Source organism: Tenrec ecaudatus, chromosome 2 (assembly GCF_050624435.1).
Source record: "Tenrec ecaudatus isolate mTenEca1 chromosome 2, mTenEca1.hap1, whole genome shotgun sequence".
NCBI lineage: Eukaryota > Metazoa > Chordata > Mammalia > Afrosoricida > Tenrecidae > Tenrec > Tenrec ecaudatus.
Window position 1 is genome coordinate 246369490 of NC_134531.1, and position 144179 is coordinate 246513668.

At 46.8% G+C, this 144179-nt stretch overlaps 1 protein-coding gene across 1 annotated transcript; it reads left to right on the top strand.

Annotated features, from left to right (window-relative positions):
* The first annotated feature begins 86871 nt into the window (after nt 1–86871).
* LOC142441412 (thyroid transcription factor 1-associated protein 26-like) lies at nt 86872–87607 on the top strand. The gene has a single exon (XM_075543411.1). The coding sequence runs from the start codon at nt 86876–86878 to the stop codon at nt 87590–87592; it is 717 nt and encodes a 238-aa protein (XP_075399526.1). The 5' UTR covers nt 86872–86875; the 3' UTR covers nt 87593–87607.
* Nucleotides 87608–144179: the final 56572 nt, after the last annotated feature.

Below are 144179 nucleotides of genomic sequence, written 5' to 3' on the forward strand. Positions count from 1 at the left end.
CGGTATCTCAGTTTGTCCAACACCATTTGTTGAGCAAGCAGAATTTGTCCCTTTGGATATTTCTGTGTCCTTTTTCGAAGGCTAGGTTCCTGTTGACTGGTGAATATATGTGTAGCTTTTCTGTTCGTATCCATTGATCTATATACCTCTCAGTGTACCAATACACTGCTCTCCCTTAGGGAAAAACAACAACAAAAGTTGTATGAGCCCCTATATAATGATTTTTTTTAATGGACGATGAACTATTTTCCAGGCCAGCACTATCCTATGTTTGAGCACATTGCTGCAGCCACTGTGTCAATCCATCATGCCTTATAGCCTGCGGTACTCATGTTCAGGTATAGTGTTCTGCCATTCACAAGGTTCACACTGGCCAGTTCTTTCAGAAGTGGAAGACCAGGTCCTCCTCCCTCGTCTCTGTCTGGAAACTGCTGAAGTCTACCTGCAGTGAGTGACCCAGCAGGCATTTGAACTACTGGCTGCAAAATTTCCACCATTACAGCCAAATGCAGGCCACCACAGTACAACAGACAGTAACAGCATCTTAACACCACACAAAGGCTCCTCCCTGGGGAGACCACGTGTTCAGGCAATTGCTGCTGTTACACATGTAAGTGGGGGCTACATGAAGTCGCACCATCTCCTGTGGCCCTTCCAGGAACAGGCCATTCTGCTGTTGTTTCTACTGGACTTAGGCTCAGCTGCCAACCTGCCCTCTGCACGCATTCTTCTCCTTACCCTTCCATGTCACCTTTTCTTTGCCCAAGTCAATACTGCTGGTCAGTCACCTACTGGTGGATGCTTGCTTCTGAAGTTTCTGAACCACATTTCCCCATGGTTATGAGACATTGCTGCTGCCACTGCGAGCATTTAACAGGTTACTTTACACCTTCAATGAGAAATCTAGGGGAATAGAAAGAAAGCTTCTTCTTTCTCCCAAGGAGTGGGTGGTGGTTTTGAACCGTTTCCCTTGAGGTTAGCAGCCCAATGTGTAACCCACTACACCAGTAGAGCCTTGGTGGCACTGTCCAGCAATTATTAGACTGCTAAATATGAGGTCAGGGTTTCAAACCTACCAACTTCTCCTTGGGAGAACGATAAAGCTGTTCCCATAAAAGACTGACAGCTCCAGAAGCCCTCTATAGGGTGGCTATGAGTTGGAATTTTGCGGTCATTTAGGGCTTTTTGTTGGCATGTGATTTTTTAGGGCTTTTAGGTTGTTTGTGGACGTTCAAGGTGTGTTTGGGGCATTCGGGTGGTTTGGGGTTTTTAGGGTGTTTTATAAGATTTTAGGGAGTGTTTAAGGGATTTAGGGGTGGTTTTTTAGAGTGTATAGGTATTTTTCAGCACAATATGGTGTTTTTAGTGATGTTACAGAGTTCCTTAGGGATTTTAGGGTATTTTTCATATTATATGTGTTTTTTTCCCCCAGCATTTTAGGTTTTCTTAGGGCTTTCATGGTGTTTTCAGGGCATATATGGGGTTTAGGAATGTTTAGGGTTTGGGAATCTTCTAAGGATGATTTTTGGAAGTTTCACATGTTTGGGTGGGCATTTGGTGTTTTTTTGTGGCTTTAGAGTGTTTATGGGATCCTGTCAATTTGCAGCTTTAATTCCGCAAAGAAAAGTCAGTCAGCAAGCCAGAAAGGAGCAGGAAATGAAGGGGAAGCCCAGGCCACATGTTACAGCTGCCAAGTCCGGAGAACCTAGGTGTGGTCGTTGGCTACCTGGGACCGGGAGTGGGGCTGTGCTCCTGCCCAAGGGTGCTAGGGAGTAAACCAATCTCAGCTGGACGTTTGGCTTTTCTACTAATTAGCCGACTCCATGAACTTTCCCAAGGGCAGCTGGCGAATTGCCAGGGGAACCCAGCTAGACCCCCCACACAAAAGCACAGGGATGGTTACAGGAACAGGAGGTTTCACACAGTGGATGTGCAGGGCTTGGGGTCGGGATTGGGGGCCAAGGTGAGGAAGGGGCAGCAATAAGGCCTGGTCCCAAATAATCAGACACTGAGCAATAAAAGTACAAGGACTGCCAAGAGAACATGGGGACAAAGGATGGCTGGACTTCATTTGATATCTTTGGACGTGCTGTCAGGAGAGACCAGTCCCTGAAGGGACATCAAGTCCATGAAGGACATGATGCTTGGCAAAAAGTGGAGGACGGGCAATAAAACAGCTCGAACCAGTGGCTACATCAGTGGGCATAGTAACAATGGTGAGGATGGTTCGAGACCTGGCAGTGTTTTATTTTACTGCTTGTGTTTTTCTAGAACTGTCTTTCCTGGATGCACGAGGAAGGATAACTGTGCTTGTGGGAAGCAAATGCACAGTGGGCAGCGCTTTGGCCAACATAGGTACACCACCGGCACACAGTGCCCCCTTACTTGGCATCCAAAGTGACAGGATTTGTCTTTCCCCAGAGCTCTCCAGCCCTGGGGGAAGCGGCCCTGCCTTCGGCGCACCGCCAGGGGGCAGCACTGCTGCTCTCTCACTGGCTACATCTGTGAGGACCCAGAGAGCAGCTCCTTTCTGCTGCTCTCCTCTCAGACTTCTGCCAGAAGCCTTGGCTCGTCCTGGATCCTCCCTTGATTCCCACTCTGCACCTTTGGGGACGCCCAGCCCATTAACTCTCTCCCATCCTTCCTTGCTTCCTCTTGTCCAGATGCCTGAGCTGGGCTTCAAGTAGTTGTAATGTTATGCTTAGGTGAGATGTGTTCAGCTTGTTTACTGTCTGTATACAAGAAAAGAGTGCAGCCCAAGACATCCACCCTTTTGTTCCTCTATGGAAAGCCTGTTACGTGTCATAGTCTTCTCTCTGTGCAGTGCTTTCCTCTGCTGCTGATGCTTTTACATGAAATAGGACTCGGTGTGTCACCGCTACAGGAAATTATCTCTGAAAAAATAATATGCCCAGAACTCAGAAACAGTGTCAGCTTGCATCTGGCATCATGGAAGCATCATGGGTGTGTTTCCATTCATTCGCTCCTGAGTGTCACATGTTAAACTCAGTGCATAGCATAAACAGCAGCAGGCACAAACTGAGACAAAGCACACCCTTTGCTGTGAAGCACATTCCGACTCCTGGCTGCCCCTGTGCCACAGAGTAGAACTGCCCCGCAGGGGCTCCCTAGCTGTCATCTTTACAGAGGCACATGGCCACACCTCCCTTTTGGGAAGCCACTGGGTAGGTTTGAACTTCAGGGTTGTAGTAGTTGATATTGTAGAGCCCTGGAGTCAGTTCGGATTCATAGGGGCCTGTGCACTAGAGAGAGAAACAAAGCCCAGTCCTGCGCCATCCTCGCACTTGTTACTGTATTTGAGCCGATTCTCGCAGCCACGGTGTCAATCCACCTAAGTAAGGGTCTTCCTCTTGTTTGCTAACCCTCTGCCAAAAATGATGCCCTTCTTGCAGGACTGGTTCCACCATAGTAATATGTCCAAAGTACCTGAGACAACGTCTCCGCATCCTCTTTCAGATCTCCTGCCTTTAGTTTGTCAGCTCACTTCGATGGAGTCGATGCTGAGCCATAGCGACTCTATGAGATCAGAGCAGAACTATCTCTGTGGGTTTCCCAAAGGCTAACTCTATGGGAGTAGAACGCCTCATCCTTTTCTTCTGAGGACTGACTGGTGGTTCCCCACTGCTGACATTACAGTTGACACCCAAGGCATAAGGTACTATGCCACCAGAAGTCCCTTGCCCCTGTGCAATAACCAACACCACCTACACACAAAACCCACCCCTTCTCTGTCAGTTTGATGTATGGTGATGGCTTGAGTTGCTATGAAATTGGAAGCTACTAGAGGGAACCCGACAAAAACTACAATTTTTTCAAAACTATGCATTTAAATTTTTTATCCCCTTCATAGTACTCTCCATTACACTTCACACATTTGTCTAATCTGTGATTACATTCTTGGAAACATTTTTCAAACTCAGCAGTTTGGGTGACACCCTTGTTTTCCCCCCCCCTCTTCTGTGTTGTCAAACCACTGTCCTTCATTCATGGAAACAGAAAGAAGTCACATGGAGTGAGTTCAGGTGATTAGGATAAGAGGGACAAGAGAGGCATGCTTTTTTGGGGGATGTTTTCATACTGTTATTTCTTTTCTCTTTTTTTATAATCAATTTTTGGGGCCTCATACAACTCTTATCACAATTGATACATACATCATATTTGTACATTCATTGCCCTCATCATTCTGAAAACATTTGCTCCCCACTTAATCCGCTGGCATCAGCTGATAATTATTCCCCATCCCTCATGAACCCTGAATAATTTCTAAATTATTATTTTGTCTTATCTTACACTATACAATATCTCCCTTCAGCCACTTTTCTGTTGTCTGTCCCCCAGGGAGATGGTTATATGTAGATCCTTGTAATCGGTTTCCCCTTTCCATTCCTCCCTCCCTCTACCCTCCTCGTATCGCCACTCTCACCACTGGTCCTGAAGGGATCATCCGCCCTGGATTCCCTGTGTTTCCAGTTCCTATCTGTACCAGTGTACATCCTCAGGTCTAGCTAGATTTGTAAGGTAGAATGGGGATCATTTTAGTTGTGGGGGAAGAAGCATTTAGGAGCTAGAGGAAAGTTGTATGTTTCATTGTTGCTACAGTGCACCCTGACTGGCTCCTCTCCTCCCTGCTACCCTTCTGTAAGGGGATGTCCAATTATCTACAAATGAGCTTTGGGTTTTCACTCCACACTCCCCCGTATTCACAAAGATATGATTTTTTTGTTCCGATGATGTCTGATACCTGATTCTTCCGACACCTCGTGATCACACATGCTGGTGTGCTTCTTTCATGTGGGCTTTGTTGCTTCTCAGCTACATGACCACTTGTTTAACTTCAAGCTTTTAAGACCCCAGAATGTATAACTTTTGATAGCCGACCACCATCAACTTCAGTCACCACATTTGCTTATGCACCCATTTGCCTCCAGCAATTGTGTTGGGGAGGTGAGCATCACGGAATGCCACTTTAATACAACAAAGTATTTTTGCATTGAGGGAGTACTTGAATGGAGGCCCAATGTACATCTGTTACCTTAATACTAAACCTATAAATATATGCATATAGATCTATTTCCCCATCGTTATACATAAATATATTTACATATGCACATGCCTTTATTTAGACCTCTATAAATGCCCTTTGCTTCCTACCTCTTTCCTTGATTTCCTTTTACTTTCCGATTGTCCCACTCTCATGTTCAGCCTTCATTTGTGTTTCAGTAATTCCTCTAGGTTACATTACTCTTGGTTACACTCTACCAAGCCTCCTACACCCTCCTCACCATCTATTTGGATCACTTGGTGTTCCCTTGTCCCTGGGTTTGTTAACAGCACTTCCTTTTTCCCTACACCCCCCTTTCCCATCTCCCTCCCCCAGCTGTCAGTCCCATTGTTTTCTCCTCCAGATTGTTCATCCAGCCTATCTCATTTAGACAGACCTGTGGAAATCATAGCATGCACAAAAACGAGACAGAGCAAACCCAAGCAACAAAATGAAACAAAAGAACAACACCACCACCAACAAGCCAATGACAAAAAGCAAAACAAAACACAAGAAAGAAAAGCTTTTAGTTAGTTCAAGGACTGTTTGTTGGCCTTTAGGAGTGTTTTCTCATAGAGTATGATGGGTCAGCTAGCCCAGGCCCCAAAGTCTATTTTTGGTATTCCCTGGGGACTTCGTTGCTCTGTTCCCCTTCCTGTTCTGTTGTACACCCTTAGTATTTTGCCTCGGTGTGCTGGGATCAGATCGGGCGATAGAGGCATGCTGTTTTTTTTTGTGTGAGCAGGTGCACTGTCATGGTGGCAAAACCAGTCCCCTGTCTACCACTAATCAGTCCTTTTTATTTTAAATAAATCATTTTATTGGGGGATCTTACAGCTCTTGTAACAATTCATACACCAATTTGTATGAAGCACATTTGTACATACATTGCTATCATCATTTCCAAACATGTTCTTTCTCCTTGAGCTCCTTTTTTCCCCTCCTCCCACCCACGTGAACCACTGATACTTTATACATACTTTTTAGTTTTATATTTTACGCCTCTGCTGTATCCCTTCACCCAAACTTCTGCTGTTTGTTCCCCTGGGTGGTGGAGTGGGGCTGTATGTCCATCATTGAGATTGGTTTCCCCTTTCTTCTGCTTCTCCCCCCTACCTTCCCTCGTGGTGTTGCTACTCTCAGTATTGGTCCTGAGGGGTTTATCTGTCCTGGATTCTGTGTGTCGGAACTTCTAGTCAATAGCAGTGTGCAAGCTCTGGTCTAGCCAGACAACTCAGACCTTCTTACACAATATCTTCAGAACCTCTATATAGGAAGCTTGATTAACAGTCTGACCTAGTGCAATGACTAAACTCCAAATGCACTATCACCCTCACATCAACAAAACCAAACAAATGAGCATCTTCTTGAAGTTTGAGTTCACTTGACGAGGTGTATTTGAGTGAGGTGATGATGGCGTCTTACACTGACTTGATTTATGTTTGCATTCTGGCTTGTGAGAAGAGCACAAGGTCTTGTCACCAGCAATGACCTTGGGAAAAAAGTGTGGGTGCACTAGCTCAGAGCAAGTTGCCAGATGCCTGCCCAAACAGGAGAATGTATATTTTGAAATGTGTACCCAGTGGAGCTTTGTACCGCTTGGTTTTTTGGCGGGGGTGGGGTGGGGGTGGGTGGAAGGCCGGCTACTCCTTTGTAGGTTAGATAATCTGAGATGTGCTATTTGAAATTTCCTGGGGCCAGTTTTAGACAAAACTAGAAAAGTTAATTTTGCTGTATGGAAAAATCTGACAGTCTGGAAGTATCTAATTTTCCTCACATGCCATCATTCCCCTAGTAGCATTATTCTTAGTTAAAGCTCTCCTCTGTTCCTCCTTAGGGTTTCCCCCACTACCTGATGTTCCTTTTCTCCTACTCATCATCAAGGGACTTGTGTCCAAAGTGAGGACAGCAAATAAGAGACCCTCCTGACTCTCTGTTAAGAAGGGTGCTCTGGTGCATGCGTGTGTTTATGTGTGCACATACAATCGCATTTGAATTTTGTTGGAAGAGGCTTCATAGAGACAGAGAGTGACATGGTTAGAGCTGCTGCACATGTAGAGCACTGTACTCTATGGTGTTCTAATTCAAATGCATGTAAGGTCCAAGAGAGGTAATAGAAGCAAGTGACCAGGGTCAGGGAAGGCAGTAGGAGGAACTGAGGGAGCCTGAATGCCTCACACCCTGCCAGTTTCACTGATTCTTGGATGGGAGAGTACCAACCTAGTGCTGTGAAATCTTCGCAGTTTTCAGAGGCTTGGGGGATTTAAATTTTGTATGTAAAAAATAGACATCTAAATGCTTGTAATTTATTGATTTCGATAAACACACTGAATGCCAGTACGCAAGTCAAACAAACCAAACTGACAGCCATCGATTCTTTGCCAACTCATAGTGACCCTATTAGACAGGGTAGAACTGCCCCTCAGTTCAGCTCCCAGCCCTGGAGGCCCACCAGTTCCTCGTTATTATCATGAGGAATACTATTTTCACAAGAGCATTACATACCCCTAGAGACTAAACCATAAAGCCATATAGGCTTTGACCATCAATTCTGATATGCTTTTTCCTCAAACTGATGGGTCATTTGATGGAATCCTTGTATTACTTCCCTAACATAAAAATTAATCAAGCAAAGGAGATTCAGTGCTCAGTACTACAGCCCCCTATTTAGAGATTAACTCTTAAAAACCACCACCACCACCACCACCACCACCACCACCACCACCACCACCGCCACCTTATCTATGTTGATAAAAACTTGAGTAGGCTGTATAAATATCTCAAGTATTTAGGATAAAATGGATTCTTATTCTACTGTCACATATTTAGTTTGAGTTATGTGTTTCCATCTGAACACAAATTAAATAGACCTCATTGACATCTTTTCAAAATGCCATAAAAATTAAATGATTACCTTAAAAGATACTCAGTATAATTAGGCATCAGAAAAATGTACATCAACACTAGAGCGAGATAGTGTTTCAACCCATCAAGATGACACTAGCCAAGAATATTAAAAATACCATTGAGTGCTGGAAGAATGAACAGATTTGTGTCAGAAGAACAGTCTGAAAGGTCCTTAGAAGCAAGCACGGGGAGACTTCACATGCTTTGGATATGTTATCAGGAGATGCCAGTCCCTGGAAAAGGCTGAAATGTTAGGTTCAAGTATAACAACAGTTTTGAAGATGGTGTAGGACTGCGCAGTGGTTCATTCTGCCTTGAGTTGGAACTGACTCAATAGCACCTAATGCTAAAAGCTAGATGCTTTTGATCCTAAATGAAAAGTGGATGGTCCAGCCTCCATACCAGCTACGTGGACAACTGCCCCTCCCCCCAGAAGAATTTACTTTAGAAGACGGCACTGAACCTGTAGCTAGGGGAGATGGACATGTCTGATCAGAGCACACAGGGGCAAATGAAGGGGGAGGAAGAGAGTGGAGCACACACTGGTCCACCAGGCTTGGAGGATGATTTTGGCACTCTGAACAGCCAATGTACAGAGTGGACCATATGGCTGATCCCACTATGAGACATGCCATCCCTTGCTGGCCCAGAGCCCTATGGGGACAATACCGGAGACTCTGTGTTGGGACTGACCCGACTGGCCCTCCAACACGGAGGCAAATCACTAAAAGCATGCAGCAGAGCAACCATGAGAGCAGAGCGGGTAGCCCCTGAGGGAGTACAAAGGACAGACTCTGGGGCCAGAGCATGATACGCCATCAGACCTGACTGAAGGACACACCTATAGAAAAAAAAAATCAGACCTTGATCTATTTACAGGTTTTTCTTTCTTAAAAAATTTTTTTGTCTTTTAATTAATTTACTCTTTTATTGATCATTGGTTTTCTGTTGTTTTTTTTTGTCATCACAGTGTTCTCACCCATCGCCTATCTTGCTATGGTTTGATTTTTGGTGCATATTATTATCTCAACAGATCTATCTAGATAAGATAGGCTGGAAGAATAGTCTGGAGGAGAAAACAACAGGACCAATGGTTCCCGGGGACATGGGAGAGAGAGAGGAGGGGGTAAGGAGGTGATGCTGACCAATCCAGCGACAGGGGAGCAACAAGTAATCCAAAATCCGTCGCAAGGAGGGTGTGAGAAGCCTGGTAGGTATTCAGCAAGGGCAATGTAACCAAGAGAAATTACTCAAACCCAAGTGAAAGCTGAGCATGATAGTCGGACAAGAGGAAAGTAAAAGTAAATAGAGGAAAGAACTAGGTGACAAAGGGTATTTCTAGAGGTCTACATACTGGCATGTACATATGTAAATATATTTATACAGGAGGGTTCGTAAATAGATCAACGTGCATATATTTATAGACTTAGTATTAAGGCAGTAGATGGACATTGCCAAATACTGACTCAATGCAAGAAGACGTTATATTAAATTGGCATTCCATGATGAACACCTTTCCAACATGATGGTTGAAGAAAAATGTGTGCACTAGCAAATGTGGTGAAGAAAGCTGATGGTGCCTGGCTATCAAAAGTTATAGCATCTGGGATCTTACAGGCTTGAAAATAAAGAAGCGGCCATCTAGCTCAGAAGCAACAAAGCCCACATGGAGGAAGCACACCAGCCTGTGTGACCATGAACTGTTGAAGGGATCAGATATCAAGCATCAAAGAACACAAAAATCATGTCATTGTAAATGAGGGTGAGTGCAGAGTGGAGACTCAAAGCCCATTGGTAGGTAACTGGACACCCCCTTCCTGAAGGGATGTGGGGAGGAGATAAGCCAGTCAGGGTGCAGGGTAGCAACAATGAAACATATTTCCTCTAGTTCCTAAATGCTTCCTCCCCCCACTATCATGATCCAAATTCTACTTTACAAATCTGGCTAGACAAGGGGATGTACAGAGAGATCGCCTTGGAGATTGGGTGGATGTTCCCACAGTAGCGTGGAGCCTCACAAGTGGTGGTCAGGCGTTTCCCCCAGTCACTTGTAGGACCTCAGGATTTAGGCTGGGGATGCCCCCACTTTTTATAGGGGAGAACAACCTGTGGCCTGGTGTGTGGGAGAGGACCAGCGTGAATTCCCCAGCTGCTTGCCACACCAATAAGTCGGGGGTGGGAGCTCCCTCAGTTGGGCCTTCAGGTTTGCCCTAGGCAGAGGGGAGTGGCCTGGAGACAGCTATTGTCTTGTGATGGGAAAGAGAGTGAAAGGAGAGGAAAAAGAGAGAAAGAGGAAGACACAGACTGGGGCAATAATGCCAACCAGACTGACAACCACTCACCCACACACAACTAAAATGCACAGAGTAAACAAAGGTGACAACAGTAAAAAAAAAAAAAAAAAGAAAAGAAAACAACTAAAAAGGAGAACCAAATCTGTGGAGGCTGTGGTAGGAAGTAGAGAAGAGCTAGATGGAGCGGAGAAAAGCAGAAAACCTGTAAGAAGAGTCCAATAAAAGGAAAAAGAGAGAAGAGAAAAGGAAGGAGGAGGAGAGAGTATTTTTTAAATGGTTAAAGAAATAACTGACCCTGTGTTATGCTGTGTGTAGCTCTGACTCGTCCTGTGGGCAGTACTGTCTTAGGGGTCAGGTTGCCCACTAGGAGGACAGGGTTGCCCTAGGCAGAGTGTAGGGCTCTGGAAACCAGCAGTGGTATGTGCAAGCAATGAGAGGGAGCAGAGAGAATCGTACAAGCTAAGAGAGAGGTGAAGAAAGCAAAGACAGAAAGAGGAAAGAAAGAAAAAGAGAATAAAGAGAAAGAAGGAAATAAATCCAACTGAGTTCACTAAGGTTGGCTGTGATGGTAAAGAGCAAGGAGAGAGAGAAGGAGGAAATAAAGTATAAAGTAGTAGCTGATCCCTGATTGCTTGGATGAAGGGCCAGAGGGGTTTAGACACTGCTCCAACATGGCAGGTCAGTGTGCCCTTTTAATGCCGGGACCCAGTGGTGCTGGGCAGAATTGCCCTAGTTGACGAGATCACCTTAGAGGCATGACGGAGGTTTCTTCAACGGTGCAGCGCACTGTAGGTGTTTGTCCCAGGTGCCTTGTGTGGTGTACAGCACTCCCACACAGGGCAGGCTGGAGTGCCTCCTGCTATTTGGGTTGATTTGCCCTAAGCGGAGGGAAGTGACCTGGAAGCCTTTAGTGGCATATGAGAGGAGAGAGTGGGAGAGAAGAGGAAAAAGAGGGGAAAAGGGGAAAAAAGAGGGATAAAGAAGAAAGCGAGTAAATAAAAGCCCAACACCAACCTGAGCACGTTGAAACTGAGTGCGGTGGAAAAGTTAGAAGGGCTAGTGAATAAAGTGAGAATAAGTAGAGCAGTGGGTAAGGAGGTAATGATACTTGATCACCTGTCCTTGAGGCCAGAGGAATTCCAACTCTTCCTCAAGGTCACGGGGTCATGGACTTGTAAGGTCTCTCTCTCTGGCCTAAATTCCAACCCCAGTCCTTGGCTCCCCGCGAGAAAAATTTCATGCGGAAGCCAGGCTCGTGATCCAAGTGAATTTAATGAGAGTTAAAAGAAGCTTCAGGTTTTACAAGGCACCCATAGGATTCCTTTGACCATGGGGCCTGGCAGAGACTGCCTCAGGTCATGCAAGGATCTCTCTCCTCCCAGGAAGACGACCAGACCACCCCTCTCCCTTCTGGTTCCTGCCTTTTCAAGGGTTCCCGGGGAGGCTGGTGAAGGACCCCAGGTCAATCCCATTGGCTGAACTGCAATCATCTGGCCCAGGTGGGCTGCTCCAGGTGCAACATCCATCGGAGCCCACGGGAAGGAAAATCCAGCTTTCCTATGCTGGCTCTCCTGGGCATGCGTTAATGGACTTTCCCATCCCTGATGTAGGGTTCCACAGATGCTGTGTGAGATTACTTCAAAAGCAAGATCGCGCCCGTGGCCAGGGGTCACTTGGGTGCTGGAGTACCTGCCTTGTGCTGCATGTAGCACTGCAGCAGGGGCTGGGAGGGGGCACTGGGGGGCTCCCTCAGCCCCATCTAGGGCTCCAAGACCGGCAGGGCCTCCCCAGCTATGTGTAGAATCACTGAGAGGGAAGCTTGCTGTCCTATCTAGACTGCTGATGCTTCCTAGATCAGAGGATTTTCTTTTTTATCCCTCTGGCCAGCTAGAATGAAATTGTCTCCCACAGTCTCTGGGCTACAGCTCAGTGCTGTTTAAGGCTGACACTGCTACAGCGGGTCTTTGTTATGGTAAAAGCTGCCAGGCCCTGTGGCTGAGTTCTGGCATTCCTTAGCTAGGTTGCTTCTTATGCTGATTTATGTTAAGGGACTCCCCTATGTGGTGCTTGGAGCTGAGCAACCAGACTTGGGTTTGAGTTTTAAACCAATCATTTATGTTTCACCCTTAAAAAAAATTCTACTTGTGATGTGCTCAGATTTGCTGGCTGTCAAGCTGACCCCCAGAGGGGGAGATGCAGCTTATCAGGGGGGTTGTTTACTAGTCGGCCAATTGGAACTAAATTTGCTCCCTGGACTCCCGACTTTCTGCCTTTTTCTCCCACACCATGATCTTCCTAAGGTAATAATATATTTTTTCTTCTACTCTAAATTATGGCTACCCACCACCAACCCCTGACCGTGAGCTCAAGGCATCCAACCGCATGGAGAGCTCAGTGTGGGGTTCCCCTCGTGTCTGAGATTCTGCCCCCTCTCAGGGCGTCCACCTGCAGGGATCCCTGCTCCAGGCAAGGGCATATCTGGCACCTGCCACTTCGTCAAAATTATAGTGCTTTAAAGCATTCTTGGTTTGCTTTGTGAGTGGAAATCCCACAAAAGAAGGGGTTCAGGAGAAACCCTGTTACCCTAGTTCTAATTTCAGAACTCCACCTCCCCGTTTCCTTCACCTAATTTCCTATTTTTCTGGTCTGGCAGCAGGAGCTCCAGATAGATGGGTCCTATCTGGTCGCCATTTTCTCTGAATCCCTCCATCTATTTTTTTTACACTCTTAAAAAGTACAAAACATTTACTCTAAAAGCGCAAACAGATTTTCAAAAGCAGGGAAAAACCTGAACGTTCAGTACATGGTTCAATCGTCTTTTCATCTCTGTGCCCTAACTATGCTGAGCTCCATGGAACTGCATGGAGGGGAGCTATTCTGGCGTCATCGAGCCAAGTGAGTGTTTTGAATTACCTCAAGTGAATATTTGACTGGAAAGCATAGGGTGTAAAAAAACCCTGAAATCAGATGGTGCACATCTATCACAAAGAACAGGGCCTTGTACTTAAACCTTTTTTCTGAAAATAAGCAGCCATCTAAGTGAGATATCAACTAAGGCCGCCCAGAACAAGCAGCACAGCCAGTGTGATGCCAGGGTGATAAATAATAGAATCTCAATCTGCAGGTATGAACAAGAATCAGAGCTTAAGTTCGGAACACCCAGTTTGCAAAAGGACTCAAATGCACATGCTGGGTGAATTCCCTCTGACCACAGTCCATGGACATGAACAGATACAGTTAAGTTCAAATGTAACACCTGATCATTTGATCTCTTCAGACTAATTTTAATTTGGTTCCAGTTTTTAGTATTTTTCACTTTCTGTTCGATTGAGGTTTTTCTCTCTTTTATCATTGTTAGTTTTTCTTTTCTACTTGTTTCTTGATTTTGTTTTGTATTTTTTTTAATACATATGAAATCCAGGAGAGGTAAATCCAGAGAGACACTAACAGAATTAACAATCACCTAGGGACAGGCAGGGAAGATTTGGGGGAGTGAGGGGGGGGCTAACAAAAATGAATATAAAAGAAGGAAATGATGTAAACCTGATTGTGGTGAGGATTACACAAATCTTAATATGACTGAAGTATTGAATGATATATGTGAATTATATGAGAATTAAAATAAAACAAAAGCTGAGGTCAGAGATAGGGCAGCAATTTAGCCCTGAATCTCTTGGTGAAGATTGAATGTCATTTTGTGCCAAGAGCCCATTTTTCCACTCATGAAGTTTGGGGAACCGGCCATGCTCCTTCATCACTTTTCTTACCTCAATAAATGGGTACAGTTCACTCTTCTCCCTTTTCTTCTCTGTCACATACTTTGCAGCAGTCAGGGGAACAGAACTTACAGTCCTGAAAGGGATCCATGAGTGTTAGTCCAGGTAGACTAGAGAAACAAATCCACACTCAGATGTGTATAGGAAAGACCTTTATATACAAGAACAGTTGTATATTGAGAAAGCATTCCAGCCCAACCAAGATCAAGTCCATAAGTCCAATATTAGCCCATGTCTGATATCAATCTATAATGTTCTCTTCAGACTCATGAAACACCTTCAATGACCCCAAATGCAGGAAGATCACAGGTCAGTAGTTGCAAAGTCTTCTGCATCCAGTGGTGGTAGAAGCATCTCAGCTTTGGCAGGGTCTCCATGTGGCTCCTCCAGTTCCCAGGGCATGGGTTCTATCAGTGTGGTGCCATGTGTCTTGTTAGTAGGACATCTCTCAGGGAATGAGCAGAAAGATAGTCTCCTGCCTCCAAGGAGGAAATACCAGATTTCCCAGAACCCTGACGGGAAGGCCAGGCCCACAAAGAGGCCTCATTGGCCATAACCCAATAGAGAGACTAGAGTCTACCCCTTCACTCTTAATCCTCTCAAGTCCCAAATTGACACCAGATTGTATAACTACAACAGACCACCCCTTGTCCATTTGACATTTTCACAAAATTCTTTAGCCGTATATAATTTCAAAACAATAATAGAATCATATCAGTATCTAACAGTATAATATGAAAATGCATACATTTCACTCCGTGCCACCCTCCTTTAAACATAATATTCTGTAAGTGATGAAACAAAAATATCCTATGCTTAACAATTGCAGGTAAGGTACACCCACATATTAATCCTATAATTCTATGAATATATTCCAGTATCTATGAAATCTTGTAAGCTAGCCACTTCACGCCTTTATCTGGCCCATTTTGGCTATCCAGTTTCTCTACTGCCTACTTCCATCAACCCAGTGCTCTGAGGAGACAATCATATTCTTCAATATAAAGAGTCTTCATGCCAGTTGGAACCTTGTGAAGTCCACATCCACAAGAAAGTCAAAGCAGGACAGTTCGTCTATACAGTGTGCAGCAGTATATACCAGTGCACAGGCTCAACATTCTTCTCTTCATCTGGTCGGGTTCGGGTCAAGTCAATGTGGGCTCCCTCTCTTGGCCTCACCTCAGTGTCCATTGGTCGCATTGCCTTTAGGCCTTGGCCCCATCACCAATTCTCCACAACTCTAGTCCCCTCAGTGTAGGTCATGGACTTCAAACGAGTCAACCTGCTCTCATCTTCTTCTCTACTGCCTGTAAACCAGGTCCACGAGTGTCAGTGGTCAGAATGAACCCGCTGCTCTATTGCTGCTATTCTGCCACTTTCACTCAACAAGCAGATCCAGGTGGTCACCTAGCAATCATTTCAGGCTTCTACAGGCTCCCTTGAATGTTCAGTACTAGAAAGGAGTTTCTTCAGGCTTTGAGATTTTTTTCCAGTTTCTGACAAAAACCACTATTCAAAATTCAAATATTACAAAAGTTCCCTTTTAATGCACATGAAGCTCTTCCTCACAGTGGGAGCAGTGCACAGAAACGGACCTTGATGCTGGGCTGCTCTGTGCGTGCTTTGGTCAGTTGGGAGCTGCTGATTCACAGATTCACTTCACGTGGATGAAGATGCTTGTTTGCTTCCCCGTGAGTTTATCGCGCTTCAACAGAGAAGAACCCTGTTCTTGGGTTTTGCCTCTGCCTTGCTCCTAGCACCGCTGGAATAGAAAGATTACAAATGATTTTTTTGTTGTTGTTTTAAAAAACAGAAAAGAAATGCCGTGTACCTGTTAGGTAAGTAGAGGCAGAACTGAGGGTGGTCGCTGTGCATGCCAAACCTCCTCCCCATCACAGACAGTTGAAAGCTGCTTCAGGCTGGAAAGATGCACACATTTAGGTCCTTGTGACAGGAAGCAGGTCAACCTGGGCGGGCCCCCATCTAGACCAGGTGGGCTTAATTCAGTCAATGGGGTCAAACAGTACCGTCAGCCATGCCTACCAACAGGGTATTGGTGGGGGCCTCCCACCAGCTGTCATGCAACCCAGCGCGCGTGGGCTGTCCAGTCCGCCCCCACCCCCCACGAGCATATTTGCCTCTTCTATCCTTTATAAAGTCACTTGGATCACTAACTAGGTTTCTGCGTCAATTGGTTCTTGTGTGAAGCCAAGGACAGAGGTACATTTCTCCCAGAGAGAGCCCTCACATAACCAAATCAGATTATAGCCTTCAGTGTTAGGGTTCCAACGAATTTTGGGGGAATATCTCAAGTGGTAGTGGTAAGGACACAACTCAATCCATATTATCTCTTTATTTTGCTCAGCCAGATGCTTGCCCTTTGAGCCTGAATTGTTGCAAGGCTTATTACCCCATCAAGTGTTCCCAGAGCAAGCCCTAAATGGGCAGTAGTCACACACAAGGAAGATTTGCAGGGGACACTGTTAAGAATGATTAATGCTTAAGTGTTCCTTGTCTCCCCAAATGTACCATCTGGCAGAAAATTTCTTAGATCTCTCTCCTGGGAGAGATATACCTCAGCTCTTGAATAACTCTCCTGGTCATAGAAGTCAAATTCCAAGCTTTTCATCCAACATTCATAAAGCTAAATAAATGTTACATAAACCTAAGTTCTCTATCTTGGATAAGACAAAGTAAAACCATGACTTGAGAAGGTTTTCATTGAGGACAGAGACAACTTCAGATATTCTAAGCCTATGAAATTGGTCATGATTCAGGCAACTTGCCAAGGAAGCAGGTAATACCTAGGTGGGAGGTGGAATGAATAAGAACTTGCACTAAGATTCCATTCCATCAGGTGCAGCTGGTGACTTTGGAGGCCCAGAGCAGGCAGTGGGAGAGAGAAGACCAGAGCAGGGGAGGGATGTGATGAGCTGGAGGGTAGAGGGAGGGATTATGTGTTGTTCTGCTGTCACCTCCCACCCCACTGTGACCCTTTAGTGATGTGGGCCCAGGTTTGTGATGCAAGTGGTTTTGAAGCCAGAGGGGACTCAGAGTGCTCAGTTGCCTGAGTGCAACCGCTGTATCCAGAAGATGGAGGAGATTCTCTTTCTGCTGGAACAGAAAAGTGCTTCCTGGCTGACCTACCAATACCCCACCTGGTTCACTGTTTTGACCTTGGGCATCCTGTATGGAGTGGGTTGCTTCTTCCTGGTCCTCCCCTTCCTTCCAAATACTCCACCTGTGCGACCACCCAGGAAAAGGATAAAGGTAAGAAATTCTCAACCCAGCCATAGGAGAGATTGATTTTTCCTTGTTTTATAAATTTTTCCTTTCGTAATTAATTTCCTGATAGGGGAAATCTCAAGAAAGAAGAGACCATCAGCCCTGGCTTTGGAATGTTGATGAGGGCTGGTGCGTCCTTACTCACTGTTAGGACTTTGTTCACTGCATTGGTATCATTTTATCCTTGCCGGCTTATGTTGATTTTCATTATTTCTGTTGGCTTTCCCTGTTTGTGAAGCACAGGAGGCGTGGATGCATCATGATCATGGACACAAGGGTTGACAGAGTTGCAGGTGGAGAGATCTCATGGCAGAGGGAGGGATTGTGAGATCAGCAGTGTGGAGAACTTCCCCATCGGGAAGCTAGGGAGTGAAGGGGGATTGATTTCAAGACGAAAAAATGAAGGAGGCCAGAGGGGAGAGAGAGCTTTAGACCTGACTGTGATTACACAACTCCTTTTGAAGGCAATTTAACCATGGAGGGGGGGGGTGTTGTTCTAAAATGGATATGGTAATCATTGATTGTACCATTGCCCTTGATCTGATTGAACGACTGAACTATTGACTCGTATGATATGTAAATCATTTGCCAGTAAGATGAGCATTCAAAAATATTTCTCTTTGAAGACCTCAGACCTCCCATCTCTAGTTGTTATAGAGGGCAATAGGTAAAAATCCCCAATATAGTGACGCAGTGGCTAAGGACTAGATGACTAGACATTTCAAAGGGCAGCTCTCATCACTGGGTCCTCAGTCTCTTTCCTTGAGCTCTAGTCTCTGGGCCAAGGCTCCTTTTCTGTCTGGGCTAATTGAGAAAGCATGGCTGACCCCGGGGAGGAAGTGGTCAAGGGCTGGCCCAGAGCTTCAGCTCCATAATCAAAATCTTGCCCACCAGAACACTGAGTGCTGAGAGTGTGTGCTCTCCGTGAGCAGAGGAAGGCTGACGGAAGAAATGCACTCTAGGTCTCACACAGAAGCTGGTTTCTGGGCTTTAGTCATTCCATGGAGATTGTCATTCTTCTAATCACCAGTAAATGCCTGCAGTTTGTCACAAAGAACAGATGCAGGATTGGATTCCAGCCTGACTTCCTCTCTTGTGCCCCAGCCTCAGGTGGAGACAAGGAGAAGCAGCAGGTCAAGGGACAAAGGTGACGCTCTGAAAGGTAAGGTTCTGCCCATTCAACCAAGCTCTGTAAGCTCTCCTGTCCCCTCCTCTGCAGGATGCCAGTGGCAACAGCCCGTCTCTCTCAGGTAATAATCCTGAACAAAAGGATACTGTGGATGGAAACAGAACCCAGATATTTCCCAGATGTACAGGAGGGGCCTAGGATGGGATGAAGGCTGGCCAAGGTAGGACCCAGTAGGGGGCAGTGGGGGTGTCAGGAGCAGATTCTGGTGGATTTGGAGGTGGAACATTGAGGGGTAACTGCGATAAGCTGTGTAACTTTGCCAAGGTTCAGATTGCTCACTGAGACCCCACAGACAATATTGGAAACCGATGCTCCTTGAAATGCCAAAGCACCTCCTGCCCGTGGGAGTAAGCTATCATTTGACCTTGAGCTCTGGAGAGTCCAACGTCCTAAGTGCACAGCCCGTGTGACATTCCTTTCGGTCCTCTGGGAGGGCTGCACCATAACGGTTCTCTTGATTTCCAGTTTTCCGAAGCTTCCTGCAAGAACTATATGGCGCTCAGAACCTGCGTTTGCGTCTTAGGCAGAAGTAAGTAACCTTCCTGCTTCACCGCGGGGTGCATCTTCCAACCAGGGTGCCTGTGTGGCCTCGGGCTGCAGAGCAGCTGGGATGCGCTGGTTTGGGGGACACTTTCAGGGATGGGCAGAGAATGACAGGAGTCCCGGGCAGTGGGGTGGGGCAGGAAGAGCAGGCCATCAAGGCTTGGGGAGGGGCTGAGCTTGCACCGACCCTTGCTAGCCTGCTAGGTCTCTTGCCCCTTCAGTCCTGGCTGTAATCTGGTCCTTCTGTCTCCTGCAGCCACTTGGGAAACCCACTTGACACTGGCAGCTTTGGTCAACAGAAAGCTCAAGCCCTCTCTGGTAGCTGGCGAAATAGAGGTACAGCTGAAGTCCACGTCGGTACGCGCGCCCCACACGGTTCTGCGGCTCATCCATTCCGGACACCTAGGTCTCAGAACTCCACCCTTCCACGGGCCCAGATGTGCATCTCAACTTCTCATGTCTTACCCGCCTTGAGTCAATCACCAGACTGCGCACATTCCCATGAACCTGACAGTCTTTCACCCACACCACTGGCTCTTCCCTCACCCAGTGCCAAACCCCCGGATTCAAAGGCCTACCTGCAGCCTCCAAGCACTCTCTGGGACTCACCAGCCCCGCACCCCACAGGGACTCGTTCTCAGAATGACTTGTTGGCAAGGCCCAGGCAGAGCCCATCTCCACACAACCGCTGCTCCACACCTGCCATGGCAGCCATCACAAGTCAGGATCCCACAGGCCTCCCTACTGCCTCCCCACCCCAGTGTTGGGCAGCTGCCAAGAACTTACAGCTTCCCTCCTTGGAATACTTTGCGTCTCTGAAAGAGCACTCTACCTGGCACCCCCAAGAAGACACCTTTCGGGAAGGACCCACAAAGAGGCAGGGGGAAGTAGGGAGGCCCACCTTGCTCAACCCCAATGTCCACAAGCTGCTGGAAATAGAAATCACAAAGGCAGAGAAATGGAATATTTGGGAAGAAAAAGGAAAGGGTGTATCAGAATACCATCTGCAGGCCTTAAATATGTTGAAGGCACTCGATGGGGAGCAGATCACTGCACCTCCCCAGCCCTTCTGGAATGCCAGCATCAAAGCAGAGCAGATACCCAGCGCTCAGAAGCATTTTCCACAAAAATTCAGTGAGTTTTTCTGGGGTCTACCTTTTCTGCACAGCGAGTCTCTGGCAGCTGCTCTCAGGGTCTCTGGATCCACCCTAGAGTTTCCCACTGTCTTATTTAATGAAATTCCTAATGCCTTACCAGCTCAAATGCAAGCTAAAGAGTACCCACTCTTGTTGCAACGTCACTCCTTGCCCTACACTGAAGGCCGATTCCAACTTTTACTTCCAACTGCATGCCAAGCCCAGGCCCCACCGCCTGCTACAGTCCTGACTCCGCCCGGTCCACAGCCCCGTGGCCCACTCGCAGTACCTTTTCCTCCTCCTCACAAGAGTCCCTGTGATGAATCCTGTCTTACCGTCCACACTAAGTCCCAATCACGCATTCCAAATTCACTTCAACAGCTGGAAAGCCATTTTTTAAAGAAACAACAGGAAAGTGAGAGTTCTTTACCCTTTATGATACCACCACCCCAGGAAGCTTTTTGTCTTCGCAAACCCACTCATCCCCAGGACAATCAGAAGGTCCAGACCCCAAAGACAGACCCCAAGCTTCCTGGCTGCTTGAAGCAATCGGAGCTCCACCGCCAAGAGAACTTCCCTCAATTGCAGGGGCCCCTCGGCAATGGGACTCTTGAGTCTCTGACACTAAAGCAGCCTCAGGAAAAATGGCCAGGGACTTGTCTGGATATGAAGCAGCCCGAATGCTCCTGCTCAACACCTGGAGACAAGCAGGGGAAGAATGTAATGAAGACGGTGTCCCCAGGAAGATGCACACACCCTGGACCGTCGCTTGCGTGCTGCAGAGCCGGTGTCCAGCTGAGGAACAACTCGGTCAATGGACAAGGGAATTACTTGAGGAAAATATCCAAATGTAATCTATCTCTCTGTGGATCAGGAAACTACTGCCCAAAAGGAACTCCGGGAGCCGACTCAAAGGAGTTAAGTGATTTGAGGATACACAAGGGGATTACCGCAGGAACTTACACCCTAAGGGGTCCAAATAAAATCCTACTGGAAAACACCCTGAATGTCCACATGTGCAGGAAGGTGGAGCAGATTAGAAAGGATCAGATCCCTGGCATTGTTTGCCGTTCATGTCTTGCGACCACGCATGCTTTGTCTATTTCCCTGACCCACCCACATGTTGTCAATGTGGCCTCCTGGGAAGAGCTGGAAGATCTGAACACAACGCAGAGCCTTTCCTTTCTCAGCCCGGGCACTCAACAGGTGCTAGACTCGCATATCGTAAGGCTCCAAATGAGGCAGAGGTGGTGCATGCCCCTCAAAGTCCTTGAGCCCACAAACCTCTGTAGGACAAGAAAAGACAACGCAATGTCCTTTCCAAAGTCCACCTGCTTAGCCACCCCTAAGTATTGAACTAACCTAGTAACTGAGGCTGCCAAGGTCCTGGGAGAACCCTGTCAGGCAGACTGGGGAGAGAGAGTGACCACAAAGAAATCAAGCCCTACCCTGGAGAGTCCTTTTGCTGATTGCTCCCCTACAGAGGAGCCTGTTCAGGGAACCCCAGCCTACCCCCCACTTGATAATGACAGTGGATGCTCATTGGCCCTCAGGCAGCCGTTTCCAGCCTTCATGCCCAGTATCCTTGGCAGAACCTTCCAGAATGAAAGTGTCCAGAGAGAGAGCCTAGAGCAAACCTCAAATCCAGTACTGACCAGCAAGGGGTCAAGGAAAGAGGGTGCTAGTTATGTCCCAGGAGGCCCCAGATTGGAAGTGAACTCTGAATGTCCATCTTCAAGAGCCAAAGAGACAGGGTTGGTGGTGGTCAAGAAGTCCTCTTCAATAGAGCTAGACGAGAGAGACACTTTCAAAACCAGTGTGCTGGCAAAATCTCAAACCAATGATGTGGACCGGGGCTGCTTCAAGGCTCTAGGATGTAGTAAAAGTTTCCTGCTACCTGGAAAGTGTGCTCCAGTTCCTGAAAAGCCAAGCCTTACAGCACGAGTGTGCAGTGAGATTAAGCTCCAGGTGGAGGTAGAGGCAGAGGATGGTTCTCCATGCTGTCCTGTTGACGGGCTCCTTCAGGACTGCACCACTGATGTGCTCACTGCCACCAATGTTTTGCCTTCTCAGGTGGTCCATTGCCGCCCCCAGCATTTGTTCACTGGGGATAAGCCAATATGTCAAGGGCCAAGTGGCTTCGTGGTGGCTAGAGCAAGTTACATGGGGCAGCAGAAGCTCAAAAGCCCCAACCTTCAGGACCCCTCGACAAGGAGAAGGAAGGATGCTGTTCCCACTGACAAGAGGGAGACTCATAAATGGCCCAATCCAGAAGAGCATGGAAAAGGATTAGCGGGAAGAGGCATCTCCCAAGTCTGTGGGTTAAGCCAGCCTGTGCAAGACAAGGCATTGGCTGAGTGCCTTGAGATCAAGTCCTCACAGCTCCCACCAGAGAAGGGACAGCTTCCTGCTGAGGGCCACAGCAAAAAATGGAGGAAGCACTTTGTCCAGTGGATTTGCTCCAGCAAAAAATCTACAGGACACGGTGATCCTTTGCAAAAAGGAAAGCCCGTATTACCCTGTGGTCACAGCCTTGGGCCCCTTCAAAGACAACCAGTGTCTCCTAACAAGGTCACGGAGGCTCAGGTGCTCACGACAGATGTTGGCCAAGTCCTAGAGGGGACACCAGGCTGTCATCAGGAGTATCTTGCGTCAACGTTATGTCCACGAAAAGAAGCGCAGGCCTCAGTTAATGGATGTTCCTCCAGCTGCAGGGCTCCTTTCTTTGTAGAACACAGGAGAGTGGCAAGTGTGAGACCCTGCCTCCACCAGGCGATACCTGACTGCCAGAGCCTTCCCACCACGAGCACCTGTATCAGGGATGTATTCACAAATTTCTGTCCGTTCAGGGGATTCAATATCAGAAGCCACACTCAGGCATTGCCCCCCAGGGTGTTTGTGTGCCCAGTCAGCTTGCAGCAGCAGAGGCGGAGGAGGTGGGCTTACTCCAGTTACCCTTACCACTGCCCACGTCACTGTCTTCGAGAATATGTCTTATCTGGCAAATTAGAAGACGCTTCTTCTGCTCTGATTAGTAGGAAAGTATCCATGCCAGCCACTTTAGCCTGTTCTGCACAGGCTAATGGCTTCTCTCAGCCATGATATTCATTGTTCCATAATAGAGATTTTCCCCCTCCTACATTAAAGTGTGACTTCTGTGCTGCATGGCGGGATCTAGAGGGGGTGTCATGTGTGTTAGTCTGTGTAGACTAGAGAAACAAAATTCACACACTCATATTTTATGAGTTTTATATAAAGGTTAAGTGAACATTGAAAAGCATCCCAACCCAGTTCAATCTAAGACCACCAGTCCAATAGTATCCCATGTGTCTGACACCAATCTACAAAGTCCTCCTCACAATCCAAAAACACACGGGGAGACAATGACTGCAGGAGGAAATTGTAGTCCGTGCGCTGGCAGGTTCTCCATGAGGCTGCTGCAGAAACCAGGGCTGCAACAGGGTAGGTCCATGCGGCTTCTCCTCAGGGATCTCCCAGGAAATGAGTCTTTCCAGCTGCTTTAGGGACCTAACAAATGCATATCCACCCTGGTGGCACTATCAGAGAGCAAGAGACCAGAAAGGCTAGGCTCACAGAGCCATTGGTCTCCCTGCCCTTCAATTAACCCCACATGAGTTCATTGACGAGGTTGGCATAATATACCTTTAACTATGTTAGATACTGCGTCTCCTTCTCTGAGTGCTAGCTCTGACTTCTCAAAGGGCAGGGCTCTGGAGGAGGTTTTCAGCAGTGTTTCCCACCCACTTCCATCCCAAGTTCTTCATTTTGCACCTCTTATGATTTATGGTAACACCCCTACTGTGAAAACCTCAGAAGGTCCCAACACAGTGAAGAATGTTCCCTGGTGCCATTACTTTGTCTTCAACGTTATGTGGCTGCAGTTGATAGGTTTTGAGAGGCGCAATCCAGCCAAGAAATTCCATCGAGGGTCCAGAAGAGGTTTAGACCAAAGTAGCGTCTCATGGTACCAAGCAGGCATGAGACATGTGGCGGCCTGTCTAAGTCCCACATGTGCATTTGATGAAGGCTGCCAAGTTTGGCATGGAGGTTCCGCCTCAATACACCTGTCACAAAATGTGAAATGACATCTTTTGCTACCTTTGCCTCTCTCCCAGCCTAGGGTAACCTCCAGGATGGAAGTCCCAGGTCTGACACATGTGGGTGGGAACTGCTAGGGAGGCTGCCAGCGGGGGACTCTGCTCACCCACTGCACCAAGGGAAAATCCGGTTCACAGCTCACATGCCTTCCTCTGTATATAAACCCGGAGAAGGAGCAACAGCTTAGGCTGAGTGGTACAGGATGAGCGTCTGTGTAATAACCACTAATGGTTAGGCACCATGGACACAGGGTAGGGAAGGATACAGTGAAGAAGAATATGAAGCGTTGGACGTAGCAAAGGGGGCCAAAGAGCATGAGGATCCCCAGAAATGACGCAAGACACAAGCGGAGCTAACACAGGCTTACAAAGGGGAATCGGCCAGGTGCTTCACCCCAGCTTTAGCTAGCTGCCCCCACAGCAGAACTTTATCTCCTACAGAGAGCACTGGGTTGGATAGCAAAGGCACAGCTTTCAAGCAGGGAAGGTTACTTTCTCAATACTATCTTTAGTTGGGCGACAAACTGTTATTTTACTTGATTTCCATCTCCTGACTGGGGGAAGGATGAGTTGATAGCCAGGGTGGGGTAGAGTGGGGATGAGTCAATAACAGGGTGCCAGGACTCAGGAAACATGACCCCAGGCTTTTGGGCTTCACACATGCATACACACACGCGTCCGCGCTCTAGGAATGTTCTCACGAAACATGACCCCAGGCTGGTGGTCTTCACATGCACACACACGCGTGCGCACACACACACATACATGCTCTAGGAATGTTCTCAGCAAACATGACCCCAGGCTGGTGGTCTTCACACACACACACACACACACACACACACACACACACACACACACGCACACACACACACACGCTCTAGGAATGTTCTCAGGAAACATGATCCCAGGCGGGTGGTTTTCACACACACACTCACGCACACACTCTAGGAATGTTCTCAGGAACAATGACCCCAGGCTGGTGATCTTCACACACACGCACACACACACACACACACGCGTGCACGTGCTCTAGGAATGTTCTCCGGAGAGAGTGGCTTCTAAGGACTGAGTGCTGCAAAGAAAGTCACAACTGGGAGCAGCCTTCCCTTCCCCTAGAGACTCCTGGGAAATCAGGATGTGCACGGAGATTAGACATCACCTGTCTTGATAAGGGAAACCAGTTCAATAGTGGTCAGTGTTTCCTCTGTGCTTCTAACACAGGGTTTTATTTCCTGGGCACCAGATTATAGAAGAAGGCAGGAGGGCCCCCCAAAATATGATTAGTTGATCCGCTAGAGTAAATTCTCATGTGCTTAAAAGAACACCCCTGGTGGGCCAGGGTTTACTGTTTACTGAACTAAACAGTAAAGGATGGCGAGGAAGATATCCACTGAGCCTTGACCTCCATGCCTCAGTCAGGACACCAAGTGTGTGTGTGGGGTGGGTGGGGACTGACACCAGTGGTGGAGGAGGGAAGTGGACATAGGCCCCAGAGACTGCTGGTACAGCAGCATGATGTTGTTTCTGGAGTCCTGATTGTGCCAAGGCAGCCTCTGGAGTGACTGTGGCAGTAAAAAATCAGATTCTGGATCTGCAGAGCCTGGATCTGGGGCCTCTTGGGTAGCAGGTAGCTTGGGTGTGTTCCTAGAGAGAGTGAAGAGCTGGACACCGGACTACCCGCTGCTGAACCCTACCGTTCGTGCTAGGTAAGTGCACGGAGATGGAGAGAAGACCCTGAAAGAACAGCAAGGGGTGCATGGACCAAGCCCCTTCCCTTTCCCCTGCCACCAGGTCCTCTTATATGGTGCTGTGAGGTCAAACAAAGGGAAGCCCACTCAGACCTGCAGAGACCTCAGCGAAACAACTGCCCCCCACCCCCCACAATTCAGCAGACATCTCACAAGGACACTCACACATACCCGAGAGAGAAACCTCACACACATACTTCCTTGGAGACTTCCAGAGAGACTCAGAGGCCTCGCACAGAGACTTCATATGAAGTTCTCAGCATCCTTTATGGAGACTTCTCAGAGACCCCACAGGGACCTCACACAAAGCCCTCCCACATAGCTCACTGCCAGCACGGGAGAATTAGCAGCCGCTGTCCACCCCTGAGCTCCTGGAAACTTTCACACATTGTCTGCAGTGCCCCCCATGCTTGTGCATCTTTGTCCTCATAGCCTTGCTTGGGAACAACAGAATCACAAACTGCACGTAGTTGTGTGCAAATTTTTTCCACTGAAACGTTTTCACTAGCCTGAACTCTGAAGTGTAGTTTACAATTGAAATACAAGTAAAACTGCCAACACCAAATGAGAGTGTGATTTTAGATGGTGTGCAGTCAAATGTCGTACGCCACACTTTTACTTTTGCTTCGGACAAATTCTCTAATTGGTGGGGAAGTGACTGACTACTTTGGAAGCAACAGAACAGTCCATCAAATGGGCTTCAGGACTCAAATATATAAATAGACATCTGATCTGAACTCAAACTCATTCCCCAAGGGGCTCATGAACCTAATTTTTTTGGAAGAGTGAAGGAACCCACATGAAAATAACAAAATGTACATCACATTGTGTCTGTCTGGCTTAATTTCTCAATGAAACAGCTGTCATATCTGAAGATATTCAGGGCAACATTCCTTTTATAGCTCTGTCGACATAATTAATATGATTTTTCTGTGAAATGTAATATTTCTAAGTTATGCAAAGTCCTAATGTTTATCTACCACAACAAACTGATAATATTTTGAAGGATGAAGAAATAGATCAAGAAATAATAATTAATGAAATACACATTTTCAGGTAGTACCATTTACAATAGCCAAGCGTAAATGAAAATATCTATATCTATACTTGAATAAAAAAACAACAGATTTATATGAGGAAAACTACAGAAATTACAAGAAATCAAGTGTGACCTCAGCAAATGGGATAATATCCCATGCTCCTTGACCAGACGACTCAATGTAGTACAGTTATCAGTTCTACTCAAGGCACTAGACAAGTTTAATTCACTCCTGATAAAAATTACCCTCATCTTTCTTCAAAGAATTGCAAAACCACTGATTACTAACTTCATATGGTAAGGGCATAGGTCAGGGGTTGAACCTACAAACTTCTCCTTGGTAGAAAGATAAAACTGTTCTCATAAAAGACTTGTAGGCTGGCTTTGAGTTGGAATTTTGGGGTCATTTAGGATTTTTTTGTGGCATGTGATGTTTAGGGCTTTAAGGTCATTTGGGGTCATTTAATTTTTTTGCGCATTAGGGTGGTTTGGGCTTTAAGGGTGTTTTATAAGGTTTAAGGGAGTTTTTAAGGGATTTAGGGGTGATTTTTTGGAGTGTATAGGTATTTTTTAGCAGGTAGGGGTGTTTTTAGTGATCTTACAGGGTTTCTTAGAGATTTTAGGGTATTTTAAAATATTTTATGTGTTTTTCCCCAGCATTTTATGTTTTGTTGGGGCTTTCATGTTGTCTTCAGGGCATTTATGTGGTTTTGGAAGTTCATGGTTTGGGAATCTTCTAGGGATATGATTTGGAAGTTCCACATGTTTTGGGAGGCATTTAGTGTGTTATTTGTGGCTTCAGAGTGTTATTTGAATTTTAGGGAATATTATGGCTTTTCAGACATTTTAAGGCTTTTAGGGTGATTTTAGTGTTTAAGGGTGTTTATTAGGCTTATATGTGTTTTTATGGCTTTTAGTGTTTTCTTAAAATTTTAGGGTGCTTCTTAAGGCATTAGAGTGTTTGGGGGGATTAGGTTTTGGTTTTCAGGGCTTTAGGGTTTTGTTGGATTATTTTTTGCTTTCATGGTGAATTCATGTCTATTAGGCTGTTGGACTTTTACAGGGTTTTATAGTGCTTCGGGTTGCTTTGTAGGGATGTTCTTGGGGTTTTAAAAGACTTTTAGCGTGTTTTTAGGGCTTCACGTGTTCTTTATTTTGCGTTTTAAGGCATTTGCATAATATTAGGGCATTTATTATGTTTTCGGGACGTAAGGAGTTTTTTTTAAGACTTATGGCGCATTAGGGTGTTTTAGAAAGCCTTTTACCATGTATTTAATGGTCTTAAGATGTTTTAGAGGGTCTTTAGGGGTGGTCTTAGCATTTTAGAAATATTTTAGACGTTTTAGGGTTTTTAAGGCATTTATAGTGTTTTTACGACTTTTAAGGTGTTTTTAGAACACGACTGACAGGTACACACTATTTCAATCAGGCTCTGGTTAGTGCCTCTCAATCAATTGGTGACATGGGAGTCTGGATAATGGATTACCTTTACTCTGCAGATGAGAAAACTCACTCAAAAAGACACAGGTGTTGACCCACAGGCACACAACTGGTTAACAACAAAGACATATTCACAACCAGTGTTGGGAGCCAGAGCCCTAAGCCCCACATACCTGTCCCCAGCCGAACAGTCAATCTATCCTGAACCATCAAATGATCTGAGCAGATCCTCCCACCCAACTCACCTTCCCATGCCAAATATTTTATTTCAGAAGGTGGCAGTGAATCTGCAGCTCTGAGAGAGGGACATATCTGATCGGAGCACATGGAGCAGATGAAGGGGGAGGAGGGGAATGTGGAGCACATCCTGGCACACCAGGACTTGAGGATGATGTTCCCACTCAGAGAATCCAGTCCACATAGAAGACCACATGGCCAGCCCCACGATGAGACAAGACACCCCTCAAAGACCCATAGCCTTAGAGGGGACAACACTGAAGACACAGTGTGGGAAATGCGCCCGAACTAATCCTGCCACACCGAGGCATAACACTAAGGGGGTACAGCAGAAGAGCAAGAAAACGAAGCATCAAGGTCCCCAGGGAATGCCAAAGGATGACTTTGAGGCCAGTACTTGGTACACCAACAGACTGGACTGGAAAACACTCTTAAAGGCCAACAAACCGACCTTGAACTAACGATGAACCACTTCTTTCTTGTTGAGTTGTTTTCATTCATTGTCATTGGATTTTGGTTGTTTTGTTGCTTTTAGTGCTTGGTTTTGCTCTGTCTTGTTTTGTGTATGTTATTACATCTACAGGTCTGTCTAAATAAGATAGGCTGGACGAACAATCTGGAGGAGAGAAAACAGGACCAACACTTCTGGGGAGACATGGGAGAGAGGGAGGTGTGGGGAAAGGTAGTGGTGTTAAGAAACCCAGAGAAAAGGGAAGAACAGGTGATGCAAATCGGTGGTGAGGGGGATGTAGGAGGCCTGGTAGGGAGTGATCAAGGGAAATGGAACCAATGGAACCAAGAGGAATTACTGAATTACTGAAGCACAAATGAAAAGTGAGCATGGCAGTGGGCCCAAGAGGCAAATCAAAGGGAATAGAAAAGCAAGCTAGGAAGCAAGGGTCAATTATAGAGGTTTAAAAAAAGGCATGTACATATTTAAATATATGAGCATGGGGAAATAGATCTATGTCCCTATATTTATAGGTTTTGTATTAAGGTAGCAGATGGACATTGGGCCACTGCTCAAGGACTCCCTCGTTGCAAAAATACTGTTCTATTAAATTGGCATTCTATGATGCTCACCTTCCCTACACGATCACTGAACACAAAGCAGGTACATAAGCAAATGTGGTGAAGAAAGCTAATGGTGCCCAGCTATCAAATATATAGCATGTGAGGTCTTAAAGGCTTTAAGGAAAACAAGCGCCCATCTAGCTCAGAAGAAACAAAGCCCACATGGAAGAAGCACACCAGCTTGTGTGATCATGAGGTTTTGAAAAGATTTGGTAGCAGGCATCATCAAAACAAAAAAAATCTTATCATTGCGAATGAGCGGGGAGTGCTGGGTACAGACACAAAGCCCATTTACAGTCCTCTGGACATCCCTAACAGAAGGGTGTCAGGGAGGAGATAAACCAAGACAGGTACCAGATAATAACGATGAAACACAGCTTTCCCCTAGTTCCTACATGTTTCCTATCTCCCACTATCATGATCCCAATTCTAATTTACAAATCAGGCTAGACTAGAGAATGTACACTTGGACAGATAGGAACAGGAAACATGGGGAATCCAGGGTGGATGAGCCCTTGAGGACCAGTGTTATGAGTGCAGACTCGGGAAGGGTGGAGGGAGGGTAGGTTGGAAAACGGAAACCGTATACAGGGATCTACATTTAACCTCAACAGAAAAGTGGGTGAAGGAACATCAGACAGTGCAAGATATGAGAAAATAATTAGTAAATTATCAAGGGTAGCTCGAATGGAGGGGGAAAAATGAGGAGCTGAGGCCAGGGGCTTGGGTGGGGTGGAGAGTGGATATTTTGAGAATAATGAGGGCAATGAATGTACAAATGTGCTTTACACAACCGATGTATATATGCATTGTGGTTAGTGTTGCATGAACAATTTAAAAAAAGGTCTGGACAGAGGGCACATGCAAGGATGATCTCAGGCTGGATTAGATCAGCAAAATCACCTCCTGGAGTTGCCTCACCCTGTGTCTATTCCTGAGTCAGGCATGAAGCTTAGGGCCCATAGTCCCAGGAGCTGGACAGGGAGGGAGGCGGGGTTCTGAGGTCATTCCATAGGGGCAATGGCCCTCCTGTCCTGCCGGGCCCACCCTCCTTTGTAATCCTGCTGGCTGGAGCACGGCTTTCATGGAGTCCACACCATGGGAGCTCTACTACTCATGGGGGATTGGCAGGAAGCCTCTGCTTATGCGCACACACCACCACCTAGCTGGAGGATCTCTGTGAACAAAGCCTGAGGCAGACAACAAGCCCACTAATTGATGCTGTAAGAGATACAATCAGCATCCAGAAACCTGCAACTGGGAGTAAGAGGCAGCATACTTGGCCCCAGCCACTCCCACTGCCATCTTCAAGGAGTGACATTCTAAAGCAGAGGGTTTTCAAAAGGCACTGCCAGGACTGTGGAATGAGCAGCTCATTTGTGGACATGGATACTGTGTGATCCAGAAGTATTACCTCTTCCTTTCCATTCAGGTGAGACAAAAAAAAGTTCCAAATAGAAAGCCATGCATCTAAACAGTATCCAATAGCCACTCATGTGCAGTGCTGCTGCCTCCAAAGAGCTTTCCTAGGTTTTTCTCTCTGTGGACAGATATACCTTGGTCCTTGGCTCTGCATGAGAAAGAATTCACGCCAAAGCCAGGTTTGTGATCCAATTGTGTTTTAGGAGAGATAGGGAGGCATGGTAGGCAACCCTGGTGGACCCCAGTGGCTGAATTGAATTTACTTGGCCTAGGTGGGTCAATGTGGGTGCAGCACCCACCCAGGTGTACCTGGCCTTCCTGACTGGAAACCTGGACCTCTGAGCACGCTCGGTGTGCCACTCTTTCCTGGGTGGCTAGCTTGGCCCTCTGAGCATGTATCATGGACAACCTAGTCCCTATGCTAGCTACCTAAAATTTACACCCTGAAGAGATATGGACCCAAATCTTTGGGGTACAAGGCGACGACATCTTTAGGTCCTTCCTGCTGGCAAAAGGGTGAAGTGGGGCTTTGGGTCCATACCCTTTCTACTCTGCTGGGAGGGGTTGTCCATTCAGGTCTAGGATGGATAAGGTTGAGGTGGTCCAGGAGATGGTGGTCCTAGAGGTGGCACACTTGGTTCAGAGGGCTTGGTAACTTGAGAACTTCTGGAAAAACAAACAAACGGACAAGAGGGTGAACAGTTTAACTGAGACAAGGCTAGGCTTGTGAGGTGGCAGTGCCCTTGAAATTAGGTGAGTGTCACAGGAAACAAAAAAAATCTTAGGATTATCAGGCATGTGTGTTTGTTCGTTCTAAGTATAGGCACGGGAGTAAAAGCATCCACAATTTCCCCTATGAGGGTACAGGGTTTGGGAACTACTGGGTGCACTGAGATCACTGTTTCATTTATGATCCTAATGTTTGGACCCACTGCTAAGAACCATGCTTCTATTTAATCCTATTATCCCTCAATTATTAACTTTGGTCAAACAAATTTTGTTTTCATTAATTACTTTCATAGTTATCTATCTATCTATCTATCTATACACACACATTTAATTGAATGGAATGAAAAGGTCATGCGTTATAGCGTTAAATTGTAATATTGGAATACTACAGCGGGAGTCAACAGGGATCAAAAGAAAGTAAGTGTCTGAGTCATTTTTAATTTTCTTGGCTTCAAATTGAATAAAAGACTTGTAAATTACCCAGAGACCAAATTCCCATGGTGCCTCCTACAACGGGTAGAATGTTCAGGGATGTTTCAGGGCTGGGAGATTAGTAACCCCTAAGTCCAGGATCCCTTAGGGCAGGGGTCCTCAAACTGTTTACACAGGGGGCCAGTTCACTGTCCCTCAGACCGTTGGAGCACCAGACTATAGTTAAAAAAACCAAACTATGAACAAATTCCTATGCACATTGCACGAATCGGCTACTAAGTAGGACATGCAGAGGCAGCAAAAACACCCTGAGGGTGGGATAAATGTCGTCAGGCCACATGTGCCCCACGGGCCACAGTTTGAGGATGCCTGCCTTAGGGGGTTCCTGGGTGCACTGGGGATGAAGGTCTCTACTGCTCCTCAAAAGGAGAAATGCTGTAACTTCTGGCATTTCGGCCCACTTTCCAATCACTTTACAAAACTGTTCCAGGTGAATCAGGGTTAGAAGGGAAAGTGTACCATTCTCTGGCCACCATTCTCCTTTCTCAAATAAAGTTGCATAGTGTATCAGCTTTTGTTTGTCTAGCCTCTGTGTCAACTCTATCCCAATTGGACAGGATTCATGCAAGGGGGCAATTCCTGAGTATGAAGCTGCTAAGTCCCATCTAGAAAGCACAAAAGAAGGCTATGTAGAGCTTGCTGCCTCAAGGTCAATAAACCCCACTTGAGAGCGAGCCCTTTATTGCCCTGAATCTGTTGCCTCAGGAAGATGCCCCAGCAAGAAGTAAGGGATCAAAGACAACTCACTGAGGTCGACTTTAAGTCCAACCATTATTCTAGACAAGCTAGGAGAACCACTGCTTGGAATGGCCCCACGGCCCTCCAAGATGCCTGCTGGCGGGAGCAGACTCTCAAATCTCTGAAGGGAAGGGGCATCTGGAAGCTCAGGGAACCTTAAGGGAATTGGAATTTCTGTCTGGAACATCGTGGCAGTGGAACTGTGTAGTAAGAGCTTTCCCCAAAAGTGCCTTAAGCAGCAACACTGAAAGCCTAAAGGTAACAGTTACACAGGAAGGGTTCCATATGCCATTGGCCTAAGCCTGGGCCACGGAAAACCAGCCTGTAACAAGGAACAAACCTACACTGGTAGAACACTAACACTATAACGCCTCAAGTTTTAAATTCAGGAAATAATTTTAAACATTTTTATTCTTTACTTTCATAGTTATCAATATGTATATATGGCATTCAAATATATAAAACGTGCAATGTTTTTGAAATGTAACCAAATTGTCACATTGATAATTTATAAGTTTGGTACTAGATAAGTTTCAATTAAATGTTATAAAAATGTTGTGCTGGGCATTATAGGGCTAAAGCAGCTTGTTTGAAAAGCCAGGAGAAAGGGAATGGAGGGGAAAAGGGAAATATTTGGCTCCCAGGACAAGGCAGGGCTAACTCCCAGGTCTATTCAACCAGCTCCCTAGGCAGTGCCCTTCCACATGTTTGGGCTGGTGGGCACCATCTTGGCCAGGGTCACAGGCCCCGTTTCCCCATGGCCACAATGGCGGCTATATAGGATCTCTGGGAAAAGCTTAAACAGCCTTGACAAGAGTGAAGCCATTATGAGCTGACAGAAGGCACCATGTAAAGTAAATAAAGTAGCTATGAACTGTAAATGAACTAGCTGATATAGGGGAGGTAGGCTGTGCAGATGTGCCCAAGGGAATGTCCCAAAGGATATGGATGCTCAGAAGATTCGCGAGAGCGACCAGAGCAGTCTTTGTTCAACTAAGAATGACTAACTGCAACACCCTGCTTCTCTACTCTGCCTGCTTGCACACCTGCACATTGCAAAAGTATAAAAACCTTTGGACAATTAGACTGGGGCTGCTCAGGAAAAAAAACTTTTTCTGTTGAACTTGCCAGCGGTCGGAGTAGTTTTCTTTCTGGGAATGGAGAGTGGCTACAACATTTCGAGGTGCACCGAGATCCAATTGCCACTGTCTGGGCTTGCTTAGAAAGGAAACCTCCTTAACAGGAGTGCTCTCCCCAGAACTACGGATTTCTGATTTCTCTAGGCCAGGGGTCCTTAAACTCTTTAAACAGGGACCAGTTCACTGTCCCTCTGATCAGTTGGAGGGCCGAACTATCGTTTCAATAAAACTATGAACAAATTCCTATGCTTCCTGCACATACCTTATTTTGAAGTTTAAAAAAAACACACAAACAAACGGGGCACAAACACTCGGCGGACAGGATCAAGGTCCTCGGCTATCCGCATGTGGCTCACAGGCTATTGTTTGAGGACCCCTGCTCTAGGCACTCACAAAGAGAATGTAGTTTCAGCCCTAAAGCCTGGAGACTCCGCAATTTGTTTAAAGGTGATTGGACAGAAGGAGTTCCTGATTTGCCCATGCAAGACTCGTTTTCCCTTCCCCTATTTCTCAGAGTTCATAGTTATGTTTATGGGGAACCAGGACATCCCTATCTGATCCCTAAAATTGATGCATGGAATGACATTGCCACTAATAAGCCAGCATAAACAAAAGACTTACTTCCTCCTGCAACAGAAAGGGTTCTTGTTTCAAGATTTCAGGAAACATGGCAGGACCAGAAAAAAAATAGACCCAAGGTCCTAAAACCACTAAGGTGGAGGCTGCCCTTCCCCAACCCCTCCCCATACCCCTCCGTCTCGGCTTTATTCCTTTTTGCAGGAGGACTCTGGGAGTGGGAGAACTAGCTTACGACCCTTCATTATCACTGCCACCCTGTCAGGTGCATGGGGCTGGAGAGAGAGAAATACTCATAACTCCTTTCTGAGTCCACACCCCAACATACACTAGGGCTGGTATGGGATCTCGACCGCCCCACCCCCCAAGAAGGATGATTTGGCAGCAGCCATTCTACACTCAAGGCAAGCAGCCCCAACACCTGGGGAAGACCCCTGAGTCCCTTTTTGGGTATATATCCCCTTGTATTCCAGTGATTTGTATAATTGGAATCAACAAAATCCCTTTTTCTGACAAAGCAGGTCTGATTCCTTGATAGAAACGGTTTTCCATATGCATTAGCCCACCTCCAGAAATTGCCAGCAACTTCTCCAGGTGCTGTTCACAACACAGGTACAGTAGCCCTGCCAGAGAGAGGCCCAGTAAGCAGTCAATGGACATGATGGTCAGACAGCAGGCACTCCCCATGTGAGGGAAACTCTTTTTGCCACTGCACGAAAAATGTGAGATCCAAACTCCTTGCAAGGCACAGAAGGCCTAACCAGGTTTCACCAGTTTCTCTTGCAGGCCCTCAGTGGAACAGCTAGAAAACCTATGAATTTATCTAAGGTCAGTGAGAATTTTCAGGCTCTTACAAGAGAATGTCTGCGTGCCTTTTTAGAGTGACTGATGGAAGCCTACGGGCTTTATATCCCTAACGGCCTGGAGGCCCCGAGAACAGGAGGGCAATAAGTATTGCCTTTATTACTCAGTCTGCCTCAGACATGAAAAAGAAGTGGGAAGGGTTTGACGGGAAAAATCTTAGTGATTTGGTACAAGTGGCTCAGCGGGTGTGTAACAACAGAGATGATCCTACCACGACAGAGACAAAGAAACTAGTTAAAATACTAGTAATTGCCATGAGAGACCCCAGAGACTCAGGAAAAGGAGAGCATGGCCCACTTACGGAGAGACTGACCTGTGGGCACTGCCAAGCCATGGGGCAGGATCAATGTGCCTACTGCAGGAAAGAAGGACATTGGAAAAATCAGTGCCTTGAATACCCCAGGAGAAGCAGACAACCCTCCAATAGAGAGGACGGGCCTCATCCACACCTAGAAAATCCCAAGCAAGAGACAATAATGCTTGAAGAAGCTGAATGAAGGTGTCAGTGCTCTGTTTCACTTGGTCCCCAGGATCCCAGGCTAACTGTCCAAGTAGGAGGCCAGCCAGTCAATTTCTTAGTGGACACAGGGATTACCTTCTCAGGTTCAGAAAAGAGTACAGGCAAATTGTCAAAAGGAAAGATTTGAATTACTGTCAGCATATGATTGCTTCCAAAAATAACTCACACCAGAAGATTTGCATGGAGGTTAGGTGGGTTTCTCAAGACATCATGATAAAAAATATCTGTCTGCCCTTTGTCCCAGTTAGCCATATGATTTTTATGGCACTGGCCCCTGGCTTGGCTGTTGAGCCATGGAAACTGTTTTTGCAGGACGTGAGGCGGTGGCCTGTGGCCATCAGTGGAAGGACAAAATCTCCACAGTGGTCTTCCTGTTTCAATTTGGAGCCACCTATATCACCTCTCGGACATTATTGTTGTCCTGGGCTCAGAATCGCCACCCCAGGTCTAGAAGGCACCTAACAGATCCACACTATTTGAATCAGGCTCTGGTTAGCCCCTATCGATCACTTGGTGACATGGGAGTCTGGACAATGGAGTACCTTTACTTTTCGGATCAGAAAACTAACTCAAAAAAACACAGGTGTTGACCCAGAGGCACACAACTGGTTAAAAACAAAGCCAAACTTACAACCATTTTCTGGAGCCAGAGTTCTGAGCCCCTCGTGGCTGTGCCCAGCCGAGCAGTCCCTCTCTCCTGGACACACCAAAGATCTGAGCAGATATTCCCCACAACCCCTCCCAAAGATTTTATTTCAGAGGATAGCATTGAATTTGCATCTCCTGGACAGAGACATTATCTGATCAGAGCACACAGAGATGAAGGGGAGAAGGGGAGAGTGGAGCACATCCTGTCCCACCAGACCTTGAGGATGATGTTCCCACTCAGAGAAGTCAGTTCACATAGAAGACCACATGGCCAGCCCCACGACGAGACACAACGTCCCTCAAAGACCCATAGCCCTAGAGGGGACAACACTGGAGACACAGTGTGGGAATTACCCCCAAACTGATCTCGCTACACCGAGGCATAACACTAAGGTGGTACAGCAGAAGAGCAAGTAAAAGGAGCAGCAAGATCCCAAGGAAATGCTAAAGGTGGACTTTAGGGTCAGGGTTTGGTGCCCCAAAAGACTGGACTAGAAAACACTTCTAAAGGCCAACACATAGTCCTTAAACTATCTATGAGCTTTTCTATCTTGTTGACCTTTGTTTTCTTTTATTGTAATTGGATTTTTGTTCTTTTGTTTATTTTGCTGCTTGGTTTTGTTCTTTCTTGTTTTTGTGCATGTTATTGCCTCTACAGGTCTGTCTAAATAAGATAGGCTGAACGAACAATCTGGAGGAGAAAAAAATCGGAACTAGCACATCCTGGAGGACATGCGAGAGAGGGAGGTGGGAAGAAAGGTAGTGGTGTTAAGAATTCCAGAGACAAGGGAACAAAAAGTGATGGAAATCGGTGGTGAGGGGGATGCAGGAGGCCTGGTAGGGCATGATCAAGGGTAATGTAACCAAGAGGAATTACTGAAACCCAAAGGAAGACTGAGCATGACAGTGGGCACAAGAGGAAAATCAAAGGGTATAGAAGAGTGAGCTGGGAAGCAAGGGCCAGTTATAGATGTCTAAATAAAGGCATGTACATATATTTACAAAGGGGCATGGGGAAATAGATCTATGTCCATATGTTTATAGATTTAGTATTAAGGTAGCAGATGGACATAGGGCCTCCGCTCAAGGACTCGTTCATTGCAAGAACATTGTTCTATTAAATTGGCATTAAACGATGCTCACCTTCCCTACACGATCACTGACCACAAAGCGGCTGCATAAGCAAATGTGATGAAGAAAGCCGATGGTGTCCAGCTACCAAAAGATATAGCGTGTGGGGTCTTAAAGGCTTGAAGGTAAAGAAGCAACCATCTAGCTCAGAAGCAACAGAGCCCACATGGAGGAAGCATACCAGCCTGTGTGATCACAAAGTTTCAAAGGGATAAGGCAACAGGCATCATGAGAACAAAAAAATCTTATCATGGAGAATGAGAGGGGATGGCCGGGTATAGACCCAAAACCTATTTGCAGTGCACTGGACATCCCCTTACAGAAGGATCTCAGAGAGGAGATAAAAGAATACAGGGTATGAGACAGCAAAGAAAAACACAACTTTCCTCAAGTTCTTTTTTTTTTTGTTTTTTTTGCGCACCCCGCGGGCGCCCGGTGCCGCCCCCTCCCCGGTCCCGCAGCGGCGGCGGCGGCTCGGGGCCGGGGGGGGGGGGGGGCGCCAGGGGAGGGGGCAGACACCAGGGGCAGCGGTGGCGGCGGCGGCTCCCGGCGCCATCTTGGGCTGATCGATGAATTGAACAAAGAGGATCAATTTCCGATCAAGCAAGTTATCAATGGGGGCCGGGGAGTGAGAGGGACTTGTCCCCGAATCTGCCCCGCTTTCCCCGGCACCCCCTTCCTCCCCTCCGCCGCGGCTCCCCGGCGGCAAGGCAGCCCGGCGCCCCCCGGGTAGGCCGCGACCGCCCGCAGCCCCCACCCCCGAGCGAGAGGCCGAGAGAGAAGCCTGACCTGCAGCTGCTGTAAATCAAAGCGCTTCCAATATTGAAACATCGATCCCACATTGGCCGCCATCTTGAGACGTATTGAGACGGAGTGAGAGGCTGATAGGGAGGGGGCTGGAGTTCAGGAGCCGCCAGGAGGCAGCAGGCGGGCGGCGCCAAAACCCGGCCTGGAGCCGGCCGCCGCCACCGCCACAGAGGAGCGCGGACTCCTCCTCACGGCGCCACCTCCGCCAGGGCTAGCCGAGCCGGAGTCGGAGTCTGAGCCCGAGGGCATGGCGGCCGCTGGCCCGGCCTCGCGCGCGGGCGCCCGGCCACGCCCCCCGCCAGCGGCCGAACGAGCGACCCGCCCGTGACCCCTGCCCCTCCCAACTTCCAGTACTGGCCGGCGGCCGCCAGGCTTGGCGCGGCCCGGCCCCTCGAGGGCGGCGAGAGGGGCGCTGGAGGGCGGCGAGAGGGCAGCCCCGCCGCCCGCCGAGGCCCAGGCCGGGCTCACCTGGCGCGGGGGGGGGGCGCGGAAGGAGGGGGCCCTGGTGGCAGCAGAGCGCAGCCCCCCCGCCCGCCTCTACGCCCGGGCGCTGGGTGCCGGCGACGCGCCAGGGGTCGTCGGTCGTCCTGCTGGGCGCCCGCCCGCCCACGGAGCCGCCGCGACCACCTGCTTGAGCCCAGACCCCCGCACGGCGCAGGCCTCAGCGCACCCGCGCTTGTGCCCGAAGCCTTGACCGTGGGCGGCCCCTCCAGCCGGGGCCTCAAGGACCCAGCACCCCAGAGCACCCTTGCTGGGGGAGGGCAGGGGCATGGGGAGGCATCAGCCCCTGACCCTCTTGAACTTGCACCCGCCAGCGTCCCACGCAGGGGCCCCAGAGTCCCCGCTCAACACCACCCAGTGACCCAGGGTCCCCTAGCTGTCACCGCCGACTTGGTACTTAGGAGACATGCTCTCTGGAGGCGGTTGAGGCTTGTCTTGTGGCCAATAATCATCTCCTACGCCTTCCTTTCCAGTCACTAATTTGATGTCTTCACTTAAAGAAATGCCCATAAGTTGAGGTTTCAGAGGAGAGCTCCTTGAGCTCCCCAGACAACAAGGGGGCCGAGTGTCACCGTCATTATCCTGAGCTGGGAGGGAACACTAGTGTTCCAGAGGCTGGGAATCCGTCACTGCCTGCCCACAGCACAGACAGAGCAGGTGCTGGTTATAATTGTTTCTAGACGTCCTGCCATGCTCAGTTGAATGTCAAAGCCATAAACGTTGCCCGACTACAATCAAACTGGAGTACGCAGACATTTCTGCATCATTGCCGGGTGGAAATACACTGAGTGGAGTTGGATGAGATGGCAGCAAGTGTTTAAGGAGGGGGTGCTGTGGGAATACCAACAAGATGACTGCTAGTCTCCGTTTCCTTCTCTCGTCTGCTTTGTGTTTTCTTTCAGGACCAGAAGAAATGATGCATATGTAAGGAAAAAAACTTTTCATTTCCAGAGGAGTTTTCCACCCCAAAATCTACCCGCAGCCTCCTTTGAGCAAGCCAGTAAAAGCTTTTTTTTTTTTTTTTTTTTTTAACCTGCCTTCTCACTATGACAATTTCCGGAGCTGCTATGTGGCTGTGTTTAAAAGTCCCCCTCGGGATCCAGAGTGCAATCCATATCACAAAGGCATCCTCCCAGTCCCAAATAGCAATGTGACCTCATTTCAGAAGGTTGTTCTTGTTTCCATAGACCCAGAATGGAGTTTAAGCTGTTGATCTTGACTGTGGTTGTCGACTCAGCCTCTCATGGGCACCTCATGGGCAGTGGAGCAAACTGTGCCAATCTGTGCTACCACCAGGACTGGGAGAGGAAGCCAACAGTGGTGGGCCATAGGTCAATGTGTGGTTGGGGATGATCAGGTCTTTCTTCATTATTCTGTTTCAGTCTGGAAACACCACTGAAGCCTCAGTGTCGTAGCAACACACAAACCTTCACTGACAGTCTGGGGCACATTGGCTGCAAATCAAACCCGGGTCTTCCCGGTGAAAGACGATGAGAGGTCTACCACTGAAGCACCGTGGCCCTCACCTCAAACCAGGGCAGTCATTTCCGGAGTTCAAACCAGACCACAATGCAGGATGACTGAGATTGCCACCAGAATCTGATACTGATGCAGAAAAAAACCTAACTACCATTTTATTGACTCCCAATAGGACAAAGATCTGCCCCTTTGGGGTTTTGAGACTTTAAATCCTTACAGCAGGGGTCGCAACCTGTGGGTCGCGACCCCTTTGGGGATCAAATAACCCTTTAACAGGGGTCATCCAATTCATAACGATAGCAAAATTACAGTTATAAAGTAGCAATGAAAATAATTTTATGGTTGCAGGTGACCACAACATGAACTGTATTAAAGGGTGGCGGCATTCAGAAGGTTGAGAACCATTGCCTTACAGAAATAGACAACCTCATATTTCTCCCACGGAGGGGCTAGTCAGTTCAAACCCCTGACCTTGCGATTAGCAGGTTAATGCATAGTCCACTACACCACCAGGGCTCCTAATGATATAATAAGAGATACTATTGTTAGATCTCTCGTGGGAGAAATATACCTCAGTCCTTGGCTTCGCGTGAGAAAGAATTCACTCCGCAGCCTGGATTGTGATCCAAGTGAGTTTTTTGAGAGAAGAAGTTTCAGGTTTACACAGGCACCTCAGGGCCCCTCACCCCTGCACAGCTTGCCTAGAAGCTGCTGGAGAGAAAGTCACTACGTGGGCTCCAGGATCCTGCCTTTTCTTTCTTTTCTTAAATCGTTTTATTAGGGGCTCATACAATTCTTATCACAATCCATACATACATCAATTGTGTAAAGCACATTGTACACTCACTGCCCTCATTATTCTCAAAACATTTGCCTCCACTTAAGCCCCTGGCATCAATCAAGTCCTCATTTTTACCCCTTCCTCCCCCATCCCTCAAGAAACCTTGATAATTTGTGAGTGGTGATATTGGGAGGGTAGAGGGAGGGTGGATTGGAAAGAGGAAACCGATTACAAGTATCTACATGTGACCTCCTCACTGGGGGACGGACAACAGAAAAGTGGGTGAAGGAAGACATCGGAGAGGTCAAGATCCTGCCATTTCAATTCCTCCACAGGGAGGCATGGTTGATGGTCCTGGTCAACCCCATTGGCTGGATTGAATTCACCTGGCTCAGATGGGCCAATCCAGGTGTAACACCCACCTAGGTGTACCACCCCTTCCTGGCCGGAAGTTTGAACCTGAGCATATGTAATGGATGACCCACTCCCTATGCTAAGCTACCTAACAGTATTTGCAAGATGCCGAGCAATGTTCTAAGCTTTTTGTATATAATAATTCAATTATTTCACTTAAGAAGCCTATGTGTGGACTGTATTCTTGCCTCATTTTACAGATGAAAAATCAGTGGCACAGGATGATAAAGCCATGAGCCTATGACCACACAGTGAGGAAGTGGAAAGGAGAGATTTGAACCCAGGCTGCAGAGTCCATGCCTTGGGTGCCTACAGCGCCACATAGGACACAGGAAAGCATGGAGCAGACTCGGCGTAAGACCTAGCATGTATGTGCTAGGACTGCATGAGAGTAGCTGCTACTCAGATCCAGAAGAGAATACAAGGCTATTGCAAAAATTATTTTTTCCAAGAGAGGGTGGAATTCTGCATCTTGTGCGAAATCCCCCAACCTGCACATGGCACAGCTACTTCAGAAGGTTCCCAACAATGTGTGCTGTGTGGCAAACCTAACTGAGCTCAGGGGGAGCTGGTCTGTGGGTTATGTTACCCAGAAGGTGAGCAGTTTGAACTCACCAGCCACCACTCCAAGGGAGAAAGAGAAGGCTTTCTGCTCCCATGGACTTACAGTCTTTGAAGTGGCAGGGAGCATTTCCATGCAGCCTATGATTAGGATCTAGGAGGGTGAGGGTGGATGGAGTTGGTTGAGACCTGGCTTCAGGGCATTTCCCAGAAGGGCTTCCTGCAGTGACTCTGCCTTCAGGAATGTCTGGTGACCCTGAGGGCAGCAAAGTCCTAAGCACACTCAGGCAGTGGTTCTCAACCTTCCTAATACAGGTCCTTTTGTTGTGGTGACCCCCCCGACCATTAAATGATTTTCTTGCTACTTCATCACTGTAATTTTGCTACAGTTATGAATTGGACGAGCCCTGTGAAAGGGTCATATGACTCCCAAAGGGGTCGCAACCCACAGGGTGAGAACCACTGCACTAAGGGTTCCCCTTCCGGGCAGCTCTACCAGTGTCTGATGTGCATAGTTCTGTGAGGTGAGAGAAATGAACTTAGTGTCTGCTTCTGGTGACAGTTGATGTGGGTGGGCTTTCTCCCTATGTCAAATCCCTCTCAAGCCATTTGTCACCACAACAGAGGGAGCCACACACATAAAGCAAGAAGAGGAGGCAGCATAGCAGGACGGTAAGCAGAACAAAGATTGAATAAGCACAATTCACTTCAATCATGAATCGGGTGCCCTTGAGATGTGAGGAAGACCCCAGTCTAGTGACATTAGATCAGGTTTAGGGATTGAGTGACGGGACCCTCTTGGCTCCCCTCAGCCCCTATCTTGCTTTCCCATTGACCCTGCCCCTTACATCGTGATTGGTCCTTATTCCAGCATGATGGTTGGTTTCATAATCACAACATGTGGGAATGTGTTAGTCGATAGGTTATACAGGCACAGTCTCTGGAATGGGTAAGTGAGGAGGTGTGACTGGTGACATGACTGGTGGAATGGATCATGTGAAGTGATTTGAGATCGTTGTTCAGACCTGATAGGTCATCCAGGCCTCTAGTTGATCCTGGCAGTACTCTAGTTTAAGGAAACAGAATGTTAGGCATTTAAGTCATATCTAAGCTCAAATTTTGAGCAATAGGCTGTGGCTCACAGTGAGAGTCTATGTGGAGACCCTAAATCCATTTTGAGGGGCCACACATTCAGCCACCATTGAGTTCTTTCCTACTGCTGCCCGGCAGTGGAAAGCTTGCGTCCACTCCCCGGGCCAGACTCAGCGATATACGGTCGTGTGCACATCCCAATGAAGGTCCCGCTCATGCTCTCACAGGCCCTCCCGCAACTCCATGAATTGATCCGTCTTCAGGGACAGTTTTGTGACAAAGGTGTTTGTTTTCCATGTCTCATTTAAGCTTTCAGGAGCTCAGGTGGTGATGCTGGATAGTGTTGGACTATTAACAGCAAGGTCGCTGGTTCGAAGCCACTAGTCATTCCACAGGAGAAAGATGAGGTTATTGCTTCCTGTAAAGGTAGCAACTTCAGGATCCCTACACAGAGTCACTATGAGTCAGAGTCAGCAGGACAGAATGAGTGTCATTTTATTTAAGTAACTGTGGCTGTGGGTCCTTCCGACACCATTGTGGCCTCATGCGGATGCTCTCCTTCATCCAGAACAGCGGTTTGTGTCTTTTTCTTGTGTAAAACATAGCAAAGGAGTTCCTAATAAAATAAAGTTGAATTGGGAGTCTTTTTTCCCTCAAACAAAGTAAATCCATAAATAGAAATGAGACTATGGTGCTAATAACCAGTTGGAGAGTTGAGAGAGCTGAACTCTCAATCCTGGTAGAAACCCATTGTGACTTTAAAAACTTGCTCAAGGTCATCCATAGCCTATGAGGTTGAGTTGAGCAGACACAAAACAGATGTGTTGGGGAGTAATTGTGTACATTAAGTAAACAATTTATCTTTCTAAAGATTCTGTCTAAAACTTACTTTAAATAGTAAGTTTTCCCCTGGGCTAGGGAAAGGTCAGGGAGCTTAACCCCCTAGTATCCACCCCCTCTCAGCATTCATCATGTTAGGCCAGAGGAGCCAAATCACACCCACTACCCAGGGAGCACTGCTTCCAAAAGCCCATTGCCTGTGCCGGGGCAGAGGGCAGGTACCCGGACCAGAAATGCTGACAGAGTGGAACCAGCGGGCTCAGCCCCCAGCTTCCTGAGAGAGCAGCTGTGATGGTTCACTTTTGGACAAATGTCAATGCATGACTTGGGCAGCACGAAAAGCAGATGTGCAGAGGTTGTTCGCTGTATTCCAGAAGTTCACACACTCCCCGCAGGCTCTTTGGTGGCTTCCACCTTCAATCCCAAAAGGCCACTGCCGTCCAGTGGATTCCAACCACAGTGACCCTATATGGAGTTTTCAAGACTGTAAATCTTCATGGGAGCCAGCAGTCTCATTGTCCCCCTTGGGACAGGGAGCTAGCAGCCCGTTTCACCTCCAGGACCCCTTCCTCTCTAATTCTGGATCCAGTCCCTCCAAATATCCTGCCCTGCCCTTGTCTAGGCTTCTTAAATGCGTTCCATGCTGCTTATGTTAGTCTGGGTGCCTTAGCGAAACAAATCCACAGAAACACGTATGTATAAGAGAGAGTTTTATGTAAAGGGTGAGTGCACATCAGGAAAACATGCCCGCATTTGCTTATGCACCCGCTTTGTCTTCAGCGATCATGTCGAGATAGGCTGGTGGCTTCTTCCATGTGGGCTTTGTTGTTTCTTAGCTAGATGGCCCCTTGTTTATCTTCCAGTCTTTAAGACCCTGGACACTATATCTTTTGATAGCCGGGCCCAGGGTGCTTAACCACTACACCACAAGGGTTCATTAGCTTGTGACTTATCTCCTGCCATTCACACTAGATGCTCAAAATAGCAGGAAACCAGGTTTCTCCTTTGTGGCCACACCAGGTACTGACAGAACCAAGAACAGAGAAATGCTTAGTTATATATCTTGACTATCATTAGCATATTATATGCCTGGCAATATGTAAGCCTTCGCTCCCCTGACCTCTCACAGTCTCGGTAAAATGAAGCTAATAAAAGTAGTGCTCTCACAAGCTTGGTAGGAGATTAAACAACTCACATAAGGGTACACAGCCTATCAACGAGGAGGCGAGATGAGGCAGTGTGTGGCTGCTGAACCCACACCCTTCACAACACCTGCATTAAAATGACTGAGGGCTATGAGGAACCAGACAGAAGCAGGTTCTCACCCCAGATTGAGTCAATTTAACTGCCTATTGTGCCTGACCCTTCTATCTCTGATCTTAGAAATGGGGTTAACAACAACAAAACACTGTAGAAGAAATGTCCAGCACATGACAGGCACGCGATTAAACAACAAAAAATAAATCACTTAAGTTGAAATTCGAACTCCTGGAAACCCCTCACACACGTGCAGAAAAGGATTGAGCCCATACGGTGTTTCCAGTGCCCCCGTCCTTCCCCCCTAAAATGAGCATTTGATAAGGTAATGCCTGGATTGTTCCAAGCCCAAGACTGTGGAGAACTAAAGGAAAACCCAGCATTATGAATCTTTGAGCACAGCCCTGCTGGGAAACCGCCCTGCAGTCACTTGTTGATGACTGGAGGAGGGACAAGAGTAGGGAGAAGAACGAGGACTGAATGTGACACATAAGCAGGGATGGCCTACATTCCATAAAGGAAAAAACTCAAGGTCTGCTTTTCTGGTGCCGGAAAGTTAAAACCCATCTGGTGCAGTTGAAAAGGTGTGTGTGTGTAGTGGGGGGGGGGTGTTAGGGAGGAGGGGCGATGAGTCCAAAGGATGAACTCCATCTGCAATTGTGTCCTCAACTGCTTTCCCCTGCTAGCCACACGATATTTGTGGCTGGCCTGCCCTGCTTTTGTTATCAAGCCCAGAGAGGGCAAGAGACTAGCTCGAAGCCACACTGCAAGTTGGCAGCAGAATCAGGCCGAGAACTCTGGATGCTTAGAAAGCTTCACACAGACCTGAGAAAGTACCAAGGGAAGACCTGTTCGCTAACTGGGCAGCACTCACTGCATGCCAGCGCTGTTCCAGTGCCCCAGCCAGGGCATTGCTCCCTGTGTCTGTGTGTCTTCAGTGATGCACACAGGTGACGGATTGGCTTTTAATAGCATGCTTGGAAGGTTGAGGCCACCCAGCGGCACCTAGAAAGAAGGGCCTGCAAATCTACTTCAGACCAAGCAGCCTTTCCAGACCCTGGGGAGCACAGTTCTTCTTGGACACACAAGGAGGCCAGGAGTTGAAGTTGATTCCATGATGTAGTTGATTCCATGGTTCCCGGTTGTAGCTATACCTAGAGTCACATCCACATTCATGTTTATATCTCTTCACTCCATGGGGTGTTCATGGCTCCAACTCTTCTGAAGCAGACCACCAGGATTTTGTTTAAGAGGCCTCTGGATAGGTTTGAACTGCCAACCTTTTAGTTTGTAGCTGAGTGCTAAACAACTTGTGCCATGCAGGGTGCTAAGCTCAGAAACTCAGTCGGTGCTTCATGATCTCAGTTGGAATTATAGAGAGGGTCAGTGATGACCCATTGACTGCTGGGTAATTGTTGATGTAGTCTCCCTGTGCAGACATGTAAAGTACCTGAAAACTTAAAATCCAACTCATTGAGTGCATCATCCTGCCGTGCGCCAGCCCAGCAGCATGCTCTGCTGGGGACATTTGGCCATGCCTGGAGACATTCTGAAGAAGGGAGTCCCACTGCCATCTAGTGGGCTGAGACCAGGGATGCTCGCTTAGCATCCTGGTGCAGGGAACAACACAGCCCCACAAGAACGATGTTGGCCAAAATGTCAGCAGAGCTGCCACTGGGAAAATGGTCTAGTCCAAGCGCTGACCTTCGTAGAGGAAGAAAGCCAATCCAGAGCAGCTAAGTGACCTGCTGTGGGTTGCACAGCCTGATTCCAAGCCCAGTACTATACCCAAAGCTGTTACCACGCCCAAAATTAAACAGCAATAGCTGCCCAAAGGCCTCTTAGTTTGAGGACCAAGTAAGACAGTAAATGAGAAAGCCCTTTGACAAATGTGGCATGCTGCACAAACATGAGATGTTATTACCCAGGATCTTTTGATATATGTAAATAGATCTTGTACCAGGTCAGTTAATTTTCCAACTGCTCTATCTGAGCTTTCAGATGGCAGCACCTCTGTCCAACCCAGGAAAGGACTCCTGTGCAGGCTGAGCAGCCCTGGAAAGCCTCATGCCTGGCTTCTCCCACCCCTCAGCTAATCTCCAAGTGATTAATAAGGGCTCTCACTATGTTGTGCCTCCCAGCTGACAGATACTAGGCTATCAAAGCATTCGTATCACCTCCTTGATGCCTGAGGAGGAATATAGTTTCATGTGTGAGAGTGCCCCAACCCGCGGGACTCAGTTATTCGAGGGGTTCCAAGGAGGACCCAGCCTGAAAGAGAAACGGGCGAGAGAGAGGAGCGAGACCAAGCAGATTCTTGTCAAGGTCTGAGTTTATTGCTACACAAGCCTCTCTATAAAGGGTGAGGCAAACAAGGGAGTTCAAAGGGGAGATAAAAAAAAGGAAGGGCGGGGGTGTAGAGCACACAGGGCAGGCGGCCGCAAGTCTGCAGTTGGAATGTCCGGTGCTGGAGCAGACAAGGGTGGGCCATCTGGTGTGTGTCAGGGTAAGATAAGGTTGAGGTGACGTGGCTTTAGCCCTGCTGGGCAGGCAATATGGCCTTGGTTTTGTCAGGCTGATTATGCCCGGTTCCCAACATGAGAGAAGCCAGGAATATCTCCTCTCACAACTGTGCAGCAAACGAGATCAGATCTCCCAATCTGATTTTCAGCCCTCCTGTCTTTCCAAGTGAAGTGGATGGTCCATTTCACATTGTCTCAAGTCTTTGCACATTGCATGCCAACATTGCGACACAGGGCGCGGCTGTGGGTCTTAGTAGACAAAGCCCCCACCCAGAACCCTGCCCTCAGAGCTCCTTGGTCACCCTGCACAACGCAGGTCCAGGCCGGGCTCCACACTGCAAGGCGATCAACCCTGACCCTCCAGTGTGGCCGTCCTCACACGCTCCCACATCCACCTAGAAGGACTGGAGATGAGAGATTCCGGAAGCTCCCTGCCTCATCTGCCTCCCTCCCCAGAGCGACAGAGCAACTGTAACTGATTAGGCAGGATGCAGCCTCGTTCCCAGTCCCCACCCTCTCTGGGAAAGCAGGGATGTCTGGCACCTCATCCAAGGCCTTTCCCCTGTGATCTCATTACTAAGGAGCTGCTCCTCTACCGCCCACCTCCATCACCTCATCTACATATGGGGGAGATGAGTATGTCTTCTTTGCTGCTCCTTCCCTGAGTCCACCCCAGGAGCTCCCTGAACAGATCACCAATCACTTCTCATTACACCTGCAGCAGCCGTCAGATACTGCTGAACAGAGACAGGCGCCTCCCCTGCTGCTGCCAGGCTCCAGTGCACATGTGCACACACACGTGCACACACATTGTACAGGCACACTCACATGGACACACAAGCATGCACACCCATGTGCACAAACTTTGTTCAGAGGTGGTAATTCTGCCCATTTTAGCCTCTAATATTGCAATCAGAGAGTGATAGAACAATGAAAGATGAAGGTGGATGAAGGAAGATCTATTTATTCCCTTACTTGTTACATAACCATTCAGGGCTCTTTTTTTATCCGTACAAACACACCACCACACCATCAACAATCATCAAGTAGATGTCATGTATGCAGTGCTGCCCTATTCAAGGCGGTGCTGAGTATGTGAGGAGGATTCTCTCTAAAGCACAGCTCTGAGGAAGTCTGTCTCCTTCGCACTTTTACACACACAGGGTGAGGAGCCTGCAGGAGGCTCCGTGCGTTGGGTGAAGCCACACGATGAGTGAGGAGACCGAGTGTGTAGCCAGGGGAGTGAGAGCGCAGAGTTCACCACTTCACCACCATGCTGGTGTGCACAATCGATGAAAGGGTGGCTGCCAGCAGCAGGACAGAAAAAAAGTAAAGCATGTAACTTGTGGTTTTATCTCTGGCTTACTTCCAAAAGGAATTGTTTTTGTTGTTCTAAAAAGCTTTATAAAGAGAAAAAAAAAGAAAGAAAGAAAGCTTTATACCTCTATAAAAACAAAAGGCTACTGCTGTCAAGCACCTTCAGACTCAAGCCAGAGGAGAGCTCTCCCAGTGGGCTTCCAAGCTGAAAATCTTCACAGAAACACAGTACCTCCTGTGGAGTAGCTGGTTGGTTCAAGCCAGCAACCTGGCAGTTAACAAGTACGTCCCTTGTACCTGTAATACCTGTATAAAGTGTATTAAATATGAACTACTCCTGGTGTGTAATTTTAAATTGAATTATTGTGCCTGGAACTTTTTTTTTAATAGCTAAGAATGGTGAAATGAGACTCCTTTAGATGTTATGATAAGAATACACACTACACAGGCCTTGGACCCAACCCAGCTTAATTCAAAGGAAGGCAGATTTATTTTCTTCTGCTTCCCAGAAGGTTCCCCAGCAGAACGTGTGTTAAACAAAATTGTTTAGCTATGGAAAAGAGCAATCTCCTCTTGGGAAGATCCTGGTAGAAGGGGGCTTTGGTTACATATCCAGCTCAACCCAGCCCCAGAGGCCTCGTCATGTTTTATTTTGTTTTGCCCTTGACACTGATTGTCTTGGGAACTGTGGCCCCCGAGCAATGGCCAGGAAGTCAGGTCTTCTTGATGTAAATCCTCTAATATCCCCTACAATGATTTTCAGTGCCAATGGTAAGGCCCGCCCAGTGGCTGCCACATGCCCCTGAGCAAACACGTCGGAGCAGATGAGAGCATGAGACAGCATTTAAGAGAACGGTAGGCTGGCCTTGACTTAGCTGTTTGGCCTCTCCTCAGAAGTCATTTGTGACACTGACTGTCATGGGTTTCATTAAGAACAAGTCTATCTCTACCAAAGAAAACTGCAAGGTAAGAGGACTTTCAGCTCCAGCTACATATGTCTCCAAACTTACTTACATATTGTCCTGTTTTCAGAAGAAAAAAAATTTACTCAGTGACTCCCGGGCAAATAAAAACTTTGGTACTACAACCTACAATCCCAGATAAAGTGTAGGTATCTGCTTTGGCAGCTCCCCTGGATCGAGCTGCTCCGGTAGCTCTCCACAAAAACCCTGTGAAGAGATGATCAGGCAGGATAGCCTAGTCTGTTCTGCAGAAAGAAGCTACCCCTGAAACCTCAGTGGCTTAAAATCTAGAAGTTTATTTCTTGTTCATGCAAATTCTGACGCTGGAAGGGCAATTCTACAGGGTGTTTGTCCTGCACACCGTCCGTCAGTGATTCGGGCTGCTTCACAAATATGGTGCCACCAGATCAAAAGGTGGATTCCAGGTCATCACAGAAGAGGAAGAGAGAAGTGGGGGTTGTGGATCAGTCTTTACATGCTTTGATACTTTAGTTGACATAGATCGCTGGATAGGGCTGCTTATATAAAGGTTATCAGTTCAAACCCACCTAGCTGTACCACAAAAGGAAGGGGTCATCTGCTTTCATAAAGGGTACAGCCTAGACAACCTCATGCAACAATTGTACTCTGTACCACAAGGGGTGAGCATGAGTCAGAACTGACTTGAAGGCAACAGGATTTGGGGTGTTTTTGTTTGTTTGGTTGGTTGGTTGATTGGTTTGGTTTGCTGAGTGGGAGGTGGTTCTACCTACAGCATATTAATCTGAAGTAGTCACTTTAGGTTTTTTTGTTTGTTTTTTGAGAGATGTGGAAAAGCTCATTGGCTTTAATGGGGAGTTAACTCTGCCGCAGACGGCCTCCTCAAAATTTCCCTCCCGCTTCATAAACTAGCAGAGATTTTCAATGAAGGAGCCTGCAGGCACCCGCTGGACATCTCCTTGCAAGGTCAGTCCTTTGGAGCCACTGGGAGGGAGAAAAAAGAGACTTCTATTCCTGTAAAGAATTCCAGCCCCAGAAATCCTCAGGGGGCAATTCTGCCCTGTCCTCTCGGGTCGCTATGAGTCCGAATTGAATTTATGGCTATGAGTTGAGTTTTAATTCCATTCACTTACTGCTATTGACAGGTTGCTAGATTAGGGCTTGTCTTCCCAAATGCCAGCACTAAACGAAAATGAGCTGTCCGGGCCACAACAAAGGGTTGGAAATAAATCATGCACACTCATTAGATACCTATGGCAAAATTCAGAACTGAGCATGCTCTGACCCAAGTCATGTAGACCCAGGTGGAAGGTCCACCTGGTCATACAGAATAGGACTTCACAAAAGTGCACCAAAATCAACCAGTACGATCGACCAATGCCCTCCAGTGGTGTTGGGAGGTGATAGAAGTAGGCCTGGGCTCCTTGTCGCCCTCCCTTGTTCACGTGCTCTGCAAGTGGAGGGTGAGGCCCTTGGGGGTTCCTGTCGTGGCTCCTCAGCTGGTTCTGCACTCCTGCTCAGGTATTCCTCCCATGAAACCGCCATATTCAGCTGCAAACTTTCCCCACCCCTGCCATGCAGCCCGGCGTGCTTTCCGGAGATAGTGGGGACTTTTGGGGACTGCGATACCTGAAACTTTCTTTCATAACATTCACTTGGATTTACAAAAGTGCTTCTGCCATATGAATTCTTTCAGCGTTGCTAAGCAAGAACTGAGGTCAACCACCCCAGAAACCTAACACTATCAAGTCGATTCTGACTTATATCAATCTAGGGGGTCCTCAAACTATGGCCTGCGGACCACATGGCCCTCAGAGGACATTTATTCAGCATGCCGGGTGTTTTTGCCCCTTTTTTTTTTTTTACTTCAAATTAGGTATGTGCAGTGCGCATAGGCATTTGTGCATAGTTTTATTTTTAAACTATAGTCCGGCCCTCCAGCGGGTTTGAGGGACAATGAACTGGCCTCCTGTTTAAAAAGTTTGAGGACCCCTGAAAGGACAACGTAGAACTATGCCTGTGGGTTCCCGAAGTTCTAAATCTTTACAGGAGCTGAGAACCGCATCTTTCTCTGTGAGCCATAGCGGATTCCAACTGGCTGGCCTCATGGTCACACACATTCCACCAGGCTCCTTGAGCCTTAACTTGATAATTTAATGAAACGATACTTCTCCAAGTCACACTGTATCAAGGTCTATAATCTTGCTATTCTAATATCAAATTTAAAATAAGGAATATAGTTAAGCTCCAAATCCATAAGCAATAAGATCATTGAATCTCTTTGGACACTATTACTTAAAAAAAGAAAAAAACTCTGTCCAATTATTTTCAGCACAGAAAAGCTTCCAGTGTTTACAGCTTAGTATTTAATTGCTTTTTCTCTTCTTCTTTTGCATTGGTGAATCATTTTGAGCTTATAATAATGTCAAAATAAATAGTTTCCAGAGCCTCCAGGCATTCACTGTGTAATGATCATTTAAAAGATTTCTTGGTTAGAGGGTCCTCAAAAGAATAAAAGGCGTGTCCGCATCCCTGGTCATTTCTATATTCAAAAGAAGAAATTGCTCATCAAATGCTACAAGCCAATTTCTTTCTTCAGCCAAACTGCCCATTTTAGCATCACTGAATTAAGCAAATGGTTCTACATTTCAAAGTCAACAATGATACTCTTTTCCCTTTAACACGAGCATCTTAAACAGCTCAAAAAATAGTCGAGCTCTTTATTATGGCTTTTCCTGAGAAAGCTGTTTCGTTGTTTATTTTATTTATTCATCTAGACTTTCATGTTAAGATTTGTGTATTTTAAGTTCTGCTAGTCAGGACATTTTAAATGGAGCCAGATTTTTTTTTTATACTTTGTCTTTTAAAATATAATGAGACTGAGCAGTACATCCGTTAATAAAATATAAAGTCTTCCTATTTCTGTTTGTTTGTAATTTCCCTAAGGATAACTCTTAATGTAGTAAAACCAAAACCCGCCATAATGAATTACATTTGGTCTACTGGGGGTTGTGGCCAACCTTTTGATAGAAAAATCCAGAGACTCCCTTCTGCATCTCCTTTCCCAACCAAACCCCGTTGGCTGGAGGCTGGAAGGAAGAAAGAGGCTGGGCTGCTGGGGCAGGGTGGGGAAGGGGTAACCTTGCAGATTATTTCAAATTCTACTCTGAAGGCAGAAAGTTATCCAAATGAGATAGCTAGAGATTCACTTCCTTAGAAAAAGATTGAAATTAATGTGTCCCTTAGAAAAGCCAAAGGAAAAAAGTCGTTATTAATTTAGGCAATTGAAGAACTTTGAAAGCCATGTCTAGTACATAAAAACACCTGTCCCTTGAGCCCATCGGCCTAGGAAACTGAATTTTTATACCATGTAAAATAAAGGAAGGTCATTTCTTAGACTTGCTCAACAGAAGATTGTCATTTTAAACCGGTTACTGTAATGAGAAGCTGGGTTTTCGTAAAAAGGACTGAATGCTTGAGTCAGTGTGAAATGAAATTAGAGATGCATGTTCTGCGCATGGCGGCATTTCCGGAGGAGTCTGTGTTCCTGTGACTGCTCTCGATCTGTCTCGTGCCTTCTGGGAAACTCACAGCGTGGTGCCCACATCTAGTCTCTCGGACTTTCTTGCCAGCTTTGGAAAGGTGTTGAGTCTGTTGGATCTGCTGCACAGAGACAGCATGCAAGTGGACCCTTCCCACATTCCTCAGAGAGCAGCCCCCCAGTGTAAAGCTGTGGGTGAGGTTTGATGACCTTTGCCCCTTCATCATCCCGCATTCTTTGAGGGACCCAAGCGCTCCCCCGAGGCATTACCGGAGAAGCAGCTACCCCATAGTTTCCAGATGGTGGGTATCAGCCTGTGTGCTCATTGGGATCGCCAGAGAGCTGTCCAAAAGACATCTTTGTCCCATCTCCACTGAGTCCGATTTTATTGGCCTGGAATGCAGCCTAGGTGCTTGGATTTTTTTCTCTCTCATAAGTTTTTATTGTGAATTAGGTGAAGGTTTACCAAGATCATCAGTTTTTTATTCAACAATTCATACCCATTGTGTTTTATGCCACTTATTGCAATCTCCACAATATAATATGACTTGTTCCACTCCCTACTTATGTCTTCTGTTTCCCTTCCTCCTCTCTTCCTACCCTTCTGAACTTGGGCCTTGGATTAATACTGCCCTTTTGAGATCAAATGGTTTGCTGTTTTCAGGTTTGCGTGCCTCACTTGTGTAATTGCTCCCATTATAGACCAATCTATTATTTGGCTGAATATTGAACCACAGGTAGGAGTTCATTTTCAAACTTAGTGAATAAGGACCATCGTTTCAGAGGTTCTGTTAGTCCCTATCCAGCCAATAAGCCTGGTCTCTTTTATGACTGTGAATTTTGCTTCACTATCTAGGACCTTTGGATGTGATCCCTTTCAAAGAAGTTGGAATTGATAGTTGGAGATCATCTAGTTATTCTGTGCTCAGAGTCATGAAGTCTAATGTTCATGTGGTCCACTCACCACTCTTTCCTCCAGAGTGAGGGTGACAATACTTGCCACCTAGATGGCCACTTGTGAGCTTCTGAAATCCAGCTGCTACTCACCAGCATGGATGTCGAACATAGTCTTTACAGTCTAGGTAATGACAATTGTTCTTGGTGTCCTTCACAACTATAATCCCCAGCCCCCCAGCCCAATAAAGCACTCCCTCCAGTTGTTCGGTTATGCCTAAGGAGTTTTGATAACTTCATCTTCTGTGTGCTCCGGAATATTCAATTCCCTGGATGGTCAGAATGGTCAGTCAGGGCTCAGAATCTTGGTGTTAAGGCTTCTGGTGAGATCCTGGCACATCAGACACAGAGGTTGTGAGGCTAGAGGATGGGCAGAAGGGGATCATACTGAGTCTAACAAGGAAAGAAAAGGAAATGAAGGATATAAGCAATTAAAAGCAAGCGCATAAATAGATACAAATACACAGATGGCCCTTGCAACATTATTCCCAATCTCGCAAACGTGTCAACGGTCTAAATACCCATCAATAGGTGAATGGATAAGTCAAACATGTTGCCTACGGTATATACAATGGACTACTACTCAGCCATAAAGAGAAATGAACTCTTGACACAGGCTACAAGAGGAATGAACCTCATAAGCATTATGCTGAGTGAAATAAATCAGCTTCAAAAAGGACACATTTTGCTTAATTCCACTTACAAAAAATATCTAGGCTAGGAAAATGAATAGAGACAAACATCTCCCAATTGTTTCCAGGGATAGGTAGGAAGGTAAGTATGGTTGTCACATAATGCCATGCCAATTGGACAAATAAGTGAGGTGGAGTCTTTCTTATACCTATATGAGTGTCCTTGGATTTATTTCTCTAGTCAACTCAGCCTAACCCAGTAGGGCCTGGAGGGGAAGTGCCATCCCTGAGACGATACTGAGCTTCCATAAGGGTGATGACATAATTTTGGAATGGGTAAGGATGATATATGAACAACATGCAGAATGCCACTTAATTATAATCTTGTAGAGCGTGGAAGTGACGAATGTTTTGATGCATGTATATTTAGTATGATTTTTAAAGAGTGTACGCAAAAGAGCAATATGGCAAGTCTGTGTTGCCATTTGCTGTTGCTCAGCTAAAAGCGATTCGGGCCTGTGTAGTTCAAAGGGAACCACAGAGGCTCAGGAGGAAAGCTGGTACCATCTCCAACTGAGACTTGTCTGACCAAATGCAGAGTCTCCCTTCAAGTAACTGACAGGTCAGAGGCAGCTCATCTCTGCTGCAGAAGCAATGATTTGTCTCAATTCCCAGACCACTGTCACAGCCATGTCTTGTTGCTCTCGGTGCCCCCCTTCCCCACCACAATAAGTCACTAGAAAGCCATGCTTCATTTAAAAACAAACAAATAAAACCCTTCTGCCTCCATCCTGGCACTGTTTCAGCTTATTTAGCATCATAACATATGTCATCTGTTTCCCTAAACAATCTAACATGGACATGGCACGATGGGACTGATGAGTTAGGCAAATGAGAACCAGCCTGCCCTCTGAACACACACGATGGCATTTGACTTGCTGTCAGTAGATGCTGTCGCGTTTCTTCTCCTCTTTCATGGAAAATAAATACAGAAAAGAATGAGGACATGAAAAGGGCTGCAAGATGTTTAGCTCTGGTCTTTCTAGAAAGTGTAGAAAAAAAGTATGTGACCCCTGCCTGCCTTTAGATGCCCCACTCCTCTGGCAAACAAGGATTGCACACTGACCATGGACAAGACATCTGGATCTGGGGGGAGGATATAACAATTGCCCCCACCAGCAAAGAGTTTCCAGATTTACGGGACTACACAGGCCAGGGAGCAGCTCATAAAAAGAACAAGAAGAATCACAAAGGAGGATGTGCTCCAGCACCACTTCGTCCAGCTGCAGGCACATGAAGGCAAAGTTTCTTTTGCTTTCAGTCAAGTTTATGATTTCCGCTGCATCCCTTACCAACACCTTCACGAAGATCTAGGTTCTTGGGTTGTTTCGCTCCAGGGCGGACATCTCCTTGGTAAAGCTTTATGGACAGCTCATGGTCCAAGAATTCCACCTATATGTTTTGAAAGGGGCCACGTTAAAACCCCTGGCTCAGACTTTCAGGACTGGGCACAATACAGCAAACCCACCATGGGGACAGCAGGATTTGGTAACACTCTCATCTCCATCACAACCTGGACCTGGCAAAGCTATTTTCTTCCACTCACCATCTTTCAATCAATATTTACTCAGCTATTAGTTGCTCCCCAGGCTCAGCATCAGAAAAGTGTTCAAACGTTACCGAATTGTCCATCTAATGGTAGAGGTCTGTGCAAGGGATATGAGAGCAAGAGGCTCAGAGATGATCAGTGGGTAACGAGAGAGGGATTCACCTTTATCATTTGTAGAAAGCCCCTGAGGCTTAGTCACATTGGCAGACTTTCCCTGGAGCAAGCAAATAAAGCTGCTCCCGGCTCAGCTCCATTCCTGATCTGGTCTTGCCATGAGACTATCCAGGCTTTGTCCCAACCCCACGTTCTGGAAACCACGAGTGGAAGGAGGTGAATCTTGGGGATACCATGGAAAAGAATGGGCATTGCACAACACTTCATTGTACTCATATGGAGCTTATGCAAAGGCCAAGAGATAGAACCAGGTGAGACTGTGAACAGGACAAGGTGATACTGCATGGTTTAAAATCAGAAAAGAAGGTGTGCATCAGGGTTGTATCCTTTCACTGTTCTTATTCCATCTGTATGCTGAGCAATTTATACAAGAAGCTGGTCTCTGTGAAAAAGAACATGGCATCAGGATTAGACGAAGACCCATGTAATGTCATTGGGAACATTTTCTCACTAAAAATTTTAGGTCATGGCATCAAAAAAGTGTCATTTTAACCTAAATGGGTTTTTAGACCAGTGAAATAACAGCGAGAGTGAGTCAGCATTGTGCACAGAATTGAGCGATACTGGTTCTTTGGGAAATTCATAATCCAACACTGACACTGCTGAGATAAAGGATGACAGTGAGGAAGATTCTACACCTGAGCTCTGTGATGGGCCAACGTGGTGCTCTACTCTCTTCAGGAATGGATGAGCCAGCTCCACCAAGATTCCCCTTTACTGGAGCACCTGCTATGTATGTAGACGTTGAACACAAGAACGCTTTGGCGTTCCTACAATGATTTCTGACCGATGAGGTCATCGAAAAAATGATTATGATAGCCCGGAGGTTTACTTTCAGGTTTTAACCCCTCTTCAGTTAATTTCTGTGCATGGGGGAAGGTTTGGGGTTTGCTTCATTTTCCTACATACGGTATCTCAGTTTGTCCAACACCATTTGTTGAGCAAGCAGAATTTGTCCCTTTGGATATTTCTGTGTCCTTTTTCGAAGGCTAGGTTCCTGTTGACTGGTGAATATATGTGTAGCTTTTCTGTTCGTATCCATTGATCTATATACCTCTCAGTGTACCAATACACTGCTCTCCCTTAGGGAAAAACAACAACAAAAGTTGTATGAGCCCCTATATAATGATTTTTTTTAATGGACGATGAACTATTTTCCAGGCCAGCACTATCCTATGTTTGAGCACATTGCTGCAGCCACTGTGTCAATCCATCATGCCTTATAGCCTGCGGTACTCATGTTCAGGTATAGTGTTCTGCCATTCACAAGGTTCACACTGGCCAGTTCTTTCAGAAGTGGAAGACCAGGTCCTCCTCCCTCGTCTCTGTCTGGAAACTGCTGAAGTCTACCTGCAGTGAGTGACCCAGCAGGCATTTGAACTACTGGCTGCAAAATTTCCACCATTACAGCCAAATGCAGGCCACCACAGTACAACAGACAGTAACAGCATCTTAACACCACACAAAGGCTCCTCCCTGGGGAGACCACGTGTTCAGGCAATTGCTGCTGTTACACATGTAAGTGGGGGCTACATGAAGTCGCACCATCTCCTGTGGCCCTTCCAGGAACAGGCCATTCTGCTGTTGTTTCTACTGGACTTAGGCTCAGCTGCCAACCTGCCCTCTGCACGCATTCTTCTCCTTACCCTTCCATGTCACCTTCTCTTTGCCCAAGTCAGTACTGCTGGTCAGTCACCTACTGGTGGATGCTTGCTTCTGAAGTTTCTGAACCACATTTCCCCATGGTTATGAGACATTGCTGCTGCCACTGCGAGCATTTAACAGGTTACTTTACACCTTCAATGAGAAATCTAGGGGAATAGAAAGAAAGCTTCTTCTTTCTCCCAAGGAGTGGGTGGTGGTTTTGAACCGTTTCCCTTGAGGTTAGCAGCCCAATGTGTAACCCACTACACCAGTAGAGCCTTGGTGGCACTGTCCAGCAATTATTAGACTGCTAAATATGAGGTCAGGGTTTCAAACCTACCAACTTCTCCTTGGGAGAACGATAAAGCTGTTCCCATAAAAGACTGACAGCTCCAGAAGCCCTCTATAGGGTGGCTATGAGTTGGAATTTTGCGGTCATTTAGGGCTTTTTGTTGGCATGTGATTTTTTAGGGCTTTTAGGTTGTTTGTGGACGTTCAAGGTGTGTTTGGGGCATTCGGGTGGTTTGGGGTTTTTAGGGTGTTTTATAAGATTTTAGGGAGTGTTTAAGGGATTTAGGGGTGGTTTTTTAGAGTGTATAGGTATTTTTCAGCACAATATGGTGTTTTTAGTGATGTTACAGAGTTCCTTAGGGATTTTAGGGTATTTTTCATATTATATGTGTTTTTTTCCCCCAGCATTTTAGGTTTTCTTAGGGCTTTCATGGTGTTTTCAGGGCATATATGGGGTTTAGGAATGTTTAGGGTTTGGGAATCTTCTAAGGATGATTTTTGGAAGTTTCACATGTTTGGGTGGGCATTTGGTGTTTTTTTGTGGCTTTAGAGTGTTTATGGGATCCTGTCAATTTGCAGCTTTAATTCCGCAAAGAAAAGTCAGACAGCAAGCCAGAAAGGAGCAGGAAATGAAGGGGAAGCCCAGGCCACATGTTACAGCTGCCAAGTCCGGAGAACCTAGGTGTGGTCGTTGGCTACCTGGGACCGGGAGTGGGGCTGTGCTCCTGCCCAAGGGTGCTAGGGAGTAAACCAATCTCAGCTGGACGTTTGGCTTTTCTACTAATTAGCCGACTCCATGAACTTTCCCAAGGGCAGCTGGCGAATTGCCAGGGGAACCCAGCTAGACCCCCCACACAAAAGCACAGGGATGGTTACAGGAACAGGAGGTTTCACACAGTGGATGTGCAGGGCTTGGGGTCGGGATTGGGGGCCAAGGTGAGGAAGGGGCAGCAATAAGGCCTGGTCCCAAATAATCAGACACTGAGCAATAAAAGTACAAGGACTGCCAAGAGAACATGGGGACAAAGGATGGCTGGACTTCATTTGATATCTTTGGACGTGCTGTCAGGAGAGACCAGTCCCTGAAGGGACATCAAGTCCATGAAGGACATGATGCTTGGCAAAAAGTGGAGGACGGGCAATAAAACAGCTCGAACCAGTGGCTACATCAGTGGGCATAGTAACAATGGTGAGGATGGTTCGAGACCTGGCAGTGTTTTATTTTACTGCTTGTGTTTTTCTAGAACTGTCTTTCCTGGATGCACGAGGAAGGATAACTGTGCTTGTGGGAAGCAAATGCACAGTGGGCAGCGCTTTGGCCAACATAGGTACACCACCGGCACACAGTGCCCCCTTACTTGGCATCCAAAGTGACAGGATTTGTCTTTCCCCAGAGCTCTCCAGCCCTGGGGGAAGCGGCCCTGCCTTCGGCGCACCGCCAGGGGGCAGCACTGCTGCTCTCTCACTGGCTACATCTGTGAGGACCCAGAGAGCAGCTCCTTTCTGCTGCTCTCCTCTCAGACTTCTGCCAGAAGCCTTGGCTCGTCCTGGATCCTCCCTTGATTCCCACTCTGCACCTTTGGGGACGCCCAGCCCATTAACTCTCTCCCATCCTTCCTTTCTGCCTCTTGTCCAGATGCCTGAGCTGGGCTTCAAGTAGTTGTAATGTTATGCTTAGGTGAGATGTGTTCAGCTTGTTTACTGTCTGTATACAAGAAAAGAGTGCAGCCCAAGACATCCACCCTTTTGTTCCTCTATGGAAAGCCTGTTACGTGTCATAGTCTTCTCTCTGTGCAGTGCTTTCCTCTGCTGCTGATGCTTTTACATGAAATAGGACTCGGTGTGTCACCGCTACAGGAAATTATCTCTGAAAAAATAATATGCCCAGAACTCAGAAACAGTGTCAGCTTGCATCTGGCATCATGGAAGAATCATGGGCGTGTTTCCATTCATTCGCTCCTGAGTGTCACATGTTAAACTCAGTGCATAGCATAAACAGCAGCAGGCACAAACTGAGACAAAGCACACCCTTTGCTGTGAAGCACATTCCGACTCCTGGCTGCCCCTGTGCCACAGAGTAGAACTGCCCCGCAGGGGCTCCCTAGCTGTCATCTTTACAGAGGCACATGGCCACACCTCCCTTTTGGGAAGCCACTGGGTAGGTTTGAACTTCAGGGTTGTAGTAGTTGATATTGTAGAGCCCTGGAGTCTGTTCGGATTCATAGGGGCCTGTGCACTAGAGAGAGAAACAAAGCCCAGTCCTGCGCCATCCTCGCACTTGTTACTGTATTTGAGCCGATTCTCGCAGCCACGGTGTCAATCCACCTAAGTAAGGGTCTTCCTCTTGTTTGCTAACCCTCTGCCAAAAATGATGCCCTTCTTGCAGGACTGGTTCCACCATAGTAATATGTCCAAAGTACCTGAGACAACGTCTCCGCATCCTCTTTCAGATCTCCTGCCTTTAGTTTGTCAGCTCACTTCGATGGAGTCGATGCTGAGCCATAGCGACTCTATGAGATCAGAGCAGAACTATCTCTGTGGGTTTCCCAAAGGCTAACTCTATGGGAGTAGAACGCCTCATCCTTTTCTTCTGAGGACTGACTGGTGGTTCCCCACTACTGACATTACAGTTGACACCCAAGGCATAAGGTACTATGCCACCAGAAGTCCCTTGCCCCTGTGCAATAACCAACACCACCTACACACAAAACCCACCCCTTCTCTGTCAGTTTGATGTATGGTGATGGCTTGAGTTGCTATGAAATTGGAAGCTACTAGGGGGAACCCGACAAAAACTACAATTTTTTCAAAACTATGCATTTAAATTTTTTATCCCCTTCATAGTACTCTCCATTACACTTCACACATTTGTCTAATCTGTGATTACATTCTTGGAAACATTTTTCAAACTCAGCAGTTTGGGTGACACCCTTGTTTTCCCCCCCCCTCTTCTGTGTTGTCAAACCACTGTCCTTCATTCATGGAAACAGAAAGAAGTCACATGGAGTGAGTTCAGGTGATTAGGATAAGAGGGACAAGAGAGGCATGCTTTTTTGGGGGATGTTTTCATACTGTTATTTCTTTTCTCTTTTTTTATAATCAATTTTTGGGGCCTCATACAACTCTTATCACAATTGATACATACATCATATTTGTACATTCATTGCCCTCATCATTCTGAAAACATTTGCTCCCCACTTAATCCGCTGGCATCAGCTGATAATTATTCCCCATCCCTCATGAACCCTGAATAATTTCTAAATTATTATTTTGTCTTATCTTACACTATACAATATCTCCCTTCAGCCACTTTTCTGTTGTCTGTCCCCCAGGGAGATGGTTATATGTAGATCCTTGTAATCGGTTTCCCCTTTCCATTCCTCCCTCCCTCTACCCTCCTCGTATCGCCACTCTCACCACTGGTCCTGAAGGGATCATCCGCCCTGGATTCCCTGTGTTTCCAGTTCCTATCTGTACCAGTGTACATCCTCAGGTCTAGCTAGATTTGTAAGGTAGAATGGGGATCATTTTAGTTGTGGGGGAAGAAGCATTTAGGAGCTAGAGGAAAGTTGTATGTTTCATTGTTGCTACAGTGCACCCTGACTGGCTCCTCTCCTCCCTGCTACCCTTCTGTAAGGGGATGTCCAATTATCTACAAATGAGCTTTGGGTTTTCACCCCACACTCCCCCGTATTCACAAAGATATGATTTTTTTGTTCCGATGATGTCTGATACCTGATTCTTCCGACACCTCGTGATCACACATGCTGGTGTGCTTCTTTCATGTGGGCTTTGTTGCTTCTCAGCTACATGACCACTTGTTTAACTTCAAGCTTTTAAGACCCCAGAATGTATAACTTTTGATAGCCGACCACCATCAACTTCAGTCACCACATTTGCTTATGCACCCATTTGCCTCCAGCAATTGTGTTGGGGAGGTGAGCATCCCGGAATGCCACTTTAATACAACAAAGTATTTTTGCATTGAGGGAGTACTTGAATGGAGGCCCAATGTACATCTGTTACCTTAATACTAAACCTATAAATATATGCATATAGATCTATTTCCCCATCGTTATACATAAATATATTTACATATGCACATGCCTTTATTTAGACCTCTATAAATGCCCTTTGCTTCCTACCTCTTTCCTTGATTTCCTTTTACTTTCCGATTGTCCCACTCTCATGTTCAGCCTTCATTTGTGTTTCAGTAATTCCTCTAGGTTACATTACTCTTGGTTACACTCTACCAAGCCTCCTACACCCTCCTCACCATCTATTTGGATCACTTGGTGTTCCCTTGTCCCTGGGTTTGTTAACAGCACTTCCTTTTTCCCTACACCCCCCTTTCCCATCTCCCTCCCCCAGCTGTCAGTCCCATTGTTTTCTCCTCCAGATTGTTCATCCAGCCTATCTCATTTAGACAGACCTGTGGAAATCATAGCATGCACAAAAACGAGACAGAGCAAACCCAAGCAACAAAATGAAACAAAAGAACAACACCACCACCAACAAGCCAATGACAAAAAGCAAAACAAAACACAAGAAAGAAAAGCTTTTAGTTAGTTCAAGGACTGTTTGTTGGCCTTTAGGAGTGTTTTCTCATAGAGTATGATGGGTCAGCTAGCCCAGGCCCCAAAGTCTATTTTTGGTATTCCCTGGGGACTTCGTTGCTCTGTTCCCCTTCCTGTTCTGTTGTACACCCTTAGTATTTTGCCTCGGTGTGCTGGGATCAGATCGGGCGATAGAGGCATGCTGTTTTTTTTTGTGTGAGCAGGTGCACTGTCATGGTGGCAAAACCAGTCCCCTGTCTACCACTAATCAGTCCTTTTTATTTTAAATAAATCATTTTATTGGGGGATCTTACAGCTCTTGTAACAATTCATACACCAATTTGTATGAAGCACATTTGTACATACATTGCTATCATCATTTCCAAACATGTTCTTTCTCCTTGAGCTCCTTTTTTCCCCTCCTCCCACCCACGTGAACCACTGATACTTTATACATACTTTTTAGTTTTATATTTTACGCCTCTGCTGTATCCCTTCACCCAAACTTCTGCTGTTTGTTCCCCTGGGTGGTGGAGTGGGGCTGTATGTCCATCATTGAGATTGGTTTCCCCTTTCTTCTGCTTCTCCCCCCTACCTTCCCTCGTGGTGTTGCTACTCTCAGTATTGGTCCTGAGGGGTTTATCTGTCCTGGATTCTGTGTGTCGGAACTTCTAGTCAATAGCAGTGTGCAAGCTCTGGTCTAGCCAGACAACTCAGACCTTCTTACACAATATCTTCAGAACCTCTATATAGGAAGCTTGATTAACAGTCTGACCTAGTGCAATGACTAAACTCCAAATGCACTATCACCCTCACATCAACAAAACCAAACAAATGAGCATCTTCTTGAAGTTTGAGTTCACTTGACGAGGTGTATTTGAGTGAGGTGATGATGGCGTCTTACACTGACTTGATTTATGTTTGCATTCTGGCTTGTGAGAAGAGCACAAGGTCTTGTCACCAGCAATGACCTTGGGAAAAAAGTGTGGGTGCACTAGCTCAGAGCAAGTTGCCAGATGCCTGCCCAAACAGGAGAATGTATATTTTGAAATGTGTACCCAGTGGAGCTTTGTACCGCTTGGTTTTTTGGCGGGGGTGGGGTGGGGGTGGGTGGAAGGCCGGCTACTCCTTTGTAGGTTAGATAATCTGAGATGTGCTATTTGAAATTTCCTGGGGCCAGTTTTAGACAAAACTAGAAAAGTTAATTTTGCTGTATGGAAAAATCTGACAGTCTGGAAGTATCTAATTTTCCTCACATGCCATCATTCCCCTAGTAGCATTATTCTTAGTTAAAGCTCTCCTCTGTTCCTCCTTAGGGTTTCCCCCACTACCTGATGTTCCTTTTCTCCTACTCATCATCAAGGGACTTGTGTCCAAAGTGAGGACAGCAAATAAGAGACCCTCCTGACTCTCTGTTAAGAAGGGTGCTCTGGTGCATGCGTGTGTTTATGTGTGCACATACAATCGCATTTGAATTTTGTTGGAAGAGGCTTCATAGAGACAGAGAGTGACATGGTTAGAGCTGCTGCATATGTAGAGCACTGTACTCTATGGTGTTCTAATTCAAATGCATGTAAGGTCCAAGAGAGGTAATAGAAGCAAGTGACCAGGGTCAGGGAAGGCAGTAGGAGGAACTGAGGGAGCCTGAATGCCTCACACCCTGCCAGTTTCACTGATTCTTGGATGGGAGAGTACCAACCTAGTGCTGTGAAATCTTCGCAGTTTTCAGAGGCTTGGGGGATTTAAATTTTGTATGTAAAAAATAGACATCTAAATGCTTGTAATTTATTGATTTCGATAAACACACTGAATGCCAGTACTCAAGTCAAACAAACCAAACTGACAGCCATCGAGTCTTTGCCAACTCATAGTGACCCTATTAGACAGGGTAGAACTGCCCCTCAGTTCAGCTCCCAGCCCTGGAGGCCCACCAGTTCCTCGTTATTATCATGAGGAATACTATTTTCACAAGAGCATTACATACCCCTAGAGACAAAACCATAAAGCCATATAGGCTTTGACCATCAATTCTGATATGCTTTTTCCTCAAACTGATGGGTCATTTGATGGAATCCTTGTATTACTTCCCTAACATAAAAATTAATCAAGCAAAGGAGATTCAGTGCTCAGTACTACAGCCCCCTATTTAGAGATTAACTCTTAAAAACCACCACCACCACCACCACCACCACCACCACCACCACCACCACCACCACCACCACTACCACTGCCACCTTATCTATGTTGATAAAAACTTGAGTAGGCTGTATAAATATCTCAAGTATTTAGGATAAAATGGATTCTTATTCTACTGTCACATATTTAGTTTGAGTTATGTGTTTCCATCTGAACACAAATTAAATAGACCTCATTGACATCTTTTCAAAATGCCATAAAAATTAAATGATTACCTTAAAAGATACTCAGTATAATTAGGCATCAGAAAAATGTACATCAACACTAGAGCGAGATAGTGTTTCAACCCATCAAGATGACACTAGCCAAGAATATTAAAAATACCATTGAGTGCTGGAAGAATGAACAGATTTGTGTCAGAAGAACAGTCTGAAAGGTCCTTAGAAGCAAGCACGGGGAGACTTCACATGCTTTGGATATGTTATCAGGAGATGCCAGTCCCTGGAAAAGGCTGAAATGTTAGGTTCAAGTATAACAACAGTTTTGAAGATGGTGTAGGACTGCGCAGTGGTTCATTCTGCCTTGAGTTGGAACTGACTCAATAGCACCTAATGCTAAAAGCTAGATGCTTTTGATCCTAAATGAAAAGTGGATGGTCCAGCCTCCATACCAGCTACGTGGACAACTGCCCCTCCCCCCAGAAGAATTTACTTTAGAAGATGGCACTGAACCTGTAGCTAGGGGAGATGGACATGTCTGATCAGAGCACACAGGGGCAAATGAAGGGGGAGGAAGAGAGTGGAGCACACACTGGTCCACCAGGCTTGGAGGATGATTTTGGCACTCTGAACAGCCAATGTACAGAGTGGACCATATGGCTGATCCCACTATGAGACATGCCATCCCTTGCTGGCCCAGAGCCCTATGGGGACAATACCGGAGACTCTGTGTTGGGACTGACCCGACTGGCCCTCCAACACGGAGGCAAATCACTAAAAGCATGCAGCAGAGCAACCATGAGAGCAGAGCGGGTAGCCCCTGAGGGAGTACAAAGGACAGACTCTGGGGCCAGAGCATGATACGCCATCAGACCTGACTGAAGGACACACCTATAGAAAAAAAAAATCAGACCTTGATCTATTTACAGGTTTTTCTTTCTTAAAAAATTTTTTTGTCTTTTAATTAATTTACTCTTTTATTGATCATTGGTTTTCTGTTGTTGTTTTTTTGTCATCACAGTGTTCTCACCCATCGCCTATCTTGCTATGGTTTGATTTTTGGTGCATATTATTATCTCAACAGATCTATCTAGATAAGATAGGCTGGAAGAATAGTCTGGAGGAGAAAACAACAGGACCAATGGTTCCCGGGGACATGGGAGAGAGAGAGGAGGGGGTAAGGAGGTGATGCTGACCAATCCAGCGACAGGGGAGCAACAAGTAATCCAAAATCCGTCGCAAGGAGGGTGTGAGAAGCCTGGTAGGTATTCAGCAAGGGCAATGTAACCAAGAGAAATTACTCAAACCCAAGTGAAAGCTGAGCATGATAGTCGGACAAGAGGAAAGTAAAAGTAAATAGAGGAAAGAACTAGGTGACAAAGGGTATTTCTAGAGGTCTACATACTGGCATGTACATATGTAAATATATTTATACAGGAGGGTTCGTAAATAGATCAACGTGCATATATTTATAGACTTAGTATTAAGGCAGTAGATGGACATTGCCAAATACTTACTCAATGCAAGAAGACGTTATATTAAATTGGCATTCCATGATGAACACCTTTCCAACATGATGGTTGAAGAAAAATGTGTGCACTAGCAAATGTGGTGAAGAAAGCTGATGGTGCCTGGCTATCAAAAGTTATAGCATCTGGGATCTTACAGGCTTGAAAATAAAGAAGCGGCCATCTAGCTCAGAAGCAACAAAGCCCACATGGAGGAAGCACACCAGCCTGTGTGACCATGAACTGTTGAAGGGATCAGATATCAAGCATCAAAGAACACAAAAATCATGTCATTGTAAATGAGGGTGAGTGCAGAGTGGAGACTCAAAGCCCATTGGTAGGTAACTGGACACCCCCTTCCTGAAGGGATGTGGGGAGGAGATAAGCCAGTCAGGGTGCAGGGTAGCAACAATGAAACATGTTTCCTCTAGTTCCTAAATGCTTCCTCCCCCCACTATCATGATCCAAATTCTACTTTACAAATCTGGCTAGACAAGGGGATGTACAGAGAGATCGCCTTGGAGATTGGGTGGATGTTCCCACAGTAGCGTGGAGCCTCACAAGTGGTGGTCAGGCGTTTCCCCCAGTCATTTGTAGGACCTCAGGATTTAGGCTGGGGATGCCCCCACTTTTTATAGGGGAGAACAACCTGTGGCCTGGTGTGTGGGAGAGGACCAGCGTGAATTCCCCAGCTGCTTGCCACACCAATAAGTGGGGGGTGGGAGCTCCCTCAGTTGGGCCTTCAGGTTTGCCCTAGGCAGAGGGGAGTGGCCTGGAGACAGCTATTGTCTTGTGATGGGAAAGAGAGTGAAAGGAGAGGAAAAAGAGAGAAAGAGGAAGACACAGACTGGGGCAATAATGCCAACCAGACTGACAACCACTCACCCACACACAACTAAAATGCACAGAGTAAACAAAGGTGACAACAGTAAAAAAAAAAGAAAAGAAAACAACTAAAAAGGAGAACCAAATCTGTGGAGGCTGTGGTAGGAAGTAGAGAAGAGCTAGATGGAGCGGAGAAAAACAGAAAACCTGTAAGAAGAGTCCAATAAAAGGAAAAAGAGAGAAGAGAAAAGGAAGGAGGAGGAGAGAGTATTTTTTAAATGGTTAAAGAAATAACTGACCCTGTGTTATGCTGTGTGTAGCTCTGACTCGTCCTGTGTGCAGTACTGTCCTAGGGGTCAGGCTGCCCACTAGGAGGACAGGGTTGCCCTAGGCAGAGTGTAGGGCTCTGGAAACCAGCAGTGGTATGTGCAAGCAATGAGAGGGAGCAGAGAGAATCGTACAAGCTAAGAGAGAGGTGAAGAAAGCAAAGACAGAAAGAGGAAAGAAAGAAAAAGAGAATAAAGAGAAAGAAGGAAATAAATCCAACTGAGTTCACTAAGGTTGGCTGTGATGGTAAAGAGCAAGGAGAGAGAGAAGGAGGAAATAAAGTATAAAGTAGTAGCTGATCCCTGATTGCTTGGATGAGGGGCCAGAGGGGTTTAGACACTGCTCCAACATGGCAGGTCAGTGTGCCCTTTTAATGCCGGGACCCAGTGGTGCTGGGCAGAATTGCCCTAGTTGACGAGATCACCTTAGAGGCATGACGGAGGTTTCTTCAACGGTGCAGCGCACTGTAGGTGTTTGTCCCAGGTGCCTTGTGTGGTGTACAGCACTCCCACACAGGGCAGGCTGGAGTGCCTCCTGCTATTTGGGTTGATTTGCCCTAAGCGGAGGGAAGTGACCTGGAAGCCTTTAGTGGCATATGAGAGGAGAGAGTGGGAGAGAAGAGGAAAAAGAGGGGAAAAGGGGAAAAAAGAGGGATAAAGAAGAAAGCGAGTAAATAAAAGCCCAACACCAACCTGAGCACGTTGAAACTGAGTGCGGTGGAAAAGTTAGAAGGGCTAGTGAATAAAGTGAGAATAAGTAGAGCAGTGGGTAAGGAGGTAATGATACTTGATCACCTGTCCTTGAGGTCAGAGGAATTCCAACTCTTCCTCAAGGTCACGGGGTCATGGACTTGTAAGGTCTCTCTCTCTGGCCTAAATTCCAACCCCAGTCCTTGGCTCCCCGCGAGAAAAATTTCATGCGGAAGCCGGGCTCGTGATCCAAGTGAATTTAATGAGAGTTAAAAGAAGTTTCAGGTTTTACAAGGCACCCATAGGATTCCTTTGACCATGGGGCCTGGCAGAGACTGCCTCAGGTCATGCAAGGATCTCTCTCCTCCCAGGAAGACGACCAGACCACCCCTCTTCCATCTGGTCCCTGCCTTTTCAAGGGTTCCCGGGGAGGCTGGTGAAGGACCCCAGGTCAATCCCATTGGCTGAACTGCAATCATCTGGCCCAGGTGGGCTGCTCCAGGTGCAACATCCATCAGAGCCCACGGGCAGGAAAATCCAGCTTTTCTATGCTGGCTCTCCTGGGCATGCGTTAATGGACCTTCCCATCCCTGATGTAGGGTTACACAGATGCTGTGTGAGATTACTTCAAAAGCAAGATCGCGCCAGTGGCCAGGGCTCACTTGGGTGCTGGAGTACCTGCCTTGTGCTGCATGTAGCACTGCAGCAGGTGCTGGGAGGGGGCACTGGGGGGCTCCCTCAGCCCTGTTTAGGGCTCCAAGACCGGCAGGGCCTCCCCAGCTATGTGTAGAATCACTGAGAGGGAAGCTTGTTGTCCTATCTAGACTGCTGATGCTTCCTAGATCAGAGTATTTTCTTTTTTATCCCTCTGGCCAGCTAGAATGAAATTGTCTCCCACAGTCTCTGGGCTACAGCTCAGTGCTGTTTAAGGCTGACACTGCTACAGCGGGTCTTTGTTATGGTAAAAGCTGCCAGGCCCTGTGGCTGAGTTCTGGCATTCCTTAGCTAGGTTGCTTCTTATGCTGATTTATGTTAAGGGACTCCCCTATGTGGTGCTTGGAGCTGAGCAACCAGACTTGGGTTTGAGTTTTAAACCAATCATTTATGTTTCACCCTTAAAAAAAATTCTACTTGTGATGTGTTCAGATTTGGTGGCTGTCAAGCTGACCCCCAGAGGGGGAGATGCAGCTTATCAGGGGGGTTGTTTACTAGTCGGCCAATTGGAACTAAATTTGCTCCCTGGACTCCCGACTTTCTGCCTTTTTCTCCCACACCATGATCTTCCTAAGGTAATAATATATTTTTTCTTCTACTCTAAATTATGGCTACCCACCACCAACCCCTGACCGTGAGCTCAAGGCATCCAACCGCATGGAGAGCTCAGTGTGGGGTTCCCCTAGTGTCTGAGCTTCTGCCCCCTCTCAGGGCGTCCACCTGCTGGCATCCCTGCTCCAGGCAAGGGCATATCTGGCGCCTGCCACTTCGTCAAAATTATAGTGCTTTAAAGCATTCTTGGTTTGCTTTGTGAGTGGAAATCCCACAAAAGAAGGGGTTCAGGAGAAACCCTGTTACCCTAGTTCTAATTTCAGAACTCCACCTCCCCGTTTCCTTCACCTAATTTCCTATTTTTCTGGTCTGGCAGCAGGAGCTCCAGATAGATGGGTCCTATCTGGTCGCCATTTTCTCTGAATCCCTCCATCTATTTCTTTTACACTCTTAAAAAGTACAAAACATTTACTCTACAAGCGCAAACAGATTTTCAAAAGCAGGGAAAAACCTGAACGTTCAGTACATGGTTCAATCGTCTTTTCATCTCTGTGCCCTAACTATGCTGAGCTCCATGGAACTGCATGGAGGGGAGCTATTCTGGCGTCATCGAGCCAAGTGAGTGTTTTGAATTACCTCAAGTGAATATTTGACTGGAAAGCATAGGGTGTAAAAAACCCCTGAAATCAGATGGTGCACATCTATCACAAAGAACAGGGCCTTGTACTTAAACCTTTTTTCTGAAAATAAGCAGCCATCTAAGTGAGATGTCAACTAAGGCCGCCCAGAACAAGCAGCACAGCCAGTGTGATGCCAGGGTGATAAATAATAGAATCTCAATCTGCAGGTATGAACAAGAATCAGAGCTTAAGTTCGGAACACCCAGTTTGCAAAAGGACTCAAATGCACATGCGGGGTGAATTCCCTCTGACCACAGTCCATGGACATGAACAGATACAGTTAAGTTCAAATGTAACACCTGATCATTTGATCTCTTCAGACTAATTTTAATTTGGTTCCAGTTTTTAGTATTTTTCACTTTCTGTTCGATTGAGGTTTTTCTCTCTTTTATCATTGTTAGTTTTTCTTTTCTACTTGTTTCTTGATTTTGTTTTGTATTTTTTTTTAATACATATGAAATCCAGGAGAGGTAAATCCAGAGAGACACTAACAGAATTAACAATCACCTAGGGACAGGCAGGGAAGATTTGGGGGAGTGAGGGGGGGGCTAACAAAAATGAATATAAAAGAAGGAAATGATGTAAACCTGATTGTGGTGAGGATTACACAAATCTTAATATGACTGAAGTATTGAATGATATATGTGAATTATATGAGAATTAAAATAAAACAAAAGCTGAGGTCAGAGATAGGGCAGCAATTTAGCCCTGAATCTCTTGGTGAAGATTGAATGTCATTTTGTGCCAAGAGCCCATTTTTCCACTCATGAAGTTTGGGGAACCGGCCATGCTCCTTCATCACTTTTCTTACCTCAATAAATGGGTACAGTTCACTCTTCTCCCTTTTCTTCTCTGTCACATACTTTGCAGCAGTCAGGGGAACAGAACTTACAGTCCTGAAAGGGATCCATGAGTGTTAGTCCAGGTAGACTAGAGAAACAAATCCACACTCAGATGTGTATAGGAAAGACCTTTATATACAAGAACAGTTGTATATTGAGAAAGCATTCCAGCCCAACCAAGATCAAGTCCATAAGTCCAATATTAGCCCATGTCTGATATCAATCTATAATGTTCTCTTCAGACTCATGAAACACCTTCAATGACCCCAAATGCAGGAAGATCACAGGTCAGTAGTTGCAAAGTCTTCTGCATCCAGTGGTGGTAGAAGCATCTCAGCTTTGGCAGGGTCTCCATGTGGCTCCTCCAGTTCCCAGGGCATGGGTTCTATCAGTGTGGTGCCATGTGTCTTGTTAATAGGACATCTCTCAGGGAATGAGCAGAAAGATAGTCTCCTGCCTCTAAGGAGGAAATACCAGATTTCCCAGAACCCTGACGGGAAGGCCAGGCCCACAAAGAGGCCTCATTGGCCATAACCCAATAGAGAGACTAGAGTCTACCCCTTCACTCTTAATCCTCTCAAGTCCCAAATTGACACCAGATTGTATAACTACAACAGACCACCCCTTGTCCATTTGACATTTTCACAAAATTCTTTAGCCATATATAATTTCAAAACAATAATAGAATCATATCAGTATCTAACAGTATAATATGAAAATGCATACATTTCACTGTGTGCCACCCTCCTTTAAACATAATATTCTGTAAGTGATGAAACAAAAATATCCTATGCTTAACAATTGCAGTTAAGGTACACCCACATATTAATCCTATAATTCTATGAATATATTCCAGTATCTATGAAAGCTTGTAAGCTAGCCACTTCACGCCTTTATCTGGCCCATTTTGGCTATCCAGTTTCTCTACTGCCTACTTCCATCAACCCAGTGCTCTGAGGAGACAATCATATTCTTCAATATAAAGAGTCTTCATGCCAGTTGGAACCTTGTGAAGTCCACATCCACAAGAAAGTCAAAGCAGGACAGTTCGTCTATACAGTCTGCAGCAGTATATACCAGTGCACAGGCTCAACATTCTTCTCTTCATCTGGTCGGGTTCGGGTCAAGTCAATGTGGGCTCCCTCTCTTGGCCTCACCTCAGTGTCCATTGGTCGCATTGCCTTTAGGCCTTGGCCCCATCACCAATTCTCCACAACTCTAGTCTCCTCAGAGTAGGTCATGGACTTCAAACCAGTCAACCTGCTCTCATCTTCTTCTCTACTGCCTGTAAACCAGGTCCATGAGTGTCAATGGTCAGAAGGAACCCGCTGCTCTATTGCTGCTATTCTGCCACTTTCACTCAACAAGCAGATCCAGGTGGTCACCTAGCAATCATGTCAGGCTTCTACAGGCTCCCTTGAATGTTCAGTACTAGAAAGGAGTTTCTTCAGGCTTTGAGATTTTTTCCAGTTTCTGACAAAAACCACTATTCAAAATTCAAATATTACAAAAGTTCCCTTTTAATGCACATGAAGCTCTTCCTCACAGTGGGAGCAGTGCACAGAAATGGACCTTGATGCTGGGCTGCTCCATGCGTGCTTTGGTCAGTTGGGAGCTGCTGATTCACAGATTCACTTCACGTGGATGAAGATGCTTGTTTGCTTCCCCGTGAGTTTATCGCGCTTCAACACAGAAGCACCCTGTTCTTGGGTTTTGCCTCTGCCTTGCTCCTAGCACCGCTGGAATAGAAAGATCACAAATGATTTTTTTGTTGTTGTTTCAAAAAACAGAAAAGAAATGCCGTGTACCTGTTAGGTAAGTAGAGGCAGAACTGAGGGTGGTCGCTGTGCATGCCAAACCTCCTCCCCATCACAGACAGTTGAAAGCTACTTCAGGCTGGAAAGATGCACACATTTAGGTCCTTGTGACAGGAAGCAGGTCAACCTGGGCGGGCCCCCATCTAGACCAGGTGGGCTTAATTCAGTCAATGGGGTCAAACAGTACCATCAGCCATGCCTACCAACAGGGTATGGGTGGGGGTCTCAAACCAGCTGTCATGCAACCCAGCGTGCGTGGGCTGTCCAGTCCGCCCCCACTCCCCACGAGCATATTTGCCTCTTCTATCCTTTATAAAGTCACTTGGATCACAAACTAGGTTTCTGCGTTAATTGGTTCTTGTGTGAAGCCAAGGACAGAGGTACATTTCTCCCAGAGAGAGCCCTCACATAACCAAATCAGATTATAGCCTTCAGTGTTAGGGTTCCAACGAATTTTGGGGGAATATCTCAAGTGGTAGTGGTAAGGACACAACTCAATCCATATTATCTCTTTATTTTGCTCAGCCAGATGCTTGCCCTTTGAGCCTGAATTGTTGCAAGGCTTATTACCCCATCAAGTGTTCCCAGAGCAAGCCCTAAATGGGCAGTAGTCACACACAAGGAAGATTTGCAGGGGACACTGTTAAGAATGATTAATGCTTAAGTATTCCTTGTCTCCCCAAATGTACCATCTGACAGAAAATTTGTTAGATCTCTCTCCTGGGAGAGATATACCTCAGTTCTTGAATAAATCTCCTGGTCATAGAAGTCAAATTCCAAGCTTTTCATCCAACATTCATAAAGCTAAATAAATGTTACATAAACCTAAGTTCTCTATCTTGGATAAGACAAAGTAAAACCATGACTTGAGAAGGTTTTCATTGAGGACAGAGACAACTTCAGATATTCTAAGCCTATGAAATTGGTCATGATTCAGGCAACTTGCCAAGGAAGCAGGTAATACCTAGGTGGGAGGTGGAATGAATAAGAACTTGCACTAAGATTCCATTCCATCAGGTGCAGCTGGTGACTTTGGAGGCCCAGAGCAGGCAGTGGGAGAGAGAAGACCAGAGCAGGGGAGGGATGTGATGAGCTGGAGGGTAGAGGGAGGGATTATATATTGTACTGCTGTCACCTCCCACCCCACTGTGACCCTTTAGTGATGTGGGCCCAGGTTTGTGATGCAAGTGGTTTTGAAGGCAGAGGGGACTCAGAGTGCTCAGTTGCCTGAGTGCAACCGCTGTATCCAGAAGATGGAGGAGATTCTCTTTCTGCTGGAACAGAAAAGTGCTTCCTGGCTGACCTACCAATACCCCACCTGGTTCACTGTTTTGACCTTGGGCATCCTGTATGGAGTGGGTTGCTTCTTCCTGGTCCTCCCCTTCCTTCCAAATACTCCACCTGTGCGACCACCCAGGAAAAGGATAAAGGTAAGAAATTCTCAACCCAGCCATAGGAGAGATTGATTTTTCCTTGTTTTATAAATTTTTCCTTTCTTATTAATTTCCTGATAGGGGAAATCTCAAGAAAGAAGAGACCATCAGCCCTGGCTTTGGAATGTTGATGAGGGCTGGTGCGTCCTTACTCAATGTTAGGACATTGTTCATTGCATTAGTATCATTTTATCCTTGCCGGCTTATGTTGATTTTCATTATTTCTGTTGGCTTTCCCTGTTTGTGAAGCACGGGAGGCGTGGAGGCATCATGATCATCATGGACACAAGGGTTGACAGAGTTGCAGGTGGAGAGATCTCATGGCAGAGGGAGGGATTGTGAGATCAGCAGTGTGGAGAACTCCCCCATCGGGATGCTAGGGAGTGAAGGGGGATTGATTTCAAGACGAAAAAATGAAGGAGGCCAGAGGGGACAGAGAGCTTTAGACCTGACTGTGATTACACAACTCCTTTTGAAGGCAATTTAACCATGGAGGGGGGGGTGTTGTTCTAAAATGGATATGGTAATCATTGATTGTACCATTGCCCTTGATCTGATTGAACGACTGAACTATTGACTCGTATGATATGTAAATCATTTGCCAGTAAGATGAGCATTCAAAAATATTTCTCTTTGAAGATCTCAGACCTCCCATCTCTAGTTGTTATAGAGGGCAATAGGTAAAAATCCCCAATATAGTGACGCAGTGGCTGAGGACTAGATGACTATATGTTTCAAAGGGCAGCTCTCATCACTGGGTCCTCAGTCTCTTTCCTTGAGCTCCAGTCTCTGGGCCAAGGCTCCTTTTCTGTCTGGGCTAATTGAGAAAGCATGGCTGACCCCGGGGAGGAAGTGGTCAAGGGCTGGCCCAGAGCTTCAGCCTCCATAATCAAAATCTTGCCCAGCAGAACACCGAGTGCTGAGAGTGTGTACTCTCCGTGAGCAGAGGAAGGCTGACGGAAGAAATGCACTCTAGGTCTCACACAGAAGCTGGTTTCTGGGCTTTAGTCATTCCATGGAGATTGTCATTCTTCTAATCACCAGTAAATGCCTGCAGTTTGTCACAAAGAACAGATGCAGGATTGGATTCCAGCCTGACTTCCTCTCTTGTGCTCCAGCCTCAGGTGGAGACAAGGAGAAGAAGCAGGTCAAGGGACAAAGGTGACGCTCTGAAAGGTAAGGTTCTGCCCATTCAACCAAGCTCTGTAAGCTCTCCTGTCCCCTCCTCTGCAGGATGCCAGTGGCAACAGCCCGTCTCTCTCAGGTAATAATCCTGAACAAAAGGATACTGGGGATGGAAACAGAACCCAGATATTTCCCAGATGTACAGGAGGGGCCTAGGATGGGATGAAGGCTGGCCAAGGTAGGACCCAGTAGGGATCAGTGGGGGTGTCAGGAGCACATTCTGGTGGATTTGGAGGTGGAACATTGAGGGGTAACTGCGATAAGCTGTGTAACTTTGCCAAGGTTCAGATTGCTCACTGAGACCCCACAGACAATATTGGAAACCGATGCTCCTTGAAATGCCAAAGCACCTCCTGCCCGTGGGAGTAAGCTATCATTTGACCTTGAGCTCTGGAGAGTCCAAAGTCCTAAGCGCACAGCCCGTGTGACATTCCTTTCGGTCCTCTGGGAGGGCTGCACCATAACGGTTCTCCTGATTTCCAGCTTTCCGAAGCTTCCTGCAAGAACTATATGGCGCTCAGAACCTGCGTTTGCGTCTTAGGCAGAAGTAAGTAACCTTCCTGCTTCACCGCGGGGTGCATCTTCCAACCAGGGTGCCTGTGTGGCCTCGGGCTGCAGAGCAGCTGGGATGCGCTGGTTTGGGGGACACTTTCAGGGATGGGCAGAGAATGACAGGAGTCCCGGGCAGTGGGGTGGGGCAGGAAGAGCAGGCCATCAAGGCTTGGGGAGGGACTGAGCTTGCACCGACCCTTGCTAGCCTGCTAGGTCTCTTGCCCCTTCAGTCCTCGCTGTAATCTGGTCCTTCTGTCTCCTGCAGCCACTTGGGAAACCCATCTGACACTGGCAGCTTTGGTCAACAGAAAGCTCAAGCCCTCTCTGGTAGCTGGCGAAATAGAGGTACGGCTGAAGTCCACGTCGGTACGCGCGCCCCACACGGTTCTGCGGCTCATCCATTCCGGACACCTAGGTCTCAGAACTCCACCCTTCCACGGGCCCAGATGTGCATCTCAACTTCTCATGTCTTACCCGCCTTGAGTCAATCACCAGACTGCGCACATTCCCGTGAACCTGACAGTCTTTCACCCACACCACTGGTTCTTCCCTCACCCAGTGCCAAACCCCCGGATTCAAAGGCCTACCTGCAGCCTCCAAGCACTCTCTGGGACTCACCACCCCCGCCTCCCACAGGGACTCATTCTCAGAATGACTTGTTGGCAAGGCCCAGGCAGAGCCCATCTCCACACAACCACTGCTCCACACCTGCCATGGCAGCCATCACAAGTCAGGATCCCACAGGCCGCCCTACTACCTCCCCACCCCAGTGTTGGGCAGCTGCCAAGAACATACAGCTTCCCTCCTTGGAATACATTGGGTCTCTGAAAGAGCACTCTACCTGGCACCCCCAAGAAGACACCTTTCGGGAAGGACCCACAAAGAGGCAGGGGGAAGTAGGGAGGCCCACCTTGCTCAACCCCAATGTCCACAAGCTGCTGGAAATAGAAATCACAAAGGCAGAGAAATGGAATATTTGGGAAGAAAAAGGAAAGGGTGTATCAGAATACCATCTGCAGGCCTTAAATATGTTGAAGCCACTCGATGGGGAGCAGATCACTGCACCTCCCCATCCCTTCTGGAATGCCAGCAGTAAAGCAGAGCAGATACCCAGCCCCCAGAAGCATTTTCCACAAAAATTCAGTGAGTTTTTCTGGGGTCTACCTTTTCTGCACAGCGAGTCTCTGGCAGTTGCTCTCAGGGTCTCTGGATCCACCCTAGAGTTTTCCACTGTCTTATTTAATGAAATTCCTAATGCCTTACCAGCTCAAATGCAAGCTAAAGAGTACCCACTCTTGTTGCAACGTCACTCCTTGCCCTACACTGAAGGCCGATTCCAACTTTTACTTCCAATTGCATGCCAAGCCCAGGCCCCACCGGCGGCTACAGTCCTGACTCCGCCCGGTCCACAGCCCCGTGGCCCACTCGCAGTACCTTTTCCTCCTCCACACAAGAGTCCCTGTGATGAATCCTGTCTTCCCGTCCACACTAAGTCCCAATCACGCGTTCCAAATTCACTTCAACAGCTGGAAAGCCATTTTTTAAAGAAACAACAGGAAAGTGAGAGTTCTTTACCCTTTATGATGCCACGACCCCAGGAAGCTTTTTGTCTTCGCAGCCCCACAGATCCCCAGGATAATCAGAAGGTCCAGACCCCAAAGACAGACCGCAATCTTCCTGGCTGCTTGAAGCAATCGGAGCTCCACCGCCAAGAGAACTTCCCTCAATTGCAGGGGCCCCTTGGCAATGGGACTCTTGAGTCTATGACACTAAAGCAACCTCAGGAAAAATGGCCAGGGACTTGTCTGGATATTAAGCAGCCCGAATGTTCCTGCTCCACACCTGAGACAAGCAGGGGAAGAATGTAATGAAGACGGTGTCCCCAGGAAGATGCACACACCCTGGACCGTCGCTTGCGTGCTGCAGAGCCGGTGTCCAGCTGAGGAACAACTCGGTCAATGGACAAGGGAATTACTTGAGGAAAATATCCAAATGTAATCTATCTATCCGTGGATCAGGAAACTACTGCCCAAAAGGAACTCCGGGAGCCGACTCAAAGGAGTTAAGTGATTTGAGGATACACAAGGGGATTAGCACAGGAACTTACACCCTAAGGGGTCCAAACAAAATCCTACTGGAAAACACCCTGAATGTCCACATGTGCAGGAAGGTTGAGCAGATTAGAAAGGATCAGATCCCTGGCATTGTTTGCCGTTCATGTCTTGCGACCACGCATGCTTTGTCTATTTCCCTGACCCATCCACGTGTTGTCAATGTGGCCTCCTGGGGAGAGCTGGGAGATCTCCTGAACACAACGCAGAGCCTTTCCTTTCTCAGCCCGGGCACTCAACAGGTACTGGACTCGCATATCGTAAGGCTCCAAATGAGGCAGAGGTGGTGCATGCCCCTCAAAGTCCTTGAGCCCACAAACCTCTGTAGGACAAGAAAAGACAACGCAGTGTCCCTTCCACAGTCCACCTGCTTAGCCACCCCTAAGTCTTCAACTAACCAAGTAACTGAGGCTGTCAAGTCCTGGGAGAACCCTGTCAGGCAGACTGGGGAGAGAGAGTGACCACAAAGAAATCAAGCCCTACCCTGGAGAGTCCTTTTGCTGATTGCTCCCCTACAGAGGAGCCTGTTCAGGGAACCCCAGCCTACCCCCCACTTGATAATGACAGTGGATGCTCATTGGCCCTCAGGCAGCCGTTTCCAGCCTTCATGCCCAGTATCCTTGGCAGAACCTTCCAGAATGAAAGTGTCCAGAGAGAGAGCCTAGAGCAAACCTCAAATCCAGTACTGACCAGCAAGGGGTCAAGGAAAGAGGGTGCTAGTTGTGCCCCAGGAGGCCCCAGATTGGAAGTGAACTCTGAATGCCCATCTTCAAGAGCCAAAGAGACAGGGTTGGTGGTGGTCAAGAAGTCTTCTTCAATAGAGCTAGACAATTTCAAAACCAGTGTGCTGGCAAAATCTCAAACCAATGATGTGGACCGGGGGTGCTTCGAGGCTCTAGGATGTAGTAAACGTTTCCTGCTACCTGGAAAGTGTGCTCCAGTTCCTGAAAAGCCAAGCCTTACAGCACGAGTGTGCAGTGAGATTAAGCTCCAGGTGGACGTAGAGGCAGAGGGTGGTTCTCCATGCTGTCCTGTAGACGGGCCCCTTCAGGACTGTACCACTGATGTGCTCACTGCCACCAATGCTTTGCCTTCTCAGGTGGTCCATTGCCGCCCCCAGCATTTGTTCACTGGGGATAAGCCAATATGTCAAGGGCCAAGTGGCTTCGTGGTGGCTAGAGCAAGTTACATGGGGCAGCAGAAGCTCAAAAGCCCCAACCTTCAGGACCCCTCGACAAGGAGAAGGAAGGATGCTGTTCCCACTGACAAGAGGGAGACCCATAAATGGCCTAATCCAGAAGAGCATGGAAAAGGATTAGCGGGAAGAGGCATCTCCCAAGTCTGTGGGTTAAGCCAGCCTGTGCAAGACAAGGCATTGGCTGAGTGCCTTGAGATCAAGTCCTCAAAGCTCCCACCAGAGAAGGGACAGCTTCCTGCTGAGGGCCACTGCAAAAAATGGAGGAAGCACTTTGTCCAGTGGATTTGCTCCAGCAAATAATCTACAGGACACGGTGATCCTTTGCAAAAAGGAAAGCCCGTATTACACTGTGGTCACAGCCTTAGGCCCCTTCAAAGACAACCAGTGTCTCCTAACAAGGTCACGGAGGCTCAGGTGCTCACGACAGATGTTGGCCAAGTCCTAGAGGGGACACCAGGCTGTCAACAGGAGTATCTTGCGTCAATGTCAAGTTCACGAAAAGAAGCGCAGGCCTCAGTTAATGGATGTTCCTCCACATGTGGGGCTCCTTTCTTTGTAGAACACAGGAGAGTGGCAAGTGTGAGACCCTGCCTCCACCAGGCGATACCTGACTGCCAGAGCCTTCCCACCACGAGCACCTGTATCAGGGATGTATTCACAAATTTCTGTCTGTTCAAGGGATTCAATGTCAGAAGCCACACTCAGGCATTGCCCCCCAGGGTGTTTGTGTGCCCAGTCAGCTTCCAGCAGCACAGGCGGAGGAGGTGGGCTTACTCCAGTTACCCTTACCACTGCCCACGTCACTGTCTTCAAGAATATGTCTTATCTGGCAAATTAGAAGACGCTTCTTCTGCTCTGATTAGTAGGAAAGTATCCATGCCAGCCACTTTAGCCTGTTCTGCACAGGCTAATGGCTTCTCTCAGCCATGATATTCATTGTTCCATAATAGAGATTTTCCCCCTCCTACATTAAAGTGTGACTTCTGTGCTGCATGGCGGGATCTAGAGGGGGTGTCATGTGTGTTAGTCTGTGTAGACTAGAGAAACAAAATTCACACACTCATATTTTATGAGTTTTATATAAAGGTTAAGTGAACATTGAAAAGCATCCCAACCCAATTCAATCTAAGACCACCAGTCCAATAGTATCCCATGTGTCTGACACCAATCTACAAAGTCCTCCTCACAATCCAAAAACACACGGGGAGACAATGACTGCAGGAGGAAATTGTAGTCCGTGCGCTGGCAGGTTCTCCATGAGGCTGCTGCAGAAACCAGGGCTGCAACAGGGTAGGTCCATGCGGCTTCTCCTCAGGGATCTCCCAGGAAATGAGTCTTTCCAGCTGCTTTAGGGACCTAACAAATGCATATCCACCCTGGTGGCACTATCAGAGAGCAAGAGACCAGAAAGGCTAGGCTCACAGAGCCATTGATCTCCCTGCCTTTCAATTAACCCCACATGAGTTCATTGACGAGGTTGGCATAATATACCTTTAACTATGTTAGATACTGCGTCTCCTTCTCTGAGTGCTAGCTCTGACTTCTCAAAGGGCAGGGCTCTGGAGGAGGTTTTCAGCAGTGTTTCCCACCCACTTCCATCCCAAGTTCTTCATTTTGCACCTCTTATGACTTATGGTAACACCCCTACTGTGAAAACCTCAGAAGGTCCCAAAACAGTGAAGAATGTTCCCTGGTGCCATTACTTTGTCTTCAACGTTATGTGGCTGCAGTTGATAGGTTTTGAGAGGCGCAATCCAGCCAAGAAATTCCATCGCAGGCTCCAGAAGAGGTTTAGACCAAAGTAGCGTCTCATGGTACCAAGCAGGCATGAGACATGTGGCGGCCTGTCTAAGTCCCACATGTGCATTTGATGAAGGCTGCCAAGTTTGGCATGGAGGTTCCGCCTCAATACACCTGTCACAAAATGTGAAATGACATCTTTTGCTACCTTTGCCTCTCTCCCAGCCTAGGGTAACCTCCAGGATGGAAGTCCCAGGTCTGACACATGTGGGTGGGAACTGCTAGGGAGGCTGCCAGCGGGGGACTATTCTCACCCACTGCACCAAGGGAAAATCTGGTTCACAGCTCACATGCCTTCCTCTGTATATAAACGCGGAGAAGGAGCAACAGCTTAGGCTGAGTGGTACAGGATGAGTGTCTGTGTAATAACCACTAATGGTTAGGCACCATGGACACAGGGTAGGGAAGGATACAGTGAAGAAGAATATAAAGTGTTGGAAGTAGCAAAGGCGGCCAAAGAGCATGAGGATCCCCAGAAATGATGCAAGACACAAGCAGAGCTAACACAGGCTTACAAAGGGGAATCGGCCAGGTGCTTCACCCCAGCTTTAGCTAGCTGCCCCCACAGCAGAACTTTATCTCCTACAGAGAGCACTAGGTTGTATAGCAAAGGCACAGTTTTCAAGCAGGGAAGGTTACTTTCTCAATACTATCTTAGTGGGGCGACAAACTGTTATTCTACTTGATTTCCATCTCCTGTGTGGTGGAAGAATGAGTGTATAACCAGGGTGGGGTAGAGTGGGGATGAGACAATAACAGGGATGCCAGGACTCAGGAAACATGACCCCAGGCTTTTGGGCTTCACACATGCACACACACACGTGTCCGCGCTCAAGGAATGTTCTCACGAAACAAGACCCAAGGCTGGTGGTCTTCACATGCACACATACGCGTGCGCACACACACACATACATGCTCTAGGATTGTTCTCAGCAAACATGACCCCAGGCTGGTGGTCTTCACACACACACACACACACACACACACACACACACACACACGCTCTAGGAATGTTCTCAGGAAACATGATCCCAGGCTGGTGGTCTTCACACACACACACACACACACGCACGCACGCACGCATGCTCTAGGAATGTTCTCAAGAAACATGATCCCAGGCTGGTGGTTTTCACACACACACTCACACGCAAACTCTAGGAATGTTCTCAAGAAACATGACCCCAGGCTGGTGATCTTCCCACACACGGACGCACACACACACACACACACACACACACGTGCACGTGCTCTAGGAATGTTCTCCGGAGAGAGTGGCTTCTAAGGACTGAGTGCTGCAAAGAAAGTCACAACTGGGAGCAGCCTTCCCTTCCCCTAGAGACTCCTGGGAAATCAGGATGTGCACGGAGATTAGACATCACGTGTCTTGATAAGGGAAAACAGTTCAATAGTGGTCAGTGTTTCCTCTGTGCTTCTAACACAGGGTTTTATTTCCTGGGCACCAGATTATAGAAGGAGGCGCAGGAGGGCCCCCCAAAATATGATTAGTTGATCCGCTAGAGTAAATTCTCATGTGCTTAAAAGAACACCCTGGTGGGCCAGGGTTTACTGTTTACTGAACTAAACAGTAAAGGATGGCGAGGAAGACATCCACTGAGCCTTGACCTCCATGCCTCAGTCAGGACACCAAGTGTGTGTGTGTGGGGTGGGGGGGGGACTGACACCCGTGGTGGAGGAGGGAATTGGACATAGGCCCCAGAGACTGCTGGTACAGCAGCATGATGTTGTTTCTGGAGTCCTGATTGTGCCAAGGCAGCCTCTGGAGTGTCTGTGGCAGTAAAAAATCAGATTCTGGATCTGCAGAGCCTGGATCTGGGGCCTCTTGGGTAGCAGGTAGCTTGGGTGTGTTCCTAGGGAGTGTGAAGAGCTGGACACCGGACTACCCGCTGCTGAACCCTACCGTTCGTGCTAGGTAAGTGCACGGAGATGGAGAGAAGACCCTGAAAGAACAGCAAGGGGTGCATGAACCAAGCCCCTTCCCTTTCCCCTGCCACCAGGTCCTCTTATATGGTGCTGTGAGGTCAAACAAAGGGAAGCCCACTCAGACCTGCAGAGACCTCAGCGAAACACCTGCCCCCCAACCCCCACAATTCAGCAGACATCTCACAAGGACACTCACACATACCCGAGAGAGAAACCTCACACACATACTTCCTTGGAGACTTCCAGAGAGACTCAGAGGCCTCGCACAGAGACTTCATATGAAGTTCTCAGCATCCTTTATGGAGACTTCTCAGAGACCTCACAAGGACCTTACACAAAGCCCTCCCACATAGCTCACTGCCAGCACGGGAGAATTAGCAGCCACTGTCCACCCCTGAGCTCCTGGAAACTTTCACACATTGTCTGCAGTGCCCCACATGCTTGTGCATCTTTGTCCTCATAGCCTTGCTTGGGAACAACAGAATCACAAACTGCACGTAGTTCTGTGCAAATTTTCCCCACTGAAACGTTTTCACTAGCCTAAACTCTGAAGTGTAGTTTACAATTGAAATACAAGTAAAACTGCCAACACCAAATGAGAGTGTGATTTTAGATGGTGTGCAGTCAAATGTCGTCCGCCACACTTTTACTTTTGCTTCGGACAAATTCCTGAATTGGTGGGGAAGTGACTGACTACTTTGGAAGCAACAGAATAGTCCATCAAATGGGCTTCAGGACTCAAATAAATAAATATACATCTGATCTGAACTCAAACTCATTCCCCAAGGGGCTCATGAAACTAATTTTTTTGGAAGAGTGAAGGAACCCACATGAAAATAACAAAATTTACATCACATTGTGTCTGTCTGGCTCAATTTCTCAATGAAACAGCTGTCATATCTTAAGATATTCAGGGCAACATTCCTTTTATAGCTCTGTCGACATAATTAATATGATTTTTCCGTGAAATGTAATATTTCTAAGTTATGCAAAGTCCTAATGTTTATCTACCACAACAAACTGATAATATTTCGAAGGATGAAGAAATAGATTAAGAAATAATAATTAATGAAATACACATTTTCAGGTAGTACCATTTACAATAGCCAAGTGTAAATGAAAATATCTATATCTATACTTGAATAAAAAACAACAGATTTATATGAGGAAAACTACAGAAATTACAAGAAATCAAGTGTGACCTCAGCAAATGGGATAATATCCCATGCTCCTTGACCAGACGACTCAATGTAGTACAGTTATCAGTTCTACTCAAGGCACTAGACAAGTTTAATTCACTCCTGACAAAATTACCCTCATCTTTCTTCAAAGAATTGCAAAAACACTGATTACTAACTTCATATGGTAAGGGCATAGGTCAGGGGTTGAACCTACAAACTTCTCCTTGGTAGAAAGATAAAACTGTTCTCATAAAAGACTTAAACCTACAGAAGCCCTTTGTAGGCTGGCTTTGAGTTGGAATTTTGGGGTCATTTAGGATTTTTTTGTGGCATGTGATTTTTAGGGCTTTAAGGTCATTTATTTTTTTTGCGCATTAGGGTAGTTTGGGCTTTAAGGGTGTTTTATAAGGTTTAAGGGAGTTTTCAAGGGATTTAGGGGTGATTTTTTGGAGTGTATAGGTATTTTTTAGCAGGTAGGGGTGTTTTTAGTGATCTTACAGGGTTTCTTAGAGATTTTAGGGTATTTTAAAATATTTTATGTGTTTTTCCCCAGCATTTTATGTTTTGTTGGGGCTTTCATGTTGTCTTCAGGGCATTTATGTGGTTTTGGAAGTTCATTGTTTGGGAATCTTCTAGGGATATGATTTGGAAGTTCCACATGTTTTGGGAGGCATTTAGTGTGTTATTTGTGGCTTCAGAGTGTTATTTGAATTTTAGGGAATATTATGGCTTTTCAGACATTTTAAGGCTTTTAGGGTGATTTTAGTGTTTAAGGGTGTTTATTAGGCTTATATGTGTTTTTATGGCTTTTAGTGTTTTGTTAAAATTTTAGGGTGCTTCTTAAGGCATTAGAGTGTTTGGGGGGATTAGGTTTTGGTTTTCAGGGCTTTAGGGTTTTGTTGGATTATTTTTTGCTTTCATGGTGAATTCATGTCTATTAGGCTGTTGGACTTTTACAGGGTTTTATAGTGCTTCGGGTTGCTTTGTAGGGATGTTCTTGGGGTTTTAAAAGACTTTTAGCGTGTTTTTAGGGCTTCACGTGTTCTTTATTTTGCGTTTTAAGGCATTTTCATAATATTAGGGCATTTATTATGTTTTCGGGACGTAAGGAGTTTTTTTTAAGACTTATGGCGCGAGGCCTCCGCCATGGCGCCGGTGAAGCTGCGCGCCGAGAGTCGGGGTTTGCGTGGCGAAGCGCTTTCTCCAGTGGAAGTCACGAAGAGGGACTTGAAACAGAGAAGGTGGCGATCGAATCATCCGAAGGCTTTTTCGGGGAGCGTCCGCGAGGGGCAAGGCTTTGCACTTCGAAGAAAGCTAAAGATTCAGCAAAGTTACAAGAAATTGCTTTGGAAGGAAAGAAAGTTTCAAACCTCACGGGAATCCCAGTTCACAGATCAATACCCAGACCACCTGAAACATCTCTATTTAGCTGAAGAAGAAAGGCTCAAGAAACAAATCAGAAAAGTTCGCCAGCCTTTGCCAGAAGGACAAGTTGCACCACCTTTGCCAGAAGATCACGCCAGCCTTGACCAGGCTGTGTCTGAGGAACAGTGCAGTCTGGACCATCCTCTGCCAGAAGAACATTGTAGCACCGCAGTAAACTCCTTTGCTACCCTAAAGACAAAGAGGAAGAAAACATCCAATCAGAAAGCACAGGAAGAAAATTCACAGATCCAAGCCAAACGTGCTGCTAAGAAACAGGAATTTGAGCGGAGGAAACAGGAGCGAGAAGAAGCTCAAAGACTCTACAAAAAGAAGAAAATGGAAGTGTTCAAAATATTAAGCAAAAAGACTAAAAGGGGCCAACCAAATTTGAATTTACAAATGGAATATCTTCTTCAAAAAATACAAGCAGGGAATTAAATCAGATACATCCTTAATCAGTGGCTGAAGCATCTGCATATGTCGACTATTTCTGAATGGACAAGGGGACTTCAAATCTTCCAAGGGAAAGTTCCATTGTCTTTTCAGTACATCTTTCACAAACTTTTTGAAACTTTCTTGTGCAATGTGCCTCTTAACAGCCAGCTAAATATATGAGCATAAACTGTATTGCTAAGTTACACTAAGTGTAAAATGTTGCAAATGCTCTTTTTTTAAAGGACATTTTCTATACAGGTTGTACATTATAGGACTTGTTTTAATTTGTTTCTAAAGAAAAATAGATTGAAGAACCGAAAGCACCTTCTATTTGGGAGCAGACTCAAACATAAATACTTTTGTAATATGTAAAGTAAGTACAAAATGTTTTATAGGAACAGCTTTAATGCAGTGCTTCAATTTACACAGTGTTCAGCAATTGCGATCTGCGATTCATTTCAACAATGGAGGCCAACAGTCCTGCTTTGCTTTTATTTTAAATTAAGTGCATTTTGCTGGGAGATGGACTTTCTAGAAATATCAGGGCAGAGATTTTATTCAGGACAAGTAGTGCTGCAACTACCTTGTGGCCCACTATATAAGGATATGATCTCTAAGAGCAGATGTGGGCATAAGGACTCAGTCATTAGTTGTAAATATTTCCTGAAAGAAATGAAATACTTTCTTAATCTTTGGTCATTCAGATAGTCATGTAAACCAGTAGTGTTGCAACAAGAATTAAGCTTTCCAGATCTGTGCAACTGTATTGTAAGAACACTGTCACTGAAATGTGTCCCCTGTTGGTGCCCTTGGGAACTAAGGCAAGTACTGGGATGTTTCTTCTGCTTATTTCTTGGCAATCATTGAAAAACATGTTGGCAACAATCATTGCAAGCAAAAGGTTTGTAATAACAGTCATTTAAAAATTGTGATTGCGTAATGAAATGTTAAAAGTGGTAACGAATGTCGCCTGAAACTGCATTACAGCTGTAGTAGGACTTCCATGTACACTATCAATTGATTCTCCATTCTAAAATGCAATGGGGAGAAAGACCTGCGATCTTTACTTTGGGAAAAGCAGCCACATAACTGAAGGGGAAGCCAGAGAGATTACTTTGGCACGATCCCAGCTTATTGCATTGACAGACAGAATGCAGTAGGAGATGCTGAGTTTATTAAAGAAGGTTGCACAAGATAGGTTACCCTTTTACACTTCTCACACAAATTGTCCACTGACATTAGTTACACTGTGTCGACCTTCTTCCAGATTGCACCTCGTTTGTTCCCTTTGCAGTATGTTTCCCTTCCTCCTCCTCTTCATTTTTGCTTCTGAGAAATTGTTGACCTTTCGTTTTCAAATAGATTGGTTTTCAAACAAAGGTACCACTCACATCATGGAGTAGCCTTTGTGTACTATTTCAATAAAGGGTGATTTCACAGGATAAAAAAAAAATTAGACTTATGGCGCATTAGGGTGTTTTAGAAAGCCTTTTACCATGTATTTAATGGTCTTAAGATGTTTTAGAGAGTCTTTAGGGGTGGTCTTAGCATTTTAGAAATATTTTAGACGTTTTAGGGTTTTTAAGGCATTTATAGTGTTTTTAAGACTTTTAAGGTGTTTTTAGAACACGGCTGACAGGTACACACTATTTCAATCAGGCTCTGGTTAGTGCCTCTCAATCAATTGGTGACATGGGAGTCTGGATAATGGATTACCTTTACTCTGCAGATGAGAAAACTCACTCAAAAAGACACAGGTGTTGACCCACAGGCACACAACTGGTTAACAACAAAGACATATTCACAACCAGTGTTGGGAGCCAGAGCCCTAAGCCCCACATACCTGTCCCCAGCCGAACAGTCAATCTATCCTGAACCATCAAATGATCTGAGCAGATCCTCCCACCCAACTCCCCTTCCCATGCCAAATATTTTATTTCAGAGGATGGCAGTGAATCTGCAGCTCTGAGAGAGGGACATATCTGATCGGAGCACATGGAGCAGATGAAGGGGGAGGAGGGGAATGTGGAGCACATCCTGGCACACCAGGACTTGAGGATGATGTTCCCACTCAGAGAATCCAGTCCACATAGAAGACCACATGGCCAGCCCCACGATGAGACAAGACACCCCTCAAAGACCCATAGCCTTAGAGGGGACAACACTGAAGACTCAGTGTGGGAAATGCGCCCGAACTAATCCTGCCACACCGAGGCATAACACTAAGGGGGTACAGCAGAAGAGAAAGAAAACGAAGCACCAAGGTCTCCAGGGAATGCCAAAGGATGACTTTGGGGCCAGTACTTGGTACACCAACAGACTGGACTGGAAAACACTCTTAAAGGCCAACAAACCGACCTTGAACTAACGATGAGCCACTTCTTTCTTGTTGAGTTGTTTTCTTTCATTGTCATTGGATTTTGGTTGTTTTGTTGCTTTTAGTGCTTGGTTTTGCTCTGTTTTGTTTTGTGTATGTTATTACATCTACAGGTCTGTCTAAATAAGATAGGCTGGATGAACAATCTGGAGGAGAGAAAACAGGACCAACACTTCTGGGGAGACATGGGAGAGAGGGAGGTGTGGGGAAAGGTAGTAGTGTTAAGAAACCCAGAGAAAAGGGAAGAACAGGTGATGCAAATCAGTGGTGACGGGGATGTAGGAGGCCTGGTAGGGAGTGATCAAGGGAAATGGAACCAATGGAACCAAGAGGAATTACTGAATTACTGAAGCACAAATGAAAAGTGAGCATGGCAGTGGGCCCAAGAGGCAAATCAAAGGGAATAGAAAAGCAAGCTAGGAAGCAAGGGTCAATTATAGAGGTTTAAAAAAAGGCATGTACATATTTAAATATATGAGAATGGGGAAATAGATCTATGTCCCTATATTTATAGGTTTTGTATTAAGGTAGCAGATGGACATTGGGCCTCCGCTCAAGGACTCCCTCGTTGCAAAAATACTGTTCTATTGAATTGGCATTCTATGATGCTCACCTTCCCTACACGATCACTGAACACAAAGCAGGTACATAAGCAAATGTGGTGAAGAAAGCTAATGGTGCCCAGCTATCAAATATATAGCATGTGAGGTCTTAAAGGCTTAAAGGAAAACAAGCGCCCATCTAGCTCAGAAGAAACAAAGCCCACATGGAAGAAGCACACCAGCTTGTGCGATCATGAGGTTTTGAAAAGATTTGGTAGCAGGCATCAACAGAACAAAAAAAATCTTATCCTTGCGAATGAGCGGGGAGTGCTGGGTACAGACACAAAGCCCATTTACAGTCCTCTGGACATCCCTATCAGAAGGGTGTCAGGGAGGAGATAAACCAAGACAGGTACCAGATAATAACGATGAAACGCAGCTTTCCCCTAGTTCCTACATGTTTCCTATCTCCCACTATCATGATCCCAATTCTAATTTAGAAATCAGGCTAGACTAGAGAATGTACACTTGGACAGATAGGAACAGGAAACATGGGGAATCCAGGGCAAGGCACAGAAGGCCTAACCAGGTATCACCAGTTTCTGTTGCAGGCCCTCAGTGGAACAGCTAGAAAACCTATGAATTTATCTAAGGTCAGTGAGAATTTTCAGGCTCTTACAAGAGAATGTCTGCGTGCCTTTTTAGAGTGACTGATGGAAGCCTACGGGCTTTATATCCCTAACGGCCTGGAGGCCCCGAGAACAGGAGGGCAATAAGTATTGCCTTTATTACTCAGTCTGCCTCAGACATGAAAAAGAAGTGGGAAGGGTTTGACGGGAAAAATCTTAGTGATTTGGTACAAGTGGCTCAGCGGGTGTGTAACAACAGAGATGATCCTACCACGACAGAGACAAAGAAACTAGTTAAAATACTAGTAATTGCCATGAGAGACCCCAGAGACTCAGGAAAAGGAGAGCATGGCCTACTTACGGAGAGACTGACCTGTGGGCACCGCCAAGCCATGGGGCAGGATCAATGTGCCTACTGCAGGAAAGAAGGACATTGGAAAAATCAGTACCTTGAATACCCCAAGAGAAGCAGACGACCCTCCAATAGAGAGGACGGGCCTCATCCACACCTAGAAAATCCCAAGCAAGAGACAATAATGCTTGAAGAAGCTGAATGAAAGTGTCAGTGCTCTGTTTCACTTGGTCCCCAGGATCCCAGGCTAACTGTCCAAGTAGGAGGCCAGCCAGTCAATTTCTTAGTGGACACAGGGATTACCTTCTCAGGTTCAGAAAAGAGTACAGGCAAATTGTCAAAAGGGAAAATTTGAATTACTGTCAGCATATGATTGCTTCCAAAAAAAACTCACACCAGAAGATTTGCATGGAGGTTAGGTAGGTTTCTCAAGACATCATGATAAAAAATATCTGTCTGCCCTTTGTCCCAGTTAGCCATATGATTTTTATGGCACTGGCCCCTGGCTTGGCTGTTGAGCCAGGGAAACTGTTTTTGCAGGACGTGAGACGGTGGCCTGTGGCCATCAGTGGAAGGACAAAATCTCCACAGTGGTCTTCCTGCTTCAATATGGAGCCACCTATATCACCTTTCGGACATTATTGTTGTCCTGGGCTCAGAATCGCCACCCCAGGTCTAGAAGGCACCTAACAGATCCACACTATTTGAATCAGGCTCTGGTTAGCCCCTATCGATCACTTGGTGACATGGGAGTCTGGACAATGGAGTACCTTTACTTTTCGGATCAGAAAACTAACTCAAAAAGACACAGGTGTTGACCCAGAGGCACACAACTGGTTAAAAACAAAGCCAAACTTACAACCATTTTCTGGAGCCAGAGTTCTGAGCCCCTCGTGGCTGTGCCCAGCCGAGCAGTCCCTCTCTCCTGGACACACCAAAGATCTGAGCAGATATTCCCCACAACCCCTCCCAAAGATTTTATTTCAGAGGATAGCATTGAATTTGCATCTCCTGGACAGAGACATTATCTGATCAGAGCACACAGGGGATGAAGGGGAGAAGGGGAGAGTGGAGCACATCCTGTCCCACCAGACCTTGAGGATGATGTTCCCACTCAGAGAAGTCAGTTCACATAGAAGACCACATGGCCAGCCCCACGATGAGACACAATGTCCCTCAAAGACCCATAGCCCTAGAGGGGACAACACTGGAGACACAGTGTGGGAATTACCCCAAAACTGATCTCGCTACACCGAGGCATAACACTAAGGGGGTACAGCAGAAGAGCAAGTAAAAGGAGCAGCAAGATCCCAAGGAAATGCTAAAGGTGGACTTTAGGGTCAGGGTTTGGTGCCCCAAAAGACTGGACTAGAAAACACTTCTAAAGGCCAACACATAGTCCTTAAACTATCTATGAGCTTTTCTATCTTGTTGACCTTTGTTTTCTTTTATTGTCATTGGATTTTTGTTGTTTTGTTTATTTTGCTGCTTGGTTTTGTTCATTCTTGTTTTTGTGCATGTTATTACCTCTACAGGTCTGTCTAAATAAGATAGGCTGAACGAACAATCTGGAGGAGAAAAAAAAACAGGACTAGCACATCCTGGAGGACATGCGAGAGAGGGAGGTGGGAAGAAAGGTAGTGGTGTTAAGAATTCCAGAGACAAGGAAACAACAAGTGATGGAAATCGGTGGTGAGGGGGATGTAGGAGGCCTGGTAGGGCGTGATCAAGGGTAATGTAACCAAGAGGAATTACTGAAACACAAAGGAAGACTCAGCATGGCAGTGGGCACAAGAGGAAAATCAAAGGGTATAGAAGAGTGAGCTGGGAAGCAAGGGCTAGTTATAGACGTCTAAATAAAGGCATGTACATATGTCCATATATTAACAAAGAGGCATGGAGAAATAGATCTATGTACATATGTTTATAGATTTAGTATTAAGGTAGCAGAAGGACATTGGGCCTCTGCTCAAGGACTCCCTCATTGCAAGAACACTGTTCTATTAAATTGGTATTCTATGATGCTCACCTTCACTACACGATCACTGACCACAAAACGGCTGCATAAGCAAATGTGGGGAAGAAAGCCGATGGTGCCCAGCTACCAAATGATATAGCGTGTGGGGTCTTAAAGGCTTGAAGGTAAAGAAGCAGCCATCTAGATCAGAAGCAACAGAGCCCACATGGAGGAAGAATACCAGCCTGTGTGATCACAAAGTTTCAAAGGGATAAGGCAACAGGCATCATCATGAGAACAAAAAAATCTTATCATGGAGAATGAGAGGGGACTGCCGGGTATAGACCCAAAACATATTTGCAGTGCACTGCATATCCCCTTACAGAAGGATCTCAGAGAGGAGATGAACCAAGACAGGGTATGAGACAGCAAAGATGAAACACAACTTTCCTCTAGTTCTTAATGCTTCCTCTTGCCCCACTATTATGATCCCAATTCTACCATACAAATCTGGTCTACCTAGAGAAGGTACTCTAGTACCGATAGGAATTTCAAACACGGGGAATCCAGGGTGGGTGGGCCCTTTAGGACCAGTGTTATGAATGGAGATACTGGGAGGGTGTGGGATGGAAAGTGGGAACCGATTACAAGGATCTTCATTGACCTCAAAAGAAAGGTGGGTTAAGGGGGACATCAGACAGTGAAAGATATGACAAAAGTATTAGTACATTTCCAAGGATTGATGAGGGATGGGTGGCGGGCATGGAGGGGGGGGAATGTGGAGCTGAAGCCAGGGGCTTGGGGGGAGAGTGGATATTTTGAGAATAATGAGGGTAATTAATGTACAGACATGCTTCAAACAGCTGATGTATATATGGATTGTGGTTAGTGTTGTAGGAGCCACTAATAAAAAGATCATAAAATAAACAAAAATAATCTGGGCAGAGGGCTCATGCAAGGATGATCTCAGGCTGGATTAGACCAGTCAAAACAGCTACTGGAATCGCCTCACCCTGTGTCTATTCCTGAGTCAGGCATGAAGCTTAGGGCCCACAGCCCCAGCAGCTGGCCAGTGAGGTAGGTGGGGCTCTGAGGTCATTCCACAGGGGGAATGGTCCTCTGTCCTGCAGGGCCCACCCTCCTTTGTACACCTGCTCTCTAGGGCACGGCTTTCATGGAGTCCACACCATGGGAGCTCTACTACTCATGGGGGATTGGCAGAAAGCCTCTGCTCATGCGCACACACCACCACCTAGCTGGAGGATCTCTGTGAACAAAGCCTGAGGCAGACAACAAGCCCACTAACTGATGCTGTAAGAGATACAATCAGCATCCAGAAACCAGCAACTGGGAGTAAGAGGCAGCATACCCTGGTCCCAGCCCCTTCATAAAGCACTGCCAGGACTGTGGAATGGATACTCTGTGATCCAGACGTACTACCTCCTCCCTTCCAGTCAGCTGAGACAAAAAACTTTGCAAACAGAAAGCCATGCATCTGAACAGTATCCACCACCCCAGCCACTGCTGCCTCCAAAGAGCCTTCCTGAGTTTGTCACATCTCTCTGCGGGCAGTTAGACCTCTGTCTTTGGCTCCGCGTGAGAGAGAAATCACGCAGAAGCCTGGTCTGTCACTCAAGTGAGATTTATGAGCATTAGGGAGGCGTGGTGGGCAAGTCTGGCCGACCCCAGAGGCTGAATTGAATTTACATGGCCTAGGTAGGTCAATCCAGGTACAGGGCCCACCCAGGTGTACCTCCTCTTCATGGCCAGAAACCTGGACCTCTGAGAATGCACAGGGTGCCTCTCCTAACTGGGCTCTTATCTTGGCCCTATGGGCATGCATAATGGATGCCCCAGTCCCTAGGATAGCTACCTAACATTTGCCCCCTGAAGAGATATGGACCCAAATCTTTGGGGTACTGGGCGTCGACATCTCTAGCTACTTCCTGCTGGCAAAAGGGGCGAAGTAGGGCTTTGGGTCTATACCCTTCCTACACTGCTGGGATGGGTTGTCCATTGAGGGCAACTTTATCCAGGATGGATAAGGTTGAGGTGGTCCAGGAGATGGTAGTCGTGGACCTGGCACACTTGGTTCAGAAGCTTTAGTCACCCGATAACTTCTGGGAAAAACAAACGGTCTAAATGTGAACAGTGTTACTGCGACAAGGCTGAGCTTGTGCGGTGGCAGAGGCCTTGAAATTAGGTGAGTGTCACAGGAAACAAAAAAATCTTAGGATTATCAAGCATGTGTGTTTGTTCACTGGAAGTACAGTTAGAGGGATAAAAGCATTCACACTTTCCCCTAGGAGGGTACAGGTTTGGGCACTACTCAGTGCAGTGGGATCACTGATTCATTTATGATGCTAAGGTCTTGGACCCGCTGATAAGACCCATCCTTCTTTTTAACCCTATAACGCTTCAATTTTAATTTTGGGAAAAAAATTATTTTCTTTTTGTTGTGGACTTTCATAGTTATTAATTTATATATATATTAATATATACATTTTTAAAATGTTATGAAAACATCATGCTCCGTGTTATAGAGTTAAATGGAAACAATGGGCTAGCACAGGAGGCGTCAAAAGTGACCAAAATAGAGTAACTGCCTAAGTCATTTTGAATTTTCTTGGGTTCAATTGGAGTAAAGGCTTGTAAATTACACGGGGTCCAAATTCCCATGGTGCCTCCTAAGACGGGTAGAATGTTCCGGGATGTTTCAGGGCTGGGACATTAGTAGCCCCTAAGTCCAGGATACCTTAGGGCAGGGGTCCTGAAACTTTTTACCCAGGGGGCCAGTTCACTGTCCCTCAGGACATTGGAGGGACAGACAATAGTTTTTGTTTTGTTTTAAACGTTTTATTAGGGGCTTATACAACTCTTATCACAGTCCATACATATACATATATCAATTGTATAAAACACATCTGTACATTCTTTTCCCTAATCATTTTATTTTCTTTCTTTCTTATTTTTTTCCATTTCGTTTTTTACATTTTATTAGGTACTCATACAACTCTTATCACAATCCATACATATACATACATCAATTGTATAAAGCACACCCATACATATCCCGCCCCAATCATTCTGAAAGCATTTGCTCTCCACTTAAGCCCTTTGCATCAGGTCCTCCTTTTTTCCCCTCCCTCCCCGCTCCCCCCTCCCTCAGGTGCCCTTTGTAATTTATACATCGTTATTTTGTCATATCTTGCTCTATCCGGAGTCTCCCTTCCCCCTTTCTCTGCCGTCCCTCTACCAGGGAAGAGGTCACATGTGGATCCTTGTAATCAGTTTCCCCTTTCCAACCCACTCACCCTCCACTCTCCCAGCATCGCCCCTCACACCCTTGGTCCCGAAGGTATCATCCACCCTGGATTCCCTGTGCCTCCAGCCCTCATATGTACCAGTGTACAACCTCTGCCCTATCCAGCCCTGCAAGGTAGAATTCGGATCATGGTAGTTGGGGGGAGGAAGCATCCAGGATCTGGGGGAAAGCTGTGCTTTTCATTGGTACTACCTCGCACCCTGACTGACCCATCTCCTCTCCTAAACCCCTCTATGAGGGGATTTCCAGTGGCCGACACTTGGGCCTTGTGTCTCCACTCTGCACTTCACCCTTCATTCAATACGGTATATACACATACACATATTCCTTTTTATTTTTGCATGATGCCTTATACCTGGTCCCTTGGGCACCTCGTGATCGCACTGGCTGGTGTTCTTCTTCCATGTGGGCTTTTTTGCTTCTGAGCTAGATGGCCGCTTGTTTATCTTCCAGCCTTTAAGACCCCAGACGCTATCTCTTTCGATAGCCGGGCACCATCAGCTTTCTTCGCCACATTTGCTTATGCACCCATTTGTCTTCAGCGATCCTATCATGGAGGTGTGCAGCCAATGATATGATGATTTTTTGTTCTTTGATGCCTGATAACTGATCCCTTTGGGATCACTCGCTCACACAGGCTAGTGTGTTCTTCCATGTGGGCTTTGTTGCTTCTGAGCTAGATGGCCGCTTGTTTATCTTCAAGCCTTTAAGACCCCAGTCACTATCTCTTTCGATAGCCGGGCACCATCAGCTTTCTTCACCACAATTACTTTTTCATCCACTTTGGCTTCAGCAGTTGTGTCATGAGAGTGAGCATCATAGAGTACCAATTTAATAAACGAAAGTATTCATGCACTGAGGGAGTGCTTGAGTAGAGGCCCAAGGTCCTTCCGCCACCTTAATATTAAACCTATAAATGTAGACAATTAGATCTATTTCCCCATCCTCATATATATGTTTGCATGTACATGTCTTTGTCTAGACCTCCATAAATGCCCCTTGACTCCCAGCTCCTTCCTCCATCTCCCTTGATTTTCCTCCAGCCCCACCACCATGCTCCGTCCCCACCTGGGCTACAGCTATACCTCTTCTCTACGCAACCTTACCCTTGATCGTTCCCCATCAGGCCTGCCACTCCCCCCTCACTACCATTTTGGGTCCCAAGTTGTTCCTTGTCCCTGTGTATATTAACACCACTTCCTTACCCTCTTCCCCATCCCCCACCCGGAACTGTCTCTCCCCCCGGAACTGTCTGTCCTATTGTTTTTCCTCCAGATAGTTCATCCAGCCTGTCCTATTTAGACAGACCTATGGAGACACTAACATACACGAAAACAAGACAGAGGAAAACAAAGCAACTGTACACAACCAGACAATAAAACAACAAAAACAAACCACAGACAGAGAACAAAAGAAAACACTTCACAAAAGAAAGGCTTGTAGTTCATTCAAGGATCGTTTGCTGGCCCTTAGGAACGTTTTCCAGTCCAGTCTGTTGGGGCACCACGCCCTGCCCCCAAAGTCCACTTTCAGCATTCCCTGGGGACCTTGCCACTCCATTCCCTTGCTGTTCCACTGCACTCCCCCAGTGTTTTGCCTCGGTGTGGTGGGATCAGGTCAGGTGCAATTCCCACACTGTGTCTCCGGTGCTGTCCCCTGTATCGCCCTTAGTCACTGAGGGGCATCATGTCTCATAGTAGGGCCAGCCATGTTGTTCTCTCTGTGGACTGGCTGCTCTACTCAGGAACATCACCCTCACGGCCTCGTGGGCCAGGCTGTGTTCCACTGTCTCCTCCTGCCCCTTCATCTGCTCCCGTGTGCTCTGATCAGATATGTCCATCTCCCAGAGCTGCAGAATCAATGTCATCCTTTGAAACAAATTCTTTTCGGGGGAGGGGCAGGAATCCACTTAATTTATGGTGCTGGGGCCAGCCTCCCAGACCTCTCCACTGGTTCCCTACTCCACGCCGGTATATTGCATTCACACCTTGCGGCACTGGGTTGAAGTATGGTCCCACTTTCCCTGTGGAGATGTAAACAATACCCTCCCCTTGTGTGGATTAGTGCCCCATGCCCCCACTTCCCTTTTCTTCCTTATATTCATCCTTTTATTTTCCTTTCCCGACCTCCTCCACTGTTGTCTGCCATGTGCATCCCTGGTTTTGATCTGGTCTCTGCCATACTACACAGTCTTCACCCTAGAAATGTTTGTATATAGTATCTTTTCCCCCTATGCCACTTTTGCATTTAAAAATTGTTTTTTTAATTTTTTTAATTAAAAAAATTTTTTTAATACTTACCTCAGCAGGCTCAGTTGTACTTGTCCTTTTGTGCCTAACTTACTTCGCTTAGCATGATTTCCTCCAGTTCTTCCCATGCCGCTATGTGCCTCATACGTTCATCACTGCTTTGTAGTGATGCGTAGTACTCCGTTGTATGTATATACCACAGTTTTTTAATCCAATCGTCAGTTGATGGAAATTTGGGTTGCTTCCAACTCCTTGCAATTGTGAACTGTGCCGCAATGAACATTGGAGCACAGATGTCTGGTCTTGGTTTGTTCCTTGCCTCTTCTGGGTGTATGCCCAGTAGGGGGATTGCTGGGTCATATGGTAACTCTATTTCCATCTGTTTTAGGTATCGCCAGATTGATTTCCATCATGGCTGTAAATATTTACAGGCCCACCAGCAGTGGATGAGAGTTCCTGTCTCCCCACAGACCCTCCAACACTTGTTGCTTTCTGATTTTTTGAATTCGGCTACCTTTGAGGGTGTCAGGTGGTACCTCATTGTTGTTTTAATTTGCATTTCTCTTATGGCTAAAGATCGGGAGCATTTTCTCATATGTTTGTTGGCCATTCGGATTTCTGTCCCTGTAACATTTCTGTTCAAGTCCTTTGCCCACCTTTCAAGTGGGCTATTGGTTTTTTTCTTTTAGGAAGCTAGCAGAGTATTGTAGATTTTAGTAATAAGACCTTTGTCTGATGTGTCATTGCTAAAGATGTTTTCCCAGTCTGTGGAATCTCTTGTTACTCTCCTGGTGAATTCTTTAGATGTACACAAGTGTTTTATCTTCAGTATATCCCATTTGTCGATTTGAGCCTCCTCTGTGTTTGTGTCCTTCCCTATTTCTGATAGCCTGTGTATTCCCTGCACCAAAGTTCTCAAGTTGGCCCCAATTCCCTCATTGATGGCCCTAATAGTTTGGGGTTTAACTTCAAGGTCTGTGATCCACCTTGAGTTTATTCTTGTGCATGGAGTGAGATAAGGGTCTTGCTTCATTTTTCTGCATGTGGATATCCATTTTTTTCCAGCACCACTTGTTAAAGAGGGCATTGGCTTCCCATTTGATATATTTGGGGCCATTATCAAAGATCAGCTGTGTGTATGCTGATGCTTTTATTTCTCGGTTTTCAGTTCTTTTCCATTGGTCTGAGTATCTGTCATTGTACCAATACCATGCAGTTTTGAGGACTGTGGCTGCATAGTATGTGCCAAAGTCAGGTAAAGCAAGCCCTCCCACGGTGTTCTTCTTCTTGAGGAGTTCTCTGCTAATTCTGGGTTTCTTCCCTCTCCATATGAAGTTGGTAATCAGTTTTTCCATTTCTTTGAAGAAAGATGATGGTAATTGTATCGGGATAGCATTAAACTTATATAGTGCTTTTGGCAGAACTGACATCTTAACTATATGAAGTCTCCCAATCCAAGAGCATGGAATATTCTTCCATTTGTTGAGGTCGCTCTTGGTTTCTTGTACTAATGTTCTATAGTTTTCCCTATATAGATCTTTTGTTTTTTCAGTCAGGTGTATCCCTAGATATTTCAATTTGTGTTTGGCTATTGTGAAGGGTACCACCTTTTTGATCTCTTCTTCTGTGGGCTTATCTGATGTGTATAACAGTCCGATGGACTTCTGTTTGTTGATCTTGTATCCTGCCACTCTGCCAAACTCCTTTATTGCTTCCAGTACTCCCCTTGTGGAACTTTTGGGATTTTCCATATATAAAATCATATCATCTGCAAATAACGATAGTTTCACCTCTTCCTTCCCCAGACATATACCTTTGATGTCACTTCTTTGCCTATGCTGTTAGCTAAAACCTCCAGCATGATATTAAATAGGAGTGGGGACAAGGGGCATCCTTGTCTGGTCCCCTTTTTCAGTGGGATTGTGTTAGTCTTTTCTCCATTGACTACCACTTTGGCTGTTGGTTTTTCATATATAGCTTGTATTGTCTTGAGGAACTTTCCATCCATTCCTATCTTCCCTAGTGTCTTAAACAGGAATTGGTGTTGGATGTTGTCGAATGATTTTTCTGCGTCTATTGATATAATCATGTGGTTCTTATACTTTTTCATGTCAATGTGACGAATAATACTAATGGTCTTTCGTATGTTGAACCATTCCTGCATCCCTGGTATGAATGCCACTTGGTCATGGTGAATTATTTGTTTTATATACTTTTGTATTCTGTTGGCTAGTATTTTGTTAAGGATTTTTGCATCAATGTTCATTAGGGATATTGGTCTGTAGATCTCGATTCTTGTGGGATCCTTGCCCGGTTTGGGTATCAGAGTTATACTAGCTTCATAGAAGGAGTTTGCCATCTTTTTCTATGTTTTGGAAAATTTTGTGTAGGATTGGTATTAGTTCTTCCCTGAATGCTTGGTAGAATTCTCCAGTGTAGCCATCTGGTCCAGGGGATTTTTTTGTTGGTAATCCCTTGATAACCTTTTCTATTTCTTCTATTGCTATGGGTCTGTTGAGATTCTTAATGTCCACCGAGGATAGTCTAGGGAGGGATTGCTTTTCCAGGAATTTGTCCATGTCTTCCAAATTGTTGAATTCATCGGAGTACAATCCTTCATAGTACTGTGTAACTATCCTTTTGATTTCATTAGGGCCTGTTGTAATGACCCCTCTTTCATCCCTTATTCTTGCTATTGAGATTTGTTCCCTCCTTTCTCTGGTTAGGTTTGCCAATGGTCTATCGATCCTGTTTATCCTTTCAAAGAACCAACTTTTAGCAATATTAATTTTTTCCATAGTTTTTTAATTTTCCCTCTCCTGAATCTCAGCCCTGATTTTTATAATTTCTTTTCTTTTGCTATTAGTAGGGTTGTCCTGCTGACTCTGCTCTAGTTTTTGTAAATTTTGTGTCAGCGTATCCATCATGATTCTCTCTTCCTTTCTTAGGTGTGCTTGTATTGCTATGAACCTTCCTCTGATGACTGCCTTTGCTGTGTCCCATAAGTTTTGGTAAGTCGTTTGCTCATTTTCGTTGGTTTCTAGAAATTTCCTGATTTCCTCTCTGATCTGCACCAGTATGCACTCCTTTTGCAGTAGAGAGTTATTCATTCTCCAGTTATTTGCTCTTATTTTCTTTGTCTTCTTTTTGTTGATCTCCAGTCTTATGGCACAGTGGTCAGAGAGAGAGGTCTGTATTATTTCAATGTGCTTAAATTTATGTAGATTTGCCTTATGCCCCAGCATGTGGTCTATCTTCGAATATGTGCCGTGGGGACTTGAAAAGAATGTGAAATTTTTTTTATTTGGATGAAAAGCTCTGTAAATATCTATTAGGTCAAATTGTCTAATTGTGGAGATTAGCTCCCTAGTCTCCTTGATGAGTTTCTTTCCCTGTGATCTCTTTCTCAGTGAGTGGTGTGTTGAAGTCGCCCAGTATAATTGTCAAGTCTGTGATTTCTTTCTTAATCTTTTGTAGTGTTTGGTTGAAGTATTGAGCTGGTCTCTCATTCGGGGAATATGTTTACAATGGTTAGTGGTTCATTGTCTATGATTCCCTTGAGCATTATATAGTGTCCCTCCTTATCTCTTTTTATGGTTTGCACTTTGAGGTCAATTTTATCCGAGATAAGGATTGCAACCCCTGCTTTTTTTGTATTGCTGTTTGCTGGGTAGGTCCTTCTCCAGCCTTTGATTCTCAGCCTATTTTTGTCTGTAGCCTGGAGATGTGTCTCCTGTAGGCAGCAAATTGATGGGTTGTGTTTTCTAAGCCATTCTGCTAGTCTCAGTCTTTTAATGCCTGAGTTCAGGCCATTGATATTCAGGGTTATTATCTCAATGTGCAGACTCTGTGATGCCATTTTATACCTTTTGTGTTCGGAGTTTTCCTACTTTCCTTTATCATTAGTATGTGTTTTGTGTGTGTTTCATTCTTGACTTCTTTCCATCCTTAAGCCATTGCTATCTTGGGGCCTGTTTTCTCTTTGTTGTGGTCTGGGTGAAGTTGTTCTATGTGTTGGTATCTTATTTGTGCTTGGTGAGTGTTGTTCTTCTGCCCATACTGAGTCGGCGAGGATCTTTTGTAAGGCTGGGTTTGTTGTAACGTATTTTTTGAGTTTTTCCTTGTCTGGGAAGACTTTTACTTCTCCATCGATCTTGATCGATAATTTGTCTGGGTAGAGTATTCTTGGGTTTGCGTTGTTTTCCTTCAACTTTTGGAATATGTTACTCCACTCTCTCCTTTTTTTCATAGTTTCTGTTGATAGGTCTGAACATATCCTTATGTGGTGACCTTTATATGTGATTGCTTTTTTTGCCCTAGCTGCTCTCAGGATTTTCTCCTTTTCCTCAAAGTTGGATAGTTTAACTATTATGTGCCTTGGTGATTTCTTCTTGGGGTCCCGTCGTGCTGGTGTTCTTTCAGCCTCCTAGATGGTTGCTTGGTTTTCATTCATTAGGCCGGGGAAGCTTTCCTCCAAGAATTCTCTCGCTACTGTTGCAGATGACTTCTTTATTGTGTCTTCCTCCGGGAGGACAATAATTCTAATGTTGTTCCCCTTCATAGCATCAGACATAGCTCTTAGGTTTTCTTCGGCTTCTCTGATGCTCTTATTAGATTTTTGTTCACGTTTATTAAAGTCTGCTTGGCTGTCCTCCAAGACACTGATGCGGTTCTCTGATTCCTCCAGTCGATTCTCAAGGAACATGATTTTGCTATTGTTTTTCGTTATTTCCTCCCTAAGCTCCTGTATTTCCCTTTGGTGTGTGGCTTTTATCTCCTCTATCGTTTCATTCTTTCTCTGTATTGTTTCTTTCATATCCTGCATGACTCTAAGCAGCCTTCTGAGAGTTTCTTTGTATGGCTTCTCAATGTCTACTTCTTCTATGTATGTTGCTATGTTCAGCACATCTTCTGCCTTTGTCTTTTGTTTCTCCTGTTTTTTCATTGAGGTCGTTGGGGCTGGTGGCTGTTTGCATTGAATTGTTTTTGAGGGACCAGTGGCCATTTTCTAGTCTCTCTCTGGAAGACTTATAGGAATGCTTCTTCGAACTGCCTACAGCTGATTTTACTGGGTTATTAACCTACCACTTTATCTTCCTGTGGCTTCCCTATCAGGGGAGTGCCTCAGGTGGCAGGTCGGCTGCCTGCCCCAGTGTTGCAGAGATTGGGCTGAAGTTCCTGCTATTGGTTTGAATATTGATAAGTGTTGGCTGAGCTGCCTTATGTCCCCAGGTAAACAAGCAGGAACTCCCTGGTGAGGAGTCAGAGGAGTATCCCCTGGAGAGCAAGCAGACCTTTCCCTAGCCCTGGGCTATCTATGCAGGGTTGAGCTCACCTAGCTGGGTGTGGCCCAGACGCAAATGCCCTAGGGCAATGGAAGTGTCCAGTAAGTCTGCAATGGAGTATGAGAGAGCAGTTAAGGAACAAGAGGGGGAGAAAGATTAAACAGTGAGACCGGACAGTGCTGGGGTACAGGGAAGCTAGGGAAGGAAAAGCAACTATGCAGCTGAGTCCAACTCCCTGACTGTGGACCTGCAAGGGTCCACTCCCTGCCGCAAGCCCCAGCGGCAATCCGCAGCTGAGCCCCAAGAAGAGTCGCAAGAGAGCTGCTGAGCAGCCCCCAGAGAAGTGGGGGGACAGAGAGCAGAGATGTTAACCGGCACCGCAATGTAGCTGAAGTTTGATCCCTGTCTACAGAGCTGTGGGGGGTTGGGTTTAGACCCTGCTCAGCCCACGCCACGTGGCAAGCTGTGGCTGTGCCCCGAAAAAGTCCCTGCGCAGACCTCCAAGGCTGTGTGGGAATATAGAACAGAGACACAAACAGAAGCAACAATGCAGCTGAACACCAATTCCTGCCCGTGGAGCCTCAAGGGCCCTGTCCCTGCCCTGAGGCAGGCAGGGGAAAACTGGCTGCACCAAGGCCAAGCCTTGCTACAGGCTCCAAATGGTCCCGGTTTGGGCAGAAACAGCTGCTAGGCTACGGTGGAGACCCAGCCGGCTTCCACTGAGGTAAGCCAAAAGCCCCCAGCCCCTCAAAACCCTGTGGATCTGAGCCTACTTATCTTCTTGATGCGCCTCCTGCAATCCAGTGGCATTCTCCTGGGCTGGATTCTGTGGAGTCCCTCTGGTATGTGTTATTCCATCGCCATCTTCCCCACCTAGTGGCCACTTAAAAAAATTGTGAACAAATACGTGTGCACACTGCACATCTTGTTTTGAAGTTCAAAAAAAATAAATGGGGAACATACAGCTGGCAGACAGGATCAATGTCCTCGGCTGTCTGCATGTGGCTCACAGGCTGTAGTTTGAAGACGCCTGCTCTAGACGTTCACCAAGAGGATGTGGTTTCAATCCAAAAGCTTGGAGACTCTACAATTTGTTTAAAAGTGATGGGGCAGAAGGAGTCCCTGATTGACCAACGCAAGACTAGTTTTCCCATCCCCTATTACTAAGAGTTCATAGTTATGGTTATGGGGATCCAGGACATCCCGATCTGATCCCTTTAATTCAAGTGTGGACTGACATTGCCACTAAGAAGCCTGCAAATATAAAAGACTTACTCCCTCCACCGAAGAAAGGGTGCTTATTTCCAAGATTTCAGGAAACATGGCAGGACCGGAAAAACAAACGGTCCAAGTTCCGCAAACCACATATGTGTAGGCCATCCCTCCCCTCCCCCTCCCCTCCCAATCTCTCTCCCCTAATCGGCTTTATCCCATTTTAAAGGAGAACTCTGGGAGTGGGAGAGCTGGCTTCAGACCCTTTGGTTCCACCCTCGCCCTACAAGGTTTCTAGGGGCCAGAAATAGAAAACATCTAACAGGCCCTTAGTGCGTCACTCCCTCCCCCACCGGCACCCCAACCCATCCCCACCCCCTACCAGCAGCCCCCCACGCACACTAGTACTGGTATGTCTTCCATACTCATCACCAACCTAGAATGATTGCCAGCAACGTCTCCAGGTGCTGTTCACAACAGAGGACGGGAAGCCCTTCCAGACAGAGGCCCAGTAAGCAGTCAGTGAACCTGATGGTGAGCGAGCGGGCACTCCCCACTTGAGAGAAACTCTTTTGGCCACTACACAAACAAAGTGGGATCTCAATTCCTAGCAAGGCCCAGAGGGCTTTACCAGGTATCACCAGTTGCTCTTACAACACCTTCTGCGGAAGAGCTAGGAAACCTATGAATTTATCTAAAGTCAGTGAGAATTTAAAGGCTCTTATAAGAGAATGTCTGCCTGCCTTTCTAGCGTGGCTTATGGAAGCCTACGGGCTTTATCCCCCTAACGGCCCGGAGGCCCCGAGTATAGGAGGGAAATAAGTATTGCCTTTATTACTCAGTCAGTCTGCCTCAGACATGAAAAAGAAATGGGAAGGGTTTGAAGGGAAAAATCTTAGTGATTTGGTACAAGTGGCTCATTGAGTCTATAACAACAGAGATGACCCTAGCATGACAGAGACAAAAAAGCTAGCTAAAATACTAGTAATTGCCATGAGAGACCCCAGAGACTCAGGAAAAGGAGAGCATGGCCCACTCACGGAGAGACTAACCTGCGGACACCGCCAAGCCATGGCTAAGGATCAATGTGCCTACTGCAGGAAAGAAGGACACTGGAAAAATCAGTGCCTTGAAAACCCCAGGAAAGGTGCACGACCCTCCACTAGAGTGGACGGGTCTCATCTGCACCTAGAAAGACCCAAGCAAGAGACAATAATGCTTGAAGAAGCTGAATGAAGTGGTCAGGGCTCTGTTTCCCTTCGCCACCAAAAGCCCAGGATAACTCTCCAAGTAGGAGGCCAGCCAGTAAATTTCTTGGTGGACACAGGGGCCACCTTGTCAGGTTCAGAAAGGAATATGGGCACATTGTCAAAAAGAAAGATGTGAATTACTGTGAGCCTATGATTCCTTCCACAGATAACTCACACCAGAAGGTTTGCATGGAGGTTAGGTGGGCTTCCCAAGACAACAAGATAACAAATATCTATCTGCCCTTTATCCCAGTTAGCCACCTGGTTATGATGGCACTGGCTCCTGGCTCAGCTGCTGAGCCAGTGAAGCAGTTATAGCAGGAGAAGACTAGGTGGCCCGTGGCCATCAACAGAAGGACCAAATCTCCACAGTGGTCTTCCTTTTTCAAAATGGAGCCACGTATGTCACCTGCTAGACACCATTTCTATTCCGAGCTCATAATTGCCGCCCCAGGTATAGAATGCAGCTCGCAGGTACACACTATATGAAACAGTCTCTGATTAACCCCTCTCGATAACTTGCTGACATGGGAGTCTGGATAATGCAAGACATTTACTTTCCAGGTGAGAAAACTCACTCAAAAACACACAGGAGTTGACCCAGAGACACACAACTGGTTAACAACAAAGTGATATTCACAACCAGCATCTGGACCAAGAGCACGGTGCCCCACAGAACTGTGCCCATTGAGCAGTCAATATCTCCTGGACTCTCAAAAGATCTGAGCTGATGCCTCCCCCCAACCTCCTTGCAGCCCCTAAAATTGTATTTCACAGGATGGCACCGGATCTGCAGCTCGCGGAGAGGGACATATCTGATCAGATAACATAGAGCAAAACAAGGGGGAGGAGGGGAGAATGGAGCACATCCTGGCCCTCTACACCTTGAGGATGATGTTCCCAATCAGAGAAGCCAGTCCACAGTGAATACCACATGGGCAGCCCCACGATGAGAAACGTCCCTCAAAGACCCATAGCCCTAGAGGGGATAACACTGGAGACACAGTGTGGGAACTGTGCCCGACCTGATCCTGCCACATCGAGGCATGACACTATTGGAGTGCAGTGAAGAGCAAGAAAACGGAGCAGCAAAGTCCCCAAGGAATGCCAATGGTGGACTTTGCAGTCAGGGCTCCGTGCCCCAACAGACCAGAAAGGAAAACACTCATAAAGTTCACCACACAGTCGTTGTACTCTTCTTTCTTGGTTAGTTTTGTTTTCTTTTAGTGTCATTGGATTTGGGTTGGGTTTTGTTTTCATTTTTGTTTGTTTTTTTTTCCTTTTTACTGCTTGGTTTTGCTAAGTCTTGTTTTGTACATGTTATTACCTTTACAGGTCTGTCTAATTAAGAGAGGCTGGATGAACAATCTGGAGGAGTAAACATGTGACCGGCCTTTTCCATTGGGCATGGGAGTGAGCACAGTGGGGGGAAAGGAAGTGATGTCAAGAAACACAGAGACAAGGGAACAACAAGTGATGGAAATCGGTGGTGAGGGGGAAGTAGGAGGCCTGGTAAGGCGTGATCACGGTTAATGTAACCATGAGGAATTACTGAAACGCAAAGGAAGAATGAGCATGGCAGTGAGCACAAGAGGAAAATCAAAGGGTATAGAAGAGTGAGCTGGGAAGCAAGGGCCAGTTATAGACGTCTAAATAAAGGCATGTACATATATTTACAAAGGGGCATGGGGAAATAGACCTATGTCCATATTTTACAGATTTAGTATTAAGGTAGCAGATGGACATAGGGCCTCCGCTCAAGGACTCCCTCATTGCAATAACACTGTTCTATTAAATTGGCATTCTACGATGCTCAACTTCCCTACACCATCACTGACCACAAAGCGGCTGCATAAGCAAATGTGGTGAAGAAAGCCGATGGTGTCCAGCTACCAAAAGATATAGCGTGTTCGGTCTTAAAGGCTTGAAGGTAAAGAAGCAGCCATCTAGCTCAGAAGCAACAAAGCACACATGGAGGAAGCATACCAGCTTGTGTGATCACTAGGTTTCAAGGGATAAGGCAACAGGCATCATAGATCAAAAAAATCTTATCATGGAGAATGAAAGGGGACTGCCGGGTATAGACCCAAAACATATTTGCAGTGCACTGGACATCCCCTTACAGAAGGAGCTCAGAGAGGAGATGACCCAAGACAGCAAAGATGAAACACAACTTTCCTCTAGTTCTTAATGCTTCCTCTTGCCCCACTATCATGATCCCAATTCTACCATACTAATCTGGCCAAACTAGAGAAGGTCCTCTAGTACCGATAGGAATTTCAAACAATGGGAAATCCAGGGGGGATGGGCCCTTTAGGACCAGTATTATGAGTGGAGATACTGGGAGGGTGGAGGAAGGGCAGGATGGAAAGTGGGAACCGATTACAAGGATCTTCATTGACCTCAAAAGAAAGGTGGGTGAAGATATGACAAAAGAATTAGTACATTTCCAACGATTGATGAGGGATGGGTGGCGGACATTGAGGGGGAAAAATGAGGAGCTAAGGCCAGGGGCTTGGGTGGAGAGTGGATATTTTGAGAATAATGAGGGCAATTAATGGTCAGATGTGCTACAAACAGCTGATGTATATATGGATTGTGGTTAGTGTTGTAGGAGACCCTAATAAAAAGATCATAAAAGAAACAAAAATAATCTGGGCAGAGGGCTCATGCAAGGATGATCTCAGGCTGTATTAGACCAGTCAAAACAATTACTGGATTTGCCTCACCCTGTGTCTATTCCTGAGTCAGGCATGAAGCTTAGGGCCCACAGCGCCAGCAGCTGGCCAGTGAGGGACGAGGGTCTCTGAGGCCATTCCACAGGGGGAATGGTCCTCTGTCCTGCAGGGCCCACCCTCCTTTGTAAGCGTGCTGTCTGGGGCAAGGCTTTCATGGAGTCCACACCATGGGAGCTCTACTACTCATGGGGGATTGGCAGGAAGCCTCTGCTCATGCGCACACACCACCAACTAGCTGGAGGATCTCTGTGAACAAAGCCTGAGGCAGACACCAAGTCCACTAACTGTTGCTGTAAGAGATACAATCAGCATCTAGAAACCTGCAACCTGGAGTAAGAGGCAGCATACCTTGGTCCCAGCCCCTCCCACTGTAATCTACAAGGAGTGACGTTGCAAAGCTGAGCATTTTCAATAAGCCCTGCCAGGACTGTGGAATGAGCAGCTCATTTTTCTACATGGATATTCTGTGATCCAGACGTACTACCTCCTCCCTTCCAGTCATCTGAGACAAAAACTCTTGCAAGCAGAAAGCCATGCATCTGAACAGTATCCAGCAGCCACTCATGTGAAGCCCTGCTGCCTCCAAAGTGCCTTCGTGAGTTTGTCGCATCTCTCTGCGGGCAGTTAGACCTCGGTCTTTGGCTCCGTGTGAGAGAGAAATCACGCAGAAGCCTGGTCTGTCACTCAAGTGAGTTTTATGAGCGTTAGGGAGGCGTGGTGGGCAAGTCTGGCCGACCCCAGTGGTTGAATTGAATTTACTTGGCCTAGGTTTTTCAGTCCAGGTAGAGGGACCACCCAGGTGTACCTCCCGATCATGGCCAGAAACCTGGACCTCTGAGCATGCACAGGGTGCTTCTCCTAACTGGACTCTTATCTTGGACCTAAAGGTATGCATAACGGACGCCCCAGTAGCTAGGATAGCTACCTACCATTTGCCCCCTGAAGAGACATGGACCCAAAATATTTGGGGTACTGGGTGACGACATCTCTAGCTACTTCCTGCTGGCAAAAGGGGCGAGCTGGGGCTTTGGGTCCATATTCTTCCTACACTGCTGGGAGGGGTTGTCCATTGAGGGCAACTTTATCCAGGATGGATAAGGTTGAGGTGGTCCAGGAGATGGTAGTCGTGGACCTGGCACACTTGGTTCAGAAGCTTTTGTCACCCGATAACTTCTGGGAAAAACAAACGGTCTAAAAGGTGAACAGTTTGACTGCGACAAGGCTAAGCTTGTGACGTGGCAGTGGCCTTGAAATTAGGTGAGTGTCACAGGAAACAAAAAAAATCTTAGGTTATCAGGCATGTGCGTTTGTTCATTGGAAGTACAGAAGAGGGATAAAAGCATTCACACTTTCCGCTAGGAGGGCACAGGTTTGGGCACAACTAGGTTCAGTGGATAACTGCTTCATTTATGATGCTAAGCTCTTGGACCCGCTGATAAGACCCATCCTTTTTTTAACCCTATAACGCTTCAATTTTAATTTTGGGAAAAAAATTATTTTCTTTTTGTTGTGGACTTTCATAGTTATTAATTTATATATACATACATTAATATATACATTTTTTAAATGTTATGAAAACATCATGCTCCGTGTTATAGAGTTAAATGGAAATAATGGGCTACTACAGGAGGAGTCAAACGTGACCAAAACTGAGTAACTGCCTAAGTCATTTTGAATTTTCTTGGGTTCAATTGCAGTAAAAGTCTTGTAAATTACCCGGTGTCCAAATTCCCATGGTGCCTCCTACAACGGGTAGAATGTTCAGGGATGTTTCAGGACTGGGAAATTAGTAACCCCTAAGTCCAGGATACCTTAGGGCAGGGGTCCTGAAACTGTTTACCCAGGGGGCCAGTTCACTGTCCCTCAGGCCATTGGAGGGACAGACTATAGTTTTAAAAAAAACAAAAGTTACGAATAAATTCATGTGCACACTGCACATCTTGATTTGAAGTCCAAAAAAAATAAATAAATGGGGCACATACACCCGGCAGAAAGGATCAATGACCTCGGCTGTCTGCATGTGGCCCACAGGTTGTAGTTTGAGGACCCCTGCTCTAGGCATCCACCAAGAGGATTTGGTTTCAACCCAAAAGCTTGGAGACTCTACAATTTGTTTAAAAGTGATGGGGCAGAAGGAGTCCCTGATTGACCCACGCAAGACTAATTTTCCCATCCCCTATTACTAAGAGTTCATAGTTATGGTTATGGGCAACCAGGACATCCCGATCTGATCCCTTTAATTCAAGTGTGGGCTGACATTGCCACTAAGAAACCTACAAATATAAAAGACTTACTCCCTCCCTCAAAGAAAGGGTCCTTGTTTCCAAGGTTTCAGGAAACATGGCAGGACCGGAAAAACAAACGGTCCAAGTTCCCAAAAGCTCATAGGTGGAGGCCATCCCTCCCCGTCCCCCTCTCCCACCCCCTCCCCCTCCCCCCTCCCTTCACATCCCCTCCCCTCCCGATCTCTCTCCCCTAATCGGCTTTATCCCATTTTGCAGGAGAATTCTGGGAGTGGGAGAGCTGGCTTCAGACCCTTTGGTTCCAACCCCGCCCTATAAGGTTTCTAGGGGCCAGAAATAGAAAACTTCTAACAGGCCCTTATTGAGTCACTCCCTCCCCAGCCGGCTCTCCAACCCCATCCCTGCCCCCTTCCAGCAGCCCCCCACACACACTAGTTCTGGTATGTCTTCCATACTCATCAGCCCAGCTGGAATGTTTGGCAGCAACTTCTCCAGGTGCTGTTCACCACGGAAGAAGGGTAGCCCTTCCAGACAGAGGCCCAGTAAGCAGTCAGTGAACCTGATGGTGAGCGAGCGGGCACTCCCCACTTGAGAGAAACTCTTTTGGCCACTACACAAACAAAGTGGGATCTCAATTCCTAGCAAGGCCCAGAGGACTTTACCAGGTTTCACCAGTTGCTCTTACAACACCCTCTGCAGTAGAGCTAGGAAACCTATGAATTTATCTAAAGTCAGTGAGAATTTAAAGGCTCTTATAAGAGAATGTCTGCCTGCCTTTCTAGCGTGGCTTATGGAAGCCTACGGGCTTTATCCCCCTAACGGCCCGGAGGCCCCGAGTATAGGAGGGAAATAAGTATTGCCTTTATTACTCAGTCAGTCTGCCTCAGACATGAAAAAGAAATGGGAAGGGTTTGAAGGGAAAAATCTTAGTGACTTGGTACAAGTGGCTCATTGAGTCTATAACAACAGAGATGACCCTAGCACGACAGAGACAAAAAAGCTAGCCAAAATACTAGTAATTGCCATGAGAGACCCCAGAGACTCAGGAAAAGGAGAGCATGGCCCACTCACGGAGAGACTAACCTGTGGACACCGCCAAGCCATGGCTAAGGATCAATGTGCCTACTGCAGGAAAGAAGGACACTGGAAAAATCAGTGCCTTGAAAACCCCAGGAAAGGTGCACGACCCTCCACTAGAGTGTACGGGTCTCATCTGCACCTAGAAAGACCCAAGCAAGAGACAATAATGCTTGAAGAAGCTGAATGAAGTGGTCAGGGCTCTGTTTCCCTCCGCCACCAAAAGCCCAAGCTAAATCTCCATGTAGGAGGCCAGCCAGTAAATTTCTTGGTGGACACAGGGGCCACCTTCTCAGCTTCAGAAAGGAATACGGGCACGTTTTGAAAAAGAAAGATGTGATTTACTGTGAGTCTATGATTCCTTCCACAGATAACTCACACCAGAAGGTTTGCATGGAGGGTTGGTGGGCTTCCCAAGACAACAAGATAACTAATATCTATCTGCCCTTTATCCCAGTTAGCCACCTGGTTATGATGGCACTGGCTCCTGGCTCAGCTGCTGAGCCAGTGAAGCAGTTATAGCAGGAGAAGACTAGGTGGCCCGTGGCCATCAACAGAAGGACCAAATCTCCACAGTGGTCTTCCTTTTTCAAAATGGAGCCACGTATGTCACCTGCTAGACACCATTTCTATTCCGAGCTCATAATTGCCGCCCCAGGTATAGAATGCAGCTCGCAGGTACACACTATATGAAACAGTCTCTGATTAACCCCTCTCGATAACTTGCTGACATGGGAGTCTGGATAATCCAGTACATTTACTTTCCAGATGAGAAAACTCACTCAAAAACACACGGGAGTTGACCCAGAGACACACAATTGGTTAACAACAAAGTCATATTCACAACCAGCGTCTGGACCAAGAGCCCGGTGCTCCACAGAACTGTGCCATCAAGCAGTCAATATCTCCTGGACTCTCAAAAGATCTGAGCTGATACCCACCCCCCCCCCACATCCTTGCAGCCCCCAAAGATTCTCTTTCACAGGATGGCACCAGATCTGAAGCTCGCGGAGAGGGACATATCTGATCAGAGAACACAGGGCAGAACAAGGGGGAGGAGGGGAGAATGGAGCACATCCTGGCCCAATACACCTTGAGGATGATGTTCCCAATCAGAGAAGCCAGTCCACAGAGAAGACCACATGGGCAGCCCCACGATGAGAAACGTCCCTCAAAGACCCAAGCCCTAGAGGGGACAACACTGGACACACAGTGTGGGAACTGCGCCCGAACTGATTCTGCCACATCGAGGCATGACACTAAGAGAGTGCAACGGAAGGGAAAGAAAAAGGAGCATCAAAGTCCTTGGGGAATGCCAAAGGTGGACTTTGTGGTCAGGGCTCGGTACCCCAACTGTTGGACTGGAAAACACTCCTAAAGTTCACCACACAGTACTTGTACTTTTCTTTCATGGTTAGTGTTGTTTTCTTTTAGTGTCATTGGATTTTGGTTGGGTTTTGTTTTCATTTTTCTTTTTTGTCGCTTGGTTTTGCTCAGTCTTGTTTTGTGCATGTTATTACATTTACAATTCTGTCTAATTAAGAGAGGCTGGATGAACAATCTGGAGGAGCAAACATGTGACCGGCCCTTTCCATTGCGCATGGGAGTGAGCACGGTGGGGTAAAGGAAGTGGTGTCAAGAAACCCAGAGACAAGGGAACAACAAGTGATGAAAATCGGTGGTGAGGGTGATGTAGGAGGCCTGGTAGGGCGTGATCAAGGGTAATGTAACCAAGAGGAATTACTGAAACCCAAAGGAAGACTGAGCATGGCTGGGGACAAGAGGAAAATCAAAGGGTATAGAAGAGTGTGCTGGGAAGCAAGGGCCAGTTATAGACGTCTAAATAAAGTCATGTACATATATTTACAAAGGGGTATGGGGAAATAGATCTATGTCCATATGTTTATAGATTTAGTATTAAGGTAGCAAATGCACATTGGGCCTCCGCTCAAGGACTCCCTCTTTGCAACAACACTGTTTTATAAAATTGGCATTCTACGATGCTCACCTTCCCTACATGATCACTGACCACAAAGCGCCTGCATAAGTAAATATGGTGAAGAAAGCCGATGGGGTCCAGCTACCAAAAGATATAGCGTGTTGGGTCTTAAAGGCTTGAAGGTAAAGAAGCAACCATCTAGCTCAGAAGCAACCGAGCCCACATGGAGGAAGAATACCAGCCTGTGTGATCACAAAGTTTCAAAGGGATAAGGCAACAGGCATCATGAGAACAAAAAAATCTTATCATGGAGAATGAGAGGGGACTGCCGGGTATACACCCAAAAGCTATTTGCAGTGCACTGGACATCCCCTTACAGAAGGATCTCAGAAAGGAGATTAAAGAATACAGGGTAGGAGACAGCAAAGATGAAACACAACTTTCCTCTAGTTCTTAATGCTTCCTCTTGCCCCACTATCATGAACCCAGTTCTACCATACTAATCTGGCCAAACTAGAGCAGGTATTCTAGTACCGATAGGAATTTCAAACATGGGGAATCCAGGGTGCATGGGCCCTTTAGGACCAGTGTTTTGAGTGGAGATACTGGGAAGTGGAGGAAGGGCAGGATTGAAAGTGGGAACCGATTACAAGGATCTTCATTGACCTCAAAAGAAAGGTGGGTGAAGATATGACAAAAGAATTAGTACATTTCCAAGGATTGATGAGGGATGGGTCGCGGACATTGAGGGGGGACAAATGATGAGCTGAGGCCAGGGGCTTGGGTGGAGGGTGGATATTTTGAGAATAATGAGGGCAATTAGCGTACAGATGTGCTTCAAACAGCTAATGTATATATGGATTGTGGTTAATGTTGTAAGAGCCCTTAATAAAAAGATCATAAAAGAAACAAAAATAATCTGGGCAGAGGGCTCATGCAAGGATGATCTCAGGCTGGATTAGACCAGTCAAAACAGCTACTGGAGTCACCTCACCCTGTGTTTATTCCTGAGTAAGGCATGAAGCTTAAGGCCCACAGCCCCAGCAGCTGACCAGTGAGGGAGGTGGGTCTCTGAGGCCATTCCACAGGGGGAATGGTCCTCTGTATTGCAGGGCCCACCCTCCTTTTTAAGCGTGCTGTCTGGGGTAGGGCTTACATGGAGTCCACACCATGGGAGCTCTACTACTCATGGGGGATTGGCAGGAAGCCTCTGCTCATGCCACACACCAACAACAAGCTTGAGGATCTCCGTGAACAAAGCCTGAGGCAGACAACAAGCCCACTAACTGATGCTGTAAGAGATACAATCAGCATCCAGAAACCTGCAACTGGGAGTAAGAGGAAGCATACCTTGGTCCAAGCCCCTCCCACTCTAATCTACAAGGAGTTACATTGCAAAGCAGAGGGTTTTCATAAAGCACTGCCAGCACTGTGGAAAGAGCAGCCTCATTTGTGGACATGGATACTCTGTGATCCAGATGTACTACCTCCTCCCTTCCAGTCAGCTGAGACAAAAACCCTTGCAAGCAGAAAGCCATGCATCTGAACAGTATCCACCAGCCACTCATGTGCAGCCCTGCTGCCTCCAAAGAGCCTTCTTGAGTGAGAGAGATATCACGCAGTAGCCTGGTCTGTCACTAAAGTGAGTTTTATGAGTGCTAGGGAGGCGTGGTGGGCAAGTCTAGCCGACCCCAGTGGCTGAATTGAATTTACATGGCCTAGGTTGGTCACTCCAGGTACAGGACCCACCCAGGTGTACCTCCCCTTCATGGCCAGAAACCTGTACCTCTGAGCATGCACAGGGTGCTTTTCCTAACTGGGCTCTTATCTTGACCCTATGGGCATGCATAACGGATGCCCCAATTCCTAGGATAGCTACCTAACAGTTGCCTCCTTTAAGAGATATGGACCCAAATCTTTGGGGTACTGGGCGACGACATCTCTAGCTACTTCCTGCTGGCAAAATTGGCGAAGTGGGGCTTTGGGTCCACACCCTTCCTACACTGCTGGGAGGGGTTGTCCATTGAGGGCAACTTAATCCAGGATGGATAAAGTTGACGTAGTCCAGGAGGTGGTAGTCGTGGACCTGGCACACTTGGTTCAGAAGCTTTAGTCACCCGATAACTTCTGGGAAAAACAAACGGTCTAAAAGGTGAACAGTTTGACTTCGACAAGGGTAAGCTTGTGTGGTGGCAGTGGCCTTGAAATTAGAAGAGTGTCACAGGAAAAAAAAAATCTGAGAATTACCAGACATGTGTGTTTGTTCACTGGAAGTACAGGAAGAGGGATAAAAGCATTCATACTTTCCCCTAGGAGGGTACAGGTTTGGGCACTACTAGGTGCAGTGGTATCACTGATTCATTTATGATGCTAAGGTCTTGGACCTGCTGATAAGACCCATCCTTCTTTTTAACCCTATAACGCTTCAATTTTAATTTTGGGAAAAATTATTTTCTTTTTGTTGTGGACTTTCATAGTTTTATATATATATATATATATATAGATAGATATAGATATATATATAGATATAGATATATATAGACATAGATATAGATATAGATATATACATTTTTAAAAATGTTATGAAAACATCATGCTCCGTGTTATAGAGTTAAATGGAAATAATGGGCTAGTACAGGAGGAGTCAAAAGTGACCAAAAGAGAGTAACTGACTAAGTCATTTTGTATTTTCTTGGGTTCAATTGGAGTAAAGGCTTGTAAATTACCCGGGGTCCAAATTCCCATGGTGCCTCCTACAACGGGTAGAATGTTCAGGAATGTTTCAGGGCTGGGAGATTAGTAACACCTAAGTCCAGGATACCTTAGGGCAGGGTCCTAAAACTGTTTACCCAGGGGGCCAGTTCACTGTCCCTCAGGCCATTGGAGGGACAGACTATAGTTTAAAAAAAACAAAAATTACGAACAAATTCATGTGCACACTGCATATCTTGATTTGAATTTCAAAAAAAAATAAATAAATGGGGCACATCCACCCGGCAGAAAGGATTAATGACCTCGGTTGTCTGCATGTGTCCCACAGGCTGTAGTTTGAGGACCCCTGCTCTAGGCGTTCACCAAGAGGATGTGGTTTCAACCCCAAAGCTTGGAGACTCTACAATTTGTTTAAAAGTGATGGGGCAGAAGGAATCCCTGATTGACCCACGCAAGACTAGCTTTCCCATCCCCAATTACAAAGAGTTCATAGTTATGGTTATGGGGAACCAGGACATCCCGATGTGATCCCTTTAATTCAAGTGTGGGCTGACATTGCCACTAAGAATCCTGCAAATATAAAAGACTTATTCCCTCCCTCAAAGAAAGAGTCCTTGTTTCCAAGGTTTCAGGAAACATGGCAGGACCGGAAAAACACACGGTCCAAGTACCCAAAACCAAATAGGGCGAGGCCATCCCTCCCCGTCCCCCACCCTGACCCCCTCCCCATCCCTTCCCCTCCCCTCCTCTCCCAATCTCTCTCCCCTAATCTGCTTTATCCCATTTTTCAGGAGAACTCTGGGAGTGGGAGAGCTGGCTTCAGACCCTTTAGTTCCAGCCCCGCCCTATAAAGTTTCTAGGGGACAGAAATAGAAAACTTCTAACAGGCCCTTATTGAGTCATGCCCTCCCTCACCGGCACCCCACCCCATCCCCCGCCCTACCAGCAGCCCCCCCCCACACACTAGTCCTGGTATGTCTTCCATACTCATCAGCCCACCTGGAATGATTGCCAGCAACTTCTCCAGGTGCTGTTCACAACGGAGAAAGGGTAGCCCTTCCAGACAGAGGCCCAGTAAGCAGTCAGTGAACCTGATGGTCAGCGAGCGGGCACTCCCCACTTGAGAGAAACTCTTTTGGCCACTACACGAACAATGTGGGATCTCAATTGCTAGCAAGGCCCAGAGGGCTTTACCAGGTATCACCCGTTGCTCTTACATGACCCTCTGCGGAAGAGCTAGGAAACCTATGAATTTATCTAAGGTCAGTGAGAATTTTCAGGCTCTTATAAGAGAATGTCCGCCTGCCTTTTTAGAGTGGCTGATGGAAGCCTATGGGCTTTATACCCCTAACGGCCCGGAGGCACTGAAAACAAGAGGGCAATAAGTATTGCCTTTATGACTCAGTCAGTCTGCCTCAGACATGAAAAAGAAGTGGGAAGGGTTTGAAGGGAAAAATCTTAGTGATTTGGTAAAAGTGGCTCATTGAGTGTATAACAACAGAGATGACCCTAGCACGACAGAGACAAAGAAACTAGCTAAAATAATCGTAATTGACATGAGAGACCCCAGAGACACAGGAAATGGAGAGCATGGCCCACTCACGGAGAGACTAACCTGTGGACACCGCCAAGCCATGGGGAAGGATCAATGTGCCTACTGCAGGAAAGAAGGACACTGGAAAATTCAGTGCCTTGTAAACCCCAGGAGAAGTGCATGACCCTCCACTAGAGTAGACGGGCCTCATCTGCACCTAGAAAGACCCAAGAAAGAGACAATAATGCTTGAAGAAGCTGAGTGAAGGGGTCAGGGCTCTGTTTAACTTCGCCGCCAAAAGCCCAGGCTAACTCTCCATGTAGGGGGCCAGCCAGTAAATTTCTTGGTGGACACTGGGGCCACCTTCTCAGGTTCAGATAGGAATACGGGCACATTGTCAAAAAGAAAGATGTGAATTACTGTGAGCCTATGATTCCTTCCACAGATAACTCACACCAGAAGGTTTGCATGGAGGTTAGATGGGCTTCTCAAGACAACAAGATAACAAATATCTATCTGCCCTTTGTCCCAGTTAGCCACCTGGTTATGATGGCACTGGCTCCTGGCTCAGCTGCTGAGCCAGTGAAGCAGTTATAGCAGGAGAAGACTAGGTGGCCCGTGGCCATCAACAGAAGGACCAAATCTCCACAGTGGTCTTCCTTTTTCAAAATGGAGCCACGTATGTCACCTGCTAGACACCATTTCTATTCCGAGCTCATAATTGCCGCCCCAGGTATAGAATGCAGCTCGCATGTACACACTATATGAAACAGTCTCTGATTAACCCCTCTCGATAACTTGCTGACATGGGAGTCTGGATAATCCAGTACATTTACTTTCCAGATGAGAAAACTCACTCAAAAACACACAGGAGTTGACCCAGAGACACACAATTGGTTAACAACAAAGTCATATTCACAACCAGCGTCTGGACCAAGAGCCCGGTGCTCCACAGAACTGTGCCATCAAGCAGTCAATATCTCCTGGACTCTCAAAAGATCTGAGCTGACACCTACCCACCCCTACATACTTGCAGGCCCCGAAGATTGTATTTCACAGCGTGGCACCGGATCTGCAGCTCGCGGAGAGGGACATATCTGATCAGAGAACACAGGGCAGAACAAGGGGGAGGAGGGGAGAATGGAGCACATCCTGGCCCAATATACATTGAGGATGATGTTCCCAATCAGAGAAGCCAGCTCACAGAGAAGACCACATGGGCAGCCCCACGATGAGAAACGTCCCTCAAAGACCCATAGCCCTAGAGGGGACAACACTGGAGACACAGTGTGGGAGCTGCGCCCGAACTGATCCTGCCACATCGAGGCATGACACTAAGAGAGTGCAGCAGAAGAGAAAGAAAACGGAGCATCAAAGTCCCCATGAGCGCTTTACCAGGTATCACCCGTTGCTCTTACATGACCCTCTGCGGAAGAGCTAGGAAACCTATGAATTTATCTAAGGTCAGTGAGAATTTTCAGGCTCTTATAAGAGAATGTCCGCCTGCCTTTCTAGAGTGGCTGATGGAACCCTCGGGCTTTATACCCCTAACGGCCCAGAGGCCCCGAGAACAGGAGGGCAATAAGTATTGCCTTTATGACTCAGTCAGTCTGCCTCAGACATGAAAAAGAAGTGGGAAGCGTTTGAAGGGAAAAATCTTAGTGATTTAGTACACGTGGCTCATTGAGTGTATAACAACAGAGATGACCCTAGCACGACAGAGACAAAGAAACATAGTCCAAGGGCCCGCTTGTTAACCTAGATAGTCCAAGGGCCCGCTAGGTAACCTACATACTCCTAGTGCCCGCTAGTTAACCTACATTATCCAATTCCCTGATAGGGAACCTATATAGTCCAAGTATCCGCTACGTAACCTACATAGTCCAAATACCCGCTAGTAACATACATAGTCCAAGTGAGCGATAGGGAACTTACATAATCCAAGTGCCCGCTAGGGAACCCACATTGTCCAAATGCCCGTTAGAGAACTTACATAGTCAAAGGGCCTGCTAGGGAACCTACATAGTCCAAGTGCCCGCTAGGGAACCTTCATAGTCCGAGTGCCTGCTAGGGAACCTACATAGTCCAAGTGCCCTTTAGGTAACCTATGTAGTCCAAGTGCCCGCTAGGTAACCTAGATAGTCCGAGTGCCCGCTAGGTAACCTAGATAGTCCAATTGCCCGCTAGGTAACCTACAAAGTCCATGTGCCCACTAGGTAATCTATATAGTCCAAATGCCCGCTAGAGCACCTACATAGTCCAAGTACACGCTAATTAACCTATATAGTCCAAGTGCCCGTTAGCTAACCTAGATAGTCCAAGGGCCAACTAGTTAACCTACATGGTTCAAGTGCCCGCTAGGTAACCTAGCTAATAGAAGTGTCCGCTAGTTAAGCTATATCGTCCAAGTCCCCGCTAGTTAACCTATATGGTCAAATTGCCCGCTAGTTAACCTGGATAGACCAAGTTCCTGTTAGCTAACCTACATAGTCCAAGTGCCCGTTCGTTAACCTAGATAGTCCAAGTGCCCGCTAGGTAACCTACATAGTCCAAGGGCCCGCTAGGTAACCTATATAGTCCAAGTGCCCGCTAGGTAACTTAGATACTCCAAGTGCCCGTTAGCTAACATAGATAGTCCAAGTGCTCGCTAGGTAACCTACATAGTCCAAGTGCCCGTTCGTTACCCTAGATAGTCCAAGTGCCCGCTAGGTAACCTAGACAGTCCAAGTGCCTGCTAGGTAACCTACATAGTCCAAGGGCCCGCTAGTTAACCTAGGTACTCCAAGTGCCTGCTAGTTAACCTACATAGTCCAAGGGCCCGCTAGGTAACCTACATAGTCCTAGTGCCCGCTAGTTAACCTACATTGTCCAAGTCCCTGATAGGGAACCTATATAGTCCAATTATCCGCTAGGTAACCTACATAGTCCAAATGCCCACGAGTAACGTACATAGTCCAAGTGACCGATAGGGAACTTATATAATCCAAGTGCCCGCTAGGGAACCTACATAGTCCAAATGCCCATTAGGTAACCTAGATAGTCCAAATGCCCGCTAGGGAACCCACATAGTCCAAGTGCCCGTTAGAGAAATTACATAGTCAAAGGGCCTGCTAGGGAACCTACATAGTCCAAGTGCCCTTTAGGGAACCTATGTAGTCCAAGTGCCCGCTAGGGAGCCTAGATAGTCCAAGTGCCCGCTAGGTAACCTACAAAGTCCAAGTGCCCACTAGATAATCTATATAGTCCAAGAGCCCGCTAGGTAACCTACATAGTCCAAGTGCCCGTTAGCTAACCTAGATGGTCCAAGGGCCAACTAGTTAACCTACATGGTTAAAGTGCCCACTAGGTAACCTAGCTAATCCAAGTGTTCGCTAGTTAACCTATATAGTCCATGTGCCCGCTAGTTAACCTAGATGGTCCAAGTGCCCGCTAGTTAACCTACATAGTCCAAGAGGCCGATAGTTAACCTACATAGTGCAAGGGCCCGCTAGTAAACCTAGATCGTCCAAGTGTCCGCTAGTTAACCTACATAGTCCCAGTGCCCTCTAGTTAAACTACATAGTCCAAGTGCCCGTAAGCTAACCTAGATAGTCCAAGTGCCCGCTAGTTGACCTACGTAGTCCAAGTGTCCGCTTGGTAACCTAGATAGTCCAGGTGCCCGCTAGTTAACCTAGATAGTCCTATTGCCCGTTATTTAACCTAGATAGTTCAAGAGCCCACTAGGGGACGTGCATAGTCCAAGTGCCCGCTAGGTAACCTAGATAGTCCAAGTGCCCACTAGGGTATGTACATAGTGCACGTGCCCGCTATGTAACCTAGATAGTCTAAGTGCCCGCTAGTTAACCTACATAGTCGAAGGGCCTGCTAGTTAACCTACATAGTCCAAGTGCCCGATAGGGAACCAACATAGTCAAAGTGCTCGCTAGGGAACCTACATAGTCCAAGTGCCCGTTCGTTAACCTAGAAGTCCATGTGCCCGCTAGGTAACCTAGACAGTCCAAGTGCCTGCTAGGTTACCTGCATAGTCCAAGTGCCTGATAGGTAACCTAGGTAGTCCAAGTGCCCGCTAGGTAACCTACCTAGTCTAAGTGCCCGCTAGGTAACCTAGATAGTCCAAGTGCCCATTAGCTAACCTAGATAGTCCAACTGCCCGCTAGGTGACCTACATAGTCAAAGTGCCCGCTAGTAACCTAGATAGTCCAAGTTCCTGTTAGCTAACCTAGATAGTCCAAGTGCCCGCTAGGTAACCTACATAGTCCAAGGGTCCGCTCGTTAACCTAGTTCGTTCAAGTGTCCGCTAGTTAACCTACATAGTCAAACTGCCCGCTAGGTAACCTACATAGTCCAAGTTCCCAGTAGGTAACCTAGATAGTCCACGTGCTGTTACCTAACCTAGATAGTCCAAGTGCCCGCTAGGTAACCTACATTGTCTAAGTGCCCGATACGGAACCCTCATAGTCCAAGTGCCCGTTAGGTAACCTTCATAGTCCAAATGCCCGCTAGTAACCTACATAGTCCAAGTGCCTGATAGGGAACCTACATAATCCAAGTGCCCGCTAGGTAACCTACAAAGTCCAAGTGCCCGCTAGGTAACCTATATATAGTCCAAATTCCCGCTAGGGCACATTCATAGTCCAAATACCCGCTAATTAACCAACAGAGTCCAAGTGCCCGTTAGCAAACCTAGATAGTCTAAGGGCCCACTAGTTAACCTACATAGTTCAAGTGCCCGCTAGCTAACCTAGATAATCCAAATACCCGCTAGTTAACCTATATCGTCCAAGTGCCCACTAGTTAACCTAGATCGTCCAAGTGCCCACTAGTTAACCAACATCGTCTAAGTGCCCGCTAGGTAATCTAGATAGTCCAAGTGCCCGCAAGTTAACCTACATAGTCCAAGTGCCCGCTAGGTAACCTACATAGTCCAAGTGCCCGCTAGGTAACCTAGATAGTCCAAGTTCCTGTTAGCTAACCTAGATAGTCAAAGTGCCCGCTATTTAACCTACATAGTCCAAGTGCCCGCTAGGTAACCTACATAGTTCTAGCGCCCGCTAGTTAAGCTACATAGTCCAAGTGCCCGCTAGGTAACCTACATAGTCCAAATGCCCACTAGTAACCTACATAGTCCAAGTGCAAGATGGGAACCTACATAATCCAAGTGCCCGCTAGGGAACCTACATAGTCCAAATGCCCGTTAGGTAACCTAGATAATCCAAATGCCCGCTATGGTACCCACATAGTCCAAGTGCCCGCTAGGGAACCTACATAATCCAAGTGCCCGCTAGGGAACCTGCATCGTCCAAGTGCCCGCTAGTTAACCTAGATAGTCCAAGTTCCTGTTAGCTAACCTACATAGTCCAAGTGCCCGTTCGTTAACCTAGATAGTCTAAGTGCCCGCTAGGTAACCTACATAATCCAAGGTCCCGCTAGGTAACCTAAATAGTCCAAGTGCCCGTTCGTTAACCTAGATAGTCCAAGTGCCCGCTAGGTAAACTAGACAGTCCAAGTGCCTGCTAGGTAACCTACATAGTCCAAGTGCCCGCTAGGTAACTTACATAGTCCAAGTGCCCGCTAGTAAACTACATAGTCCAAGTGTAAGAAGGGAACCTACATAATCCAAGTGCCCGCTAGGGAACCTACATAGTCCAAATGCCCGTTAGGTAACCTAGATAGTCCAAGTGCCCGCTAGGAAACCTACATAGTCCAAGAGCCCGCTAGGGAACCTGCATGTCCAAGTGCCCGCTAGTTAACCTAGATAGTCCAAGTTCCTGTTAGCTAACCTACATAGTCCAAGTGCCCGTTCGTTAACCTAGATAGTCCAAGTGCCCGCTAGGGAACCTACATAGTCCAAATGCCCTCTAGGTAACCAACATAGTCCAAGTGCCCGCTAGATAACTTAGATAATCCAAGTGCCCGTTAGCTAACATAGATAGTCCAATTGCCTGCTAGGTAACCTACATAATCCAATTGCCCGTTCGTTATCCTAGATAGTCCAAGTGCCCGCTAGGTAACCTAGACAGTCCAAGTGCCTGCTAGGTAACCTACATAGGCCAAGTGCCCGTTTGCTAACCTAGATCGTCAAAGTGCCCGCTAGTTAACCTAGATAGTCCAATGGCCCGCTAGTTAACCTAGATAGTCCAAGTGCCCGCTAGTTAACCTACATTGTCCAAGTCCCTGATAGGGAACCTACATAGTCCAAGTATCCGCTAGGTAACCTACATAGTCCAAATGCCCGCTAGTAATGTACATAGCCAAGTGCCCGTTAGGTAACCTAGATAGTCTATATGCCCGCTAGGGAACCCACATAGTCCAAGTGCCCGTTCGAGAACTTACATAGTCAAAGGGCCTGCTAGGGAACCTACATAGTCCAATTGCCCGCTAGGGAATCTTCATAGTCCGAGTGCCTGCTAGGGATCCTACATAGTCCAAGTGCCCTTTAGGGAACCTATATAGTCCAAGTGCCCGCTAGGGAACCTAGATAGTCCAAGTGCCCGCTAGGGAACCTAGATAGTCCAAGTGCACACTGGGTAACCTACATAGTCCAAATGCCCGCTAGTAAACTACATAGTCCAAGTGCAAGAAGGGAACCTACATAATCCAAGTGCCCACTAGGGAACCTACATAGTCCAAATGCCCGTTAGGTAACCTAGATAGCCCAAATGCCCGCTAGGGTACCCACATAGTCCAAGTGCCCGCTAGGGAACCTACATAGTCAAAGTGCCCGCTAGGGTACCTGCATCGTCCAAGTGCCCGCTAGGGTACCTGCATCATCCAAGTGCCCGCTAGTTAACCTAGATAGTCCAAGTTCCTGTTAGCTAACCTACATAGTCCAAGTGCCCATTCGTTAACCTAGATACTCCAAATGCCCGCTAGGTAACCTACATAGTCCAAGGGCCCGCTAGGTAACCTACATAGTCCAAATGCCCGTTAGGTAACCTAGATAGTCCAAGTTCCTGTTAGCTAACCTACATACTCCAAGTGCCCGTTCGTTAACCTAGATAGTCCAAGTGCCCGCTGGGTAACCTACATATTCCAAGTGCCCGCTAGGGAACCTGCATCGTCCAAGTGCCCGTTCGTTAACCTGGATAGTCCAAGTGCCCGCTAGGTAACCTACATAGTCCAAGGGCCCGCTAGGTAACCTACATAGTCCAAGTGCCCGCTAGATAACTTAGATAATCCAAGTGCCCGTTAGCTAACATAGATAGTCCAAGTGCCTGCTAGGTAACCTACATAGTCCAAGTGCCCGCTAAGTAACTTACATAGTCCAAGCGCCCGCTAGTAAACTACATAGTCCAAGAGCAAGAAAGGAATCTACATAATCCAAGTGCCCGCTAGGGAACCTACATAGTCCAAATGCCCGTTAGGTAACCTAGATAGTCCAAGTTCCTGTTAGCTAACCTACATAATCCAAGTGCCCGTTCGTTAACCTAGATAGTCCAAGTGCCCGCTAGGTAACATACATAGTCCAAGTGCCCGCTAGGGCACCTGCATATCCAAGTGCCCGCTAGTTAACCTAGATAGACCAAGTTCCTGTTAGCTAACCTACATAGTCCAAGTGCCCGTTCGTTAACCTAGATAGTCCAAGTGCCCGCTAGGTAACCTACATAGTCCAAGGGCCCGCTAGGTAACCTACATAGTCCAAGTGCCCGCTAGATAACTTAGATAATCCAAGTGCCCGTTAGCTAACCTAGATAGTCCAAGTGCCCGCTAGGTAACCTAGACAGTCCAAGTGCCCGCTAGTTAACCTACATAGTCCAATGGCCCGCTAGTTAACCTAGATAGTCCAAGTGCCCGCTAGTTAACCTACATTGTCCAAGTCCCTGAAAGGGAACCTACATAGTCCAAGTGCCCGCTAGGTAACTTACATAGTCCAAATGCCCGTTAGTAAACTACATAGTACAAGTGCAAGAAGGGAACCTACATAATCCAAGTGCCTGCTAGGGAACCTACATAGTCCAAATGCCCGTTAGGTAACCTAGATAGTCCAAGTTCCTGTTAGCTAACCTACATAGTCCAAGTGCCCGTTCGTTAACCTAGATAGTCCAAGTGCCCGCAAGGTAACCTACATAGTCCAAGTATCCGCTAGGTAGCCTACATAGTCCAAATGCCCTCTAGTAACGTACATAGTCCAAGTGCCCGTTAGGTAACCTAGATAGTCCATATGCCCTCTAGGGAACCCACATAGTCCAAGTGCCCGTTAGAGAACTTACATAGTCAAAGGGCCTGCTAGGGAACCTACATAGTCCAATTGCCTGCTAGGGAACCTTCATAGTCCGAGTGCCTGCTAGGGATACTACATAGTCCAAGTGCCCTTTAGGGAACCTATATAGTCCAAGTGCCCGCTAGGGAACCTAGATAGTCCAAGTGCCCGCTAGGGAACCTAGATTGTCCAAGTGCCCGCTAGGTAACCTACATAGTCCAAATGCCCGCTAGAAAACTACATAGTCCAAGTACAAGAAGGGAACCTACATAATCCAAGTGGCCACTAGTGAACCTACATAGTCCAAATGCCCTTTAGGTAACCTAGATAGTCCAAATGCCCGCTAGGGTACCCACATAGTCCAAGTGCCCTCTAGGGAACCTACATAGTCAAAGTGCCCGCTAGGGTACCTGCATCGTCCAAGTGCCCGCTAGTTAACCTAGATAGTCCAAGTTCCTGTTAGCTAACCTACATAGTCCAATTGCCCATTCGTTAACCTAGATAGTCCAAGTGCCCGCTAGGTAACTTTCATAGTCCAAGGGCCCGCTAGGTAACCTACATAGTCCAAGTGCCCGCTAGGTACTTAGATAGTCCAAGTGCCCGTTAGCTAACCTAGATAGTCCAAGTGCCCGCTAGGTTACCTACATAGTCCAAGTGCCCGTTCGTTAACCTAGATAGTCCAAGTGCCCGCTAGGTAACCTAGACAATCCAAGTGCCCGCTAGTTAACCTACATAGTCCAAGGGCCCGCTTGTTAACCTAGATAGTCCAAGTGCCCGCTAGGTTAACTAGACAGTCCAAGTGCCCGCTAGTTAACCTACATTGTCCAAGTCCCTGATAGGGAACCTAAATAGTCCAAGTATCCGCTAGGTAACCTACATAGTCCAAATGCCCGCTAGTAATGTACATAGTCCAAGTGCCCGTTAGGTAACCTAGATAGTCTATATGCCCGCTAGGGAACCCACATAGTACAAGTGCCCGTTCGAGAACTTACATAGTCAAAAGGCCTGCGAGGGAACCTACATAGTCCAATTGCCCGCTAGGGAACCTTCATAGTCCGAGTGCCTGCTAGGGATCCTACATAGTTCAAGTGCCCTTTAGGGAACCTATATAGTCCAAGTGCCCGCTAGGGAACCTAGATAGTCCAAGTGCCCGCTAGGGAACCTAGATAGTCCAAGTGCACACTGGGTAACCTACATAGTCCAAATGCCCGCTAGTAAACTACATAGTCCAAGTGCAAGAAGGGAACCTACATAATCCAAGTGCCCACTAGGGAACCTACATAGTCCAAATGCCCGTTAGGTAACCTAGATAGTCCAAATGCCCGCTAGGGTACCCACATAGTCCAAGTGCCCGCTAGGGAACCTACATAGTCAAAGTGCCCGCTAGGGTACCTGCATCGTCCAAGTGCCCGCTAGGGTACCTGCATCGTCCAAGTGCCCGCTAGTTAACCTAGATAGTCCAAGTTCCTGTTAGCTAACCTACATAGTCCAAGTGCCCATTCGTTAACCTAGATAGTCCAAGTGCCCGCTAGGTAACCTACATATTCCAAGTGCCCGCTAGGGAACCTGCATCGTCCAAGTGCCCGTTCGTTAACCTAGATAGTCCAGGTGCCCGCTAGGTAACCTACATAGTCCAAGGGCATGCTAGGTAACCTACATAGTCCAAGTGCCCGCTAGATAACTTAGATAATCCAAGTGGCCGTTAGCTAACATAGATAGTCCAAGTGACTGCTAGGTAACCTACATGGTCCAAGTGCTCGTTCGTTAACCTAGATAGTCCAAGTGCCCGCTAGGTAACCTAGACAGTCCAAGTGCCTGCTAGGTAACCTACATAGTCCAAGTGCCCGTTTGCTAACCTAGATCGTCAAAGTGCCCGCTAGTTAACCTACATAGTCCAATGGCCCGCTAGTTAACCTACATAGTCCAAGTGCCCGTTCGTTAACCTAGATAGTCCAAGTGCCCGCTAGGTAGACAGTCCAAGTGCCTGCTAGGTAACCTACATAATCCAAGTGCCCGCTAAGTAACTTACATAGTCCAAATGCCCGCTAGTAAACTACATAGTCCAAGAGCAAGAAAGGAACCTACATAATCCAAGTGCCCGCTAGGGAACCTACATAGTCCAAATGCCCGTTAGGTAACCTAGATAGTCCAAGTTCCTGTTAGCTAACCTACATAGTCCAAGTGCCCTTTCGTTAACCTAGATAGTCCAAGTGCCCGCTAGGTAACATACATAGTCCAAGTGCCCGCTAGGGCACCTGCATATCCAAGTGCCTGCTAGTTAACCTAGATAGACCAAGTTCCTGTTAGCTAACCTACATAGTCCAAGTGCCCGTTCGTTAACCTAGATAGTCCAAGTGCCCGCTAGGTAACCTACCTAGTCCAAGGGCCCGCTAGGTAACCTACATAGTCCAAGTGCACGCTAGATAACTTAGATAATCCAAGTGCCCGTTAGCTAACCTAGATAGTCCAAATGCCCGCTAGGTTACCTAGACAGTCCAAGTGCCTGCTAGGTAACCTACATAGTCCAAGTGCAAGAAGGGAACCTACATAATCCAAGTGCCCGTTAGGTAACCTACATAGTCCAAATGCCCGTTAGGTAACCTAGATAGTCCAAGTTCCTGTTAGCTAACCTACATAGTCCAAGTGCCCGTTCGTTAACCTAGATAGTCCAATTGCCCGCTGGGTAACCTACATATTCCAAGTGCCCGCTAGGGAACCTGCATCGTCCAAGTGCCCGTTCATTAACCTAGATAGTCCAAGTGCCCGCTAGGTAACCTACATAGTCCAAGGGCCCGCTAGGTAACCTACATAGTCCAAGTGCACGCTAGATAACTTAGATAATCCAAGTGCCTGTTAGCTAACATAGATAGTCCAAGTGACTGCTAGGTAACCTACATGGTCCAAGTGCTCGTTCGTTAACCTAGATAGTCCAAGTGCCCGCTAGGTAACCTAGACAGTCCAAGTGCCCGCTAGGCAACCTAGACAGTCCAAGTGCCTGCTAGGTAACCTATATAGTCCAAGTAACCGTTTGCTAACCTAGATCGTCAAAGTGCCCGCTAGTTAACCTACATAGTCCAATGGCCCGCTAGTTAACCTACATAGTTCAAGTGCCCGTTCGTTAACCTAGATAGTCCAAGTGCCCGCTAGGTAGACAGTCCAAGTGCCTGCTAGGTAACCTACATAGTCCAAGTGCCCGCTAGGTAACTTACATTGTCCAAATGCCCGCTAGTAAACTACATAGTCCAAGAGCAAGAAGGGAACCTACATAATCCAAGTGCCCGCTAGGGAACCTACATAGTCCAAATGCCCGTTAGGTAACCTAGATACTCCAAGTTCCTGTTAGCTAACCTACATAGTCCAAGTGCCCGTTCGTTAACCTAGATAGTCCAAGTGCCCGCTAGGTAACATACATAGTCCAAGTGCCCGTTAGAGAACTTACATAGTCAAAGGGCCTGCTAGGGAACCTACATAGTCCAATTGCCCGCTAGGGAACCTTCATAGTCCGAGTGCCTGCTAGGGATCCTACATAGTCCAAGTGCCCTTTAGGGAACCTATATAGTCCAAGTGCCCGCTAGGGAACCTAGATAGTCCAAGTGCCCGCTAGGGAACCTAGATAGTCCAAGTGCCCGCTAGGTAATCTACATAGTCCAAATGTCCGCTAGTAAACTACATAGTCCAAGTGCAAGAAGGGAACCTACATAATCCAAGCGCCCACTAGTGAACCTACATAGTCCAAATGCACTTTAGGTAACCTAGATAGTCCAAATGCCCGCTAGGGTACCCACATAGTCCAAGTGCCCTCTAGGGAACCTACATAGTCAAAGTGCCCGCTAGGGTACCTGCATCGTCCAAGTGCCCGCTAGTTAACCTAGATAGTCCAAGTTCCTGTTAGCTAACCTACATAGTCCAAGTGCTCATTCGTTAACCTAGATAGTCCATGTGCCCGCTAGGTAACCTACATAGTCCAAGGGCCCGCTAGTTAACCTAGATAGTCCAAGTGCCCACTAGGTAACTTACATAATCCAAATGCCCGCTAGTAAACTACATAGTCCAAGTGCAAGAAGGGAACCTACATAATCCAAGTGCCCGCTAGGGAACCTACAAAGTCCAAATGCCCGTTAGGTAACCTAGATAGTCCAAGTTCCTGTTCCTAACCTACATAGTCCAAGTGCCCGTTCGTTAACCTAGATAGTCCAAGTGCCCGCTAGATAACCTACAAAATCCAAGGGCCCGCTAGGTAACCTACATAGTCAAACTGCCCGCTAGGTAACCTACATAGTCCAAGTTCCCACTAGGTAACCTAGATAGTCCACGTGCTGTTACCTAACCTAGATAGTCCAAGTGCCCTCTAGGTAACCTACATAGTCCTAGTGCCCGCTAGTTAACCAACATTGTCTAAGTGCCGGATACGGAACCCTCATAGTCCAAGTGCCCGTTAGGTAACCTTCATAGTCCAAATGCCCGCTAGTAACCTACATAGTCCAAGTGCCTGATAGGGAACCTACATAATCCAAGTGCCCGCTAGGTAACCTACAAAGTCCAAGTGCCCGCTAGGTAACCTATATATAGTCCAAATTCCCGCTAGGGCACATTCATAGTCCAAATACCCGCTAATTAACCAACAGAGTCCAAGTGCCCGTTAGCTAACCTAGATAGTCTAAGGGCCCACTAGTTAACCTACATAGTTCAAGTGCCCGCTAGCTAACCTAGATAATCCAATTACCCGCTAGTTAACCTATATCGTCCAAGTGCCCACTAGTTAACCTAGATCGTCCAAGTGCCCACTACTTAACCAACATCGTCTAAGTGCCCGCTAGGTAATCTAGATAGTCCAAGTGCCCGCAAGTTAACCTACATAGTCCAAGTGCCCGCTAGGTAACCTACATAGTCCAAGTGCCCGCTAGGTAACCTAGATAGTCCAAGTTCCTGTTAGCTAACCTAGATAGTCAAAGTGCCCGCTATTTAACCTACATAGTCCAAGTGCCCGCTAGGTAACCTACATAGTTCTAGCGCCCGCTAGTTAAGCTACATAGTCCAAGTGCCCGCTAGGTAACCTACATAGTCCAAATGCCCACTAGTAACCTACATAGTCCAAGTGCAAGAAGGGAACCTACATAATCCAAGTGCCCGCTAGGGAACCTACATAGTCCAAATGCCCGTTAGGTAACCTAGATAATCCAAATGCCCGCTATGGTACCCACATAGTCCAAGTGCCCGCTAGGGAACCTACATAATCCAAGTGCCCGCTAGGGAACCTGCATCGTCCAAGTGCCCGCTAGTTAACCTAGATAGTCCAAGATCCTGTTAGCTAACCTACATAGTCCAAGTGCCCGTTCGTTAACCTAGATAGTCTAAGTGCCCGCTAGGTAACCTACATAATCCAAGGGCCCGCTAGGTAACCTACATAGTCCAAGTGCCCGTTCGTTAACCTAGATAGTCCAAGTGCTCGCTAGGTAAACTAGACAGTCCAAGTGCCTGCTAGGTAACCTATGTAGTCCAAGTGCCCGCTAGGTAACTTTCATTGTCCAAATGCCCGCTAGTAAACTACATAGTCCAAGTGTAAGAAGGGAACCTACATAATCCAAGTGCCCGCTAGGGAACCTACATAGTCCAAATGCCCGTTAGGTAACCTAGATAGTCCAAGTGCCCGCTAGGAAACCTACATAGTCCAAGAGCCCGCTAGGGAACCTGCATGTCCAAGTGCCCGCTAGTTAACCTAGATAGTCCAAGTTCCTGTTAGCTAACCTACATAGTCCAAGTGCCCGTTCGTTAACCTAGATAGTCCAAGTGCCCGCTAGGGAACCTACATAGTCCAAATGCCCGCTAGGTAACCAACATAGTCCAAGTGCCCGCTAGATAACTTAGATAATCCAAGTGCCCGTTAGCTAACATAGATAGTCCAAGTGCCTGCTAGGTAACCTACATAATCCAATTGCCCGTTCGTTACCCTTGATTGTCCAAGTGCCCGCTAGGTAACCTAGACAGTCCAAGTGCCTGCTAGGTAACCTACATAGGCCAAGTGCCCGTTTGCTAACCTAGATCGTCAAAGTGCCCGCTAGTTAACCTACATAGTCCAATGGCCCGCTAGTTAACCTAGATAGTCCAAGTGCCCGCTAGTTAACCTACATAGTCCAAGTGCCCGTTCGTTAACCTAGATAGTCCAAGTGCCTGCTAGGTAAACTAGACAGCCCAATTGCCTGCTAGGTAAACTAGACAGCCCAAGTGCCTGCTAGGTAACCTACATAGTCCAAGAGCCCGCTAGGTAACTTACATAGTCCAAATGCCCGCTAGTAAATTACATAGTCCAAGTGAAAGAAGGGAACCTACATAATCCAAGTGCCCGCTAGGGAACCTACATAGTCCAAATGCCCGTTAGGTAACCTAGATAGTCCAAGTTCCTGTTAGCTAACCTACATAGTCCAAGTGCCCGTTCGTTAACCTAGATAGTCCAAGTGCCCGCTAGATAACCTACATAGTCCAAGTGCCCGCTTGGGAACCTGCATGTCCAAGTGCCCGCTATTTAACCTAGATAGTGCAAGTTCCTGTTAGCTATCCTACATAGTCCAAGTGCCCGTTCGTTAACCTAGATAGTCCAAGTGCCCGCTAGGTAACCTACATAGTCCAAGGGCCCGCTAGGTAACCTACATAGTCCAAGTGCCCGCTAGATAACTTAGATAATCCAAGTGCCCGTTAGCTAACATAGATAGTCCAAGTGACCGCTAGGTAACCTAGACAGTCCAAGTGCCTGCTAGGTAACCTACATAGTCCAAGTGCCCGTTTGCTAACCTAGATCGTCAAAGTGCCCGCTAGTTAACCTACATAGTCCAATGGCCCGCTAGTTAACCTAGATAGTCCAAGTGCCCGCTAGTTAACCTACATTGTCCAAGTCCCTGAAAGGGAACCTACATAGTCCAAGTGCCCGCTAGGTAACTTACATAGTCCAAATGCCCGTTAGTAAACTACATAGTACAAGTGCAAGAATGGAACCTACATAATCCAAGTGCCTGCTAGGGAACCTACATAGTCCAAATGCCCGTTAGGTAACCTAGATAGTCCAAGTTCCTGTTAGCTAACCTACATAGTCCAAGTGCCCGTTCGTTAACCTAGATAGTCCATGTGCCCGCTAGGTAACCTACATAGTCCAAGTATCTGCTAGGTAGCCTACATAGTCCAAATGCCCGCTAGTAACGTACATAGTCCAAGTGCCCGTTAGGTAACCTAGATAGTCCATATGCCCTCTAGGGAACCCACATAGTCCAAGTGCCCGTTGGAGAACTTACATAGTCAAAGGGCCTGCTAGGGAACCTACATAGTCCAATTGCCCGCTAGGGAACCTTCATAGTCCGAGTGCCTGCTAGGGATCCTACATAGTCCAAGTGCCCATTAGGGAACCTATATAGTCCAAGTGCCTGCTAGGGAACCTAGATAGTCCAAGTGCCCGCTAGGGAACCTAGATAGTCCACGTGCCCGATAGGTAACCTACATAGTCCAAATGCCCGCTAGTAAACTACATAGTCCAAGTGCAAGAAGGGAACCTACATAATCCAAGTGCCCACTAGTGAACCTACATAGTCCAAATGCCCTTTAGGTAACCTAGATAGTCCAAATGCCCGCTAGGGTACCCACATAGTCCAAGTGCCCTCTAGGGAACCTACTTAGTCAAAGTGCCCGCTAGGGTACCTGCATCGTCCAAGTGCCCGCTAGTTAACCTAGATAGTCCAAGGGCCCGCTAGTTAACCTAGATAGTCCAAGTGCCCGCTAGGTTAACTAGACAGTCCAAGTGCCCGCTAGTTAACCTACATTGTCCAAGTCCCTGATAGGGAACCTAAATAGTCCAAGTATCCGCTAGGTAACCTACATAGTCCAAATGCCCGCTAGTAATGTACATAGTCCAAGTGCCCGTTAGGTAACCTAGATAGTCTATATGCCTGCTAGGGAACCCACATAGTCCAAGTGCCCGTTCGAGAACTTACATAGTCAAAGGGCCTGCTAGGGAACCTACATAGTCCAATTGCCCGCTAGGGAACCTTCATAGTCCGAGTGCCTGCTAGGGATCCTACATAATTCAAGTGCCCTTTAGGGAACCTATATAGTCCAAGTGCCCGCTAGGGAACCTAGATAGTCCAAGTGCACACTGGGTAACCTACATAGTCCAAATGCCCGCAAGTAAACTACATAGTCCAAGTGCAAGAAGGGAACCTACATAATCCAAGTGCCCACTAGGGAACCTACATAGTCCAAATGCCCGTTAGGTAACCTAGATAGTCCAAATGCCCGCTAGGGTACCCACTTAGTCCAAGTGCCCGCTAGGGAACCTACATAGTCAAAGTGCCCGCTAGGGTACCTGCATCGTCCAAGTGCCCCCTAGGGTACCTGCATCGTCCAAGTGCCCGCTGGTTAACCTAGATAGTCCAAGTTCCTGTTAGCTAACCTACATAGTCCAAGTGCCCATTCGTTAACCTAGATAATCCAAGTGCCCGCTAGGTAACCTACATAGTCCAAGGGCCCGCTAGGTAACCTACATAGTCCAAATACCCGTTAGGTAACCTAGATAGTCCAAGTTCCTGTTAGCTAACCTACATAGTCCAAGTGCCCATTCGTTAACCTAGATAATCCAAGTGCCCGCTAGGTAACCTACATAGTCCAAGGGCCCGCTAGGTAACCTACATAGTCCAAATACCCGTTAGGTAACCTAGATAGTCCAAGTTCCTGTTAGCTAACCTACATAGTCCAAGTGCCCGTTTGTTAACCTAGATAGTCCAAGTGCCCGCTAGGTAACCTACATAGTCCAAGGGCCCGCTAGGGAACCTACATAGTCCAAGAGCCAGCTAGATAACTTAGATAATCCAAGTGCCCGTTAGCTAACATAGATAGTCCAAGTGACTGCTAGGTAACCTACATGGTCCAAGTGCTCGTTCGTTAACCTACATAGTCCAAGTGCCCGCTAGGTAACCTAGACAGTCCAAGTGCCCGCTAGGTAACCTAGACAGTCCAAGTGCCCGCTAGGTAACCTAGACAGTCCAAGTGCCTGCTAGGCAACCTACATAGTCCAAGTGCCCGTTTGCTAACCTAGATCGTCAAAGTGCCCGCTAGTTAACCTACATAGTCCAATGGCCCGCTAGTTAACCTACATAGTCCAAGTGCCCGTTCGTTAACCTAGATAGTCCAAGTGCCCGCTAGGTAGACAGTCCAAGTGCCTGCTAGGTAACCTACATAGTCCAAGTGCCCGCTAGGTAACTTACATAGTCCAAATGCCCGCTAGTAAACTACATAGTCCAAGAGCAAGAAGGGAACCTACATAATCCAAGTGCCCGCTAGGGAACCTACAAAGTCCAAGTGCCCGCTAGATAACTTAGATAATCCAAGTGCCCGTTAGCTAACATAGATAGTCCAAGTGCCCGCTAGGTAACCTAGACATTCCAAGTGCCTGCTAGGTAACCTACATAGTCCAAATGCCCGTTTGCTAACCTAGATCGTCAAAGTGCCCGCTAGTTAACCTACATAGTCCAATGGCCCGCTAGTTAACCTAGATAGTCCAAGTGCCCGCTAGTTAACCTACATTGTCCAAGTCCCTGAAAGGGAACCTACATAGTCCAAGTGCCCGCTAGGTAACTTACATAGTCCAAATGCCCGCTAGTAAACTACATAGTACAAGTGCAAGAAGGGAACCTACATAATCCAAGTGCCCACTAGTTAACCTAGATAGTCCAAGTTCCTGTTAGCTAACCAACATAGTCCAAGTGCCCATTCGTTAACCTAGATAGTCCATGTGCCCGCTAGGTAACCTACATAGTCCAAGGGCCCGCTAGGTAACCTACATAGTCCAAATGCCCGCTAGGTAACTTAGATAGTCCAAGTGCCCGTTAGCTAACCTAGATAGTCCAAGTGCCCGCTAGGTTACCTACATAGTCCAAGTGCCCGTTCGTTAACCTAGATAGTCCAAGTGCCCGCTAGGGAACCTACATAGTCCAAATGCCCGTTAGGTAACCTAGATAGTCCAAGTTCCTGTTAGCTAACCTAGATCGTCAAAGTGCCCGCTAGTTAACCTACATAGTCCAATGGCCCGCTAGTTAACCTAGATAGTCCAAGTGCCCGCTAGTTAACCTACATTGTCCAAGTCCCTGAAAGGGAACCTACAATGTCCAAATGCCCGCTAGGTAACTTACATAGTCCAAATGCCCGCTAGTAAACTACATAGTACAAGTGCAAGAAGGGAACCTACATAATCCAAGTGCCTGCTAGGGAACCTACATAGTCCAAATGCCCGTTAGGTAACCTAGATAGTCCAAGTTCCTGTTAGCTAACCTACATAGTCCAAGTGCCCGTTCGTTAACCTAGATAGTCCAAGTGCCCGCTAGGTAACCTACATAGTCCAAGTATCCGCTAGGTAGCCTACATAGTCCAAATGCCCGCTAGTAACGTTCATAGTCCAAGTGCCCGTTAGGTAATCTAGATTGTCCATATGCCCTCTAGGGAACCCACATAGTCCAAGTGCCCGTTAGAGAACTTACATAGTCAAAGGGCCTGCTAGGGAACCTACATAGTCCAATTGCCCGCTAGGGAACCTTCATAGTCCGAGTGCCTGCTAGGGATCCTACATAGTCCAAGTGCCCTTTAGGGAACCTATATAGTCCAAGTGCCCGCTAGGGAACCTAGATAGTCCAAGTGCCCGCTAGGGAACCTAGATAGTCCAAGTGCCCGCTAGGTAACCTACATAGTCCAAATGTCCGCAAGTAAACTACATAGTCCAAGTGCAAGAAGGGAACCTACATAATCCAAGTGCCCACTAGTGAACCTACATAGTCCAAATGCCCTTTAGGTAACCTAGATAGTCCAAATGCCCGCTAGGGTACCCACATAGTCCAAGTGCCCTCTTGGGAACCTACATAGTCAAAGTGCCCGCTAGGGTACCTGCATCGTCCAAGTGCCCGCTAGTTAACCTAGATAGTCCAAGTTCCTGTTAGCTAACCAACATAGTCCAAGTGCCCATTCGTTAACCTAGATAGTCCATGTGCCCGCTAGGTAACCTACATAGTCCAAGGGCCCGCTAGGTAACCTACATAGTCCAAGTGCCCGCTAGGTAACTTAGATAGTCCAAGTGCCCGTTAGCTAACCTAGATAGTCCAAGTGCCCGCTAGGTTACCTACATAGTCCAAGTGCCCGTTCGTTAACCTAGATAGTCCAAGTGCCTGCTAGGTAACCTACATAGTCCAAATACCCGTTAGGTAACCTAGATAGTCCAAGTTCCTGTTAGCTAACCTACATAGTCCAAGTGCCCGTTTGTTAACCTAGATAGTCCAAGTGCCCGCTAGGTAACCTACATAGTCCAAGGGCCCGCTAGGGAACCTACATAGTCCAAGAGCCAGCTAGATAACTTAGATAATCCAAGTGCCCGTTAGCTAACATAGATAGTCCAAGTGACTGCTAGGTAACCTACATGGTCCAAGTGCTCGTTCGTTAACCTACATAGTCCAAGTGCCCGCTAGGTAACCTAGACAGTCCAAGTGCCCGCTAGGTAACCTAGACAGTCCAAGTGCCCGCTAGGTAACCTAGACAGTCCAAGTGCCTGCTAGGCAACCTACATAGTCCAAGTGCCCGTTTGCTAACCTAGATCGTCAAAGTGCCCGCTAGTTAACCTACATAGTCCAATGGCCCGCTAGTTAACCTACATAGTCCAAGTGCCCGTTCGTTAACCTAGATAGTCCAAGTGCCCGCTAGGTAGACAGTCCAAGTGCCTGCTAGGTAACCTACATAGTCCAAGTGCCCGCTAGGTAACTTACATAGTCCAAATGCCCGCTAGTAAACTACATAGTCCAAGAGCAAGAAGGGAACCTACATAATCCAAGTGCCCGCTAGGGAACCTACAAAGTCCAAGTGCCCGCTAGATAACTTAGATAATCCAAGTGCCCGTTAGCTAACATAGATAGTCCAAGTGCCCGCTAGGTAACCTAGACATTCCAAGTGCCTGCTAGGTAACCTACATAGTCCAAATGCCCGTTTGCTAACCTAGATCGTCAAAGTGCCCGCTAGTTAACCTACATAGTCCAATGGCCCGCTAGTTAACCTAGATAGTCCAAGTGCCCGCTAGTTAACCTACATTGTCCAAGTCCCTGAAAGGGAACCTACATAGTCCAAGTGCCCGCTAGGTAACTTACATAGTCCAAATGCCCGCTAGTAAACTACATAGTACAAGTGCAAGAAGGGAACCTACATAATCCAAGTGCCCACTAGTTAACCTAGATAGTCCAAGTTCCTGTTAGCTAACCAACATAGTCCAAGTGCCCATTCGTTAACCTAGATAGTCCATGTGCCCGCTAGGTAACCTACATAGTCCAAGGGCCCGCTAGGTAACCTACATAGTCCAAATGCCCGCTAGGTAACTTAGATAGTCCAAGTGCCCGTTAGCTAACCTAGATAGTCCAAGTGCCCGCTAGGTTACCTACATAGTCCAAGTGCCCGTTCGTTAACCTAGATAGTCCAAGTGCCCGCTAGGGAACCTACATAGTCCAAATGCCCGTTAGGTAACCTAGATAGTCCAAGTTCCTGTTAGCTAACCTAGATCGTCAAAGTGCCCGCTAGTTAACCTACATAGTCCAATGGCCCGCTAGTTAACCTAGATAGTCCAAGTGCCCGCTAGTTAACCTACATTGTCCAAGTCCCTGAAAGGGAACCTACAATGTCCAAATGCCCGCTAGGTAACTTACATAGTCCAAATGCCCGCTAGTAAACTACATAGTACAAGTGCAAGAAGGGAACCTACATAATCCAAGTGCCTGCTAGGGAACCTACATAGTCCAAATGCCCGTTAGGTAACCTAGATAGTCCAAGTTCCTGTTAGCTAACCTACATAGTCCAAGTGCCCGTTCGTTAACCTAGATAGTCCAAGTGCCCGCTAGGTAACCTACATAGTCCAAGTATCCGCTAGGTAGCCTACATAGTCCAAATGCCCGCTAGTAACGTACATAGTCCAAGTGCCCGTTAGGTAATCTAGATTGTCCATATGCCCTCTAGGGAACCCACATAGTCCAAGTGCCCGTTAGAGAACTTACATAGTCAAAGGGCCTGCTAGGGAACCTACATAGTCCAATTGCCCGCTAGGGAACCTTCATAGTCCGAGTGCCTGCTAGGGATCCTACATAGTCCAAGTGCCCTTTAGGGAACCTATATAGTCCAAGTGCCCGCTAGGGAACCTAGATAGTCCAAGTGCCCGCTAGGGAACCTAGATAGTCCAAGTGCCCGCTAGGTAACCTACATAGTCCAAATGTCCGCAAGTAAACTACATAGTCCAAGTGCAAGAAGGGAACCTACATAATCCAAGTGCCCACTAGTGAACCTACATAGTCCAAATGCCCTTTAGGTAACCTAGATAGTCCAAATGCCCGCTAGGGTACCCACATAGTCCAAGTGCCCTCTTGGGAACCTACATAGTCAAAGTGCCCGCTAGGGTACCTGCATCGTCCAAGTGCCCGCTAGTTAACCTAGATAGTCCAAGTTCCTGTTAGCTAACCAACATAGTCCAAGTGCCCATTCGTTAACCTAGATAGTCCATGTGCCCGCTAGGTAACCTACATAGTCCAAGGGCCCGCTAGGTAACCTACATAGTCCAAGTGCCCGCTAGGTAACTTAGATAGTCCAAGTGCCCGTTAGCTAACCTAGATAGTCCAAGTGCCCGCTAGGTTACCTACATAGTCCAAGTGCCCGTTCGTTAACCTAGATAGTCCAAGTGCCTGCTAGGTAACCTACATAGTCCAAGGGCCCGCTAGTTAACCTAGATAGTCCAAGTGCCCGCTAGGTAAACTAGACAGTCCAAGTGCCTGCTAGGTAACCTACATAGTCCAAGTGCAAGAAGGGAACCTACATAATCCAAGTGCCCGCTAGGGAACCTACATAGTCCAAATGCCCGTTAGGTAACCTAGATAGTTCAAGTTCCTGTTAGCTAACCTACATAGTCCAAGTGCCTGTTCGTTAACCATGATAGTCCAAGTGCCCGCTAGGTAACCTAGACAATCCAAGTGCCCGCTAGTTAACCTACATAGTCCAAGGGCCCGCTAGTTAACCTAGATAGTCCAAGTGCCCACTAGGTAACTAACATAATCCAAATGGCCGCTAGTAAACTACATAGTCCAAGTGCAAGAAGGGAACCTACATAATCCAAGTGCCCGCTAGGGAACCTACATAGTCCAAATGCCCGTTAGGTAACCTAGATAGTCCAAGTTCCTGTTCCTAACCTACATAGTCCAAGTGCCCGTTCGTTAACCTAGATAGTCCAAGTGCCCGCTAGGTAACCTACATAGTCCAAGCGCCCGCTAGGGAACCTGCATCGTCCTAGTGCCCGTTCGTTAACCTAGATAGTCCAAGAGCCCGCTAGGTAACCTACATAGTCCAAGGGCCCGCTAGGTAACCTACATAGTCCAAGTACCCGCTAGATAACTTAGATAATCCAAGTGCCCGTTAGCTAACATAGATAGTCCAAGTGCCCGCTAGGGAACCTACATAGTCAAAGTGCCCGCTAGGGAACCTGCATTGTGCAAGTGCCCGGAAGTTAACCTAGATAGTCCAAGTGCCCGCTAGTTAACCTACATAGTCCAAGGTCAGCTAGTTAACCTAGATAGTCCAAGTGCCCGCTAGTTAACCTACATAGTCCAAGAACCCGCTAGTTAACCTAGATAATCCAAGTGCCCGCAAGTTAACCTACATAGTCCAAGTGCCCGTTTGCTAACCTAGATCGTCAAAGTGCCCGCTAGTTAACCTACATAGTCGAATGGCCCGCTAGTTAACCTACATAGTCCAAGTGCCCGTTCGTTAACCTAGATAGTCCAAGTGCCTGCTAGGTAAACTAGACAGCCCAAGTGCCTGCTAGGTAAACTAGACAGCCCAAGTGCCTGCTAGGTAACCTACATAGTCCAAGAGCCCGCTAGGTAACTTACATAGTCCAAATGCCCGCTAGTAAATTACATAGTCCAAGTGAAAGAAGGGAACCTACATAATCCAAGTGCCCGCTAGGGAACCTAGATAGTCCAAATGCCCGTTAGGTAACCTAGATAGTCCAAGTTCCTGTTAGCTAACCTACATAGTCCAAGTGCCCGTTCGTTAACCTAGATAGTCCAAGTGCCCGCTAGATAACCTACATAGTCCAAGTGCCCGCTTGGGAACCTGCATGTCCAAGTGCCCGCTATTTAACCTAGATAGTCCAAGTTCCTATTAGCTATCCTACATAGTCCAAGTGCCCGTTCGTTAACCTAGATAGTCCAAGTGCCCGCTAGGTAACCTACATAGTCCAAGGGCCCGCTAGGTAACCTACATAGTCCAAGTGCCCGCTAGATAACTTAGATAATCCAAGTGCCCGTTAGCTAACATAGATAGTCCAAGTGCCCACTAGGTAACCTAGACAGTCCAAGTGCCTGCTAGGTAACCTACATAGTCCAAGTGCCCGTTTGCTAACCTAGATCGTCAAAGTGCCCGCTAGTTAACCTACATAGTCCAATGGCCCGCTAGTTAACCTAGATAGTCCAAGTGCCCGCTAGTTAACCTACATTGTCCAAGTCCCTGAAAGGGAACCTACATAGTCCAAGTGCCCGCTAGGTAACTTACATAGTCCAAATGCCCGTTAGTAAACTACATAGTACAAGTGCAAGAATGGAACCTACATAATCCAAGTGCCTGCTAGGGAACCTACATAGTCCAAATGCCCGTTAGGTAACCTAGATAGTCCAAGTTCCTGTTAGCTAACCTACATAGTCCAAGTGCCCGTTCGTTAACCTAGATAGTCCAAGTGCCCGCTAGGTAACCTACATAGTCCAAGTATCTGCTAGGTAGCCTACATAGTCCAAATGCCCGCTAGTAACGTACATAGTCCAAGTGCCCGTTAGGTAACCTAGATAGTCCATATGCCCTCTAGGGAACCCACATAGTCCAAGTGCCCGTTAGAGAACTTACATAGTCAAAGGGCCTGCTAGGGAACCTACATAGTCCAATTGCCCGCTAGGGAACCTTCATAGTCCTAGTGCCTGCTAGGGATCCTACATAGTCCAAGTGCCCATTAGGGAACCTATATAGTCCAAGTGCCTGCTAGGGAACCTAGATAGTCCAAGTGCCCGCTAGGGAACCTAGATAGTCCACGTGCCCGCTAGGTAACCTACATAGTCCAAATGCCCGCTAGTAAACTACATAGTCCAAGTGCAAGAAGGGAACCTACATAATCCAAGTGCCCACTAGTGAACCTACATAGTCCAAATGCTCTTTAGGTAACCTAGATAGTCCAAGTTCCTGTTAGCTAACCTACATAGTCCAAGTGCCCGTTCGTTAACCTAGATAGTCCAAGTGCCCGCTAGATAACCTACATAGTCCAAGTGCCCGCTTGGGAACCTGCATGTCCAAGTGCCCGCTATTTAACCTAGATAGTGCAAGTTCCTGTTAGCTATCCTACATAGTCCAAGTGCCCGTTCGTTAACCTAGATAGTCCAAGTGCCCGCTAGGTAACCTACATAGTCCAAGGGCCCGCTAGGTAACCTACATAGTCCAAGTGCCCGCTAGATAACTTAGATAATCCAAGTGCCCGTTAGCTAACATAGATAGTCCAAGTGACCGCTAGGTAACCTAGACAGTCCAAGTGCCTGCTAGGTAACCTACATAGTCCAAGTGCCCGTTTGCTAACCTAGATCGTCAAAGTGCCCGCTAGTTAACCTACATAGTCCAATGGCCCGCTAGTTAACCTAGATAGTCCAAGTGCCCGCTAGTTAACCTACATTGTCCAAGTCCCTGAAAGGGAACCTACATAGTCCAAGTGCCCGCTAGGTAACTTACATAGTCCAAATGCCCGTTAGTAAACTACATAGTACAAGTGCAAGAATGGAACCTACATAATCCAAGTGCCTGCTAGGGAACCTACATAGTCCAAATGCCCGTTAGGTAACCTAGATAGTCCAAGTTCCTGTTAGCTAACCTACATAGTCCAAGTGCCCGTTCGTTA

Excerpts from the sequence above, each read along its gene's own strand:
- LOC142441412 (XM_075543411.1), top strand. The coding sequence starts at position 86,876 with ATGGCGCCGGTGAAGCTGCGCGCCGAGAGTCGGGGTTTGCGTGGCGAA.